Below are 139,063 nucleotides of genomic sequence, written 5' to 3'. Positions count from 1 at the left end.
AGATCTCAATACAAAAACAAAGGAAAACATAAAGAATTGTAGGACTTTACAGAAAGGAGCCAAACATTGTTAATAAAGTATATTACATAATGTATAATTACACAAATACTGCCAAAAAATCTAAAGTTGTTTGAAAGTTTAGTTATGTTTTAATCCTTTTCCTATGTCGGGTCTTTAAACATGCTGAGCCGCCATCATAGCTGCCAGGTCTCCGCTGAATACACCGAAGAATTGGCAGCAATGACCTTACTGATCGCAGTACATTATGGCTACTACTACCTCGGTCAATCCTGCCACTCACACTCACAGGGTACTGGGATCTGTCTAATATTAATAAACACACAGCGGACTCCCAAACTAATAGACCATTAAATAACTAAAACATAACTTTTAATAGTAACCATTAAAACCACATACTCTCTTGTCCACACATTAAGATTGAAACTTGCTTCACTAGTTAGGTTCTCTGATATATTCAATCCAACTAAGTGTATCTTTTTATTCAAAATAAATAAAGCCTAAACAATGAGGCACACAACCTCTACTGGTTACTGTATCATCGCAGTGGCTCTGTCCTCAGTCTGCACTCTATCTGTATATCCGAGTGTATTCCTATCTAAACCACTGGCAGTCCTAAGAGTTGTATGAACCGCTACCTGCACCCAATAATACTGGCTGTAGCTTAGGCACCAGTGTAACTGCTGGTTAATTACTAGTGAGGCAAAGTAGCTAGGGGGTATTGTATACTGTTTACCGGTCGGCCACCGTATAGCACTGCTCCTACTAGTCAACAAAGACCGATGTAAGTTGCTTGCAGCCGTGCTTACAGCCTGCCTATATGTTATAGCTTAGGGCGCAGATTCTAATCACTAGATAGTTTCACTTCCCTCTACGCGTTTCACCACCTTAGTGGATCATCAGGAGGATAAATTAATAAAGATTCTAGCAGTGTAGATGTGCGGTGAAAACCGCAGTTCCTGGGGCCTTAGTGGTAGACCCCGGTACCAGTGTGGGCTCGAAGTACCGGGGTCTACCACTAAGGCCCCGGGACCTGCAAAGTTCCAAAGTACAAGTTGTCCGACAAGAATTAAGTCCTCATACAGCTCTATGAATGAAAAGTAAAAAAAAAAAAAAAAAGTTATGGGTTATGAAGGGGTTAAAGAGGTATTGCATGTCATTGCTCTAATATAAATGTCTGGTGGATAGTGGTTCCACTTCTGGGACCCTTACTTATCAGGAAAATATGGCTTTATGATCCCTGTTTAACAAACTAAAGACTTTAATGGTGAGTGTCTCCACTAAGTCTGCCAAATGCATCACCCTCTGGCTACAACGAGGTGCTGAGCAGGGGTCACATGACCTTGACCTGTCAGACATTTATGACGTGGTTGTGAAATACATGAAATAGGAATACTGCTCTAAAGTTTAGCTCTCCTGTTATCTTTGGACTACTTAAACTCAAATTTTTTTACGTTATTTTTGTTTTTGTGAACAATATGCCACTCGTGAGTGAGGCCATGTATCAATGCCAGTACATGGCACAGTGGGGGAGCGAAGGAATCGTTTGTACAATCCTAATCATTAGAAATCATAGTACCAGGAATATAGTGTAGATCTCCTAGTGTCTCTAGCACAGAAAACCTCTGATGATATGCCAGTCTTAGTGGCCATTTACCGGCATTGAAACGCGTTAGTATGCATATACACTTAGCAAGTTGATGTTGCAGTCTGGTGGCTCCACACTAATATACTCACCTCCTAATATGTGTGGTGGCCTCTATTACACTAGCTCTTTATTGATGAGTAATTAATCCTTTTTTGGTTCGGTTTGCTTTGTTGGGGGTCATGTTTTGACCTAATTTTGCAATAAAGAAATACTTTTTAATATGTCTTTTTAACAGGGTTACTCTCCTATTTATGTTCTGAATAATTTATTAGACACGGAATAATTAACATATTTTGGCTATTTTTAAAACCTTCACTACAGGAAGAAAATGAGCAAAATGAAACACAGCCTTAACTTCAGCCAAAACCAAAACAAAATCCTGCTCATCCGAGCGACTATCTAAACAGAAATGTTGACCTAATTATGCATGTGGTTTACTACCAGCCACACGAAAAAAGAAACACAACTTTGTCTCAACAGACTCAGGGTTACAGGACAGATCCAGACGCCTCCTCTCTCTCCCCGGATCTGCATTAGAATGGAGGATCTGCAGACTTTTTCTGGCCCAGTAATGAGCCAAGGACTCACACCTGGGGCTGAGGCCTACTCAAGACCTGCACTGGACCACACACAAGTTAAAAACCTGGGGGAGATATAGCATGATTCAAGTACTCTGCCCATCACCTTCTCACAATTGATACGGTTAGTGGAAACAAAAGTGAACAAAGCATTGCATAGTGAGATATTTTGGGATAGGAGACACAAATGTGAATTGGAGAACTGTAGAACTTGCATCACGAGGAGACAACAAGCTTGATGGTTATAGTGTTGTCAGATGATGCAACTAGAATGTTGCTCTTGCAAGAGGCAACAGTTGGCTTGGACTTGTGACACTTTGCTGAAACATCAGTCATAATGTACTGACACCTGAAACATAGAGCTGGCACCAGCACCAACTGTTAGGTTTCTAGCTCGGCAGTCCAGCTTTATCTCAATAGCTCAGTCTCTGTTAATACTGGATTGCTGGTCAGAGCTCTCTCTTGTGGTCATCTCTGCAATGGTCTGATTACAAGTGAACTCTCTTACTCTCTCTGCAGTGTTGTGCACTTCACAGGCTACATTTCTCTTTCATTATGGCACAGTCCCACACAGATGGGTAAGCAGACTATTTTTGACCAACACTACAATTCACCTCTTACTGGTAGACCCCTTCACCCTTGGGACATGTTGGCCGGTCTCCTCCTCCCAGGACATACACAAGACTGTAGCCCAGGCTACTCTTATTTAAAACCCTGGGGTGGCACACTGTAATAAAGAGTGTTCCTCATCTCCCCTTCCTTACTAGCTAACTATGGTGCAGTAAGGTATCATTCTCCTCAATGCAACCTCTTCCATTGTCTTTCAGCTGACCCTACCCTATCCCTCTGCACTAAACTCTATGGACACAGCACAAAACCATCACCTTAATCTGGTGGTACCTCACCCTCTTCAATGGTTACCCACCCTACATGAGTATTCTTGACTCTCCCTGTTCTCACCAGCTCTGAAATCATTACATACTCGTATACATACATGTGGCCTCACATCCATCAATCTACTGTCAGTCACACTCTGTACAGGTAGCTGTCACAAAGCTGTTGCAATACATTAGTGTTACAAAACAGTCAAAGGCATAACTGGAAACTCTTGCGCTTGTAATGGGGCTAACTCTTACCATGTTCTATCCATAATACTGGTATCTTCTTATGTTGTAGAGGAGAAGGGGAAAAAATAAACCCTCGCCTCGGCTGAACGCCAAACTGAGTAATAAGTGGCCCCTCAGGGGGGCTGAGATCCTTCGAGGGTATGGATATAAGCCGCAACTCAGCACCGTGACCACCTGTCTGGATAGACAGTGGTAAAGAACCACAAAAACGTTTCAACGCTGTCCCGGCTTCGCGGCGTCTTCGTCAGGCCAACCTCTGCCACAACCTTCTCCTTCACTTTTCTTTTCTTTCTCAACCACTATGCCAATGTCTCCTTATATTACTTTCACTGTAGCGTCACATTGTGATATATTGTAGTTCTCCATTTATTTCAGATAGTTACCGGCCCTTGTTGTCCCGGGCCCCTTTCTGTACTTTTATATTGTCCGTCTGTTCGTATTATTGAATATAAATAAAGAATTTATATTTAAAAAAAGATGGCACCATCCTCAGTAAAATCAGCTGTTTGCCGGTGAGGTCAGGAGGAGACATAGGCGAACCGGTTTGGGAAACTTAGGGAGTGTATGGGATGAGACAACCCCTCTAATACAGCCTCAACCAAAGGAATCATTATGGATACTCAATACTGGTACATCTAAGGAAAAGATTATTTACAGTGACCTTGTAGGTCCAGCAAATTGGCCATAGGTTTCATGTTTCTTACATTGCAATATATTTATCAATATCTTAATATAATATGATTATTATTATTATTATTATTATTATTATTATTAATAATAATAATAATAATAATAATAATAATACTATTATTATTATTTCTAAATAAATGACCTTTAACCAGACTAACCCATATTCATCCCTCGCCAAAGGAAGTTCAGATTCCGCTATTGGCAGTGATAGGGAAGGTTTGCTATTCCCTAGGTACTCATTCAATGTGAGTGTATTGTTTTTTAAGCACACTGATTCCTATCAGTCAGGAAGAATTAGTGTCCAGCATTGTGCGCTGTTTGTCAAAAGTCAGATTTATGGGATTTATGCTTCTACTGCAACACCCCAGCTGTCATTTTATATAACAATGGTTTATGATGTCATAAAAATCACACTGGTTGACAGAGGGATTATCGATCCCTATTTATCTAAGAGTAATGATCACTTAGCTAATGGGTACTTTTTCTATTATGATATATATTTCTATATATAGGCACTGATTCCATTAGTAAGCATTTTCCCATATTTACTACTTACATAACAAATCAAGATATATTCAGAATACAGTATAATAACAGGGCCATAAGTAGTAAAATCTAGTAACATCAGATAATCCAGGAATTCTGAGAACCAGAATCATAATTCCCATAGTGCATAATGGAGATGGTATAGGCAAACATGGCCACATCTTCGTTAATGGTTCACACCTATGCCCAGATTTCGTTCGGGGTTTCCGTCCCCGAATCCAATATTAATTAAACAAATTACAAGGTACTTGATGTCAATAGCAAATGATCTATATATTTACTTGTGCCTTCCATCAGTGATATATGTCATACAGCTCCAATGGAAGGCTTCAGCCATATAAAAATGCATAGGCATAAATTGATGATTATTGTCACTGGTTTTCCATTTTAAGTTGAAGGAATTTAGGAAAAAAAAAGTTTGGGGGTAGGAAAGTGTCAGATTTTGCTTTCATACGTAGTTTCACAATGCAGACATTGTGTGACAAATACAGAACCTACAAAATAGCCTTAGTTATAACACATATGGGGACCTTAAACATATAAACATAGAATTGATTAAACTAATGCAGCAAACAGACCCAAAGTACCTTATGTAGAAATATGTGAAATGTTTCTTAATACTACCAATAATCCACAATAAATAGAATATCAAAAAACATTAATGTGAGAAAACACCACTGGGAAGAGAACACAAAGACTTATATCTACATGGCACAGAAAAATTATCTCTGTCCATTGATCTTCACTTTCACTTCTGTCTCCTCATATCAGCATCTCTCCTAAGACCGAGCGGAAATCACATGGACCACATTATAGTCTATGTGGTCCATGTGGTTCCTTAGCTAACTGGTTTTTAATGTGTATAGGTTTCCATTCCGGGGGTCCCCAAGCGAACTCCCCGAACGGAATACCGAATGCAGATGTGAACCGGGCCTTGGACAACATCCGTCTGTGCTTGTTTCTCACTCAATGGGCTTCTCCCCTCTCTCTTTTCTCCATAGACTTCTATGTCTACAAGATCTGTGTGTGAGCTCTAGCCTGTCTTCACTGACCATGAGGCTGAGCAGTGAATTCAGCAGATAGGATCACTTTCCACTACAATACAAAGTTTCTTATATTCACACAGACATTTTGGGGGCATTAATACACATTTATTTTTATTTTTTTGCTGATTTCCTCTGTCACTGAGACTGATATACTAGCTTTTATATTAGCCTATTATTATGATCTCATGCAGCTACAAACTCTTCAAGGATGTACTTATTAAGGAATTGGCACTTAAGGTAATTTACAGGAGCTGCAGACAAACTACCTATAATCCAAGACTACTTTTGTTTGTGGACTCTAACGTCATCACATATTCCCCAAAGCTCACTGCGAGGTCGGATGGAGTTGACTGCTCAGAACCCAGGTTACAGCCTCAGGCCACTGGTGCACTTGAAGGCTAAGGAGCAAACTGGAAACCCATGCACAAGTTGGGGTCAAAACTAGGAGAAAATGGGTATAGCCAAGACAAAATCAGAGGAATATCAGAGTCCAAACTATAGTCAGGTACAGGAGGTCATAGATTAAGCCAAATCAGCAAGAAAAAGAGCCTATAAAACTAAGACAATCACAGGGAGCTGAGTAAGGAAAGTGTCAGGTTGAAATATCCTGCCTCAGCCCTGTATTGTATGCTGGACAGACCCAGCCAAAGATTGACTGGTAGGCAAAGCAACGTTAAAGCAAGAGCCATGTGGCAAATGTCGCACATTCTCTCCCCCTGCAGTGCTGCACAGAGAAGACTAGTAAATGCTGGCTGGAGAAGGAGAAGCATATTTTAGATTCCTGAAAGTATCACTACATGCACAGATAGAAGCCTGACACCTGGATGTATATACTCAATGGGTAATCGGCATGCAATTAAAACCCCTGGAGTCCGATGCAAAATCTATACCAGGGCCTTCTACCTACCATACACAATTTATAATATTGGTGTGTTCTTATGTAGCAGAAGACTATTTGAGCTCCTACCGAGGCTCAGATGTGACTGCTATCACTGTAGAGTTTCCTAGTAATGTCCCTGAGTTCAAATACAGAAGTATACAACCCATCTACGTCTGTCAACTTCAGAAAATGAAAAAAAAACTATAACACGTAATATTTCAGCATAATGTATCTGACTTTTTTGTTGTTTCAAGCAGACTTAATAGAAGATAACTAAATGGTTTAATCACAATGACATTTCCATACTGCAGCCTTGGAGGAGACATTTTCACAGTGTATAGTGCCTCTTTATACTGTGTTATATACGTCCTTGAAGACCAAGGTTAGCCAAGATAATGCTATTAAAAATCGAGTTCCATTCACGGTAGTTATTATTTAACAAATGATGAGATTACAAAGTACATGACAGCGAGGCTGCATAGCAGCAGGAAGACAAGACATTATGTCTAAAATAACCAGTAGCCACAATGATTCTGCTTTACAGATACCAGTAACAACGGGAGCTTATTACAAAGAGCGAGTCGCCCTGGAGGCCGGAGACGTTTGAAGTCCTTGTTACAGTCAAACAAATATACAACAATTACATGTTATCACAGCGTAGGGCAAATCAAAGGGGCATACAAGTCAAGGCGCAAGTGGCCCATCTGCAGCAGCCAAATGTATAACTTATAGGGAGGAAGGGATCATAATCACAGTAATGTCACAGTAAAAAATATGGCACAGTACTGGAATAATGTATACAGTGATGTCACAGTACAGGGATAATACACACAGTGATGTCACAGTACAGGGATAATACACACAGTGATGTCACAGTACAGGGATAATACACACAGTGATGTCACAGTACAGAGATAATACACACAGTGATGTCACAGTACAGGGATAATACACACAGTGATGTCACAGTACAGGGATAATACACACAGTGATGTCACAGTACAGAGATAATACACACAGTGATGTCACAGTACAGGGATAATACACACAGTGATGTCACAGTACAGGGATAATGTACATAGTGATGTCACAGTACAGTGATAATACACACAGTGATGTCACAGTACAGAGATAATACACACAGTGATGTCACAGTACAGGGATAATACACACAGTGATGTCACAGTACAGGGATAATGTACATAGTGATGTCACAGTACAGTGATAATACACACAGTGATGTCACAGTACAGGGATAATACGCACAGTGATGTTACAGTACAGGGATAATATACACAGTGATATCACAGTAGAGGGATGATATACACAATGATGTCACATTACCAGAATGATGCACAGAGTGATGTCACAGTACAGGGATAATACACATAGTGATGTCACAGTACAGGAATAATATACACAGTGATATCACAGTACAGGGATGATATACACAATGATGTCACATTACCAGAATGATACACACACTGATGTCACAGTACTGGAGCCCGGTGGGCTCCTGAATGGAGTCTACTATTTCCACCAGACGGGCGCCAGGTCACCCTTTTTAAACTTCTCTCAACAGTACTGGAATAATACACACAGTGATGTCACAGTACAGGGATAATACACACAGTGATGTCACAGTACAGGGATAATACAAGCAGTGATGTCACAGTACAGGGATAATACACAGTGATGTCACAGTACTGGGATAATATACACAGTGATGTCACAGTACTGGGATAATACACAGTGATGTCACAGTACAGGGATAATACACAGTGATGTCACAGTACAGGGATAATACACAGTGATGTCACAGTACAGGGATAATACAAGCAGTGATGTCACAGTACAGGGATAATGTACACAGTGATGTCACAGTACAGGAATAATACACAGTGATGTCACAGTACTAGGATAATATACACAATGATGTCACATTACAAGAATGATACACACAGTGATGTCACAGTACTGGAATAATATACACAGTGATGTCACAGTACTGGGATAATACACACAGTGATGTCACATTACCAGAATGATACACACAGTGATGTCGCAGTACTGGGATAATACACACAGTGATGTCACATTACCAGAATGATGCACACAGTGATGTCGCAATACAGGGATCTTTATAACACAAGCGGACTCCTGGAACAGAAACCCTAACACAAATATGAATCGGCTTTATCCATGGCTGTAGCCCTTTGTTTGTTAAGGTTTTTACATTACTTGTGTTGATTTAATGTTTCATAAAAATCAGAAAAATTTAATAATATTAAAAGGGGTTTCCGACTGTATACTTTTAACCCCTACTTATAGAAAAGTGTTCAGTGATCTGAACACTGGGGTCTAACCACTGCTCCATCTGAATAGAGTGGTGGTATACAAGTGTGCCCACTACTCCATTTATTTCTAAGGGACTGCCACAGATTATACTGGTCTCCTGTGGATAGGAGATAAGTGTCTATAATAAGGCAACCCCTTTAAAGGGAATGTGTCACCATGAAGCCAAATCAAACCAATCACAGTGCATTGTAGGTGACATTATGCTGAGCACCATCATGCCTTTACATAGTTCAATAGATACACCATTTCCTTTAAAAATGCTTTTTTAGAAATATGCAAATGAGGCTGACGTACACTGGGGCACATCAGAGGTTCAGCTTGTCAAACCTGAATATAGAATCCATGGAGGGACTGGTATGCCCCATTGCACGTGAGCGTTCAAGCATATTTCTGCACATGACTTTCTCAAGGAAATAGTGACTCCTCAGAACTAGCTAAAGGTGCAATGGTGCTCTGAATAATGTCCCCTGCAATGCACTGTAGGTAGTTTGATATCAAGCAGAACTGGAAGCAGTTCTGAGCTGTTTGTGCCTGATAAGTAGCAGAGCTTCATAGATAGAGCTCCAGGATTTCTGAGCTCTTATCAGTCGGTTTAATTGAATTTGGCTGATAAGGGCTGAGCTAGGGAGTCCGTTACCTCTGTACGTAATGCAAACTGACTCAAATCCAGCTCTGCTACATCAGCCTCTACATCAGCTTCACACTGTGGTAATTCATTTACAACCAATCCCGTGCAAGTGAAACCCCGCCCACCTATGTGCCGAGAAAAGCAGGAAGTGAAGAGAGCACAACAGCCTGCAGGTTAGTGAACAAGCGTCATGGGAATACCCCTTTAAGATTTTTGTCTTGTGAAGGATGACTAGATTCTTCCAAGAAAAAATGCATTGTTTATGCAGAACACTGGATGTACTAACCTGTAATACATGAAGTGTGCAGCGTCTAAGATGTTATCCCTAAACAAATAGAAACTGGGGTGAACTGAAAAGCTGACACTCTAAGTAAGTGTCAGCTATAGAGTATAGGACAAGCTTTACATACATGGAATACATAGAAAGAATACTTACAGGTATCCAAGGAACTGCAGTGCTTACACATTACAAAAAAGGAAAAATCATCATCACTGATGATGGCTGACATCAGCAGGGAGTGCGTCAGAGCCCAGGAGAGGTAAGTAACAGTGTTATGTTTGTATCCTCCCCTTGGTCTCCGATTGTTATACTCTGGGGGAATGCCCATGTCAAAAGTTCGCTACAGGGCTCCGCCACTGCCGACTACTATACAGGGCACAGAGCCAACTTCTTCCAGCTCCATGCAGTTTATTTTACAGTGGCCCCGGAAGATGATCCATGCAAGGGCTACCTGTTGGGCCCCCACGGATTCCTGCCAAACCCAATAAGTAGTCGTGTGATACTTCATTTGATTTTCGACCCTGATATACTCTGTCGTAGCTAACAAATGAGCAGTGGCATACATAGTACAAAGGGGGCCCATAGCAAGGATTACCATGAGCTCCCCAATTCTGGGCTTATAAGTATAGGTTTTCCATATAGTTTTAAGTATCCAGTGCAAAACAATATTCAATGCAACATTTTGGTTGAAAATACTGCAATATTGCGATGGTTTGGAGTTTTTCGGACACTGTAATACCAATTGTGCTTTTTTTTGTCTATTTCCTATCTTGTACACTGCTAGTTTTGGTGGGTGTTCCTGGCGACACAGCTCCACCAATCTCATATTGATGGACTATCCAAAGAAAAGGTCATCAATATCTAATCCTGGAAAATCCCTTTAAGACATTCCAATCATTTTCATTTACTTTATTTCCTCTTGTTTTATGAAAACACACACTTTTTACTATCCAGCCTATTATTATAAGCCAAGCTACATGTTGTTCTGAGACAGGTAGACGAATCTGAGACACATCCATGACCTGACTATTATAGTAGGCAGGGGTCATAAGAAATATTTCACCAGACAATAATGGAGATTTGCCAGACACATAACGTACCCAAAGATAATGGTTAATTGTTATAGTTGTATTTTGCCAGCTGTCACAGAACATAAAGTGTATTTCCTGAGAAACGACATAAAATCTATTTCCAAAAATAAATGTACTTTTTTGCAGCTTTAAAACTTTTACAACATTGTTTTCCTAAATTTCCAGATATCACAGGAATAATAGCAATCTGATCTGTCTTGTACATAGTCGCTTTTTGTTACCGCACTCTTCCTGCATCATTTTAATAGGATTCGGCCCCAGTATATACAATACTATCTGGGTATGACTACTCATAGGGCAAACACAGAGACTATGGCTTCCTGCTAGCCTAAGCTGACCTCAGATCTGGGTCATATTTATGTCCTCAAGACGGGTCACAGTAAAAACATATATAGAAACGGATAGTAACACAATAGAAATATCCCAGCAATCCTGCGCCTCTTCATGTCCTTTCATTGTTTTGTCTCATGCTACAGGTAAGAATGAGACATATATAAAATAATCTTTTCTGTATGTCCCATGAGTTATACCATGAAACCCCTCCCTCATACCCTCCCCTCATTGTCCTTTGTCTGACAATAAGACAACTGGCTGGAGCAGGAGCCTCCTTATTGTGCTCTGTTGTCAGTAGGACATAACCATTGTTAAAGAGGACCCGTCACCAAATCCGAAAAGTCGAATAACTTACATTTTATTTGTCCAAATCCGTTCAGCCGTTCCAAAGATATAAGCCCTTTTATTTTTTATGCAAACTAGGGTATACTAGCCAAGTAGGTGGGAACGCTCTGGTTTCTCTGGGAGTAGTGTCTCTCTGAATGGTACCCACTTGGCTAGTAGACCTGAATTTGCATCAACACTTAAAGGGCTTATATCTTTGGAACGGCTGAATGGGTTTGGATAAACAAAACACCAAAATGTTCAGGGTGACAGCTCCAGATGTGTGTCTCTTTAAAAGGGTTTTCCATGCTAAAAATATTGATGATGGTGACCTAAGGATAAGTCACCACTGTCAGATTAGTAAAGATCTGGCATCCAGCATCCCCACTGATCAGCTGTTCTTAGCTGCTGGTACACAGAGAATGGAGCAGAAAGCAGACAGATCTGTTCTCTGTATTGTGCTGGAATGGTATAATGGCAGTTTATATCCCATTCAAAAACCCCTTTAAGGCTAAGGCCCCACTGGGCGGAAACACAGTGTTAAAGCGCTGCGGGAAGAACCACGGCGTGTTGCATTGTTGTTCTTCCCATAGTGCTTTCAACGGAAAGTTCTCAGAGTTTTCCTCCACTGACTTTCTGTTACAATTATATCTATAGGAAAGCCGCTGGCGTTTCTGTAGATATAATTGACATGCTGTGATTTTCAAAACCGTGTCCGCGCTGCAATTTTTTCTGCAAAGTGGGCACGGGATTCGCATGAATCCCATCCACTTTGCAAGTACTGTAAAACGCTGCATCTGTACTCTGACCCTGAACCTGTGTCACCTACCCTGATCCTGGACAGTCTTCTGAACTCACTTTCCACCTTTTCCTTTAGTCCTCAACCCTCCTGGGTCAGCTGTCACTTAATAGAGACTATTCCAAGAGGTAGCTACCTGGTTGCAAAAACGGCAATATCTCAGCAATGGAGGCACCAATTCACATGGGTTCTGCTGACAGACTCCCATTGAAAGGGCAAATGACACAAAGAACTAAGACTAATAGATGATGCAGAACATCCACAGCACTCAGTTTGATGCAATATATCAATCTGATTTCTTTATTTCACATTTTTGCTATGATCAAGAAACTGAAAAAGGAAAATGGATTGATACTTTGTATTAAATTGTGTTTTGGTGGTTTTCCTGCCTTGTCTATTGATAGTTATTTGGAATGGTGGGTTAAAAATATGCTATTGCCATTTACCAAGGAGGTCAGCTGTAAGACTTTTCTATTCTTTGATATGGTAGTGTAGGTTGGGAACGCTTTCCATGGGATCCAGGAACCTCAAGTTCTGTCTCTGGTCACGCAATAACTAAACACCTGTAAGACAAGTAAACAAACAAAATGAAGTTACTTCCAAATAACCTCCAAAGCCCGCACTACATTATAGTTAGCTTGTGACATCACATAAACATGTTGTATGTGTCAGTTTCCAGAGATAACAGGTGCATTCATAACATTACAGACACATGGATTTCTGGCTTGCTTTAGTGTTGGTAGATTTTTGCAGTGTTTTCCATAGACATTCCTCTAGGTGCTGTACTCTCCAGCAGTGCAAAGTCTGAACCATTCACTGATACAGAGGGCGATAAAGTAACCCGTCCAAGGTGATACGGAGTCACTGAACTGGTTCTAAACTCAGATGTCCTTGTTAAACTCGCGCTATGCTCAGTGGAGCACAGCTTCCTCCAGGAACAGTAAAATACTTTACTTTCTTGGCAAATACAAATAAGCTGGAAGCATCCTGTCCCCAGGGCTGTGGCGTCAGATGAACTTCAAGGATTCTATCTCTTTAAATAAGAAAATAACACAATATCTTATTCTTCTATATGTGTATATTGTGCCCTAAAATGGGCTGTAGTATGTATATAAAGTGCTGACACATACTATGATAATAGGAAGTTCTGGAAGTAAAGAAAAGAAGGTGTCTAAAAGAAAAGTTTTGCTTTGCCTATAAGACAATTATACGTGCAGCTTAAAGGGGTTGTCCAATACAAGATATGAATGTTCTATCCATAGGGTTATGGCACCCTCACCGATCAGCTATCTGCACAGTGAATGTAAGATGACCTGCAAATAGTGTGACATGGCCACTGTGCAGAGTTGTCAGCTTCCAGCTCTATACACTTTGCAGAAAAAAGCTGATCAGTAGAGGAGCTGGCGGTCCCACCCCACTGATCTATTATTGTTAATTTATTCATTAATCTCTAGTCTTAAACAGCCCCTTAGGGCCGGGGCCTCACATGGTGTAGACGTGGCTTTTTGTGTAGTCCCATTCCTACACTACGGGAATATAAAATAAGATAAGATAAAATAATCCTTTAATAGTCCCACAGTGGGGAAATTTCAGCATGTTACAGCAGCATAGTAGTACAGATACAAGATAATACACAGTAATATATTACAGAAGTAGACACACATAAGCTGAGAAGAGAAGATATACTAGGAGTCCATAGCAGCTAAGGAACAGAAGAAAGAAGGAAGACTTCATAATCATTAGTTTTCTGTGCGGAGTGATCTTCGCTTAGTCTGATGTAGATTATACAGCCTGATCACGGTTGGAAGGAAGGACTTGCGATAGCGCTCCTTCTCACACTTGGGGTGAAGCAGACGGTCACTTACAGTGCTGCCAAGTGCCATCAATGTCTCATACATGAGGTGGGATTTGTTCTCCTGCATGGAGGTCACCACAGACAGTATCCTTCTGTCACTCACCACCTGTACTGGGTCCAGGGGGCTCCCCAGGACAGACCTGGCCCTTCTGATCAGCCTGTCAAGTCTATTTCTGTCCCTGGTTGATATACTGCTCCCCCAGCAGGCCACACCAAAAAAGATGGCTGAAGCAACCACAGAGTTGAAGAAGGCCCTAAGAAGTGTCCCCTGGACTCCAAAGGCCCTCAATCTCCTGAAAAGATAGAGCCTGATGTGACCCTTTCTGTGCAGCACCTCCAGGTGATCAGCCCAGTCCAGTTTATTATTGAGGAGCATACCCAAGTACTTATAGGTCTTGACTATCTCAATGCATGTCCCTTGAATCTCCACCGGGGTCGGAGGACTTCTCTGTTTACTAAAACACACCACCATCTCCTTGATCTTCCCAACATTAATCCTTAGTTGGTTGTGCTGGCACCATTCAACAAAATCCCGGTTTAAGTCTCTGTATTCCCTATCGTCACCATCAGTGATAAGGCCGACTATAGCAGAGTCATCGGAGTACTTCTGTAAGTAACAGCTGGATGAGTTGTGCCTAAAGTCAGCAGTGTACAGTGTGAAGAGAAATGGGGCAAGAACTTTACCTTGTGGTGCCCCCGTACTACAGATCACAGTGTTAGACACATAGTCCCTCACAGTGTTCCCGGGTTTCTCTAGGTGAGAGAGAGCTCTGTGAAGAAGGTGAATGATGGCGTCATCTACCCCAATGCCCGACATATAGGCAAACTGGAGGGGGTCCAGAGTGGAGCTCACTAGGGGGCGTAGGTATGTCAGGACCAGTCTCTCTAGGACCTTCATCAGGTAGGATGTCAGTGCTACAGGTCAGTAGTCATTGTAGCCCATCGGGTTGGGTTTCTTTGGTACTGGTACCACACAAGATGTTTTCCACAGTTGAGGTTCCACTCCATGCTTTAGACTCATATTATACATGTGCGTAATAATACCACACAGCTGGTCTCTGCACATTTTAAGAACTCTTGTGCTTAAACCATCGGGTCCTCCGGCCTTGTCTGCTTTAATCCTCCAATATATGTTCTGCAAACACGCTGTGATTTCCAAAGCCTTTGTGGTTTAATTTTAAGTATAATTTTGCTTCTCTATAGGTATAATGGAAGTAAAAAGTCAGCAGAGGAAACGTCTGCGGACATTCTATGAAAAGTGATAATGCGATACATTACCGCAGTTTTTCCCACAGCACTTTTTTGCTGTGACCAGCCATGTGGGGCCTTAGCTTTAAATGGGGTTTATGGGATTAGATAAAGACAGAAACTAAGCCACTGCTGTTCTTGTAAAGTTCATAGTATTACAACTTAGTCCTATTGAAGTGGAACTGCGCCGCAATACCAGAAACTGTCTATGGACTGGAGTGGCACTGTATCTTGGAAAAATCTAAGATTAAACCTTTATGTAGCTATTACTTGAATCACTTCCCTTACCAAGAGCAGCAACTGGATTACCGGTATTATCAGAAAACCTTGAAATGAAAGTCACCGCGACAGTCAGCTTATCGCCAAGTGTCATGATAGTTAATAGTCTTGCAGTTTTGTGGGTAAATCATGTGGCCAATAAACAAGTTATTTGAGAATCTTTGTGGTTTTGGTTACATGCGGCCGATGCATTAGTGGAACGTTCCATTACTGTTCTTAGAATGACAAGCATGAGACATGAGACAGCTCTAAGGCTTCATGCACACGGCCATGTGCAGGGTCAGTTGTATCCATGTGTCATCTATGGGTTTAATTGACCCATGCATCAAATAAACTGACAGAGCTGCAGTTACGGATAGGTATAGGACCCGCTCCATAATTTGCAACTCTTCAATTTGACCTGGACACAATGCTGCAAAAACTATGCAAGTATGGATAAAAATAGGTTTGTGAGGCCTTAAAGGGAGTCTGTCAGCAGTAAAATGGTTCTAAACCAAACCATAGCATTTTGTAGAGGTGATTCTTCAGTGTCCAAATATACCTATGTATTTCATGTTTGGAATCCCATTTTCATGTAGATCTAGTTTTATTCATATGCAAATTAGGGGGAAAGTAATTTGCTTATGATTCTAGAGCTGAGACCAATGCCCAGGCAGTACACACCCTCAATTCACTTTCCCCTAATTTGCATGACGATAAAACTTTGATTTAGAAAACTGTATAATCATGTTTATAAGTGTAAGCCGATGGCTGGTCAGGTAATGGAGGGGGTGTACATCTCACCCAGACTACTAAGGTGGGTGAGATGAGAAAACTCCAGAAGGAATGTTTGTTCTCAGCAGACAACTTTCATCTGCTGGGCTGGATTTTTAGGAATGACAGGTAGGATTGGTAGTGGGACCTGTCATTCCACCCCCCTCCAGTCCACACTTTGGGGATGTTCCAGCAGCGACTCAGCTGCAGAGAGTCTGCTCATCAAGGGAGCTTAAGAAGCCAGCTCCAGCAGCTTGGCTGGAGAGCCAAAAAGAGAGGTGATATTTTTGGATCTGTGTCATGAATGATTCTACTGGCTTTTGGATTTCTGTTATTCTAGGTGAGGTAACCTATTCTATGTTTAGTTAGAGCCTAGCCGGGCAGGGATTTATTTTTGTATTGTTTCTTTTTGTTGCTGCACTATATTTTTGAGTGAAATAAACTCTACCTTTGTTTTCGACTAAAGAAACTGGACTTGTGTGTCTATGCCACCACATCTAGCAACCCCAGACCCTGACAATAAGGTACTGGAATTAGTTTTTTAACCAAAGTATTAGTGATACTCCTTTGGTTAACCCATCCTCAAGATAAGCATCTGATTGGTGTTGATGTGACTGGGCCCGCACATTTATACTCACCTCTCCTGGCATCTGGTGGTCCAGCATCATCTTCTGGCCTGTGGCTGATGCCACGTGTTCCGGATGCCACTGCTTTGACCTGTGAATGGCTCTCAGCGGTTACATGGGGCACACTGATGTAATCCGCAGACATGAAGAGATCTGTGTCTAGACAAATGAGATTCAGCACTGCAGAAGCAGATAAGCCCCTGGTCTTGGAAGTTTTTTACTTACATATATAAAGCTAATCCAGATATTCTCGGATTTTTTTTAAAGCTATCTAGTTCCTGTCTCCATGCCTTTGAAAGCCCTACTTTTAGCAATGATGGATTTGTTGGAATCCAATTGTTGTTCTTCCCAACTCAATGTTTCATTTTTTGTGGGAAGTTTCTTCTATTATATAACATGGACCTAAAAATATCTCTATTATGCTGGGGTTGTACTAAAGGCAATCTCCTTCATATCATGTATACATGCTGCTAAATCAAACTTTATTGGGAAAACATACAGCTTATCTTACATCTTAAAGAATACTTCTCCTTAACCCCAGAACAGGACTGTTTCGCAAGAAAATGACGTATTTTTTATTATTAAAATTTATGTTAAACAAATAACTTTTGGTTAGATTTTTAAAATGTTTCTATGTTATTATCTACATTGAAAATAAAAATGCTACAAATCCTGCAGTTCTGACTTTGTCCACTAGACCATATAATATGCTGAGACTTCCGTTTTTCTATGATGATCGCAGCTATCATGTATATATAGAAAAGGCGCTGAATCCACCAGTCACAGTAGAGGATTTCACAGCTTATTCTACTCCCCTCTCTATACAATGGCAAGCCTAATAAAAAAAAAAACTTGTGCAGAATGCGAAAAACAGACGTTTCCCTTCCTCTTTTTTATCTACGTTTTCCAGGTATAAAAAAAGGAAAAATAAAAGCCATGAACATAAAGCCCTATGTGTCACCAAGAAATGACGCAAAAATTATTTCAATAGCTCAATCTCTAAAAATGTTATTGCCCTCAAGACTGCAGGTACAAAAACAGAAAATGTGTCCGGTCCTAAATCAGGGAAAATGAATCATTTCCTATTCTTACCTTTGTATTTGATATGTCTAGAAGAGATGTCCTTTTGTCCAATCCTATTGAATTTTTCTTGAGACGTTAAAGAATTCATATAAAAAAAACAATGTTTCAATACTTCCATTTTTCCTAACGTATTTCAATACACTGCCATGCTCCTTCCACGAAACATTCCTTAATAGAAAGAGTCTTGTGCAGGATTATTCATGTTGTTTGTTTAAAGCATACTTGTCATTTAATGCAAATCTGGAGAAAAGCGTAGGCTGGTTACATATTACTCATTGCATTCATAGTTATTTTTTGCTCATATTGATTTTGTCCTCCCTCCCAATCTTGATGCACCCCTTCTAGCTGTCCGCTCTAGTCACAGGGGTGTGTCGTGTCTACATTGTGAGAAGTCTGGCATTAGTGAAGGTGGTCAGAATTGCCATTATACACAGCGCATGTCGGGCCAATAGGAAGCAGAATATCACTAATGGTAGCCTCTTACTGCCTGCTATCTCCATTTACCATTACTGTCTATAGCAGGGGTGCCCAATACGTCAATCGCGATCTACCGGTCGATCGCAATGGACGTATGGGTCGATCGCGGGATACAGCCAGGGATCCCCGGTGTCTGCTTGTTCACAGTGCAGGCTGAGAGTCGACTCTCAGCCTGCGCTGTGAACAAGCACTCCGGACACTTGTAGGCTTAGGGATGGAGGGGGCCGGGGTGCTGCTTGTTCACAGCCCAGGCTGAGAGTCATCTACAGACACTGGCAGGTGGAGCTGCCACAGCCCCAGCCTGCCAGTGTCCAGAGATAACTGTCAGCCTGCGCTGTGAACAAGCAGACACCGGGGATCCCTGGGTGGCCACAGAACGCCACTGTCTCCTGTTCTCACGCTCCGTCCGGCCCCGCCCACATGCCTGCCCCGCCCAGAGGCATGCCCCGCCCACAGACATGCCCGGCCCCGCCCACAAAAAGTGGGTAGTAGATCTTTCGACTTGGTCATGTTATAAAGGAGCTCACATGCTGACAAAGTGTGAGCACCCCTGGACTATAGCATTACATCTGTGTGGACGGAGAGACAGTGCAGCAAAGTAGTGTGTGTAGCATTGTGGTGCTATAGATAATAGTAATAAGAGCACAAGTACGACGTGCCCTACTTGTCTAGGACACACAGGATAGTTGTGGACAGACTTTGAAGAGAAGCATAATAGAGGTCTATCTACTTTTACATCTCTCAGAGATGAAAAGATCCCTGGCTGTACTTGGTTATCTCCAAGGCTCCCATAGAGAATGAATGGAGCAAAAGGGTGCATGCTCATCCTGACGCTCCATCACAATGGGGGAACTCAACCCTTGTTTTCTGGATTGGTGGGGGTTCCAGTGGTCAGACCCCCACATTTTATGAAGTTGTCCCCTATCTTAGGGAATAACTTCAAAACTTGGCACAGCCCTTTAATTTACATCTAGTAATCCCTATAGGTTACATAGGTCACATATGTCAGACACACTGCTGTATTTCCATCATAGAAATTCCACAGTCTGTATCTTTGTAGCTGGCCATACTCAATAGGTTTTCCGTGCTTGTGGAAATTACAACATGTCTGTTTGCAACAGCCGACCACAGACTTTAGTCTGTTTAAAAAATAATTTGTCTAAGCTGGATACCATGCCAAGTTAATGTTAGGCATGACTGGCCACAAGTGGTCCTTCATCAGTCCATTCCTGTAGACTTACTGCCATTTTTTTAACAACTAAGCTGCCTCCCTGATCCACCAGTTTAGTTGTTAATGGAGTTTTCCATGGACTATTTTCTGACCTACTTCCCTAGGAGTCCCATTCTGGTTCCCACCCCGAGTCATGTGGTCAGAACAAGCGCCAAGCATCGTTCCACCTCCTAGCTCCTCTCCCGTGTTCACAGATAGTTACTTGTGCTATATGGACTGGCAGACTATAGTCAAGCTAGCCTCCATTGTACAACTAACTAGTGGTGAAAATAGGAGGGGAGGCGGGAGCATCCAGGGGCTGGGTTCTTTTTCTGATCATGTGATCTGGGGTCGGAACCAGCCAAGAACCTCTAAGTACAGCATCAAAAACAGCCAGAGAAAGTAACTACAAAAAAGATTCCCTGAAGAAACCCTTTTATCCTGATGATAGAATGGTTTTTGCAAATAATCCCATTATCAATTGGGCCATACACTATCTAATGTGGATGACCAGCTTTAGCTTCTGGAATTGGATGCCCCTTACTGGCCCTACACAATATTATTCCCCTTATTGGCCCAAAAAGTATAATGCTCCTTAGTTGCCTTCAGATACTGTACTATAATGCTTCCTTATGCCCGCCACATAGCATAATGCCCCTACACTTACTGTTAATTTAGTTTCCCCCTTTGTCATGTCCTTTTCCTGACCATATTATATACAGGAACACTACTAAAGGAGATGCCAGGGAAATATGGCTCACTTGTCATCCCTGGTACATGTGTTGGGAGGTTGCTGACCCCTACCACATCCTAAGTGTACATCACATATCACTTGGGGGTGTATCAATGAGAGAAAACAGGAATTACAAAATTTGTAAGTTCTGGGAAAGAGAGGAAAACGCTGAAAAACGTCAAAAAGCAGTGAAGTGCTCGATCAGTGGAGTGCAGCTTAACCTTCCATTGAAGTGAATGGGAGTAACAATATATAGGAGAAAGTGTTCTAGACTCCATAGTTAATGTTTCTTTGAGTGCAGCTATCCAGGATGTGCATATTTATGTATAGAGGTTATTCTCTTCTCTCAAGACAATTTCACATGACAGATGTAACATATTGGGAGAAATATTAACATAGTGTTTATGTAAATGCTTTACCAGGTGTAACTATATGAATGGAATGAGGTCAGCTCTGTCCTTAAAGGAGTAGACTATTATTCTACAAGGAGCGGAGAACTCTCACTCTCATGTCCTCTTATTGTCTATTTGGTTTATAGACTTGTTTTTACTTTTATAACACAAAAACATAAAATCATAAACCATCATTTCTGTTGGCCACCTGATACCAATATATTAGCAGAGGTACACCAGAGGTAGGCTATGCAAATGAGGCAGTTGGTGCACTGGGGGCGGGACTGACATCTTTAAAATAGGCTGGGGGAGGTGGAAAAAAAAATCATAGAACTGCGCCTACACAATATTATTCCTCTTATTGTCCCCACACAGTATAATGTTCCTTAGTTCCCTTCACATACTGTAGTATATCCTTCCTTATGCCCCCTCCAGACAATATAATGCCCATTACTGGCCCTAAACAGTAGGAGCATGATACTATGTGAGGCCATTAAAGAGGCATTATACAAAGGAGTATGGTTTAGAAAGGGCGAGGCTAAAGTGGGCATGGGTGAGCTAGAGGTGGGACTTACTATACCTAAATTCGCCATTGCATGCTAAACCTTTTGTCCCTCTTTCAAACTTTGGAAAGTATGACAAGGCCCTACTGGACAATGGATACTGAATATCGGAGGTCACATGACTGATGCCATCTTTAGTCCAGTTTATGGGATGCATTTCTATGGAGTAAAACTGTGGGCTGTATAATTTTTATTCCACTACTTGAATATAGGAGAGATGTGTAAGCATGCAACACAACCACACACAACAAAACTGCACAATAAGCATTTATGACATCATTATATATGCAATGTCACCCTTTATAGAGTAATATATATTTACATTTTACATAGATACTGTACATTGTGGATGATTTATATCAGAAATCTTTTCCCTGTGATGACTAAACAGCCTGCATGTAGAACAGATTTAGACTTGTATCTAAGCTTTACCTGTTATGGAGAAACGGAAGTAGAAATTGGGTGTTTTTTAAGGACAGGAGTCTCAGGACGTTGCATATTCGTTCCCCGCTATTCCTATTTTCGTCTGCATTTGCAACCCTGCAAAATTACATACATCCCCATTTTTAAGAAAATGATTTCAAAAGTGGTTTGTGGATGTCCCTACGACTCTGAGTTGACAAATGTGTAAACTTGTGCAATACTGAATCTGCTGGCTTAGCAGAGTTGTCTCCAGGATACAGAACAATTGTGATCTGTGTTGATGACCAGCAATGTTACCTGCCAATAAGAATCCAGCGCAGACAGCAAAAAGATTACCAAAATAATAACAGAAACACCATGATCATCCATTTAACAGATCTGTTTTATTGGAAATTTACACCACATGGGGCCCCCGGTAGAAATCGTATAACCCCTTTAAAGTATATGAACCTCACAGAGGAGGCTCCCGCTCTGGATCTCCCCTTTATAAGCCAGAGTAAGGACCTGCTAAGCATCAGTCCCTACCGCTCTCAGGACTTTAGCAGGTATACCCCAAATAACCATTTGGTAAGGTCTGTGGGCATACCTGGGTGGACAAAATGGGGTTTTAGGTATAACTAAACTTTCAAAGAACTTTTGATTTTCGATCAGAATTTGTATCATTAATAAATATTAGAATATTTTTTATTAACAAATTTTGGCTCCTGTAAAATGTCTGTAAAATCCTTCACTGAGATTTATTTACTGTTGCGTAGTTTCCCCTGTTTGTCTACTGCCAGGTAAAATCTATACCCTGCTTCTCACTGTGTGTGGTACGAACAGGCTCATGTATAATACGAGATGGTGAGAAGAGACATAACTAATACAGATGAGCGAGTAGTATTCGATCGAATACCTCCCCGCCATAGGTGTAAGCGGCTGAACACCAAGGGGTTAAACGCATCGATAATAACTAAGAAAGATGGAGTCACATAGCAAGCATTACTGATCCACATACGGTATGTTGCCTCTATATTGGCACCCGAACAGTATATTGTACCCATTAAAAACCCAATACATTATACTGCCCCATTAAAATTCCCAAAACAGTATAGTGTCCCCATTCCAGGTCCCCATATAGTTTACTGTCCACAGTAAAGGCCCCCATACAGTATGCTGTCTCTGTGACAGACCCCTATACAGTATATGTTCCCCATTATATCTCCATACAGTAAGTGTACCCATTAAAGGCTCTCATACAGTAAGTGAACCCGGTACAGGCCCCCATACAGTAAGTGCCCATGTTACAGGTCCCATACAGTAAGGACCTCTGTTATGGCCCCCCATAAAGTAAAAGCCCCTGTTACAGGCCCCAATACAGTAAGTTCCTACGTTATAGGCCCCCATAGAGTAGATCCCCATATTACAATCCCCTTACAGTAAGTGTCCCCCGTACAGGCCCCCACAGAGATACTTTAGGCTGCTACCTACTGAATTACTAAATTTTACCTACCTATTCTCTCTCCTGTCTACAGCTGCCTCCATATAGGCCTCCATATTATGTGGTGACACTAAAAAGTGTCCGGATACAAAATGCAGCGCTACCCTGCAGGCCTAAGCGGAGGCGGCCGTGGACAGGAGTGGAAATAGATAAGTGAAAACTGGCCATTACCTGCTGGAGTAATCCAAATTATTATATGCCTATTAAAAAAGTGCAGCGGTGGCGGGCCCCATTGCATCTGCTATGTCTGTTATGGCCCTGAAGCCGTACCTCCCAACTGTCCCGGATTCAGCAGATTCTGAGTCCTGTCCCCCTGTCCCGGTCAATGCCCATGGACAGCTCCTATTTCACCATTCTGCCCTTGTGTGCTCTGGCCCCAGGAGGTATAGGCGTGATATGGGTACTACAGTTGTATCCCTTTCTAATATCTGAGATATCACTGCAGCACCATAACCATTGGTATTAAGAACACACTGTAGAGAGGGGGCCCTGGTCAAAGTTTCCACTGGGGCCCACAAGACTTTAGTTATGTCACTGGGAAGTAGAGTACAACTGAGAGTTCAGGAAGTGTTGGAACCAGAGCAACTGCTTGGTGAGGTGAGGATTGCTTCTTTTATTGTCTTCTCCTTTCCATTCTATATTGCCTTCAATAAGACCTATGCAGTGAGTAGAGGAAGCGTTATGCCACTGCCTTTATTGGACCTGGTGATCATACGATTGCATGTTGCCCCCTAACATGGTAGATTGGCTCTGCCAATTAACAGGAGACTGTTTTCACCTATAATTGGGTCTCCTATGGACGTCCCAGTTGCAGTAGAAAACTGCTTTGTGAAAAATGAAAAATTGCAAAGTGTGAATGCTCCCCAGAAATCTATTATAATTTATTGGGAGACATATTGTATCATAAATAAATATATGAGCCTAAGTTGAAAATAATTACAACCCAACAAATAAAAAAGTTAGAACCTTTAAACCACTGTGTGTGTCAAATTGCTAAAAAGTTGTTTTATCATCTATTCAAATGAATGTGACTGAGCTGTAGCATGACCATGTGACCAACAGATGTGACTTCACTTCCTGAGAAGAAGAAAGCAGCCATGTTTTTAAGACAGGATTCACATTTCCGCCTAAAATCAGTGGAGAGAAAAGTCCTGCAAGGAGGACTGGGAGAACGAATTATAATTTATGGGCCTGTGGGTTTCCAATTTTTAAGCGTACAGGGCCTCCGTCCTTTGGGTCCCCATGTGGACCCAAATGATGGAGACCCAGATGATAGTGTGAACCTAACATAATCCTGAAAAACTCTTTTAAGCTAAGGTCTCATGCGGCATTTCTTTAGGTATAATTGACATCCTGCGATTTCTAAAACTGCAATGGTTTTAGAAATCGTAGCATGTCTGCTACTCATATTTTTTCGCAAAGTGTGGATGGGATTTGCTAGAATCCAGTATGCAGTGACTGCAAAATGCTGCGATTTTTTGGCAGCCATTTACGACACATGGGGCCCCGGCCTGAGGCTAAAGCCCCACATTGTGGAAACACAGGATTTTTTGTTGCAGTTTTTGCTGTATTTTTTTTTTTTTTGCCAAAGCCAGGAGTGGTAGAAATATAAATACTTTCTATATATTACCATTCCTTTTGTTGCCATTGTTGATCTTGGTTGAAAAAAACTACAGCAAAATCTGCAACAAAAAAAAGTCACATTTCCACAACATTTCCAGCCTTAGGGTGAGTTCACACGGAGGAAAGTGGAGCGCAATCTGGCACGTATGGCAAAATCACGGCCGCAAAATAACGCGGCGTATACTATTCTAAATCCCATTGAAATGAATGGGATGTTTTTGCGAGTGCAATCTGCTCACACGTATATACGTGCCAGATTGCGCTCCACTTTCCTCCATGTGAACTCACCCTGAGACTAAAGCCCGACATATTGAAATGCAGGTAAAAAACATGGGACCTTAGCAATAAGACACTTCCATACCTGGTCATGAAGGGTTTGAAGAATCTACACCTGTAGCAGAGCAAGCTATCTCACTGACACTCATCCAAGTATTATATATATATATATATATATATATATATATATATATATATATAAATTTATTTTTTTATACATATTGATAGCATGGTGTTAGGCAGGGTCAAAGTATTGTGTGTGTTGGCCCATGTAAGTTCCTGAGGCTTGCTGATATGAGGAACCTGAGAAATCTAGAGTATGATTTTTTTGTTTCGTAGGGCTCCTGGTCTAGCGACTAATTTTGTTTTGTATGGTCTAGGGTTTGAATGAATTTAGGAGTAAAGCTTAGGCCCCATGTTGTGGAAAAGCTGCTTTGCATATTTTGCTGTGTTTTTTTTAACAAAGCCAGGAGTGAATTGAGCAGAGGGTAGAAGTATAAGAACTTCCTATATATTTCCATTCCTTTTCAACCCACTCTTGGCTTTGGTTCAAAAACCCGCAGCAAAATCTGCAGCACACAAAAGCAGCTTTTCCACAACAAAAAAAAAAAAAGAAAAGTTTTTATTTGACATGTGAGATATGAGCTATTAGAGTTAACATTAATTAGAACTTTATATACCTTGGCATTGTTAGTTATACTCCCTCACAAATATCTATTGTCCATAGTATAGGGAGCTGACGCTTTAAGATATAATCATAACATAGGAAAATTAAAAATAAAGAATCCATAATGATAAATCTCATTTAAGTGTTGTTTGAATATGATGTGCCAAAAATGTGACCTGCCAAGGCACAAAATAATTATAGATTCGTGCTATGGATATGCTGCACATTCCAGTCTTGTTGGCACAAAGCTGAATTTTTGTTTCGTGTTACATCAGGTTACCTGTCCTAAACTTATACTAATTCTAAACTAAATATATGAAAGTGGAACTTGTGTCACTATTGAAGCTCACACTTGCAAATGCTCATAGTACTGGTTAAATAGCAATTCCCCAATTTACTAATGTTATGTCAGAACCTACCTTAAAGGGGCTCTATCACCAAAATCATGCTGATAGAGCCCCACGTATGCGTGAATAGCCTTTAAAAAGGCTATTCAGGCACCATAAATGTTGTATTAAACTACCCCCCAGTTTTAAAATAATACCCTAAAAAAGAATGTGATCTACTTACGCATTGTGCACGCTGGGCGGGCATTCAGGGTGCGCCGTCTTCTTCATCCATGCCTCTTCTTCCTGAGATGTCCTCGGGTCCCATCCTCCTCCGGCGCTCGCGAACTGACATTGATAAAAAAAAAATGGCCTGGGCCAATGCGCAGTAGCATGCGGGTTCTACTACGGCTACTGCGCATGCGCCCAGGTCATTTTATTTTATCAATGTCAGTTAGCGAGCGCGGGAGGAGGACGGGACCCGAGGACATCGCAGGAAGAAGAGGCGTGGATGAAGAAGAAGACACACCCTGAATGCCCGCCCAGCGCGCACGATGCATAAGTAGATCATTCTTTTTTAGGTTTTGCTGATAGAGCCCCTTTAAGGCTAACGTCCCACGTCAGTCATGTGAATGCATGTAAGGCATTGTGTGCGTCATTGTGTCAGGAACCTGACCTAAATCTGGGGTCTGATCTTTTTTTTTTTTGCCTGGTCTGGGGTCTGGGATCTCAAAACTGGATACAAAGTATACTTTTGGTACTTTTGGTACTTCGGTATAAGTCCATCAACAAATACAAGAAATAAGACCAGCTGTGGCCCTCACCACAAAACGTCCATTTTATTTGCACTTCACAATCCGTCTTACACTTTCTATATAGTGTAAGAAAGTGACAGGAAAAGTCCTGGAAGGACGCTATATCTCCCCTAGAGTCCTCTCATATGTCTGGTGAGTGAGGGCTTCAAGAGCTGTAGTAAAGCATATGGCTGTATTAACCCCTTCTCATCCCACTGTAGGAAGGAGCCTTCATGTACAGGTGGGAGCAGTTAGGCCTAATCACTGGCCTATAAAGCCTCTCCAGACTTCTGTCCTGGGCAGTTCCTGGGGGAGAGTGGTGGAGCCAGGTCCTGGCCATCCAACTGAAAACTGGTGAGACCAGTGGATGCTTCACAGCTTGTATTTTTGTTGATTTGTTTTGTCCGTGTGGTTGAAGCAAGCCACACGTATAGACAGAGTGCTTCTGTATAGTTAGTCGCCTAGCCGGGCAGGTATTTGTGTTTGTTTTTGCCTGAAGTAAAGGCCTGTTTATTTTGTTTGCCAGCACCTTTAAACCTTTTTGCAAAATAAACGCACAGGGGTAAAACCCTGTTCAAACTGATTTTGGTGTCTGTCTCTGACTGTCTGGGTCCGCTGCTGCTACCGCTGAGCCTATCTCCCCCACATTTGGTGCTTCGGATGCGGGCAAGCCCAGTTTAAAACAGCTCTTAAAGAGACAGATACCTTTTTTTTTCCTCGCTCTATCACCTGATGTCCTGGGTGAAGGCGGTGGGAGAACAAAGCACAAACGCGGCTGCAATGGAAGACCTGGTTAAGCTGCTTGGACAGGCCCAGATGGCTGCTGAAAGGCGACAACAGCGTGCAATGGAGGCCTCTGAAAAATGGCAGCAAGAGATGAATGTGATGTTCATGAAGCAGTTGGCTGCGTTAAGTGAGGCCTTGGCTGCTCAAAAACCGGAGACAGAGTCTGCTGCTGTGACCCAAGAGGTGAGACCCACTGCACGAGCTGCTGTACAGAGTTCGCTACAAAAGATGACATCCACAGACGACGTGGAAGCGTATTTACATGTTTTTGAGCGGGTTGCAGAACGAGAAAAGCTGCCAAGAGAACAGTGGGCAGATGTCGTGGCGCCTTTTTTAACCGGGGAGCCACAAAAGGCGTATTATGATCTGTGTGAGACCGACGCCAGGGACTATACCAAGCTGAGGGGAGAAATCCTAGCCCGACTTGGAGTAAACATGCATGTACGAGCCGGAAGGGTACATCACTGGACTTTTTCTGAAAGTCTCCCACCCAGGTCTCAAATGCATGACTTGGTCTACCTGGTGAAAAAGTGGCTCCAGCCAGAAGAAGCGTCCCCTGCCAAGATGGTAGAACGGGTAGTGCTGGACAAGTACACCCGCTCCCTTCCTCCTAAAATCCAACGCTGGGTTGGCCAAGCAGGGTCCACGACGGCAGAGGAGCTGGTTTGCCTGGTGGAGAGATATCGGGCCACTGAGGAACTCCTCCAGACACCCTCCCGGCCAACCTCCCCGAAATCTGGCAGGATCATACCCACCAATAGGGGTGTGAGGAGGATTGGACTGGAAGGTTGTATACCCGGGGAGCAGGCAGCCGGAACCATGTTCCCTAGATTCAAAACGCAAAATGGCGGCCAATCCCATTTACGGTGCTGGCGGTGCCATGAGATGGGACATGTGGCTGCACGTTGCCCTCTGACCAGTGAGCCAATGGACTGTAGCAGTGTCCGGCAAGTCTCGCTGTTTTCTCAACCTGCCTGTTTAGCCGAACTGCCGACGGATGAGGATCCTCCAATGTGTGTGGTAACTGTGGGAGGACAGTCTGTGTCTGCTCTCATGGACTCTGGTAGTGTGGTGACCCTGATACGTGCAACTCTGGTGGACCCTGCCCAATACAATGGACGTACGGTGGGGGTCTTGTGCATTCATGGTGACATCAGAAAGTACCCAATAGCCGAAGTCCCCATCGAGACTACCTGTGGGGTAGTCCGTCACCAGGTCGGTGTAGTGCAGAGCCTGTTCCACAGTGTCATTCTTGGAAGAGATTTTCCTGGGTTCTGGAGCCTGTGGAAAAACCAAGATAAAGGGCAGGATGGGTGTGAAAGGTTGCCGAAAATGGATCCTGAACCTTTCGACCCGGACTGTGGTGGGCCAGCAATAGCCGCTGTCCCAGAAGAAACTAGCTCGCCTCTTACTGTGTTAGCTGGTGACACTGAAGGTCAGCAGGAGGTGTCTGACCTACCAGAACTTGAGGTGTCCCATGACAATTTTGGTACTGCCCAACTCAGGGACCCACACTTGTCTCGGGCACGAGAAAATGTAAAGGTGATAAATGGTCAGTCCCAATATCCAGGGGCTGATCAAGAATTTCCTTATTTTGCTATGAACCAAGATTTACTGTATAGGGTAAGCAAAATAAGAGATAATGTTATTGAGCAATTGTTGGTACCCCAACCCTTCCACAAAGTGGTTCTAGATCTAGCCCATAAGCATGCACTGGGAGGACATTTGGGGTATGAGAAAACTAAGGAACGTATATTACAACGTTTCTATTGGCCGGGGGTGGACAGACATGTACGAGATTACTGTAGCTCCTGTCCAGTGTGCCAATTGACTGCACCAGTCTCCCACTTCAGGAGTCCATTAGTACCCCTCCCAATTATAGAGGTGCCCTTTGAGCGTATAGCTATGGATTTGGTGGGACCCCTGGTGAAATCGGCTAGGGGACATCAGTACATATTGGTCGTAGTAGATTATGCTACCCGATACCCTGAGGCCGTGCCCCTCAGACATACCTCAGCAAAGCTAATCGCCAAGGAGTTGTTTTATATGTTTTCCCGGACTGGTATCCCTAAAGAGATCCTGACGGATCAAGGTACCCCCTTTATGTCCAAAATTACAAAGGAAATGTGTAAGCTCCTGGGTATTAAGCACTTGAGAACCTCTGTCTACCACCCCCAGACCGATGGCCTAGTTGAGAGGTTTAATAAGACCCTTAAAGGAATGTTGAAGAGGGTGGTTAGCAAGGATGGTAAGGACTGGGATTGTTTGCTGCCATATTTAATGTTTGCCATCCGAGAGGTACCCCAGTCCTCCACCGGATTCTCTCCCTTCGAGCTAGTGTATGGAAGACATCCAAGGGGTCTATTAGATATTGCTCGGGAAACTTGGGAACAGGAACCCACTCCCTACCGTAGCGTTATAGAGCACATAACCCAAATGCAAGACCGAATTGCCGCAGTAATGCCCATCGTAAAGGAGCACATGGAGCATGCTCAGTTGGCACAAAGCCGTGTTTATAACCGAAAGGCTCAGCTCAGATCCTTTAACCCAGGTGACCGGGTGTTAGTGCTCGTACCCACTGTAGAGAGTAAATTTCTAGCCAAGTGGCAAGGTCCATATGAGATAATTGAAAAAGTGGGAAATGTAAACTACAAGGTCTTCCAACCAGGCAGGAGGAAACCTGAACAGATCTACCATGTGAATCTGTTAAAACCCTGGAAAGAGAGGGAATCCTTGTCGGCTCTAAGTACCCCTAGAGAAATTGCCACTAAAGTCAGAGGTGCAATTGGTAATCATTGTCCTGATGTACAGATAGCGGTGACTCTGTCTAAGGTGCAGGCCCAAGAGACAAAGGAACTTGTACAAAGAAACACTGATGTATTTTCTGAGACACCTGGGCGTACTAATCTAATAGAGCATGACATTGTAACCGAGCCGCAGGTACGAATCAGTCTGAAGCCCTACCGTGTACCTGAAGCTCGTAGACAGGCCATAACAAAAGAGGTTAACGATATGTTAGCTCTTGGGGTCATTGAAGAGTCAAAAAGTGCGTGGTCAAATCCTATTGTCCTGATTCCCAAACCCGATGGTACCATCAGATTTTGTAACGATTTCCGTAAATTAAATGAAAATTCAAAGTTTGATGCCTATCCGATGCCCAGAGTAGACGAGCTGATCGAGAGGTTAGGGACTTCCAGGTACTTCTCGACTCTCGATTTAACAAAAGGGTATTGGCAGGTGCCGCTTACGGAAAGTGCTAAAGAGAAAACTGCATTTGCCACCCCAGATGGGCTCTTCCAGTACGTAACTATGCCTTTCGGATTACATGGTGCTCCCGCCACCTTTCAACGGTTGATGGACAAAATCCTCAAGCCACATCGCAGGTATGCTTCAGCCTACCTTGACGATATTGTCATTTTCAGCCCTGATTGGGGGAGCCACTTGCCGAAGGTCCAAGCGGTACTAGATTCGCTTCGGGCAGCCGGATTAACTGCTAACCCCAAAAAGTGCACTTTGGGCCTTGAGGAAGCCCGGTATTTGGGGTACACAATAGGACGAGGAGTAATCAAACCCCAGGTGAATAAAGTAGAGGCTATCCAGAATTGGCCCCGTCCCGTAAGTAAAAAGCAGGTGAGGGCTTTCCTGGGAATTGTGGGGTACTATAGGAGGTTCATACCCAATTTTGCCTCCATTGCAGCTCCCCTGACTGACCTGACCAAGGGAGGGAGAACTGGCCTCATCAAATGGAGTGAAGGAGCTGAGGGGGCATTCCAAAAGTTAAAATCGGTCCTTTGTATACAACCGGTCTTGGTCACTCCAAATTATGCCAAAGAGTTTGTGGTACAGACTGATGCCTCAGATGTAGGGTTAGGGGCAGTCCTTTCACAGGTGATTGAAGGGGAGGAACATCCAGTCACATACCTGAGTCGAAAGCTCACTCACGCAGAGAAAAATTACAGTATTGTAGAAAGGGAGTGTTTGGCCATCAAATGGGCTCTGGAGTCCCTACGATATTATTTGCTAGGCCGACAGTTTCGGTTGATTACTGACCACTCCCCTCTCACATGGATGTCTCAGGCTAAAGAGAGAAATGCCCGGGTTACGAGATGGTTCCTTACCTTGCAAAATTTTAAATTTAAGGTCGAACACCGATCCGGGAAATTACAGGGGAATGCAGATGCTTTATCCAGGACACATTGCATGGTGGCGAAAGGTGTTCGCCCCTATAGGTTCGAACAAAGGGGGAGGGTATGTAAGAAAGTGACAGGAAAAGTCCTGGAAGGACGCTATATCTCCCCTAGAGTCCTCTCATATGTCTGGTGAGTGAGGGCTTCAAGAGCTGTAGTAAAGCATATGGCTGTATTAACCCCTTCTCATCCCACTGTAGGAAGGAGCCTTCATGTACAGGTGGGAGCAGTTAGGCCTAATCACTGGCCTATAAAGCCTCTCCAGACTTCTGTCCTGGGCAGTTCCTGGGGGAGAGTGGTGGAGCCAGGTCCTGGCCATCCAACTGAAAACTGGTGAGACCAGTGGGTGCTTCACAGCTTGTATTTTTGTTGATTTGTTTTGTCCGTGTGGTTGAAGCAAGCCACACGTATAGACAGAGTGCTTCTGTATAGTTAGTCGCCTAGCCGGGCAGGTATTTGTGTTTGTTTTTGCCTGAAGTAAAGGCCTGTTTATTTTGTTTGCCAGCACCTTTAAACCTTTTTGCAAAATAAACGCACAGGGGTAAAACCCTGTTCAAACTGATTTTGGTGTCTGTCTCTGACTGTCTGGGTCCGCTGCTGCTACCGCTGAGCCTATCTCCCCCACAATAGATATACCTTATCCGATGCATGTCATATACTTTTGAAAATATGTTAAAATTGTCTTTGTTCCTGTCCCCTTCCAACTAGTCTAGAAAACTGAGAGGCATTGGATTATTCAGCCCAAATCATAGAAATTTAGCAGAGGAAATAACAGCAATCCAAACATAGTGAGCATCACACAGAGCTAGATTTACAGTACTACTAATGTCGGTAATGCTGGATCCCTCCTGTCTAAGCAGAGATACAACTGACTGATATAGCAGAGCTCAGTTTGCTCTCCTGGTCATTTCTCCAATATACCTGCAATAAATTAAAATCTAAATAGCCAACTCTGATGCAGAGGGGACATTGTAGACCAGTAGGTGGCAGCATCACCTTATTCAGGTTTAATGTGAAATATAATTTAGGAAATGCGAAAACTTCCAAGAAGCAGGAATATTATACAAGGAGAGGCTGATGGTCAGTAGTGGAGATAGGACAGTCAGTAATGTGCTCTCCACAGTCCATGAAGGCTTGGGGAGGAGAATGGGAGGACCTCCCAAAGGAAAGGGGAGTGACAGGGTGCAGAGAGCCTGACACTATAGTACAGGCAGGGACTGATGAGAGGAAGACTCAGTGACACACAATACTACAGACTCAAGTGTCCTCACTTCATGTGACAGCTGCAGCTTTAGGTGGACACTATCATCTCCAGCCTGTTCTCTCCCCCAGCTTATGGCTGACTACTACTGAGCTGCAAGATAACAAGTGGCCCTCAAGAGCTCAGCTTGTCCTACTGACTGATAAGCATTGCAGGTCAGTGATATTCCTAGTATCTTATATTCCATACATGTACACTTTGATTCCTCTCTGCTGCATGTGCTATGAATGGGAATACAGTTATTAAAGGGGTATTCTGCTTAATATCATGTCTAATAGATGTCAGAAGAAGTCTCATATTGATGGGGGTCTGAGAAATGTGACCCTACTGATGTCCAGGACAAACACAGCCTTGCATTGAATTTAATGGTCAGTGCCAGGAGCTGTCCATTCTGGATATTTAGGGGGTCTCCACATTAGGGGGTACACATTAAGACATATAAAACTAGAAACACTTTCATATATGCACTGGTTATACAATCCATATAGTATTGTATATAGTCATGTTTGCAACATTGTTGCCATGATTATATTTCAAGGTTTTATGGATTTTTACTGCATTGTCAGATTGACTTGTGTGTAATATAGTGTGATAAGACAGACTGGCGAGCAATTTATTGGGGGCAATAACCTGATCATTATACCCAGTACTAAGGGCTACAGACTGGTCACTATGTCATGTACCAACCAAGAGGAGATGCAGATCGGTTGTACGTTCTTACAACTTCAGATTGGTCACTTTATAATAGACTGAGGGTTGGAGAATGGTCAGTGATAATATCTCAATTGTCCTCAAGTGTGGTCAGTATGTGATGTGATGTTCTGGGGCAGGAGAATGGCCACTATTAATAACCCACCTCTCTTATAATGCGGTCACTAGTAATAGCTCACCTGTCTTGGACTGTGGTCATTGTGTGATATACTGATGGCAGGTAGAATGGTCAGAAGTAATATCTTATCTGTCTTGGAGTGTGGTCAATATATGATGTACTGGGACAGGAAAATGGTCACTATGTGATTTACTAAGGAGTGGCCAGTAGTAATATCTCACCTGTCCTGAAGTGTGGTCCATATATAATGGACTGAAGGAAGGAGAGTGGTCAGCAGTAACATCTTGCATGTCCTAAAGTGTGGTCAGTATGTGATGTGCTGAGGACAGGAGATAGGCCATTAGTAATATCTCACCTGTCCTGAAGTGTGGTCACTATGTGATATACTGGGGTAGGAGAGTGGTCAGTAGTAATGTCTTACCTGTCCTGAAGTGTGGTCACTATGTGATGTGCAGAGGACAGGAGATTGGTCATTAGTAATATCTCACCTGTCTTGATGTGTGGTCACTATGTGATATACTGTACTAGGGTAGCAGAGTGCTCATTAGTAATAAGTCACCTGTACTTTTATGTGTGGTCAGTATGTTACATACTGGGCTAGGAAAGGGTCCATTAGTAATGGCTCCGCTGTCCTTAAGTGTGGTCAGTATGTTACATACTGGGCTCCGCCGCTGTCCTTAAGTGTGGTCAGTATGTGATGTGCTGAGGGCAGGACAATGTTCAGTAATAACTACATTCTGGTATGTAGTATGGCAAGTGATAAAAGCCGGTCAGTGAGTGATGGTGCTGGTATAGTAGGCAATGAGTCCAGACTGAATGCAGCAGACTATTCTGTGGATCAGTTTACCTGTGTTGTAACATGGTCAAGTCTACTCTGGGCGATGTACTTGTAATGATAGATTAGCCAGATTATATAAGGATTAAAGTTCTCAGTTTTATCATTTGCATATTATTTTCTCTCTGTACTCCATATATTCTGTATGCAGTTTTATTTTATTACAACTATATACTACTATTTAATATAAATCAGAAAAATTCAAAATGTATTTTGGAAACTGAATTGTCATTATAGGGGCAAAGATTATCCCTCTGACTACATTTGGTCAAATATTAATCTAATACAAGAAATAACACTGTAACCAAACACGGCTACATAAGTCAAATCAGTTTTTGGCCCCTGACGTCACAGATCACACTCTTCACATGAATCAGCAAAAGTACATTGCAGAGCTTTCCTCTGCTCACATGATGGAAAGGGATTTAGGAAGTGAATTTTGGGGAACCCACGTGTGCGTCTAAGAGATTCGCTATGAGAATAGACACTGACATGTCCTGTCAGGAAAATGTTGCAAGAGAATTGTGCCTATAAAGACATAAGGGGATGTTCAAGATATTTTAAAGAGATATTTCGTAATATTATTTTGCATTATATTTCCTGAATCAGTTTCTTGCCACAATCAGGTTGGATCATGTGTCATAACCCTATAGTAATGTGTGAGTCTGTATACAGTATATGGCTCTATGGGTTTATACTATATCCGTATATAAATTATACCGCACTCGAGATAGTAGTCCATAGTCTATGGCTATGAACAATCCCGTCTATACATAGATTGTCATAAATTGCAAGCTCTTTGGAGCAGGCCCCTCACTCTTATTGTTTGATGTTATTTTGTTACATTAAAATGTCTAACGTTAGGTTCACACTAAAGTTCAGGTTTCCGTTCTTTGGGTCTGCTTGGGCGACTGAAAAATGGAAACTCAATCCGAATAAAAAGCGCTTACCCGCGGAAACCTGCTGACCCCATAGACTATAATGGGGTCCACCAGGATTCTGGCAAAAAATGTGGAGATGGAATCCCAATACGGAATCCAGGCACGGGTGTGTAGAAAGTGCGTTAAGTGCATAAGGTTACACGATAACCAGCAAGTCCATTCGTCCATAAATTTGCTATGTTTCCATTGGCTGCATATATGTATGTACTCAAAGTGAAAATTCCTAATATTCACTTTTTACAGTCTACATATCTTATTTTTTCCTTCTTGGTGACCCTATCTCCATTCTATATTTTCTGTTCATGTACCTCCTGATTTGTAAAAGGCTATATAATTAAAATTATTATTATTTGTTTTTATTGTATAGACATACAAGCTATAGACAAAAAATATCCCTTGTTATCCGCAGTGAAATGTAGTCCAGGTTATATCAGTGTGAGCAGTACACGTCCTCCGTATCAGCCTTGTAGATCTCCTTTGAACCCGATCGGCAGTTCAAGTCAAACCAGTGCAAGTTCTGTCCCATAAGTTACAATAGGTCACTACGTCTATCACCATGCGAGGTTACTTAACACTAACAGTATCTATGTAAGTTCCTGTTCTGTGCACTCTACATAGTGAGGAGATCTTGTCGTAGTCATGGCTTACACTTTGCTGACTGGTTTGACAGTCCTACCGTCTATGAATGATTATGATGTTAGGCAGGTTTTTTTCCTTGACGGTCAGGTTCTTGTTTGTTCTAGATGTACAGATCAAGCAAACAGGTGGATATTAGCTAATAGCTAAACTCACTCGGTCTTTTTCTAGGAATCTATGACATGCCATCGTAGAAAGACTTTCCAGCAGCCTCCAGTTGTAAAACTAAATACTAGGGACTCTGAGTCTAAAATGTAGTAAAAAATCAGGTAGTTCTAGCAAACCATGATTAGGCGTAGGTCCCTACATGGAACAATGACATAAAGGCTTAAGAGTTTCCCTGTAGTGTCCAACCCAGTACTTCTCCGAAGAATGACAAGAGTTAGACATAAGCACAGAGATAACCTTGCAAAATTTATGTCTGGCTGAAAATAGTAATACATGTAGGCAGTCTGTAGAAAGTGGTTGTGTGAATAGCATAAGGTTGCACGATAGATAACCAGCAAGTCCATAAATTCGCTATGTTTCCATTGCAGTGAAACCCCCTATTAACCCCTTTTTACAAACAGTTTACATATCTTATTTTTTCCTCTTGATCACCCTATCTCCGGTCTATATTCATATTTCCTTGCTACTTAGTTATGACGCTAACAACTTGCCAATGTACTTTTTTGGTTAACCTACATAGGCTCCCCGTTTCTACAGAGCAGAGAACAGGTCCAAGGATCACACTGCAGCTTTCCTCTAAATGATATAAGAATAGGTTGAAAAATAAGCAGCAAACTAAGAGGGTTTCCATGTTTGTTAATGGGCCTCGTCTCCTGTATGTGTACTCCTACTGAAAGTATATAATCCGAAATTTGTTGCATTATGTGTCAATATGAGTTAGGACGTTCTTCTCTTTGGTCTCTTGCTTTATCATTTCAATGTCATTTCAAGCCTTATTATTCTATAAAAATATACTAAAATACTCATTTAGTCCAGTAGTAGTAGGGTCTTCATACACATAATTATTATGGTAGTTTCCCACTTTCTCATACCAGGGACTGAGCGTATATGCAGTAGAATGAAATATCCCTCAGTTCCATAGATTCTTCTGTTAACATACAATTTCCTCATTTCCTGACCCTGGGAAATGGCCCATCTGAGAGAGAATACTGCTGATAATCTAGAAGTTGAAAGAGCTGAATGTATACATACTTGTTGATATTTATTCTACGATATTGATATAGTGTTGGATTTCTGTACGTTCAGAACTTCATGAGAATTTTACAAACAGGCCATAGATATTTGTGGATATTACTCCTGACACGTATCTTGAACGTATTTGCCATATTTGCTAATAAATGAACCTGAGCTATGGTAATAATATATTAAGTGTGAAACTGGGCTTCATTGGGCCCACCATATGCAAAAATTCCATCTACACATTCATCTTAAGTGCATTACAATCGCTGTTATAATACTCATAAGGAATAGACCCTAGTTATATGTATCTGGATCCAAAGTCAGCTTCAAATGGGGTTGTCTTCTGCTGGGACCTTGGCATCTATTATTATGGCAGAGGGTTATATTTTAATGTTGGTTTATAGTATAGAAAGATCGTGCATAATCTAAAGTAATAATCGGCAGATAAATGGATTAAGTATTCCTGTTGGTATAATCTTCCTAAATACCAAATGTTTTATCCTATGTTCAGATTGTTGATGGTTCTCATACCAAAACCAATGGGTTTATAAGGACTTAATGGTCTGATTTAGATCAATGAGATTTCGCATATATATTAGACATATGGATATTTGTTATTTATATTAAAGCAGGGGCTACTTAGACGTTTCGTCAGCAACATCTATTGCAAAACCAAAATTCACAGTTACACTCAGTTGCAACATTGCAAGTAATGTAGATGAACAGGGTACCAGTCATGGCAACCTTGTGATCACAATTAGGGTTGAGCGATGGAATTCCGATCGCTCAGCTGCCCCTACCGCTCCACGCTGCTCTGTCTCCTCTTCTTTCTACTGCACATGTCTGCAGAGCGCCATGCGTGCCCCCGTACGTGCCATCGTGCGTGCCACAACAAGCCCCACCTACTGCCAGCATCAGTAACACTAGCCTGGGAGGCGGGGGCGCATATGCTGCTCTGCAGACATACGAAGTAGAAAGAAGAGCGAGAGCAGCGTGGAGCGGCAGGGGCAGCGCTTCTGTGCAGGTAAGTGGACAGCAGGGGGACTTAAGTCGGGGAATTTTTTAATCACTACACATTGTGTAGTCCAAAAATTGAAGCGTTCAGTTTTTGGATTCCACGCTTTGTAGTGAATAGGATACAAAAATAGAGAATAAAAGATCAGGGCACTCACCCAAGCAGACGTATAAAACCAAAACTCCTTTATTGAAAATCTTCTAAAAGATCGGTACAGCGGGGAGAGGATGGTAACGTTTACAACAGCAACGATCGTTTCATGCTAACCGCATTTCATCAGGTCTCATCAGGTCTGATGAAATGCGGTTAGCATGAAACGATCGTCGCTGTTGTAAACGTTACCATCCTCTCCCCGCAGTACTGATCTTTTAGAAGATTTTCAATATATATCCGTTGCTGGTTGTTTCACCGGTTTAAGAAGACGCCTGTCCAGAATTTAAGTGGTGCCGTTCATTTTCTTTTCTTTGATTATTAATAGTGAATAGGATAGTTTTTAAAATCCGATTTTTGATCAGTAAAAAATCCCATTGACTTACATTAGGATCGGAAATGGGATCAGGTTCGGATGGAAAATGATCGGAAATCGGATTTTGAAAACAATCCTGAAATCTCAAGATCAGCTCAACCCTAATCACAATGTGACCCTATTTACTTACATTATTTGTAATATTACAAGGTATCCGATGTCACAACCAAAATCACAGTGTATCCCCAGCTGGTTGGTTGTTTCTTCTTGTGATCAGGATGAGTTCTAGCTATAGGATGTGCTTCCATTCGCTGTGCTTCAGTAGTGTCCAATGGTGCACTCACTACACTATATCTCTGTGCATATGACATCTGAGGAAGCCTATATGGCAGTATAGAGAGGTTGTGACCCATATTACTATGGAGTTATATGGGCTCTGTACACTACTGTATAGGTTCCATGCCCATATGCGTGAACCTAATTCACCACTGTAACACTAACTATTGTCTGGGACCCTCTGCTGATGTAGTTCTATGTTATCGCTTTTTAGTACCTCGCTTGTCTTCTTTTCTTTTTTGTTCTTGCTTAGATACTTTGTTCATACAGCAGTCCGACAGAATTCTTTGCACCATAGAGAATTTTTTGGGGACCTATTTAGAAAAAAAAATATCCACACTCCTGCAATATGGAGTATACTCTATTTATGGGTACTAGATTTTGACATGTGACCATAAAGGGAATGCAAAGTTTAAGGTACCCTACAAATCTTGTATAGAATGTATTGGTGAGCCAGTTCGATTCTTACATCATACGTCTGTGTATAGCCCCTCTATATGGGTATAATGGTATAAGAAACTATGTAGCGTCTCCTTATAGTCTTAGTGACTTTGGGTGAAGACCATGGGGTTCTAAGACTTGACAGCTGTTTGTTCGTCCTTCACATTCATATTTGAACAGTTTATATGTTTGCCTCATATAGCAGCTGCCCATGAAGTTCCAATTTTTATAGAGGGTGTAATACACCATACAGATTTATATTCCAATAATTATTATTATTTATATTTTTATAACTCAAAATTAATAATAAATAATAAATGCCAAATATAAAATTATATAAAATAGCAAACACATTCCCTTATCTCATATACTACATTACTCTATTTTCATGTATGCTGTCCCATACACTATACTGTATAACGTGCAATAATAATTGTGACATAAATCTAGAATAAAGATTACTGTATTATTATAATCTGTAGTGGATTCAGGATCCAATGTTATCAATACATACAAATATGAAAAAGTCACATATTATGATATTTAGCAAAGGCATGTGGTGTGTATGATTATTGGCATGTGACTTCTAGTAAGCACCCTATGCATGGCGATGCTACAGTATATGGAGATTTGGGGATTATTATGCTTGCTGTATGTATGACTGCTCACATTACAGAAAATAATTACATGGCATAGATAAGAAACGTCTCATTATTCACGGACCAGAATATATCCAGATGTAAATTTGTATAGAATAAAAAAGTTAAAGATTTTTGCAAATATAAATAATGAAAAATTTTATAGATTTTCTCTAACCAGCTTAGTGGTGACAGTTGCCAATGGACGGCTTCCCGCTTCAGAATATGGCCAAAATCTGCCCGTACGCCCCCCCGTGTGAACTAAGACATAAAACTCAGCAAATTTTTCATTATTTATATTTCCAAAAATGTTAACTTTTAATTGTGTTATCAAATAAATAGGGTTAACCCCTTTAAGGAAACACATTTCCATAGACCACCGTCAACTGGAAGACTCAAAGAACAATTAGCTGTCGACCCCTGGATATCATCTGCCATCTTTATCGTCTTAGTAGCCGAGACCGGAGGTGTCAGCTATCTTAGCCATGTTACAAACTTCAAAAGAACATGGAGACACAGTCTTGATCTAGTATCTGAATGGCTGCCTTGGAATACTACATGTCCTGACTAGGCCACAGTCTTCCCCATCTCTGTGTGTACAGTATGTTTCTCTCTCTCGCTCCCATCTTCCCCTCCTTTGTATACTCTCTCTCCCCTTCTTTCCAATTTTCTCTCTGCAGCTTCTCTCTCTCTCCTCCTCCTCTCCCCCTTCTCCATAGACTTCTATGTACTCTGCTCCACCAGTGTGTGTTTTCAATAACTTCACAGCAAGTGATCAGTACTAGAATTAGGGGAGGGAAAAGAGGAGTCTGATAAGTGAAGAAAGAGACATTTTTCTGTAATATATTTTACTACATATGTTAAGTTTCATAAAAACTTTCGCACTATTCATTAACGGCAAAAAAAAAAAAATATTGGTTATCCTTTAAGGACTGACTAAAGAATACTGAGCCAGCTCCCACTAACCTAGTCCTGCCCAAGGATGTAACAAGTATTCATGGAGCGAAACTTGTAATGGGGCCCACTCTACCATGACCAGTAGACAGCAAGCTCAGAACTTGAAAATTGTACAATTATTTTGGCCTCCTATACACATAGGAATAACACACATAGTGATTTTACATGGCAGATAGTACAAACAGTGATGTCACAGTACAGAGATAATGTCTACTCCCTATGACATCAGAGCACGAGGATAGGGCACACACAAAAAGCTTAATGTGACATCACAGCATATGAAGAAAGTAAATTTAGTGATGACATATTCAGACATTATGATGTCTCTGTAATCTAATTGAGATACATTCAGATATCCATGAATCCTTCTATTGTCAATAGTTATCACCAATTGCACCCTAGGTCTTAGTGGAAATGCCCCCTTAGTTGTGCCCCATATCAACTGCTATGTCTGTGGCCCCGCCCCTGAGGAGTCAACTATAATATGTCATTCACTGTTAGGGAGATACTACTAGTTTTTTTTCTATAGTATTAATAAAACAAAACCCATACAAATCCCTGCCTCATGACCAGTAATGTATATTACATATCTGATAGCCCATAATTGTATTTATGTATGAATTATATTAGTAGTTCTTGTTCTAAGTGGCAGACTTTAGGTGTCGTGTCTCTTGTACTTTACTTGTACTAAAATAGTGAAATGATAATGTAATATAATGTTCAATTAAATATTTACTTACAATTAAGATAAAGATTAACATGGAACCTGGTGACTTTTATGTGTTAACAAACCACATAGTCAGTCATCAGGTTCTGCCTACGTTTTTAATGGCTCATTCGTCATCTGTGGATTGTGAAACCTGCAGGTCTCCGCCACTTCTGTTTCACACTCTCTTGAACTCGTTCTACAAAACTTTAGGAAGTTACATCAACCACATCACATTGACGCTGTGAATAAAGGCTAACATTTATTACATCACATGACTATGTGTAGGTGGCTTTTATTACAGAATGGGCAAAATTCTAAATGAATGTAAGGGAAAGGTCAATAAAGATGCAATATTCAGGATATGATGGAAATATGAATGAGTATGACTTAAAGGAAAGGTGCAAGTTCCATAGAATAGACATAGAGGTCATCTAGTCTTAGATATGGAACATCCTGTCCCAGTGGCGTAACTAGGAATGGCGGGGCCCCGTGGCGAACTTTTGACATGGCCCCCCCCCCTTCCTGACCGACACTGAGGACCTTGACCGACTGCCCCCCCCACGCCGCATTCCTGCGCGCTCTATTATGCCCCTCAGTGGCCCCTGCTTACAGTATTACACTTCATTGTGGCCCCTGCACACGGGATTATGCCCCATAATGAACACCCATGAACAATTATTATACTCTGGGGTATTTTCAGACCCCAGAGTATAATAATCGGAGACCGAGGGGAGATACAGACATAAAAAAAAAAAGTTACTTACCTGTCTCCGGCTCCGCTGCAGTCTTTGGTGGTGTTGGCCATCTTTAATAACGCACAGATGTCACATGACACAGCAATTGCAGGCAAGTCTGAATTCAAACAATGTGTAGAATACTGATCCATCTACTGACATTGACCTCCCCATTCTCCTAATACACAGATAGCAGGACACTGACCTCCCCCTCCTCTTAATACACAGATATCAGGACACTGTCCTCTCCCCTCCTCCACACCAGACATACATACACACTCAGACACACACACACATTCTCCATTCTGCATCTCCCTTCCCCCTCCCCTTCAGTACCTAGCAGCACATCTCTCCTTCTCTTCCAGGACTGCACGGGCTATAAAGACACACCCACCTAGTCAAGTCATGTGACGGCTGACGTCACACAAGGTCCTACAAGCTTTCCCCTACTCTTATCGCAGTTACAACAGTTTGTCTGTGATAAGAGCAGGGGTAGCAGGGGTAGCTGTCACCGGGCCCCTAATGTCCCGGGCCCTGTGGCAGCTGCCTCTGCTGCTATGGTGGTAGTTACGCCACTGTCCTGTCCAATGGTATAAGTACCAGCAGGTCCAGAAATCCAGCTAGTTCGACGTTCAATTATCCTAGAAATGTTTGATGGTTGTGATATAGCTCATAGGTGGGATCCAAGGTGGGAAATGGAAGACAGAGACTTGTAGAACTTGACAAAGACTTGTAGAACACTTGAGAGGAAGATCAACAAAATAAGACGGTTGTCCAAATTAGACAATGGTAAGTCTGGGGAATATGGCCCGCACAAGGACAGTGTTATAGATAGCGAATGGTTGTCACGTGAATGAGTCATCACTAAAACCAATGCCTAAAGTGAATTCTGAAAATCTGATACACTGGACATGACACTGGGCATACACTTCAGATTGCAGTCATTGAATGCTTGTCCAGCCAACAGCTATCTTTTCTGACCCTTCCATATACATGCATGCATGGGTTGGCCGAGTTGTACAAGTTTACTGACTGGGAACTGGGAGAAAATTCGTCATCTGGCAGCGGCTTATTTCCTGAAAGGATCAGGCAGTTGGTGTCACCTAACACCGGAGGAGAATCGGGGGGTCCCCATTAGATAGTCGGCCGAAATTATCAAAATCAGCCAATACATATCTAAGGCTCTATCCAGATCACTGTTTTTAAATCTGTTTAGCACATCCACATTTGCGTCCATTTTTTGCGTATATTTTTTGCATTCATTAAACTGTGCATAATATATGTAAAAAAACATGATCTGAATGGCGACTAATGTCTGTCTTTAGCCCCACTATGTGTGTTTGCTCCATCTGACTCATTACAGGTATAGGTATATCATTTGCATTTCTAAATTACTTCTTGACGCAATATAATAAAAATTTATTTGTGAGTTAATGATTCTTTCTTTCTCAAAATCTCTTCACCTGCAAATTCTTCTTACAAAGAATTCGAGACTGTGCCAAACACAGGAAGCCATCAAGATCCTACCCACCGAGGAGTTAATGTATAACTCCAAGAAAAGATTCTATAAAAAGAGAACATAAATACAAAGCATATTAACTCCTGACAAGGGGAAAAAAGCCTCGATAAAGATATCTAACTGGTTAGGGCCGCAGATTTTATGGTTGAGGAACTGGATAATAGGTGTGTCCAGGGCAGCAAATCACAAGCCAGTGAAATAGTAATGGGCCATACAGATCATTATCAAGACCAATACAAGTTCACACGCAAGATGCAGTCCTGCCCTGTGCAAACAGCGTGTGTATGAACGTAGCTGAGGTTTACAGCTTCACACCTCTCCAGGGAACCCAGAACAAAAACTTATACATATAGGAGATGAATGTATTTAGCAAACACTAGGGGTAACAAAGGCTGCGTCACATTTGCCTCCCCGCTGAACTCAAAAACTGCCAGTGTACCTAGAAGAACTGATAGAAGGCAAAGAAAATATCAAATATTCACTTTTGTTATTTCATATTTTTGTAAACTAAACTATTAACAATTCTATTGTTAAAGCATTCTTACATTGCAGGGAAAAAAAAAAAACCTGCCTAAAAGTTTTGCACAACCCTGTATGCTTTGTGTTGTATAACATATAGACAACATGATGATTTGGTTAACCGTTTCTTTCTTCATTTTTAATATGGAAAATGGTGACTGACCACAGTGATAACTGCCTTGTAACAAGCCGAATAACAATATATAGGAGTGTGACTATTTCTTTCTGATCTTCGCAGTTTAGTTCACTGGGATCCATTCTTAAGATCTTGGAGTTTTGAAGATGTTTCTGTTTTTTCTTCAGAAGCCGTTGGGCCCCTGTCATGTACACAGGTCCTGTAAACTTTCTCACACCGACAGAAAAAGAAAAACATAACCACTGTATCTAATGCTGTTCCCTGGCCAGTAACTTCCATTATAAGCTTCCTGTTGTAAGACTAAGTTCCAGGTCAAGGACACGAGTAGCTTGTGGGGTGAAAATAGCAAAGCGAGAAAATATCCAGGTCTGTGGGAATTGTAGGCTGTGATGTAAAAGAAAGCAAAGACTTAGGGAAAAATAATATGTAGAAAGTTCAATACTGTGTATGTTAATAATGGTTATCTATCTATCTATCTATCTATCTATCTATCTCCTATCTATCTATCTATCTATCTAGTTAGCTAGCTAGCTATCTATCTCATAGCTATCTATCTATCTATCTATCTATCTATCTATCTCCTATCTATCTATCTATCTAGTTAGCTAGCTAGCTAGCTATCTCATAGCTATCTATCTATCCTATCTATCTATCTATCTATCTATCTCATAGCTATCTATCTATCTATCTATCTATCTCATAGCTATCTATCTATCTATCTATCTATCTATCTATCTATCTCATAGCTATCTATCTATCTATCTATCTATCTATCTCATAGCTATCTATCTATCTATCTATCTATCTATCTATCTCATAGCTATCTATCTATCTATCTATCTATCTCATAGCTATCTATCTATCTATCTATCTATCTCATAGCTATCTATCTATCTATCTATCTATCTATCTATCTATCTCATAGCTATCTATCTATCTATCTATCTATCTATCTATCTATCTATCTATCTATCTCCTATATCTATCTATCTATCTATCTATCTATCTATCTATCTATCTATCTACCCATCTATATATCTATATGTCCAGTGATAGACTGAGTTACTGGATTTGTCCTCCAGCTCGCCCTCAAAGTACACCTTCACTGCCACTTTCTTAAATCAAAAACACATTGTCAAATCTCTCTATCTAATCTATCTATCTATCTATCTATCTATCTATCTATCTATCTATCTCTGTCTATTATGTCTTCCTTTCTTTTGCGCTTTCTTTCATTTTTTGCATTTTTTCCAATATGCAGAATTTTAACAGAAAGTGCCTGATAAAAGGGGGAGGAGAAAAAACAACGTTGATATTAATTCTTTTCTTTCTTTCTTTCTTTCTTTCTTTCTTTCTTTCTTTCTTTCTTTCTTTCTTTCTTTCTTTCTTTCTTTTCTTTCTTCTTATTATTATGCTATCTATCTATCTATCTATCATCATTCTACCTATCTATCTATCTATCTATCTATCTATCTATCTATCTATCTATCTATCATCATTCTATCTATCTATCTATCTATCTATCTATCTATCTATCTATCAATCATTCTATCTATCTATCTATCTATCTATCTATCTATCATTCTGTTTATCTAAATAGAAAATAATACTGTGGATTTATTCTATGCAACGTTTCATTCCTAATGGTAGATGACCTTTCTCAAGCTCTACCATTAGGACCGAAAAAATGCGTAGAATAAACCCACAGTAATTTTTTGCATATACTTATCCATTTACTTATCCATTTTTTTATTTTTCTATTTGAGACCAGATATCTATCTATCTATCTATCTATCTATCTATCTATCTATCTATCTATCTATCTATCTATCTGTCTATCTATCTATCCCTCTATCTATCCATCTATCTATCTATCTATCTATCTATCTATCTATCTATCTATCTATCAATCATTCTGTCTATCTACCAGTCTGTATATCTTCTGTGTATTTTCTGGAGACTTACAGGCTATCACATCATTTGTCTTGAGGTCCTCTCTTAGAGTCATCTTAATGATCCGTTGCCATATTCCTTCACATAGAGGAAGTTCGCCATCTCCCCTAGGGACTATTACGTGTAAGCTGAATACTAAAATAAGAAAAGTGAGGGAAAGGTTATATCCTAATAAACTGTACACATGGAGCTTCTCATGAAGCTTGAAATAATTCCTGAAAACATTATTGAGTAGGAGTAACAGCAGGGGACTCCAGCCCTGGACGTCCTATTGTCTACGTACATGTGACACTGGAATGGAGGGTCCTGTTTGTTCTTGTTTGTAAGCGGCTTCTGGGAATGGACTGGTGGTTTTATCGGGTTCTGTTCTCATTGCAGGGGTTTTTTTTTAGCACTTTTTAATATTTGGCTCCTGTTTATAAGCTCCTGGCCACCAATCTGTCCCTGGTCACTTCATCTCATGTGGATGATAGGGAGGTCCTTTTATGGCACAGTTGATCCCACTAAACTTTCTACACCCTTGGAATTCTACAAAATATTACTGAGTTCCCTATTGTAGTTTTCAGAGGGGACACATGACAATTCCTCAAAATCGGATAGATCAGATCCAAGGCTTAAGTATACTTGTTATTTTTATTGATCCATTCAATAGGGTCTCTTCTCCGGAGACAGGCTACCAGCCAGGGCTCTTCAAGGCTTCCAGATCGGCATTTAATGTGGTGGTTTTTCTGGAACAGTAGTGGTGGCGGCTTTGGCCTAGCAAGCTTGTAATAATCTAGGAATTACATAGCGCAGCCTCCATCTTGTTGCACAAGCCTAGAACTACAAAGTTAACCTGTTATCACAACCTACAAATAACTGTACTCTTTTCTATGACCTTTGGTTGGGGATCAATAAACCTATAAATGAGCGCTAGCTGAACACATGTATTGAGTCAGAAAAAATGGCTTTACTGCAAAATCTGTTACTTTACAAGGTTTGTAATGTGGATAATTAAAAACATAAATGTAATTTTACAGCTTATATTTAGATATAGTCTACATAAAATAGTCATTCTGTAAATATATAGCACGCCTTATCATGTACTGAGCCTGAGTTACAGCTTGTATTAAAGTCCAGAGCTGCATTAATAACGTAGCTTACTTCAGAGCTGAAATTTCGCAGTGTTTCTTGCCTGTACTGAGCCTGTGTTGTTAATATTGTATTCTATGAAATGCCACCTTTACAAAATTCTGGACTTCTTCTAAGATGTTAGGGTTGTCAGTTTTTTCAATGTTTTTTTTTCAGGATTACTATTTTGATGACCGATTGATGATCAGTATTAGATCAGTGGGGGTCTGATACCCATGGAAACCCAGTGTTCAGCTGATGAGGCTGCAGCATTATGACGCCGTACAAAGAACAGTGGATTTGTTTGGTATTGCAGCTCAGATCCATTCACTTGAATGGTCAAACAGACTATGTGACCAATGAAGGTGACGTCACTAGCCTGTCAAGCTACAGCTTTGCACAGCAGATCAGTAAGGGTGCCAGGTGTCAGACCCCTGACTATATGATATTGATGACCTATTCTAATATTTAAGTCCCAGAAAATCCATTTAAGCATGTTCACCATTCCAAAAGCAGCCAGCTGAATTATGAATGCAGCTCTGGATTACAATGTATACACTTTTATTGTAGTTTTCTAAAAAATTAACCCAACATTTATATAGATTCTATATGTAAAGAAGATGGTAACCAATACAGAAGGCAGCATTGAGAGATACAACTACTTCAAACCTATTTGGCATCCTATTAATATTATAAATGTGAAAGTTTGTGAGTTTGGATGTTTGTGGGTTTGTGTGTTTGGATGTTTGGATGTTTGTTCCTCAATCATGCAAAACCCGCTCGACCGATTTGGCTGAAAGTTTCCACAAACATAGTTAATACACCCGATTGCGCAATAGGCTACTTTTCATCACAACAGCGCACATACGTTTGTGCCAGGACCCCCACAAAACCCAAACTCACACCACCATCTCTGCAATCTCACACACTTTGGTCCATAGCAAGCCACAAAATTCATATTGCCCTCTGCAGCCTAGCCCCTAACCCCACACAATCACATATACATATACTTTACCACTTTGCCCCTCCCCTTAACGATACTCCAGGAGGCTCTCTTTAACGCTCCGGAGCAGCCATGTTTGCCGACCCCCACCGCTCTGACAATCCGCGACACTGCCCACCCATGTCAATACCCCTAGGAAGTCTAATAAATGCAAAAAAAAGTTTTAAAAAAGTAAAAAACATATAAAAACAAATAAAAAGGATTAAAAATTCAAATCACCCCCCTTTCCCTAGAACACATATAAAAGTAGTTAAAAACTGTGAAACACATACATGTTAGATATCCCCGCGTCCAAAATCGCCCGCTCTACAAAGCTATACAAATATTTTTCCTGTTCAGTAAACGCCGTAGCGGGAAAAATGGTCAAAAGTGCCAAACCGCCGTTTTTTCACTCTTTTGATTCTTCTAAAAATTTGAATAAAAAGTGATCAAAGCAATAACATTTCCCAAAAATGGTAGAACTAAAAAGTACACGGACGTATAAAAAAGTTACGGCTGTCGGAATATGACGACTTTTAAAAAAAAATGTTTTAACACAGTTTTGGATTTTTTTAAGGGGTCAAAATGTAAATAAAACCGGAATCGTAACGAAACACAGAATACAGGGGACATGTCATTTTGGTTGCACAGTGAACGCCGTAAAACCAAAGCCCCTAAGAAAGTCGCAGAAATGCATTTTTTTTGTCAAATCCACCCCATTCAGAATTTTTTCCCTGCTTCCCAGTACATTATATAGAATAAATAATGGTGGCATCATGAAGAAAAATTTGTCCCAAGAAAAATTAAGACCTCATATGACTCTGGGAACGGAGAAATAAAAAAGTTATGGGGTTTAGAAGGAGGGGAGTCAAAAATGAAAAACCAAAATCAAAAAAATGCCATCGACGGGAAAGGGTTAACTTCAAATATTTCTGTCCCAAAGTCACTATGTACAGTTTCTCACAACACCGTATAGCAGCTCAAATACAAATTAACTTCAACACAAAAGTCTCATATCCCATACCTTATACACAGTACGAAAACCTTACCCACGCCTGTATATACCCACTTCTACAATCACCGCAGACGAAGTCGCGGGTACCAGCTAGTATGAAATAATAGAGGTTAGTTGAGTTTGTTTGCAGACATGTCCATGAATGAATACATAAGGTATACACATCTGGGAAGTCTGCCAGGTTGATGTTCATTTATTGTCTAGTTCTATATTTCTAGGCAATGTGCCAAATTAATAGATTGCAAGAAGTGTAAGTTATATATTAGTAGACAGTATGTGTGCTATGTAGCATGCAGTTTTAAGACTGAACTGGCTGCAAATACATAGCATTGTTGACATGATGCTGAAGAAAGCGAAATCCTTCTAAGCCACAAAAGAAACTTGCTTAACAAAAGGCTGATTTGTAGAGTCAGCAAGAAACAGTGATCATATGCGGTGCGTGACTTGGAGACTGGTTGTGGGGCTTGTAAGTTAAACTTGCCATGTGTATGTGTACAGTATACTAATGATAGTGTATAATTATAGTAATGTGTATGATGTTATTAATGTAGAAAGTGATTTATTGATGAGTATCACAAAGGTGTTTACATAATAGTGACAACATGGCGACTAACACTAGGTACACACTAGCGCATACTCTATGTTGTTTGGGTCCATCAGGGGACTTATGAAATCGAGAGGTGGACCTCTAAAACAATGGTCACATACATAGCTTAGCGGACCCCATTGACAATAATGGGGTCTGTCGGGTGTCCAATGTTTATAAACTACACTGATTTTCGGCTGACTGCTCCAGAGATTCCGATGCAGATGTGAACCTAGCCTAAGTAGCGTTATCATGAACAGCCAATTTAACAAATGGTGTATTCCCTAGAAATACACTTGCATGTCTAATGATAGTGCTACTTGGTTAATACTGAAGACGACGTCAACCCCCAGATTATAGTAGTAGTTCTTATTGGAACGTATATGGAGATGTACATTCAGATATAACCGTCGATAATGAGTAGGACCGCCCACTTGACTCCTATGGATAGAAAGAGCAAAACTTTAAATAAACAAATAAAGTAAAGTGAGGGAGGGTTCAAAATAGCGCGGCGCATACGATCCCCGCTCCCATTGAAATCAATGGGAGCGTGAACGGTCCGCAAAAGCTCACGCGGCGTCTACGTGCCACATCACGCGGCACGTTACACCGTGTGAACCCTCCCTCATACTGAATCTTGTCCCATAATATTATGGATCAATCTGCTCATCTTGTCCTGCTCTATAACATGCCCCCGACAGATAGGACTGCATGTACAATGTGTCACATTTCCTTTAAATTAGGTTGTCTGAAGGCCCCCCAATGCATAGTTACAAAAGGGCAGGGGCAACACAGTGGCTCAGTGGTTAGCACTACTGGAGACTTGAGTTCGAATCCCACCGGGAACAGCATCTGCAAGGAGTTTGTATGTTCTACCTGTGTTTGCGTGGATTTCCTCTCACTCTTCAAAGACATACTAATAGAACAAAAAAAAGTACATTGTGATCCCTATATGGGGCTCACAATCTACATTTAAGAAAAAGTTACAAAAGAGCACTTCATTTAATATATGTCTTGTAATATATTGTCAGCTAGTTCTTCCCCATAAAATGCAATAAAAATAAACTATAGAAGAATTTTCACATTTGCAAAACATTTTCTCTCCGCTGTATAATTATGGTCTATAAAGATCTCAGTTGACATTACAGCGTTGAGGTCGAAAGTTTGCAGCAGGTATTCAGGAGCCGCACATCCTGTTAGACAGAACTTTCTAAAACTGGTGTCTCCTCTGACTGTGGCGCGCATCACGTTGTATTAACCACAGTGCCGCTGTGCGCTATGCTGTATTAACCACAAAGGGAAAATAATGTAATGAAGGTGAAATGCCATTGTTACACCATTATGTCAAAGAACCATTGTAATATCAAGTCCTGGGTTCTTTAGATAGAAGATACCTTTTGTAGTGTGACAGTGACAGTCCATGGGAACCCATTGAGCTACATGACAATCCATATATATGTGATGTAATGTATCCATAGAAATGGACACAAAAAAGAGACGTGAAGTAGAAGAGACAAAGTTGTGAACAGCTAGCTTGTAAGTCACATAGATACTGTAGGAGAAGCTCTCAAGTAGATAGCTAAACTTAGGATAATAGCTTGTGTTGTACAGTACATGAAATATGCAAAGGAAAAAATAGATGGTGGAACATAGAGAACAATCAGATTTCTACATCTAGTTACATCAAGGTTTGTGGTCCTTTGTTGTACATCAGTTAAGGCATTGGGTCTTCTTAAGGCTAATTCTCCATGTAATAACAAGACGCAGCCAAAAACCACTTCGGGAAAAACCACATCACATAGACTGTAAAATGTATGGCATTGGGGCTTGGTTTTTAGCAAATAGGCCGTAGTGCTTGTCCAAACATTATGGCATGGGATAGGCCACCAAACTTAGAACCCCGGAAAAACCCATTTAATAGAATAAAAGTCATATGGTCTTTCCTGTGATCTAAAAATCATCGGACATTAGACCAACCAACCCGCAAGCAGTTTCATCACTCATGCGAATGTCTTCTTGTACCAGTCACATTACTTTTGACGATGACGGATACCAGTGCTTTGAGGGTCTAAAATTAGATTTGTTAGCTTTCCAATGAGGACAGAGGTTTAGACGAAGACCTAACCACAGCTGTTTATCAGCTTATTGTGGAATCATTGTCCAGTAACCTTTCCAGATTAGATGCCGAAATACTTATCATCTGTCGTACTAACATTGAAAAATGAAAGAAATGAATGCCAGCTTGGGTGAGTCACTGAGCTGAGGAACAAGTTGGTTATTTCGTCTTAAGAAGAATTCTTGGGAGTAGCTCCTGGATCATACTTGAAAATTCCCGGAAGAATTCCATTGTGGCAAGACTTTTCTCAGATGTTTGATTGCCAATTCCATTGAAAGATAATACATGATGTTCTAACTCTGTATATGGTTACTGGGTCTATTAGCACCTACACCTACTTCGGAAACTAGGGGCTGTACAATGAACCTAAAACCTAAATGGGGGATAGGTGGCCATCTTCGTGTGGCATTCTTTTAGGTGTTTAATGGAGTTCTTGGCTCAGCTTTTGCCATAACGCTCATTGAGGTGCCACATGGCCACCTTCGATATGTGAATGTGACAGGTGTAAGGTTAGTTACATGGTAAGATACCTTATTGAGATCTGTCTATGGTTAGCCTTATATACGATACTGCCCCCCACCCTCTCTCTATATATATCTATTGCTGTGTGTTCATATAGTACCACCATCAACAGGCACTGCAAAAAAATCCTAAATTGTTCCGGTTTAGGCAAAATATAGCCTAAAAGTTAATACCACCATTCAATGCTCATATAATACGACCGCACAATGGCCAAGTAACAGCTGCATACATAAAATAATCAATCATCAATCAATATAAGGATTTATGGTGACTAGATTTAGGTCCCAATTTCAGCAGAGACAACTACTATACCCTGTGTGAATTCATGGCACCCCTAAGATGTGTCCTGGATAAAGTTAAGGTGGGTTTAACCAAACATAATCAAATCCTTACGTGTTTGGTAGGATTCCTAAAATTGCCCATATGCCCTTTTTTGGCATAGCATACCACCTGCCATATGTCAATAAAATCTTATGCCTGGAAGCAATAGAGGCAAATGTTCTGCATGTCCAGTCGATTACCATATCCAATAGATACCATGTGTGACAAATATCTGACCAGATAGCCTCTTTGGTATCTTGTGTAATACTTTGGTAGATGACCATGGAAATGGTTTCCTAGAATAATGATTCTTCCATATTTTATTAGGCAAAGTGAAAGATGAACCTCAGAAACCACTCAGAGCTTTGAGTCAGCTGATCTGCCCTTACTTCCCTTACAAAACTAGAAATGTCAAGTGATCTCAATAGTCTTCATCACTTGGCCGTGAGAACTTCATACCAATGAAATCTTGGATGCAAGATTCAGAACCTGGATAACATTTATTTAGGAAATATGGCTGTATTAACCAATATAGATAAGTAACACCTACAGATTACTGTCAGCAGCCCAGCCCCCATACTTGATGGGTCATTTAAAAAAAATGCAACAAGCAAGTGAATAATCTTTAGATGTTTGATTCCTGGATGTTCACTCATGGCAATAATCAGGAATGAACTTTTATGGAAATGATTGTTTGGGCAATTACTGCCCCATGTAAAAGTCGTTTACTGGGGGATTCACAGGCCAAAAATATCGGGGGTTGGGGAAGATCTGACACCTAGCACCCCCACGGATCAGCTCTTCTTAGCTGTTGATAAACAGAGAATGGAGCAGGAAGCAGACAGCTTCCAGAGTGAGTCATTGCAGTTACGCTAGGTTCACACCTGCGTTCTACTCTCCGTTCTGTGCTTTCCGTCTTCTGCATGCCAAAAGACGGAAAGCACAGACCGGGTCCAGCCGTGAGAGGTGGTGAGCGTTTTATGCTCTCCGCCACGAAACCGGATTTTTTAAATCCGGACACAGAGTACTGCATGTCCGACTCTGTGTCCGGATTATAAAACCCGGTTTCGCGGCGGAGAGCATAAAACGCTCACCGCCGCTCACGGCCGGACATCTTTCTCACCCATTCAAATGAATGGGCGAGAAAGACTCCTGCAGGTTTCCGTCTCCTGCTCTGTTTTATGCAGGAAACGGAAACCTGCAGAACGGACACCTGGGTGAACGAGCCCTTATTGTTAATTGGTAATCGAGCCATGTTCAGTTAATAAAAGAAGAAGAAAACTTGAATCAGTATTCATGTCCTATTGCAACCAGTGTTTATGACCATAACGGAGGGTTGTCATGGCGGTACACACAAATGGCGGTGGTAAACCAAGTGTGACGCCTGTTCTACTGGTTTTGGACCACTAGATTAAAGGTTTTTACATGGATATAGAAGGAGGTTCTTTACTTTCTGCCAGAGGAGGTTGCCATGTGGAATTCACTAAATCTAGTCCTGGGTGTCCTTCTTGAATATACCAAGGTTATAGGTTTAGGAATTGTTACAATAGGTTTCTGGAGATCGGTCATTGGTTCAAGGATTATTCTGATTCCTGGATTTGGACTTGAAGAATTATTTTTCCCTTAGATGAGGAAAATTGTCTTTTACCTTATGGGATTTTGCCTTCCTCTGGATCAACATTGCAGAATAATAAGCTGAACTGGATGGACTTGTAACTTTTTTGAGCCTTACAGACTATGATACTAATGTTGGTTCATGGTATACGACCACTTACATGGAATGTTCTTTGGAACTGAACTGGATTTGTGTTCTTGGCAGGATTGTGTGCTCCTATGTGTCACAATACTGTATTATCAAATAGACAGAATGTAATAGCAATTGTTTCTTATCAGGTGATACATATATTACGTGTTTCGAAGGAAGGAAGTAGCGGGTATTAAGAAATTTGTTGATTTTATTATCTTTGTGTACCCTCCTTTGACAAACAATTAATTTGATATATTCTCAGTTACATGAATATCATTTCATCATATTCTCTGCCTAGCAATAGTTAATATTACAGACATTAGAATGATTGAAAAGCTGGTAAAGTCTATAGGATGGGTATTTAGAAGAGAACCTGTCATGCAACTCAGTCTGTAAGCAGCATGTTTATAGAGAAGGATTTGCAGAGCAGATTGATAGATTTACAAATTCCTAATAAAACAATTCCTTTGTTTAGATTTTGGCTCATTTTAGGGATTAGGAGTCTGGTTTAGTTTGATCCTATTAAATTTGATGGATATCTCTATGCACACTCATAGATGGAGGATTGTCAATCACTATGTAGGACCGCCCACTGGACTCCTTTGCTCAGCAGACCTATTTAACAAATGAATGTCATGTTATACCATAACTCTTCTTGCTCTATAACGTGCTGCCCACAGATTGGACTGCATATTCAGTATGACAGGTTCCCTTTACGTATGCTAGTATACCAATGACTTTATTTTTCCCAGCCTCTTAATAAAAATGTATTCTTTTATAGGAAACTGCAGCAACCATGGTAGACACCGAGATGCCATTTTGGGGGATGAATTTTGGCATGAACTCAGTGGACCTGTCAGGCATTGAGAGCCATTCCCATGACTTTGACATTAAGCCATTTGCAACAGTGGACTATGCAAGTATTTCTGCCGGCCATTATGAAGATATTTTAGAAGATAAGAATTTCCTGTGCCGAAATGACCAGATGGACGCTGATTATAAGTATGATCTGAAACTACAAGACTGCCAAAGTATGCTGACTCATTCCATGTTCATCATTGTTCTCTGGAGTCTTGTATAATTTCCTTCATGTGATACAATGTAATTGCTCAATTATATACAGGACAGTTCACACAGAGGCAGCTTATGTGCCCTACAGGCCTAAAATGCATCAATAACCTAGTTAACTGGGGCAGTTGTCTAGACTGGATGGTTATATTGACTGTGTCTTTGTTGATCACTTCCATACTAAATTTGTTTTTTTCATTCACCAGTGTAACTTTTTTTTTACCGTTTATTATATACCATAATGGTAAACAGTAATGTGCTCCCCAGGTCTGCCTAAATGACACCCTTTGTGCCCAAACCACTGCACTGTTGGCTAAAGTTAACCTCAAGTTGAAGAGCGCCAAAAAAAAAAAATCATGAATCTTAGTAGATTTATTGTAAGAGTTCATCTCCCGATACATCATGGGGCCAATTTATTATTCCATTTGTACCCTTGTGGTGTGTTTTAGAGGTTTATGCAACTTTTTTTTGCCATGTCACCCAATTTAATATTGCCATGCGCCATTTATACTGTTCTACAGCTCATGTACCTTTTTTCAAAAATGTTTTGCAATGTTGGTGTAGTTTACATGGTGCATAGATTTAAGTCTAATATATTACCCCTCGTTTACATCTGCATTTGGTAATCCAATCGGGAAGTCCATGTGGAGACCCCCCGAACGGACTCCCGAATGCACTGGCAAGCGGTGTGCAGTGAAAGAACATGGACCCAACAGACTATAATGGGGTCCGTGTGCTCTCCACGTGGTGTCCGCACAGAACATGCGGACAAAAAAGTACTTTGTGAACTACTTTCATGTCTGCATGATTTGTGCAGGCAGCACACAGAAAGCACATGGACCGCATTATAGTCTATGGGGTGTGTGTGCTTTCACTGCACACCGCTTTGCAATGAGTTTGGTATTTCATTCGGAGGGTCCCCATGTGGACTCCCCAAATGGATTACCAAATGCAGATGTGAATGCAACAGTTTCAAAAGTTACACAATTTTTGCACAAGAACCCTTCACTTCTAACTGGGCTTAGAAAATACACACACACAAAAACTCCACTTAGAGAATTGTGACAAATGTATGAACAAGTCTAAGACAATTTGATAAATTTGTTGCAAAAGACATTGGTAAAACATAAGCCAAGTAAAAGGCATTAAAAAATCCCTTCATGATAAATCGGCCCAAATGCTCCTCTACTTCACATCTTCTGCAGAACAGCAAAGTATATACCTGTAAGATATTATCCAAGTATATACTTGTTTTAAGATATTACCCTTGTAATATAGCCTGTAGATATACGCTGTGTCTATAGGTCATGTTCATCCATATGGTTCCATTTACCCAATGGATTGCCCCTTTGGTCTTCATCAAGTTAATATAAATGGTATACCTTTTTTTACTGTATGTTATTTTTGTATAGATGTATGTATATATCATTACAGTCAATGGACAACATATGCCACTGTGTGCTTATACAGTTGCATACACTGGGGATATATGGTGTATACCTCTGACAGAAGACTCAAGTGCAATGTGTACGGAGCCTAAAATTTTTAGAAATGTGTGCAGTATTACTTATATTACTTTGACATTTTATAATGTGTTCCAATACATGAAAATATATTGACAGTGAGTGTGAGGATAGTCACCTTATGAGGATAGTCACCTTTCATTATCCCATGCCTTCTCATAAATGCTGTTGTCATCCCACAAAATGGCTGCCGTCATGTATATGGATATATCTTACAAATAAGCAACATGAGAAATTTTCTGCAATGGTTTATATTTCTTGTTTTTTCCCTCAGACACAATAAAATTGGAGCCTCCATCTCCACCTTACTATTCAGACAAGTCACAGTCATTTAACAAATGTCAGGACGAGGCCTCCAACTCCTTTATTGCCATAGAATGTCGCGTGTGTGGTGACAAAGCTTCAGGATTCCACTATGGGGTCCATGCATGTGAAGGCTGTAAGGTAACATATGTGGGGTTCTTCTGAGAATATTGTATGGCTATATTAGAATATGTTCACATCTGTTCAGGAGATTCTGTCAGAAATCACAAACGAAAAAGTCCTGCATAGAGCACCTTTAGGGCGCGTGCACACGATGTAACGCGGCATTGATTCTGACACGTAAACTCGTGTCAGAATCAGCGCTTCAAAGCAGAATCCCATTGAGTTCAATGGGTTCCGTCTTATGCGCACTACACATTGAAATCAATGGGAGGCTTTTTAACCCATTGATTTCAATGTGTTACGCGCGTTAAACAGTACCCATTGAAGTCAATGGAAATCTGTTTTGAAGCGCTGATTCTGACACGAGTTTACGTGTCAGAATCAACGCCGCGTTACATCATATTCAGGGGCCCGAAGTTTGACAAAATGACGGATGCTGTACATTGTATTAAATGGGTTCATCTGAATCCATTTGTGTTTGGAGAAGTGAACACAGTCTTAGGCTAATTCCCAATGTTGTGGAAAAGCAGCTTTTTGTTACAGATATTGCTGTATTTTTTGAGGCAAAGCCAAGAGTGGATTGAGCAGAAGGGAGACGTATAAGGCTGAGGCCCCACATTGTTGCTTTTTTTGTTGCAGATTTTGTTGTGGTTTTTTTGAGCCAAAGCCAAAAATGGCTACAAAAGGAATGGAAAATATAAAGGGAGTTCGTATTCTTGTCCCTTCTGCTCAATCCATTCCTGGCTTTGGCTCAAAAAAACGCAACAAAAAAAGCTGCGTTTCCGCAACGTGAAGCCTTAGCCTAAATGTTCTCTTTGTATTGCTTTTGTAGCCACTCCTGGCTTTGGCTCAAAAGACTGCTGCAGGATAAGGCCACACGTAGCGTCCTGCAGCAAAAAAAGGCTTGCGGGAAAATCCACAGTAGCAATGCATCACGGTTTTTCCCACAGCACTTTTGACAGAAAGTCTGCAGAGGTTTCCTCTACTGACTTTCTGCTTCAATTATATCTCTCGGGAAACTGCCAGCATTTCCATAGGTATAAGTGACATGCTGCAATTTCTAAAAGAGTCAATCCTCATTCACACATCAGTGTTTTCCATCCAGCTCTGTCCATGTTCTTCACGGACACCACATATGTATTCAGCCACTGTTCTGCAGGAGAAAAACATACATGTCGTACTTTTGTCCATTTTTTTTTAAAACGCACATGATGATAAACATGACAAAATAAATGGACAAAAAAACAAACAGACTTTGTCCCTAACCATTTTTCATGGGGGAAAAATGGATAAGGATGTGAATAAGGCCTTATACGTGAAAAAGTATGCTTCTAAACATGGAAACTTCAAAGATATTTTACCTGAGGGGAAGTTGCAATGAAATAGTGAAGCGTTACGTTACTGGGGTTCTTTAATGTTGACATGTGGTCACTTATTAATCTTCTGTAGCGTATTATTCAGCATTTTATTACTACAGTCCCTAATTTCATCTTCTTCCAATAACAAAGCTAAAACTTGTGTGGTCCCAGCTCCATGACCTCCTGTAATTCACTTAGTTTTCAGCTGTAAACAGTTGGAAAATTAGACACAGCTCTGCTACAATAGACTAATATTAGCTGTAGGCAATAAGGAACACGTAAAATACAGTGTAAATGAATTGTATCTGTGCCGTAAATAAGAAACACACATTAGCTACAACAAACTATACAAATAACTATAAAAATAACCAGAGTACAAGTTTGTGAATAGGTCTGTTTAACAATGTTTAGCAATGATATAAGCCTCATCAGTTATCCATGGGACAACAGAAAAAGTTGTTTTCTTAATTTTAGTTTTTATTTAAACATATTATTATTAAAAGAAATAATATTCTGACCACAGGAATTTCTAGCCATCAAACAACACTTTGGGTTCAGTAGCAGCTGAAAGCTACAGAATTCTACACCAGTAAAAACTTAGAATTTGTTTCATTTTGGCTTCGGGTGGCTCAAGTCCAAGATTAGTTTTGTGACAAACAAGTTTGGTATGAACCACACCTTAATTTGGCTTAAAACATAGTGTAGAACACTGTCAGGGCTCCTAGGAACCTATCTATAAAACATAGTGTAGAACACTGTCAGGGCTCCTAGGAACCTATCTATAAAATATAGTGAAGAACACTGTCAGGGTTCCTAGGAACCTATCTATAAAACATAATGTAGAACACTGTACAGGGCTGCTAGGAACCTATCTATAAAACATAGTGTATAACACTGTCAGGGCTGCTAGGAACCTATCTATAAAACATAGTGTATAACACTGTCAGAGCTCCTGGGAACCTATCTATAAAACATAGTGAAGAACACTGTCAGGGCTCCTAGGAACCTATCTATAAAACATAGCGTATAACACTGTCAGGGCTCCTAGGAACCTATCTATCTATCTATCTATCTATCCCTTTTCTAGCTCTCTAAGGCAAACACAGCTGAAGTTATGTGAAAGTGAAAAGTAACATTATCATACTATAGGGTGTCTTAAGAACTAAGAGCATAATGGGTGGAGGTCCAGGGAAGGTGTAAAAAAAAAAAAGGTGAAAACTGGGAAACGGGATTAAGGGTGAGTTCACACTACGTAAATGGCAGCTTATTCTGAACGTAAAACACGTTCGGAATAAGCGGTGTATAAAGCAGTTCCATTCATTTCTATGGGAGCTGGCATAGGAGCGCTCCCCATAGAGATGAATGGGCTGCTTTTTTCACTACGAGCAGTCCCATTGAAGTGAATGGGAAGGGCCGGCGTGTACGGTAAGCTCTGCTCATGCCGAGCCGTACACGCGGGCACTTCCCATTCACTTCAAAGGGACTGCTCGTAGTGAAAAAAGCAGCCCATTCATTTCTATGGGGAGCGCTCGTATGCCAGCTCCCATAGAAATGAATGGAACTGCTTTATACACCGCTTATTCTGAATGTGTTTTACGTTCAGAATAAGCTGCCGTTTACGTAGTGTGAACTCACCCTAAAAAGCACAAATCTGATGTGCTTTATATCTGATTATCATATGTCAGGGAGACATGATAGAATTTGAACTGAAATAAGAACCCAACCTCTAATCTTGTCTCTCAGGGATTCTTCAGAAGAACAATAAGATTGAAGTTAATATATGAACGATGTGAGTTGAACTGTCGTATACACAAAAAAAGCCGAAACAAATGTCAGTACTGCCGGTTCCAGAAGTGCCTGTCAGTAGGGATGTCTCATAATGGTAAGTTTATTACTCTGCTTTTTTTTTTTACTTTGCTTTCACTCTTCTGGGATCCATACCCATCATGAGAACAGGGATCACAGGACCCCTATATTCTAACATAAGGCCGCCAATGGTAAGAGAAACCTGAGAGTCCGTATGATGATACAAAAACATCTGAGCAATTGCTTAGTTGGCTCTCTCTGTCTTCTCCACCCTCAAACTGCTGTCTACCTTTTATTGCAAAATGCTATTAGTGCCATCTCATACCCACCATAGGTGGTGCTCACAGAGGTCAATGAATGCACATTTTTTAGAAATTGTTTTGACAGTAGGGCAATATCAGTGAAGGAGTTTCGAACAGATGCCCTGGGAGGATTAGGCTGCGTTCGCATCAATATTTTTTAGTCCGTTCTTCCCTTCCTACATAGGAACTACCTGTTTTATGACAGGCGCCAAGGAATCCTGAGGAAGCCTATTGACTATCGCTATTTTTGTCACTATGCCAATTAGCCCTTTGGCACAACAAGGGCAGCGGCATTGCTCCAAAGACGCAAGCGGCAACGTCCTCGATAGAAAGACAGATTTATGTGTAGCATCTATATATACTATGCCAGCTCGCACAAATTTTGGTTTTCACTGACTGAAATACTCTTACATAATTTTCCCTCAAGTATTTACCTTGAACTTTTGCGTTTGCGTCCTTGGGAATTTCCTCTCTTGTTGGTTTAGCTATTTCTAAAGGGACCGGTTTCTCCTCATGCGCAAAGAACGTGATCAGAACTGCATGCGTCCGTGACAAGGCGTAAAAAACAAGGCCATTATGAGAAAGCCCCATACCAGAATGGCCTGCTTAAAGGAGGAGTCTGGCAGGAATTACCTCATTCCTTCATCTCATCCCATCTCTGTGACAAGAAGGAGAACCGGCTGGGCTGGTTGAGTGGACAATGATTTTAAAGCACCATTTGAGAAGTAATGCAAACATGTCGCAGGTTCTACAAGCTCTGAGGATGTCAATACGTCCCCTCGGGCCTGCAGACAGCTGCTGGACTAAACGGAGAAAATTCTTAATATCATGAGAAATGTGAGGGCTATTTCAGGGGACACAGGACAGGACTTGCATTTTTTTATTTTTTTATAGTCTGCTACAATTACATTAGGCCTCTGTGACTAAAACTGAAAGATAGGCCTCGTTGCCCATAGCGACCAATCAGAGTTAAGCTTTTATTTCTAAAACATCAATGAATAAATAAAAGCTGCGCAGTGATTGGCTGATATGATAGCAAGGCCATTTTTTAGTTTAGGGTATGTTTACACAGTACTGACTGCAGTGCATTTTCCTCACTGGTTAGCCTACATTTTGCCAGATGTGGTACAAATTTTGTGGTTCTTTTCTGTGGCCTGGTCACATATTGGTAAAAAAAATACAGATGTGTGTATGGGTCCATAGAAACGTATGAGTCTGTACCTTTATCCGCAATTACGGATAAAAACTACGGTCATGTACATGAGGCCTTAGTTTTTGATTTCTACCCTGGATTTACGGTATACTACTACTTTTTAGGTGTGAAATAACAGCAAGAAAGGTCGAGACATATTTCAGATCAGATTGGGAACAGAGAGAAAAAGAGAACTGAAGTTTTTTTCTCTGCTGATTCCAATCCAGAAATGCATCAGAATCAGCATGGAAACATAGCTGTGTGAACACATCCATAACACAGCTTTGATAAGTGCTTAAACAGAACGCCATTGACATGTCAGTCTAAGGGTTCGTTCCCACGATGTAACGCTGCGCTCATCCTGACATGTATACACGTGTCAGAGTCAGCACTTCAAAACAGAATTCCATTGACTTCAATGGGTTCCATCTTATGCGCGTAACACATTGTAATCAATGGGAGGCTTTTTAACTCATTAATTTCAATGTGTTACGCGCGTTACACAGAGTTTTTTGGCGAGGATTTTGGCGCGTAATCTGTGTCAGACTCCACGTGGAAAAAACGCCTCCCCATAGAGTTCTATGGGTTCCGCTAGCTTCCTTCAGGCGGATTCTACCTGCGGAAAATCCACTTGGAACTGGCAAAAACTGCTAGCGGTTTTTTCAAGGTCTATACACTGTGTTTGAAGAAAAAAACATTTCCTAATTCCTAAAGTTTTTTTTTTCCTCACCAAAATCCTCGCAAAAAAACACTGTGTGAATTGACCCTCATATGTCATGCTGAAGATTTCCAGAGAAAAAAATTTTCAGATACTTTTTTGTAATGAAGCATCCATTTTGTCTAAGAGAATGATAGGAATGTCAAGTCAAAGACTTCCAGCAATGTCGTCTTCTGACTGACTGTCCTTCAATATGTAGCAGATTTACTCTAATATTCAGGAGCCCTGTAGATATCCATGCACATACGATGTAATGCTTATCAGAGAAGTCGTGAAAATAATTTATAATATTATATAAATGAGACTCATCTAAGGAATATTTATGTAAAAAAAAATCATAAAAATAGACACAAGTGTGAACATGGCGTTATGCGCATGTGGTTGGCTTTAGAAACCTTAGTCTCCTTTTTTTTTTGCATTTCATTTTTTTTCGGCGGGAAAATTCTTTTCACTGCGAAAATCTTTGAAGTCAGGAGATAAATGACAGGACATTCTGCTGAGGGTAACCCATTGTGCTCCTGTAATAGAAAACCAATGACTCGTAGGTCAGTTTATATGTAGTTGTTTGGATAGAAAACGTTCGTTCACACTTAGTAAATACTATGATGGTAACCTCTAGAATAGATAGGCGGGCCTTGTGTAAATTCTGGAGTAAAATAACCCACCTTCTATTCTTCATGTTCATAACTCAACTGTTATACTATGGGACTGCATTACTAGGATTGTATTGTAATGCTATTCTCAGAATCACTTCCTTAACATGTGTTGGTCTGGGGGGTCTAGGGCCCATCTGTAAAATTAATTCTGGGGACCCAGTATATAGCTGCATGCAAATATTACCTGATCCTCATTTGCTAAGACCTAAAATGTGCCAACATATATTTATTTTTTAGTTTTTGTGGGCTGCCTAGTCCTCACCTCTATGTCCTAGAGCCCTGTCCGTAGCTTGCAGCTCACCTTGTTCTAGGACCCTGTTAGATTATTGGTGATTGGGGGCCCTGCATTGTGATTGGGGAACATGGGCCCCAGGAAGGAAAGATAGCAGTTGGCCTTACTCTGTACCTAGATATTATCTCAGCCGCCCAATGTGTCTACAATATATAGAAATAAACTGGGTAGTATATTATATATAGTATACTGACACATATCCTGGTTGTGATGCGTAAGTTGAGTATCTATATAAAGTACAATGAGTGTACTGTGCCATTCTAGGGTGAGTTGGGGGCCCACCTAACCCAGGAACCTACCTGTGAGCTAGTCTGAGTCTGCAAGCAAGACTAAGGGGGTCTTGAAATCCCATTCATTAAGCATCATTAAAAGACAGGACCTGTCCATGGTAGCCCATACTATTTAGTAAACTATTTTGTGGGACTGCTGCTTTTAACCCCTGACTTATAGGAAGGTGGTTGCTGTCAGCTGTGTTGAGCTGTATATATTGTGTGCGTATATAAATATGCATATGTGCTTGTATTTATGTGTGTGTATGATTTTGTGTGTATCTATGTAATATATATTTTTTATTTGTTTGTATGTATGTATAGTGTATATGCAGTGATACACTATAGAGCAACTATTACACATCAGCTCTCCGTTCTGACACACAGGTGCAGTCCTGAGAGAGGCGTCACTCTCTTAAAAGCCCATGTATCCTAATTAGGTATCCATACAGAGGTTATTAGGAGACAATCCCTTTTTAGAATAATATTACAATAATATATAAAATTAAATGTGTCACCACTATTAAAAAAAATACTATATTATATACTATATAAAAATACTATAGTGTGCAATTTTCACTCTTTACACTAAGCCTAATAATAGAATGACACTTGTCAATTCTGTAGCGGTTTCCTTTGCTTGCTTTACAGACAATAAAAAATGGATAATGATCAAAGATAACACCTCTATCGTTAACACCACTGACCCATCATTGCATCCACTACTGACAATAGCTAGTCTAGAAAACTCACCGGTAGACCTCAATGAGTTGGCTTCAGACTATTGCTGCCTATGGCCATGACTGTGCTGTAAAGCATATCACTGAATGCTGTTAACAGGCTCAGGAAAGATGGCCGCCCGCTATAGTTTACTGTATGTATGTATACATATATATATATATATATATATATATATATATATATATACATATATATATGTATAATTTTTTTTATTTGGTGTTAATAAATAAATGAAACAATTGTAATACATCCTTGTAAGTCATCGTACTGCTGGAGTATTCCACCCTTGCCACAGGTCACATTTTATGTAAGCCAATGAGGAAATGCTGATTGAGATATTTCTCTAGCAAACACAGTAGGTGTGGATCTTGATAAATCATTTTTTAGTTATTAATATTTTATATTTGCTTTTCGTATGATTTTAGATCTGGTGAAATCGCCATGTACTTAATCAGTGTGACCAGTCCCAAAGGAACGTGCTGATAAATGAGGCTGTAATTCAGTGTTAATCGGTTTGTTCACCATTCATTCCACATTAGCATCATGCTAGGAATACAAATAGCCTACGATTAAATATACGGGTTACATCGTCCTTTGTACCCGCAAAAATTCCAGTAGATTTCATTCCAAGATTAATGATATGGGTGCAGTGACGTATTTTATTATACGCAGGAATACAAATACTGAAACTAACACTGTTTTGCACTGACTATTTTGCCTTATAGCAGTGATTTTTTTTGGGGTGCCATTTGTGATTTTCTAGGTTTTTTCTGGAAATGATAATTCTAACGATAGTTCCTCCTTGTACAGGAAAAGGTGCTATAAGCAAGCGGTGATCTACTTGTTATACCATTGATCAGTGGTGACCGTGACTGCACATGTAATAGGACTCTGGGGCCGGGGGCCCTGCATGGCGTTAACTGTTGCGGTTTTGGAAATCACAGCATGTGAATTATACCTATGGAAACGCTGGCAGTTTCCCTATAGGTATAACTGAAGCAGAAAGGCCATATAGAAAACCTCTTTGAACTTTTCTTTGAAGCGCTTTTTTTGCGTCAGTCCGCTACGTGGGGCCTTAGTCTAAGATCCAACTTGGTTGTGTGCATTTGATGTGGGGCCAAGTTTGCAGTCAGCATGTAGTCAGATGATATCTTAGTGTCATCCGAGTGTATTCTGTGATGTACTTACCTCTATGGGGACTGCTCTATTTTCGTGAGCTCCCTCAGAGGAGCATCGGATGGTACACTCAGACGTGTGCATACATGGAGACTTGGGGTCCATTCACACGGAGGAAAATGGTGAGGAATTTGGTGTGGGATTTCAGTACTGAAAAAAAGCCTCCCATTGAAGTCAATAAGGTTTTTGACATTATTAGAAAAAGATTACTATTTCACCACTAGGGGGAGTCTGATAAATAATTTTCGTCAGATTTAGTTCCCTGTAAACTTTAGTCATGAGTCCAATACCTCTGTAAGAATGTGTCGTGCCATGTGTATAGTCACAGATTTATTAGTGTCTGTCTCACAGAGTGACAGTGGAAGATGACAATGTTATGGCAGTAACCACAGTATGTCAGGTGTTGCAGAATTGGATGGATTATAAAAGCTCTGAATATTATTCATTATTATTAATTGAAATAGGAATAATATTATTTATGTTAACTTTGTCAGCGAACCTAATTTTTTAGTTTTTATTATGTAGTGGATTCTATATTTTATATGTTACCTACTATATATTCACATTTGTGTTTTTTGGTCTCCATAGCCCGCATTACTTTATGTTGGGCTGTGTTTACACAATGCTTTTCTTAATTAAGAACTGCGTACTTTTTCAATTACAGTAACACGTAGCACATTGTACTATGCATTTCTGGTTTTCTGTTAAAGGGATCCTATCATTAAAACTCAATTTTTTCTGCCTATCACGTAGGAATAGCCTTAATAAAGGCTATTCGTCTCCTACCTTTAGATGTCTTCTCTGCCCTGCCGTTCAGTTAAAATTTTCTGGTATGCAAATGAGTTCTCTCGCAGCACTGGGGGCGTCCCCAATGCTGCAAGAGATTTCTCCAGTGCTGCCTCCATCTTCTTCAGGAACGGGTCTTCTAGCATCTTCTTCCAGCGGTGGCTTCAAACTTCTAGGCCAAAGCCAATTGCGTATGCCCGCCAGCCACAAGAAAATGGCCACTTACACAGTATTGTAAGCGGCTACTCTCTTGTGGCCAGCATGCATGCGCAGTCGGCTGTCCGAGGCCTAGAAGTTTGAAGGCACCACCGGAAGAAGACCTGTTCCTGAAGAAGATGGAGGCAGTGATGGAGAGTTCTCTCGCAGCATTGGGGACGCCCCTAGTGCTCTGAGAGAACTCATTTGCATACCGACGAAAATCAGATTATATACCGAATGGCGGCGCAGAGAAGACATCTAAAGGTAGGAGAAGAGTAGTCTTTCTTAAGGCTATTCCTACGTGGTAGGCAGAAAAAATTGAGTCTTAATTAGAGATGAGCGAACAGTGTTCTATCGAACACATGTTCGATCGGATATCAGGGTGTTCGCTATGTTCGAATCGAATCGAACACCGCGTGGTAAAGTGCGCCAAAATTCGATTCCCCTCCCACCTTCCCTGGCGCCTTTTTTGCACCAATAACAGCGCAGGGGAGGTGGGACAGGAACTACGACACCGGGGGCATTGAAAAAAATTGGAAAAAGTCATTGGCTGCCGAAATCAGGTGACCTCCATTTTAGACGAATAGTGGATTTCAAATCCGGGTCATATGAGAATGTGAACTTTGTGACTATGAGACAGGGATAGCTGTACAGGCAGGGATAGCTAGGGATAACCTTTATTTAGGGGGGAATGTTATTAAAAATAACTTTTTGGGGCTCTATCGGGTGTGTAATTGTGATTTTTGTGAGATAAACTTTTTCCCATAGGGATGCATTGGCCAGCGCTGATTGGCCGAATTCCGTACTCTGGCCAATCAGTGCTGGCCAATGCATTCTATTAGCTTGATGAAGCAGAGTGTGCACAAGGGTTCAAGCGCACCCTCGGCTCTGATGTAGCAGAGCCGAGGCTGCACAAGGGTTCAAGCGCACCCTCGGCTCTGATGTAGGAGAGCCGAGGGTGCACTTGAACCCTTGTGCACCCTCAGCTCTGCTACATCAGAGCCGAGGGTGCGCTTGAACCCTTGTGCACACTCTGCTTCATCAAGCTAATAGAATGCATTGGCCAGTGCTGATTGGCCAATGTATTCTATTAGCCTGATGAAGTAGAGCTGAATGTGTGTGCTAAGCACACACATTCAGCTCTACTTCATCGGGCTAATAGAATGCATTGGCCAGCGCTGATTGGCCAGAGTACGGAACTCGACCAATCAGCGCTGGCTCTGCTGGAGGAGGCGGAGTCTAAGATCGCTCCACACCAGTCTCCATTCAGGTCCGACCTTAGACTCCGCCTCCTCCGGCAGAGCCAGCGCTGATTGGCCGAAGGCTGGCCAATGCATTCCTATGCGAATGCAGAGACTTAGCAGTGCTGAGTCAGTTTTGCTCAACTACACATCTGATGCACACTCGGCACTGCTACATCAGATGTAGCAATCTGATGTAGCAGAGCCGAGGGTGCACTAGAACCCCTGTGCAAACTCAGTTCACGCTAATAGAATGCATTGGCCAGCGCTGATTGGCCAATGCATTCTATTAGCCTGATGAAGTAGAGCTGAATGTGTGTGCTAAGCACACTCATTCAGCACTGCTTCATCACGCCAATACAATGCATTAGCCAGTGCTGATTGGCCAGAGTACGGAATTCGGCCAATCAGCGCTGGCCAATGCATTCTATTAGCCCGATGAAGTAGAGCTGAATGTGTGTGCTAAGCACACACATTCAGCACTGCTTCATCACGCCAATACAATGCATTAGCCAGTGCTGATTGGCCAGAGTACGGAATTCGGCCAATCAGCGCTGGCCAATGCATTCTATTAGCCCGATGAAGTAGAGCTGAATGTGTGTGCTAAGCACACACATTCAGCACTGCTTCATCACGCCAATACAATGCATTAGCCAGTGCTGATTGGCCGAATTCCGTACTCTGGCCAATCAGCGCTGGCTCTGCTGGAGGAGGCGGAGTCTAAGGTCGGACCTGAATGGAGACTGGTGTGGAGCGATCTTAGACTCCGCCTCCTCCAGCAGAGCCAGCGCTGATTGGCCGAATTCCGTACTCTGGCCAATCAGCGCTGGCCAATGCATTCTATTAGCCCGATGAAGTAGAGCTGAATGTGTGTGCTAAGCACACACATTCAGCACTGCTTCATCATGCCAATACAATGCATTAGCCAGTGCTGATTGGCCAGAGTACGGAATTCGGCCAATCAGCGCTGGCTCTGCTGGAGGAGGCGGAGTCTAAGGTCGGACCTGAATGGAGACTGGTGTGGAGCGATCTTAGACTCCGCCTCCTCCAGCAGAGCCAGCGCTGATTGGCCGAATTCCGTACTCTGGCCAATCAGCACTGGCTAATGCATTGTATTGGCGTGATGAAGCAGTGCTGAATGTGTGTGCTTAGCACACACATTCAGCTCTACTTCATCGGGCTAATAGAATGCATTGGCCAGCGCTGATTGGCCGAATTCCGTACTCTGGCCAATCAGCACTGGCTAATGCATTGTATTGGCGTGATGAAGCAGTGCTGAATGTGTGTGCTTAGCACACACATTCAGCTCTACTTCATCGGGCTAATAGAATGCATTGGCCAGCGCTGATTGGCCGAATTCCGTACTCTGGCCAATCAGCACTGGCTAATGCATTGTATTGGCGTGATGAAGCAGTGCTGAATGTGTGTGCTTAGCACACACATTCAGCTCTGCTTCATCGGGCTAATAGAATGCATTGGCCAGCGCTGATTGGCCGAATTCCGTACTCTGGCCAATCAGCACTGGCTAATGCATTGTATTGGCGTGATGAAGCAGTGCTGAATGTGTGTGCTTAGCACACACATTCAGCTCTACTTCATCGGGCTAATAGAATGCATTGGCCAGCGCTGATTGGCCAGAGTACGGAATTCGGCCAATCAGCGCTGGCTCTGCTGGAGGAGGCGGAGTCTAAGATCGCTCCACACCAGTCTCCATTCAGGTCCGACCTTAGACTCCGCCTCCTCCAGCAGAGCCAGCGCTGATTGGCCGAATTCCGTACTCTGGCCAATCAGCACTGGCTAATGCATTGTATTGGCGTGATGAAGCAGTGCTGAATGTGTATGCTTAGCACACACATTCAGCTCTACTTCATCGGGCTAATAGAATGCATTGGCCAGCGCTGATTGGCCGAATTCCGTACTCTGGCCAATCAGCACTGGCTAATGCATTGTATTGGCGTGATGAAGCAGTGCTGAATGTGTGTGCTTAGCACACACATTCAGCTCTACTTCATCGGGCTAATAGAATGCATTGGCCAGCGCTGATTGGCCGAATTCCGTACTCTGGCCAATCAGCACTGGCTAATGCATTGTATTGGCGTGATGAAGCAGTGCTGAATGTGTGTGCTTAGCACACACATTCAGCTCTACTTCATCGGGCTAATAGAATGCATTGGCCAGCGCTGATTGGCCGAATTCCGTACTCTGGCCAATCAGCACTGGCTAATGCATTGTATTGGCGTGATGAAGCAGTGCTGAATGTGTGTGCTTAGCACACACATTCAGCTCTACTTCATCGGGCTAATAGAATGCATTGGCCAATCAGCGCTGCCAATGCATTCTATTAGCGTGAACTGAGTTTGCACAGGGGTTCTAGTGCACCCTCGGCTCTGCTACATCAGATTGCTACATCTGATGTAGCAGTGCCGAGTGTGCATCAGATGTGTAGTTGAGCAAAACTGACTCAGCACTGCTAAGTCTCTGCATTCGCATAGGAATGCATTGGCCAGCCTTCGGCCAATCAGCGCTGGCTCTGCCGGAGGAGGCGGAGTCTAAGGTCGGACCTGAATGGAGACTGGTGTGGAGCTATCTTAGACTCCGCCTCCTCCAGCAGAGCCAGCGCTGATTGGTCGAGTTCCGTACTCTGGCCAATCAGCACTGGCCAATGCATTTCTATGGGGAAAAGTTAGCTTGCGAAAATCGCAAACTGACAGGGATTTCCATGAAATAAAGTGACTTTTATGCCCCCAGACATGCTTCCCCTGCTGTCCCAGTGTCATTCCAGGGTGTTGGTATCATTTCCTGGGGTGTCATAGTGGACTTGGTGACCCTCCAGACACGAATTTGGGTTTCCCCCTTAACGAGTTTATGTTCCCCATAGACTATAATGGGGTTCGAAACCCATTCGAACACTCGAACAGTGAGCGGCTGTTCGAATCGAATTTCGAACCTCGAACATTTTAGTGTTCGCTCATCTCTAGTCTTAATGATAGGATCCCTTTAAATAACCAATGACTCACAGTTGACATGCATAGTAAATGTGCGAGGCATTACAGCAATTTAATAAAGTATTCAGCATTTAAAATGCACTGTGTAAACACAGCTTTAGGCTTTTACGTTGTAAAAATGCAGCGTTTTGGTTGCAGCAGAATCGCTGCGGCAAAAAACACTGTATTTTATTTTACCTGCAAAGTGGATGGGATTCTGGATAATCCCATCCACACATTTCAGAAAAAAATCTGCAGCGGAAATGCTGCGATGTCAAAGATGCAGGCGATTTGCAAATTACACCATGTCAATTATACCTACAGACATGCTGGCGTTTTCCGTACAAGTATACAGTAATAGAAGCAAAAAGTCTGCAGAGGAAAACTGTACCCCATGGCGGGAAACAGACTCTGAGCATTAAGGCTATCTACGATACTAGGAGTTCCTGTACTGTAGTCACTATGGGATCTTATGTTGCAGATAGGCAGGGACATACTGATAACTATAATGCTAAGGATCCATCTCCTGGAATAATGAACAAGTCAGTAAATTTGGCACACACACTCAGTAGTGTTAAACCAACCTAAAAGGGGTATCCAGCATTTCCCAATATAGCAGATGACCGGAATATGACTACATAGGAAAAAATGTAAAAAAAATGAGAGGAAATACAGCTACACCCGGACTGCAACCCCTTCATTCTCAGGATTGTTCAGGATCCTGGCCTTCAGACCATCCCCAACCAGAACATGGTTCTGTATCCCAGTGATAATCCATCAATTTCTATCAGAAACCTGTGAATTTCTGGTCTAATATAAAACTAGGAACATAGTTAAATCTTCTGAATCTTGTGGGAAATGCATCTTAAAAATTGTTTTTGCAAATTTTCCATAGCTTAAATAGCAATTCCCAAATACTATGTTATTATTAGAATTCATCAATTTTATTATATTCTAACCATTTCCTTGTAACGCCAAATGTTTTCTCCTCAACGGCTAATTCAGACAGTCTTGTATCCATGTTCAACTTAAAGGGATATTCCCCTTTTCCTGTAAAGTAATGGCATATCACTAGACTGTGCTGCCGGACCCCCACCAAACTAATTGATTTGGAGATCCTATCTAGTGCTGCATCCCATCGCTGTTTCCATGCATAGCAGCGTAATGATTACCTGCTGAGCAGATGACAATTTACTTGACTGGTGCCATCTGCAGCTCCCAGCATAGTCGGGTGGCCGGTGGTGCTATATCTCTGGTGCAGCCTCGTCATTCTCCGGATTTGTTGGCATCCTAGTGTTCCCATTAGGTTCCTAAAGGTCAGATCCCACTGACTATAAAGGGATACCATATATCAGCAATCGCTGTTTTTGTCAATATGCAAGTGAACTCTTTGGAGCAACGAGGGCATTGCCATTGCTCCCAAGAGGTAAGAAGAGGTAACTGCAATATCTTGGCAATGGACGTAGAAATTCACAAGTGGAAACAGATTTAGGTGACTCTATTCTAGCTGGATTGATATTCCGGGGTCTGGTTACAGGTACCCTTTAAAGGGGTATCTGAACCTCTATTTACGAGCAGACTCCTGTTAAACACAATGATAATACACCCCTCTGAATGAGGCCTAATGTAGAGTCTTAGCCAAGTTTTAGATTGTCCTGGGTTTCTTGGAATCGGTTCTCGTGTGGCATTTTGTTTATTGCATGCCACCGCTTATACCAGGACCCATACAAGAGACTTCTCTGGCAGAATTCCTGAACTGTAGGAAAATAATCTTGTTTTCTTCTGTGGCTATTGCAACACTGTCAAATGACCAATAAATCATAAGATACTTGTGAAGATCACATTTTTGGGGCTGGCAGCTTGTATTGTCTTTAAGGGAAACATTTCCTGTTTGTTTCGCAGATATCAGGGAGGTCATCTGTATTATTTCAGGTTAAGAAATGTCATATTACTAAAACAATGGGATACAGTTGTATCAGTTTTATGGCAGCTGCTCTCAAATATGACCATTCACGTTCATGACAGTTCTTGGTATATTTAGAAGTGGAACTGGAAGTGTTAGCAGCAGCAGTCAGTCCGGTCACTGCCTATTATTTCTGCCTTATAAAAATGGAATATGATTGATTATTCAACATCGCTATTCTATATGTGTTAGCTATTACCCTTCTGAGCACACTTAGTATGAGGGAAACATTTACTGCCTGCTTTGTATTTTTACATATACAGCAGAGCTAGGTTTGCCTGCAATAACCGGTAAAACTTTAATTTTCTGTCATGTACTAGAAGAATGATACCTTGAGAATGATTGTTTGCTGTATGGCCACACATATGAATTTCATAGAGGGACTGTCCTCTAGGATGGAACTGTGCTTGGTCCTCTACAGTGTGATCGATGAATGTGATGTGATGTCGCGTTTCCTCCGATCACTTCAGGTCATCCATTTAGAAGTCCCAAAATAACCCTTTAACCCCTTGCTGCACCCATGACGTGAAAGTATGTTATGGCACACTGAGATTGAAAACTGTTCTGGTAAACTAAGGCTGTCCTTGTATTCTCATCTGAATGGCCACCTTGTAACATAACACGTCCCCTGCAGTGACCCAGCTGGGAAAAAAACTGACTACCTGCAGCTTGCCCAGGCAAAATGAGTTGATAGCCCTGGAAGCTGAACTGTGAAAAGCGTTGTCGATGAGTCAAACTTCCACCAACCTGTTATTTATGGCCTACCCTAAAGACAGGACATCAATTTAGAAGTCCTGGAAAACCCCTTTTATTTCAGGTTGGAACAACAAGATATACTTATGTATTGCCAGTGCAGGAAACACAGACAATGAAAGAAATGGAAGTCTATTGTTTCCAGCAATGCTTCGAGCAATACAGCACAGAAAGCCTTCTAGTGCACACGAAATGCCCCCGTATATGTTCTTGACTATGGTATATGAAAATATATACTTCCTAGAAATATAATATTTCAGTTTTGACCCCATAGCATCAAGTGAAAAGTACCATACCCATTGCCATTGAGGTTTCAGTATTTAATAACTAAATTGCGGAATAAACCTCGCCTCCGTTCCAGCAGGTATACATAAATGTGAAATGTTCAGAATTCTCTCCCTTCTCTCACCCTCACAGACTTTCCTATAAGTTTAAAGTCCATATACCGAATGTCTAGAAATGAATATCTATTAACATTACCGTACGTCAAGTCTACTGCCTACACCGATGTAGCCGTACTTGTGAAACTTATATCAATTAGAAAATAATTAATCAATTTGGGTTTAGTTTACGAGATTTGTGTTAGTTATGTGGTTAAAGAATGACTGGCTCACATACACATTATCCTGTCCGATATATACTCTTCACCATTGGTCAGGATCTGTTTTGTCCGCCATTTGGGGGTTCTGTCCTGACGGCTGATAGCCTTCCTGTTAATATCTGAACACTTATTCTTGCTATCAAAAATATTAAAGGGGTTTTCTGGGCCCTAACAGCATTTTTGATACTGATGACGTATCTACCTGGCCCCTCCACTGATCAGCTGTTTCCGATGCCTTTGGGTGTTGGAAGTTGCTGTTATGGACGAGACTAAGAGCAGCTCTTCTACTATTCAATTAATAAGCAAAGATCTACAGAACCCAGCAAAAAACACCCAAAATCTGAGGTTTTAGCTCTGCCAACTCCCACCCTCTGAATTTTAACCAATGCAAATGTTGAAATCCAGAGGTAAAACACGTGGAATAATGAACATTTTCCTTACAGATTTAATAGGGGAAGTAAAAATGGCAAGAAAAATGCACCAAAAACTCAATAAAAAATGCTGCAGAAAAAATTGCAATCCATGCTGCCTTGGTATCGGTGATCTGTGGGGGTCTTGGGTGTCAGACCACTGCAGATCTAGATATCTTAAGATAAGTCATCAATCTCAGAAGCTGGATAACCCCTTTGGGCTTAAAATGGTTAAGAATACCATATCTTCTTTATTACAATGTAAGATTTCTCTGTTACCAGCTATCTGTACTTATAAAATATAAAGATGGGAGTCATCAAAGTTCAATAATAAACGTGATTCGCGTGAGATACAACACACTTCAGCATGGCGGGTGTGCGTTTATTGTATGTTTTATGACTACAGATTCTTCTTTTACCGCCATATAGCAACTTCCCATAATGTTAATAATAATCTCAGTCCCAGTAACACACAAAATGTGTTTTCAGCTATCAGGTTTGGACGAATGCCTCAAGCTGAGAAGGAGAAGCTTTTGGCTGAGATTTCCAGTGACATCGACCAGCTGAATCCAGAGTGCGCGGATCAACGAGTCCTGGCCAAGCACTTATATGACTCATATCTCAAGTCCTTCCCTTTAACAAAAGCTAAGGCCAGAGCCATATTGACAGGAAGGACAACAGACAAATCGGTGAGTGGGAGTTATGAGTGTAAATGATTTACTATGATTGTATTCTCTACCATTGGAAGACTTGTCCAGAATAAGTTCTGGAAGGTTATTTTCCTTTTATATAACACAAATCTTGAGATCTTCATGTATATTCTAAAATACGGGACATATTTTTAGACAAGGACATACAATATCTGCTGTGCAGACAATCAATAACTATGATATATGTTGAAAGCAGAGAGCTAGAAATTGCAGGGCAAAGTCAAAGCCAAATAATATCATATGTATTTTTGCATTAAAGGGGTGTTTTCTAGCAATTGTCTTCCAGGAACAGTGCCCCGCCATTCCATGGGTTGAGTCTGGTATTGCAGTTTAGCTATACTGAATTGAATGGGCCCGGACTCCGTTATGTACAAATTGTGCCATTGTTTTGGAAGAACTAAGCAATGTTCCCCTAACCTTGGATAAGGCCGAGTTCACATCTCCCTATGTATTTCTGGTTTTCTGTTCCCTCATAGGAGCAAAAAACTGAATATGACATATAGTAGAGCTGGATCCATCACAGCAGTCATCAGCAAAGTGCAGTGAACCACATTGACTTATCCATTGGCGTTGTCTTGGTCTCTGTCATTTTGGCAGAAAAAAATAGTTCTACATGCTTCACTATTTTACCCAACAACGACGATGACATATACAGCAGAAACTATGAATAAAGCTTCTAATACAGATGGGAACAGAGCCTAATCCACTGTGATTTTAGGGATCTTAGAAAGGCCAAGTGCTCTGAAGAAAAAAAAAAAAAAAAAGGAAAAAACATAACCAACACAATAAAAACATAATGCATGTATGTTAGCACCCAACAAAGGAAGAAAACGTATATACTCGAGTATAAGCCGAACTTTTCAGCACAGTTTTTGTGCTGAAAAAGCCCCCCTCGGCTTATACTCAAGTCAGCAAAAAAAAAAAAATATATATATATATGGTTTTTTTTAGGAGGGGGAGGGGGGGTCTATGAGCAGCCACAATATTAATGTATAGAATCTCCCATAAAATAGTGCAAAAAAAAAAAAAAGTTCTAAATCCCTCCTTTCCCTAGAATACATACAAAAGTAGAAATTGACTGTGAAACACAAACACATTAGGTATCCCTGTGTCTGAAAGTGCCCGGTCTACTGAATATAGGGTATCTGCAGTGCTCCTGTTCCGTCGGGAAGGGGTTAATAGGAGCACTGCAGATACCCTATATTCAGCCAGGCTGAATTCCAAGTGGGGGAAGAAAAAACAGTCCTCAAGCTCAGGGAAGGGGCAGACAGACAACCAAAACACCCCCTCCACTTTCCCAGAACCTACTGCACTCAAAAACTCCAACCATTTTAATTTTTGAAATTTTCCAGTAGCTGCTGCATTTCCCCCCTAGGCTTATACTCGAGTCAATAAGTTTTCACAGTTTTTTTAGGTAAAATTAGGGGGCTCGGCTTATATTCAGGTCGGCTTATACTCGAGTATATACGGTATACATATCAAAGGTTGGGAACAGGGCTTTGAAGTTGGACTTCAATTTTGATTCTTCTGTTTATCTACTGTCTGACTCTCACTCCAACACATTCCTCAATGGCTGACAGCCACAGTCAGTCAGAAGCAGTAAAGATCCTGTAGTCAAGTTAAAAAGCCAGTGATTGAGTTTCTATGAAAGTAAATCCGTAACAAACTATACATCTAATTATTATATTATATTGTTAATTGTATAATATAATTAAAACTGTTAATCCTTTTATTTTGGAACTGCAGTCAGAGTCTGTAATTTTTTTTCCACGCACAATTGGTCGTAACTGCAACTCCTACTCCACTGCCCTAGGATGGGTAGATGCCAACTTTTTTAGAATTACTACTTAGATCAAGTTGAAATACAAGTTTGGTATTATTTGTACTGCAGATGGTTCCTCTTATAGGAATTAGGGCATCCATAGATCTAAATTGGTAACATAGAACATTTTGGTGGATATATGAATAATATATACTGTTGGTCTTCTTCTTATAGCCTGTGGTGATCTATGATATGAACTCATTGATGATGGGAGAAGATCAGATCAAGTGCCAATACCTGAACCCTTATGTAGAACAAAATAAGGAAGTTGCAATTCGTATTTTCCAAAGATGTCAATCTCGATCCGTGGAAGCTGTACGGGAGATCACTGAATTTGCCAAAAACATACCAGGATTTGTCAATCTTGACCTTAATGACCAAGTAACTCTCTTAAAGTACGGGGTCCATGAGATCATATTTACAATGTTGGCCTCTCTCATGAATAAAGATGGTGTTCTCATCGCTGATGGACAAGGATTCATGACACGAGAGTTTCTCAAGAGCTTGAGGAAACCATTTGGTGACTTTATGGAGCCCAAGTTTGAATTTGCTGTAAGATTTAATGCACTAGAATTAGATGACAGTGACCTCGCCATCTTCATAGCTGTCATCATACTTAGTGGAGGTAAGATATGTTCTGTGCCAGTGGGTGTGTATGTTGGATTGTTATAGCATGGCATCCATCCCAGCTATACTTGGTAATGGGTAGATTTTATGAGATATGACTTCAATACTGGGCAGAGAGGAAGAATTTGTTAAAGTGTAACCATCTAGTAAACGTCAGATGAAAGCAATGTCATTTCAGGATAACTTTACTGGGTGTACTTCAGTACAGGTGGAGAAAGTATAATATAAGCAAGCTCAAACCAGACTTATTTATGTAGAAGTGGATTGTGACAGAAATTTGGGGTGTTTTCAGTCTATAAAATATTCTCCTTTTATTATATGTCATAATATTTTAAGCATATTATAATGAAATGGGAAATTTTATATGATCATGTGCAGAAAATGACCATAAACAGTCTATCTCTATCAGTTACTAAACCACAGTATGCCTCCTTAGTTAAAAATTAAAGATCTCCCTATGCGGGGGTGTAGGTGGGGAAGGGGGGAGTACAATAGGGACATAGGGACAAACTATGCATTTGCGGGTGGGATTTGCAACTATTTAAAACCACTTGAGGCTTACTGTATATACTCGAGTATAAGCCGAATTTTTCCAGCACAGTTTTTGTGCTGAAAAAGTCCCCCTCGGCTTATACTCGAGTCAAGCAAAAAAAAAAAAAAAAATTGGGGGGGGGGAGGGGGGTCTATGACCAGCCGCAATAGTAATGTATAGAATCTCCTATAAAATAGTAAAAAAAAAAACAGCTTTAAAAAAATATATAATAGAAAAATGAAGTAAATAAAAGTTGTAAATCCCTCCTTTCCCTAGAATACATATAAAAGTAGAAAATGACTGTGACACACATACACATTAGGTATCCCTGTGTCTGAAAGTGCCCGGTCTACTGAATATAGGGGATCTGCAGTGCTCCTGTTCCATCGGGAAGGGGTTAATAGGAGCACTGCAGATACGCTATATTCAGCCAGGCTGAATTCCAAGTGGGGGAAAAAAAACAGTCCTCAAGCTCAGGGAAGGGGCAGACAGACAACCAAAACACCCCCTCCCCTTCCCCAGTACCCAGCAACTACTGCACCCAAAAACTCCAACCATTTTAATTTTTGAAATTTTCCAGTAGCTACTGCATTCCCCCTCCTTGGCTTATACTTGAGTTAATAAGTTTTCCCAGTTTTTTGTGGTAAAATTAGGGGCCTCGGCTTATATTCGGGTCGGCTTATACTCGAGTATATTCGGTAAATAAGTGCCATTTCTGCCATCATCCATGCCATATTCTTTATCATTTATGCCAACATGGTGGCTCAGTGGTTAGCAATGCAGCTTTGCAGTGCTGGAGTCCTAGGTTTGAATCCTGCCAAGGACAACATCTGCAAGGAGTTTGTATGTTCTCCCCGTGTTTGCGTGGATTTCCTCCCATTCTACAAAGACATACTGATAGGAGAAAAAAAAAAAAGAAGTACATAGTGATCCCTATATGGGGCTCACAATCTACATTAAAAAATAATAATTAAATGACTCGGGCTGCTGTAGATTTGTGTAGGTGTTGAGGGGAAATGTCATGATAAGGTTCAAACTCTTCATGTATTAAAGTGGGCGCAAGGGGCATCAAGACCAGTGGGGGTTGCCCTCATTATTCCTAGTTGTGCTATTTCTAATACATACCATATGCTTTATGGAGGTGTATGTGGGCCCCACATGTTGTACCTGCAGCTATCAGACATTTTTCATTCAGACATCAATGCCGTGAATGTCTAAAATAGAAATTGTACAAATTTTCCTACTAGACAACATGGGATAACAGACACATAGATCAAAAATGACTCCTTTACCCCATGTGCATATTAATACATAATCATAAAGACTTTTATCGTCTCTTCTGTGCACAGACAAATAAATACGTAACAAGTATCTATTAATTCTGCAATGTGACAGCCGACAGCTGGTATACGGCACGCAAGGGGCAATCATTGGTAACAGCTTGGCCCGGATCCTGGTGTTGATACACTTTACTTTTTACCTGACATTTCTATAACAGAATATAATGTATTTTAGAAATAGCGTATACTTTGTCATATTTACAGTCAAGTAGATATCTATAACCAGTTACACTTTGTGGGAAAAAAAATTATCATTGAATCTACACCAGGTTTCTAACTTAGAAAACTTGCATATTTTGTTCAAAAAGTTCACATTTTTGAGCTTTGTTAATAGTGGGCAGGGTGTGAGTCCTTATAGCTCAGCAAATTTACACCAGAAAACTGATATAGACTAAGGCCTCACGTCATGTTTTTCATTGAATTTTTACAAAAATTTTCTCTGTTTTTGCTTCCCCTATGGAATGTAACATACTGTGTTTTGCAAAAACACAGAAAATGCAGTTTTTAGCAGCAGGTGGTTCAGTGCTATCCTCATGAATACATCAGACTCATAAGCATAGGTACACACTATTTTAATACTGGACATCATACACATTGGACTTGCACTGCACAAATGAAGCCTTCTTTTTTTTTTTTTTTTTTTTTTCTTTTTATAAATGTAGATTCTGAGCCCCACATAGAGCTCGCAATGTACATTTTTCCCTATCAGTATGTCTTTGGAATATGGGATGGAAATCCATGCAAACACGGGGAGAACATACAAACTCCTTGCAGGTGGTTTTTTTTTTTGCCCTTGGCGGGATTTGAACACCAGGACTCCAGCGCTGCAAGGCTGCAGTGAAATGAAGCCTTCTTTATCATGCCTGATCCCTATAGATATAACCTGTCCACTTGTATATATTGACTATATGTCATTAAATGGATCATTTGCCATTGCATTTATTTTTATTGCTCTTACAACACAGTATAATGACTTTTTATGACCACAGATATCCCTATCAGACCAATAACCTTGGATTAATTGCTCTTCATCTCATTCTTCCTCCAGATCGGCCTGGATTATTAAATGTTAAGCCAATAGAAGATATTCAGGACACTTTACTACAGGCCCTTGAACTCCAACTCAAGATGAACCACCCGGACTCCTCTCAGCTCTTTGCTAAACTTCTCCAAAAGATGACGGACCTTAGACAAGTAGTGACAGAACATGTCCAATTATTGCAAACTATAAGGAAAACGGAGGCCGAAATGAGCCTTCATCCACTCCTGCAAGAGATCTATAAGGACTTATATTGAAAGCAAGAGGCTGGTAAGGATATAGCCAGAAACTTTACCTACATTATTACTATATACTCAACCACAACTAAGAAGACGTGTTCGGAGTCTTCAACCACATCTCTAAGAGATCTCCAAGGACTTGTTCTGAATGTCCGACCATACCTGCCACTGACCTACAGCAAGTATTTTGTGATCCCTGGCATCTGTAATAGATTCATACCGACCTGTAGTGAACCTCCACCACTCCTGCAAGAGATCTACGGGGACCTGTACTGAACTAACCTTTTCTAATTATGTATTTTTACAATTTGCACTATTTTTATGAGGGAAACAGTAACAGCAGATAAATTACTGTGATAAAGCCTTAAAAGAAGCAAAGCTTTCATATAACTGGTCTATTTTATGCAACTGGTTTATAAAGCACATGTACAATTACTTTTAATAATAAAATATTTTACAAAAATGTGGATCTTAGTTATTTCTGACATCTGGGTTACAATTCAGACTGACGATATCATTATAATCACTTATTCTCTTCCTTGTTCCACCATAATACTGAGCTCTATGGAGGGGGTAGGCCAAACCACCAACTCTGATTCCTCTATTTTTTCCTACAGCTTGACTCTGACTCCTTCACTGGCTCTGACTCCTTCATAAATGTCTCACAACCGACAACTGACTCCAACCAAAACTTGCACAGACCTGGACTCCAACTCCACATATCTGGTAGTAGTGATCTTTCTGCAGTGCTCTTAATCTTCATTATTGGAAATTTTTAACCAAATGGCAGCCCAGAGCATTTGATATGATAGCTGGACACCAGGTTAACATATTGGACACATTTGGCTCCAATGCTGACTTAGGTTGTCATCTCCGTTGGTCAATAAATACTTTAAAAAAGTTAAAGCATCCACAGTAATTTATGGAAAACCTGACATAAAGTATACAATTTCCCCGGAGAGCCATTACATGGAAAACTAAGCATTGCCCAATGGCCATTCAATTCAATGGCCTGACTGTGTAATACAGCACAGGTTCTACAGAATGATGCAAGAATGTCTTTGTAGCCACGCTCCGCTATGCCCAAGAGATGAGGATCCTGAGTTGGAGATCTCAACTACATTAACTCAGAATTCATGATATATTCAAGGTAACCTGAGCTGTTAAAGGGATTCTATAATTAGATAGACATTTAGCAAAATCCATGTCAGAATAGCCTTAAGAAAGGCTATTCAAATCCTACCTTTATATGTCTTCTCTGCACCGCTGTTTGGTATACAGTCCTATGAAAAAGTTTGGGCACCCCTATTAATCTTAATCATTTTTAGTTCTAAATATTTTGGTGTTTATAACAGCCATTTCAGTTTGATATATCTAATAACTGATGGACACAGTAATATTTCAGGATTGAAATTAGGTTTATTGTACTAACAGAAAATGTGCAATATGCATTAAACCAAAATTTGACCGATGCAAAAGTATGGGCACCTCAACAGAAAAGTGACATTAATATTTAGTAGATCCTCCTTTTGCAAAGATAACAGCCTCTAGTCGCTTCCTGTAGCTTTTAATCAGTTCCTGGATCCTGGATAAAGGTATTTTGGACAAACAATTCAAGTTCAGTTAAGTTAGATGGTCGCCGAGCATGGACAGCCCGCTTCAAATCATCCCACAGATGTTCAATGATATTCAGGTCTGGGGACTGGGATGGCCATTCCAGAACATTGTAATTGTTCCTCTGCATGAATGCCTGAGGATTTGGAGCGGTGTTTTGGATCATTGTCTTGCTGAAATATCCATCCCCGGCGTAACTTCAACTTCGTCACTGATTCTTGAACATTATTCTCAAGAATCTGCTGATACTGAGTGGAATCCATGCGACTCTCAACTTTAACAAGATTCCCGATGCCGGCATTGGCCACACAGCCCCAAAGCATGATGGAACCTCCACCAAATTTTACAGTGGGTAGCATGTGTTTTTCTTGGAATGCTGTTTCTTTTTGGACGCCATGCATAACGCCTTTTTTTTATAACCAAACAACTCAATTTTTGTTTCCAAAATGAAGCTGCCTTGTCCAAATGTGCTTTTTCATACCTCAGGCAACTCTATTTGTGGCGTACGTGCAGAAACGGCTTCTTTCTCATCACTCTCCCATACAGCTTCTATTTGTGCAAAGTGCGCTGTATAGTTGACCGATGCACAGTGACACCATCTGCAGCAAGATGATGCTGCAGCTCTTTGGAGGTGGTCTGTGGATTGTCCTTGACTGTTCTCACCATTCTTCTTCTCTGCCTTTCTGATATTTTTCTTGGCCTGCCACTTCTGGGCTTAACAAGAACTATCCCTGTGGTCTCCCATTTCCTTACTATGTTCCTCACAGTGGAAACTGACAGGTTAAATCTCTGAGACAACTTTTTGTATCCTTCCCCTGAACAACTATGTTGAACAATCTTTGTTTTCAGATCATTTGAGAGTTGTTTTGAGTAGCCCATGATGCCACTCTTCAGAGGAGATTCAAATAGGAGATCAACTTGCAATTGGCCACCTTAAATACCTTTTCTTATGATTGGATACATCTGGCTATGAAGTTCAAAGCTCACTGAGGTTACAAAACCAATTTTGTGCTTCAGTAAGTCAGTAAAAAGTAGTTAGGGGAATTCAAATCAATAAAATGATAAGGGTGCCCATACTTTTGCACCGGTCAAATTTTGGTTTAATGCATATTGCACATTTTCTGTTAGTACAATAAACCTCATTTCAATCCTGAAATATTACTGTGTCCATCAGTTATTAGATATATCAAACTGAAATGGCTGTTGCAAACACCAAAATATTTAGAACAAAAAATGATTAAGATTAATAGGGGTGCCCAAACTTTTTCATAGGACTGTATATTCCCAATTTCTTCATTATGGTAATGAGTTTTCTTGCAGCACTGGGGCAGTCCCCAGCGCTCAAACAGCATTGGGGGTGCCCCCTGTGCTGCAAGAAAACGATTCAGTGCTGCCTTCTTCTTGTTCTCCACCTCTTCTCTCCTCTTTGGCCACAGGAAAATGGCTGACTGCACCCACCGTGCATGTCTGTCGGCCATTTTCCTGTGGCCTCTCCTGTTTGAGTGATGGGGACCGCCCCCAGTGCTGCTCATTACCATAATGAAGAAACCGGGAATATATACCGAACGGCAGCGCAGAGAAGACTTCTAAAATTAGGGGTAGAATAGCCTTTGTTAAGGCTATTCCAACGTGGCTTTTGCTAAAAACGGGATTCTAATGATAGAATCCCTTTAATGGTAAACATAATTTAAAAATAAATAGGTATGTATCAGAACATTCAAGTAATGCTATATATAGATGTATATATATCACTTAGGGCTCGTTCACATCTGCACCCGGTCATGCATGCAGAAGACGGAAAGCTCAGAACGGACTCTGCGCGCTAATGTGAACCTAGCGTCAATAGGTTACAAAATTAGCAAAAACATAGCTAATAAATATTTGCCTTCACTTAAATGAGAAGAAGTATTTTTCAGTGATTGCGGTGACCTTGTGACTGAGAATACTTTTATGCATTTTCAGAAAAATTTTTGACATATTTTTGAACAGTTGTTTTGTAAAAACTATTTGTAAAAAAACGTTAAAGCACCAAATACTAAGACAGACTCATCATACATATGAAATAGCTGTCTTTCAATAACCAGCTATTACTATTGAAGTCTCCGCTCCGTGTTGTACTCAGTTGAAAGAGCAGAATAATCTGCCACCAGACACCTCTGACTGGTCATGTTGAAATCCTTCTGTCCAAACTTTCCTTCTTTAATCTGTCTTCAAGGAGCCTTTGGGACATTAGATGGTCTGCCAGGCAACATTAAACTAAAGTGTATGGTCATCTGAACAGCTTGGAATTATCTTCACATATAGGAACACTTTAATGGAAATAGTTTGTCGCCATATTGTCCTGGCCTTTGTAACTTCTTTTTAAACCAAAAAGTAGTCAAATATTTCCTTCAGTTCTGAAGTAGACTAACAAACCGTATTTCTATGAAGATGTGTTAGCTGCTTCACATGGTTATTACACCTATCATTAGATTAAATATAGGGTATTAGGGATATAGTTTGGTTATAGAAATTACGTTCAGCAAAATGTATCTGACAACATGGATTTGGACTGATGTCGCCGCTCTGTGAATCCCTCTGTTGTCAAAATAACGGTTCTGTTATCCGCGATTCACCAATCCCTCCGACTCCTTCATTTGAGGGACTGGTGACGTTCCAAAGCCACAGACTTCCACAGATCTTATCTACTCGCATGTCTAAATGACAGCTCTGGAACTAAGATTCATTCTTGACAATTGTTCCAGTATTTATATAGTGAAATACAACTACAGACTTTTTTCTGAAATAAAAATTACACAAATGCAAAACTTGCAGGGGCTTTCCAAGACTTCAAGTGCACAGGAGCTGAGCTGTTATAGCATGGTATGGCCATGCCAGAAGATTTATCAAGACTGGCGTTTCATATGCCTATGAAAGAAAGAAAAAAGCCCTCAAGTTCTAAATGGCCTTGTCTTTGGAGGTCCAGTCTCTGGAGACTGTTCACGTGAGCACTTACACAGATGATCCTTAAATTCAGTGGTTTATTGTGAGATTATGTGAACATTGGTCATGACATCATCATTTCAGGTCCCATGAAGAATCATAAACTCCAGGGACCAGACCTGCACTGCTGAAACAGATGAACATTTAGGGCCTGTTCACACGGGCACTTAGGGGGCGGATTATAGTGCAGAATCCACGTCTTAATCCACCCCCTCACAATGGTTGTCTATGGAGACTGCTAGTGTTCTTTCTTCCGCTAGCGGCATGTTGCCGTTACCAGAAAAAAGAAGCGAGATGCCCTTTCTTTAGGCGGATTCCGCAGCTCGTTGAGCCGCGGCGTCCGCAATGCAGCAGCAGCCTCCGGAGTCGGCCCATTCATTTGAGCCTACTCTGGAGGGAGAAGCCGCGACAGTCGTGGCAGGCGGATTTTGGCCCAAGAGTGACGTGGCTCCCCACGTCACTCTTGGTGCCAAAATCCGTCTTTCCGCCCCCCGTGTGAACTAGCCTTAGAAGGGGAATTTTTCTTTGTTTTATAGACTTATTTACTTTCTGGACAATTTTGTTTAACCCCGTTAAGGAAGAGGCCCCACGTTGTAAAACTCTGCATTTTTTGTTCTTTTCGGGGTTTTCTAGCCAAAGCCAAGAATGACTACAAAAAGAATGCACTTCTATTAATATAAGACTATAGGGAAGTACTTACAGATGTGGGCAAAATTGTTGTTCCCCCTCGTTTAATGAAAGAAAAACCCACAATGGTCACAGAAATAACTTGAATCTGACAAAAGTAAAAACAAATGAAATTCGAACATTGCTTTTCACTTCAACAGAATTTTTTTAAAACTAAAACTCACGAAACAGGCCTGGACAGAAATGATGGTTCCCTTAACATAATATTTTGTTGCACAACCTTTTGAGGCAATCGCTGCAATCACACGATTCCTGTAACTGTCAATGAGACTTCTGCACCTCACAACAGGTATTTTGGCCCCTCCTCATAAGCAAACTGCTCCAATTGTCTCGGGTGTGAAGGGGTCTTTTCCAGACGGAATTTTTCAGCTCCTTCCAAAGATGCTCAATAGGATTTAGGTCAGGGCTCATAGAAGGCCACTTCAGGATAATCCAATATTTTCCTCTTAGCCATTCTTGGGTGTTTTAGCTGTGTGTTTTGAATCATTATCCTGTTGTAAGACCCATGACCTGCGACTGAGACCAAGCTTTCTGACAATGGGCAGCACATTTCTCTCTAGAATCCCTTGATAGTCTTTCATTGAACCCTGCACAGATTCAAGACACCCTGTGCCAGATGCAGCAAAGCAGCCCCAGATCATAACAGAGCCTCCTCCATGTTTCACAGTAGGGACAGTGTGCTTCATTTTTCCGTCTGTGAACATATGATGTGCCTTGCCAACAATTTTTTCCACGTGTGTGTATTTTTACCTTCGGCTCAATCCACTCATGAAATCAACAAAATAAAATAAAATTATTTTCCACAACATGGGGCCTTAGCCTAAGGGTTCTAAGAAATGTTTCTAGAACTGCAAAACCACAATCACATAATAAACAGGAGCTTTGCAAATAGCTTATGTATACAATGCCTAGAGCATACATGACTCATAAAGGGAGGGACAGAGTTATGCAACTGGTATCTAGTAAGTATGCATGACGCCTGGATGTTAACAGTTGTCTACCTCTAATTTTTTTCTATACCCTTTCAGATAAAATCTAGCTTAAAAAATGGAGTCCTCATGTAGAACCCCCTCTATTAGCTAATGCCAAGGATCCTCTGGTGAGCCAAGGCTTTGACATAATAAGGGGCTCTCCATACAAGTCCTAAAGGTCCAGAAGAAGACAACCTCATTTGGAGGAGACTTTGGAGCCAATAATGTGCCTATTAGACGTTGTTAAAGATAAGTTCATGGAGTGCAAAGATATCATCTATATACTGATATTAAAATTGGTCTCCACAAGTTCTGTGTAGACAGAGGGTGGTACTCCATCCATGTCAGTACTCCATTCCAACATTACAGGATAGAGAGAGGGTTGCTGATCCCTTATTTGACAATATAATATACAGTTTGGAGTTGGTTTGGCTTATCTGTGTACTCAAGTATCTTCCAAGTGACTGAAGTTGTATGTTTCTGATTTATAGTGATCATATTAGTAATATGGATAGGTTAGGTAATACCCAAACATTTTGTCATGGAAAGAAATTTCATAAAACCAGATTGTCAACCAGTGTTCAAGAGCAAACACTAAATTTATCACTCATAGAAATGTAGACAGGACGTCTCCGCGAAATGTACTACACGAAACAGCCAGTAAGTGAAACACCTGAAGGAACTTCCCTGAGTCCTATTCACACATAAGACAAACTGGAGTCTCTGTAAGGCTAAGCCCCCACATTGCGGAACACAGCTAAAAAACACTGCTGAAAAAACGCAGCAGAAGCACATCATGTTTTATTCCACAGCGTTTTTCATTGTTTTTTCTCTGTGCTTTTTCTCCCCCATTAAAACTATAGGGAAACTGTGAGCATTTCTGCAGGTAAAATGTTCATGCTACATACGCTGCTGGTACGGTAAAATGCAGCGGTTTTTTTCTGCTGCATTTTCACAAAGTGGGGCCTTAGTGTTCGGTTAGGTTCACAGTAAGATGCAGACGGTGCCCCCTCTGTCTGGTGTACATCTGCATTCACCCCATGTTAAAAAAACATGACTGAATCTTTCTTTGATCGTGATTTTTATGTCTCTGATGAAAGAAAAAGGGTTGGTTTACAATCTTGTACTTCACAATCTACTTTCCTGTCCGCATGACTCGTGTGGAGATCTCGCGGAAAGCACACGGACCCCATTATAGTCTATGGGGTCCGTATGCTTTCACTGCACACCGCTTGCCAGTGCGTTTGGTAGTCCACATAGGGACCCCCCCGAACGGATTACCAAACGCAGATGTGAACCAACCCAAAGTCCTGCATGAATGACTCTTTCTTCCATTATAAAAGTTAAGAAATATGAAAGAAGAAAGTGTCCACTGTGTTTTTCCATTATATTCAATGGGAACATACGCAGAAAGAGGGTCCATCTGTGTCCGTTACTCCACCACCATTAATATCCGTTGCTGTCATCCAATGATGAATGACAGCAACATACTGTAATAATGGGAGTGCAAATGAATATAAATTTCCTTGAAGCCAGGAGTTGTGATGTAATAACAAAAGAAGATATACTCAGCCATCTCTTTTCTTGAAGCTCCAGCGCAGACTTCACTCCATCAAAACTAAAGTACCACCCACATCCATAACAGTACCTTGTTGTATAATGACATGGGGGCACTTGTTAAGTCTTGTTTGATAACATTTTTTATTTTAAAGCATACTGTGTTTTTTGCAATCCTGCCCTATCTCGTGACTGATCATCATGGTGATTGACTTCAATGGAGAAACATAACTTCTAAAAACAAGTATAAGCATTGTAGATTTCTATGGACGCCACCCTAGGAACACTTACACAACCGGGTGCTAAAATGTGATTTTCACACAGCTAACAGCACTGGTATGGCTTTTCAGCTCTATAATGTTAATAATATTCTTTTCATTTATATGGCGCCAACAGTTCCGTAGCATTTTACAAATCCTAGGTTTCATGTGCAGACAAAAGCAGACATTACAAACTAAGGGCGGGTTCACACCTGCGTTCGTTGTCCAGTTTGTGTAATCCGACCGGTTTCTGTCTTCTGCCCTGCGAAACTGGACAGGAAACCGAAACCCGAAGGTCAGCTTTCAAACCCATTCACTTTGAATGGGTTTGCAAAGGTAATTGCCCGTGTGTGTCTTCTGTCTGTCCGCAGGGAAACTGGTTTTTTTTTTTTTTTTTTTAATGGGACACAGAGTCCTGCATGTCCTTCAAGTGAATGGGTTTGAAAGCTGACCCGGGGGCAGAAGACGGGAATCGGACGGATTACACAAACTGGACGACAAGAGCAAGTGTGAACCCGCCCTTATACAGTAATCAGCCAATGAGTGAAGTTTCTGCTCACAAGTGCTTACAATCTATGGGGAAATAGAAGTGACACAAAAGGTGGAAGTGCTTGCACAATGGTCAACGAACGCTCATGTAAGAGAGAACAGGAAAATGGCCAACAGACATGCGCAGTCATCATTTTTGGCTGAAGATGCGGACGATGACCCGGTGAAGAGGTGGTCCGAAGAAGAAGACAGAGATTTCGGACAGCACAGAGGATGCCCTCTGTGCTGTTTAAGCAAATGGGAACGCCCCCTGTGCTGTCTGAAAACTCCTTTACATATGGAAAAAATAAGAAACTTCTCAGGAACGGTGGCGTGGATCAGAAAAAGAAAGGTAAGAGAAGAATAGACTTTCTTCAGGCTATTCCAGCATGTACTTAGTTAAAAAAGGGATTCTAATGATAGAATCCCTTTAAGATATGTTTTAAGGCACATCTAAAACTGTAGATGATACCTATTCATATAATTGTCCCAGGTAGTACATTCCAGAGAAATGATGCAGCTCAAGAAGAGTCTTGCAGACTTGGGAGGGAAGTCTTGGAGAAGTGAGAGATTTGGATAACAGGGTGTTAGTCAATGTCGGACTGGAGAGGACAGGTTGGGTGGTAGACAGAAGATTCAAGGAGATATACAGTATGGCATCACAGGTTGGAAAAAAAAATGAACAGGCTTCAGGATAGATCTGCTGTGAAACTGCAATTCCCAACATGCTCCATTCACTTCCATAGTTCCAAGAACAGCAAAGGAACAATGCATTCTGGGAGTTGTCGTTTTACAACAGCTGGAGAACCAAAGCTTGTCCACCCCTGGAATAGATTGTACAGGGGAGAGTTTAGTAAGTGGAAGACCAATAAGTTGGGTGTTACAATAGTCCAGACAAGAATGATAGTAGAGGATAATAAGGATTTTCAATGTTTTCATGTCAACAAAAAGGGAGTTCCTGAGATGCAGGTGGTATGAGCATGCAAGTCAAAGAGTATAGGGGATGAAGGAAACTTGAAGACAGAAGGCATGCTGTCTAGGGTTTCTGGCAGTGCCACACACTGAAATAGTAATATCAGGTTGCGGTAAGTTATCAAAAGGCAGAAATACAAAAAATTCAGTATTTGAAATGCTAGATTTAATGCTAGATATGACTGTGTCCTCAGGCCATTAACACCTTCCACTCTGGTGCGGGCTGAGATCACAAACGCCATATTTGTGATCTGTGTATTGGACAAACACAAGTGACTACCAATTAAGTACCGTAATGATAAACGTGGTCTTATAAAGGGAGGTACAACATCTAAGTACTGAATATTTTCTCACTGATTTAATGATATTTTCAGTACAATTTTATCTTCGCGTTTCTCATGTTCCTGGCACAATGGCGTCCAGTAGTAAATACACCTGTGAGAAGTTTACTCACCTGAGTCATTGCACATATAAAATATTTTGAGCATCAACATTTTTATGAGAAAACTGTTTTACAGCAGAATAATTGTGGTTGTCATGAAAATACTATCCGCATATTGTTGTCATAACTGTGACCAACTTTACTACTGTATGTGTGCATAGTAAACCACTAAAATATCATCTCGCTTCATTCTTGCCCTTGATATGAACAATTGACTTTGCAAAAATCCCTTGGAAATGTTCTCAGCTAAAAGTCCCCAGTCTGAAAAAAAGTTTTATAAGTTTGGGAAAAAGCACACAATAGAATGATGATCAGTCCGAAAATGGGTTCACGCTGTCAGAGCCTGTATTAGACAAAGTGTGGCCTTGGGCAAAATTAAAAGCGGGGCCCCAAATGCTGATATACCAACAACCCCATCAGTCAGTCAGTCACTTCCAGTGCCCCTGATATAGTCTTAAAAGATAGACTAGATAGACTAGATAGGCTAGATAGGAGAATATCCCCCCATCAGGAATAGTTTCCCCTTATAAGTAATAGATCCTTCTTACAAACAGCCCTCCCCCCCTTATAAGAGATAAGGGAATGATATTGAGGTATGTGTATCACCTAAGAGCAAATAGTGAAAAAAATTTTTGTTACACTAAAATATAACTTTTATTTGTCTATTAAAAGAACCAATAGTAACAAACCAATCACAAAGTGTCAAAAAATAATAAACCCTCCCTAACTTACGCTAGGTTCACACCTGCGTTCGGGTCTCCGTTCTGTGGTTTCCGTCTTCTGCATGCAAGAAGACGGAAACCACAGACCGGGTCCGACCTTGAGCGGCGGTGAGCACCCCAATACACTTGCAACTAGGGCTCCCCTGATCTAGATCATCAAACCAAAGGTCTGGTGCTACAGATCCCAGGGCCCCTTTGGAGTCGAGGGCCCTGGGCATTTGCCCAGTTTCCTCCCCCCTCAACATTGCTCCTGCATGCTGTGGTTGTCACATTGAGATTCCTTTGTAAGTTTACACATATGAAAAGGGTAATCTCATCAACGTAACTATAATTAAAATTGTAGGCACTTAAGATATGTTTTTGCAGATATAAATAATTAAAAATTTTGCATTGTTTTAAACTCTTTGTGTAACCATCTCAGGGTATATTCACACATTTGCTGTGGATTTCAGAGATTGCAGCAGGATGCAGAAAAGATAAGTGTCCTGATCAATCTTGCAGAGGTTTCATCTTCCAGTGTGTGAACATACCCTTAGTTGTAACAGTCTTTTGTCTTGATCGACTGCAAGTTGATATGGACACGAATGCATGAAACCCAGCAATGATGTCCTTATTATGGATAGTTTATCAGGCTGGGACACTACATGTATGAGAAGATAACCCAGCCACGATAAGGATATCATGTCTGGGGCTCTGTCTCTGCAAAATCTTTAATAAATTATAGTTGCAAAAATGTTTATATTTTATTTATCTACAAATTTAACTATGATTACGTTCATAGGAAAACCCCATTAAGGGATTTTCCAATTTTATGGCCATAAATGTACCTTTTATGTTAACTGTGGTGATAAGGTGCTGCAATCCACATGTGACTGTACCAGACCATTGGCAACAGATGTTATGTCATTATAAAGAGACCATCAGTATTGCAGCCAGTGCCTGACGTGGTCACATGTGGAGGCTGTGGCATGGTCATGACGTAGTGGTGGCATGTTACTATAAGGTGGCAGAAGACCATTATGGGAGATAAAAAGAGGTGTGTGTTACTTTTAACAATTTACAAGCAGCCCTGGATTTAAAGAGACTGTCCAATATTTTATTAGAATTTATTGTAAATGCGGGGAATGCTGTTGAATAAGAAGGTGAAAATTTTTCACCCATTTAAACCATCACCATCCAGAGCCTTCTTCAGTTTCCTCTGGTCTTCTGTTTACTTCGAGGCACCTAATGACATGTGTAGATGGCACGTGACCTCTGCACCAAATCACTGGCCTCTGCGGTGATAGCACATGATCGTCTGGCTGGAAAGATATGCAGTTGGGACACAAGAAGCAGCAGTAATACTGGCCTGGCGGTGATTTAAATAGGGGAATATTGGTTATATTATAATTTTACAGCATTTGTTGCAATTATAAGCAAAATGTATTTCCTAGAAATCTCCTTCAACTATTAATTTACGGACAGCCCTAGGGAAAGCCCTCTTGCCGAAGGGATGATGTACATTTGAATATACCAAATTTTGGATATAATTTGTAAATTGTGTTGTCTTACGCTGGGTTCACACCTGCGTTTGGGGTCTCCGTTCTATGGTTTCCGTCTTCTGCATGCCAGAAGACGGAAACCATAGACCGGGTCCGGCCGTGCGCGGCGGTGAGCGTTTTAGGCTCTCCGCCGCGAAACCGGATTTTTTTATCCGGACACAGAGTACTGCATGTCCGACTCTGTGTCCGGATTATAAAACCCAGTTTCGCGGCGGAGAGCCTAAAACGCTCACCGCCGCGCACGGCCGCACATCTCTCTCACCCATTCAAATGAATGGGTGAGAGAGACTCCTGCAGGTTTCCGTATCCTGCCTGTGTTTTAGGCAGGAAACGGAAACCTAAGTACGGAGTGCCGGGCCGCAGATGTGAACGAGCCCTTACACATTATAATGAATGCCCCAAAATTATGTTTATAATGTTTCCTTTGTCAACTGTTGGAGTACCACTGGGGAGCATTATACTGTATAGAGGCACTACCCAGATTAAAATACTGCAATTAATTGGTAGGGGTGCCCCTAGTCTAAAAAAGGTTAGGAAACTGGTTTGAGGTCTCTGATGACTAAAGGGGGTTGTCCAGGATAAACTCAGTATTAACCCCTAAATTAAACTACCTCCCTCCCCTCACCTAACTTCTAATTTACTTCAATTAAAAAAAATCTATAATTACCCATATCCCTGGAGAGGTCATGTGACCACCCCAGGGACACTTTCTGATAATCCGATGACGTTCCGTTTCACTGCTTCTAAAGCAGAACGCCACCATTACTCTTCCCCCACCCCTACTCCATCAATACTTAACAAGCCTTCCTGTGTCTGAGGAATGGCTCCTCCCCTCTTTCTGTCTTCTAGCAGTGGATGGAGTAGGTTAGCCAGGGAGACAGGGGAGGGCTAGTAATGGGCGGGATCGCTAGGCTTAGTGAGACAGGGAGGGTGAGAAGGGCTAGGCTTGTGAGACAGGGAGGGTTTTGTAACAGAGTGAGAGAGGGAGGGGGCTGATTGAGAGAGAACTAGTGCAGCAGCTAAACAGGAAGCTGCACAGCAGGAAGTTACTCCATGCAGCGCCGCACCTCCCATGAGGCGACCTGAAGCGACCGCTTCAGCCAGTCCAGGACAAGCTGTTCTGGACTGGCTTAGCACCAGGCGGTGGATTGGGGAGGCCACTGGAGCAGTGCTGCTCCAGCAGCCTCCCCTCACGCTCAGGCAGAGAGCAGGTCCACTCCGTGCCTGCTCTCTGCCTGCGAACGCCGCTAAGCCCCGCCCCCTTCGGCTTTCTGTCGTTCGCCTCGGGCGCCGAAAGGGGCAGGTTCACCCCTGACTCCATGTTAACAAAGGCAGAGGATGCAGCAGCAACCAGAGACACCCAGAAATCACTCCAAACACTGCTAAAGGTATATGGGTGTACTTATTAACTCATTAGTAGCACTAACAGACCTTTCTAAAAAAAAAAGATTTTCTACCTGGAAAACCCCTTTAAGTCCACTGAGAGTCACATAACCTATGACATATCTCCCCAGTCATGTATCCCACGTGCCTCAAACAGGGCTGGAAATGCTAATTTAGGCCAGGGAATTGGTCCGCAAAATTTGCCTTTATGGTGCTCAGAAACCCAAGCTCCATCTGCTTCTGGACAAAGGTTGGCGGTTGAATTAGTATCATCATTTTGTTCCTCCCTCCTCGCCTGCACAACCTTGGAATATTTAATAACATTTCATATACAGAGAAAATTATATGATAAAAATCATGTCTTACAGCAGATAACATGGCTTGATACATTGATACCTTATTTGACTTGTTTGCTATTTTAAGTTGACCAAGGGCTAACCACAAAATGCCCCTTATTTCAGTGTTTGCTTTATAATTTAGGGGAACGGGGAAATATTCTGGATCATTTTTCTTCTCAAACCAAACTCCGCTGGGAGTTTCACAATAATGAAGGTTGTCGTGAACTGAAACGAAACATAAATACATTGGGTACGCAAGGAGAATTCAGCCAGTGCAGTCTTAAAAATGAATGGAATTAGTCGAGGAGAGACATATTTTTGAGATTCCATTGTTGAATTTGGCAACGGGAAGAGAGCAGTGGTGAACCGCTAAAAAGATCTATGTCATTCCTGTGAGTATGGGAATTTGTAGTCACCGCAGAGAGTAGGGAACTTTGGAGGGGGTCTCTGTCAAGTCCCCGTAGACTACAAATGTCTTCTGCTCACATCCACTTACATTACAATTAGGGTTTTATTTTTTCTGGGGCTATAATTTACAGTAAGTATTCTTGTCCTTGTCAGCAGTAGTAAAATCAGGCTTGTTAACTATCCAAATACATCTGGGAGGCTTCCGAAAAGAGTGGGGGCCTCCTGCAGTATCAGAAGAGGGAGAAAATCTTGTGGGCCTGGTGAAAAACTCATGCATCCAACAGGCCAGGCTATATTATGGAAAAAGGGGCATAGCCAGCACTTTGCATGTTCATATCACAAAAAGGGGAGAAACGATCCATTGCCAAGCGCCAATAGCTTAAAGGGATTCTATCATTAGAATCCCTTTTTTAACTAAGTACACATCGGAATAGTTTTAAGAAAGACTATTCTTCTCTTACCTTTCTTTTTCTGATCCGCGCCACAATTGCTGGGAAATTTGTTATTTCTTCCATATGTAAATGACAGCACAGAGGGTGTTCCCCTTTGCTCAAACAGCATAGGAAGCGTCCCCTCTGCTTTCCGAACGCTCTCCAGCAATGTCTCTGTCTACTTCTCCCGACCATCTCTTCGCTGGGTCATCCGCCGTATCTTCAGCTGAAAGCGCTGACTGCGCATGTCTGTCGGCCATTTTCTTGTGGCCGAACAGGTGCTTGTGTAAGAGGACACAGGAAAATGGCCGACGGACATGCGCAGTTGGCTCTTTTGGGTGAAGATGCGGATGATGACCTGACGAAGGGACAGTCGGGAGAAGAAGACAGAGGTGTTCCTGAAGAGTTTTTGGATATTACAGGGGACGCCTCCTGTGTTATCTGAAAAATCATTTACATATGGAAGAAATAAAAAATTTCTCAGGATAGAATCTTTGATTGGGGGTTTGGAGTAATGGAGTCACATAAGCAAATGTGAGTATAACCTTACAAACATGAAAAATATAGAGAGACTACTGTTGCTAGACATTTTGTTGAAATTGAGCAGAGTGTTTGAGCTCCCATAGTGTGGATGAGAAGAAGTGAGAGGATGAGAGGATGAAAAAGTATATGCTAGAGAAATTTCCAACAAGAAGTCTTTTGGATACACAGACTAGAAACATTGTCTGAAGGGTATCAATGAAAGCGGCAATTTTTCTGTGTTCCCGTAGATTTTCAGTGCTTGAATATCTGTGCAGACAAGGGAGTAGGTTTGATATGTGTACAATAGGCAATGTACTGCCCTGATGGCATCATTGAATTGAAGTCTTTTTCTATATTCCCTTTACTGCGTTGTACTTGGGGTTTTTCGTGACTATTATGTAATTTTGCATTTGTTAGGGCTAGTTCACACGGAGTTCCGTGTGTACACATTCCATTGCGGCTGCCGCAACGGGATGCCGATGCAGTGCACTGGCATCCCGTCACAGCATTCTGCTCCGGATTAAACCCAAATGAATTGGCCGGAACCTCGCGCTGTGGATGCCACAGCTGATCCAGCCACGGAATCCGCGACAAGATAGGGCAGCTCGCTTCTTTTTTCCGCTACTAGCTAGCAGAAAAAACAATCCAGCGGCTCCCATTGAAGTCAATGGGAGCCATTTGTGGCAGCGGATTTTGAGGCGGATTCCGCGTCGAAATCCACTGCCAAAAGACCCCGTGTGAACTAGCCCTTATAATTCTTTTAGACAGTGGTCAAGATTGAGCAGAGGATCCTGGATGCTTGACAAGGGGGACAGACCCTCGAAATATAGCAAGTGTCTGTGCGCTTTTTTTCTGCTCCTGAGCAACATCTATTGCATCTATTGATATGTGTGCATGGACTCTTTTGGATTACATGGATGATCAGAAGATGTGTTGAATATGATCAGCTATGATATTTTTTTATGCATTTGATATGAAGATTGCATAAAGGAACAGTTATCTTTGCATTTGTCTGTGCAGGGTTACTCTTGGTGAATGTCCTTACCAATATGTTCCAATATCAATATGATGGTTGTGAAACATCACGAAACAATATATCAAATGTTGATCCAATAATAAGCCATAGAGCTACGTGGAATTTCTAACATCCTATTGCTTCCCTACAGGCGCCATCAGCTCGGCATGTTGCTCGGTAGGCAGCGGACTGTTGACAGACCACTTTAATAGCCTTTGCGAGCAATCCATTGACAGCATACAGTGCACTGACATTATAAAACCCTTATCATAAACATGGTAACACTAAAATCAAGAAGCTTAATAAAACATGCATGACATGTACGGAGACTTTCTTTTTTATTATACTGCCTCCTGGTGGCTGTTTGCATTTGTATCACAAAAAGAAAATTTTTTTTCAGCAGGCATGAAACAGTTATCTGATCCGAATTCATTTCACAGTTCACCCCACTCCATCTGAAGGAAATAGTATATATATATATATATATATATATATATATATATATATATATATATATATATATGGTATGTTATGGTCTAGTTCTGCTTGTATGTGTGAAATAATGAGTAAAGCAATTTAAGATCTGACATGTCGCCCATTTACAAAATAAATGTGTTATTATGCAGGAGATTAAAACATTAAATTTGCTGCAAATATTCCTTCAAATCCAAACCAATTATTGACTTTTTGACTCTATACATGGCTGGCAGACAGTAATGAAAGCTAATATGGCCGACAGAAAGTGACTTCCAGTTTCAGTAACAGGTTGCCGAAATCTGGCTACAAACAACTACACATAGATATAGGGTCTGGATAGAAAGGGTCCAGAGAACGTTGGCTGCATTCCTTAATCTAAAGGGGTTGTCCTAAATGATACTGCTCTCCATATATTAGAGAAGAGATCTTCTGAGTATCACTTGCTTCTTCCTTGGAGGACCCGGCCTATCCTTGTATTAGATATGAAGGGATATTACATCACCCCTGCAGATATTTGCCAGTGGCTTGGAAGCTCAATATGTGGCCATCAGATTGGTTACTTGGCTTCATTTTAGAAGAGTTTGTCATTGCAAGCCATCCCCTTTAAGAGGTACTCAGAACTTGTGCAGGGATCCCCTAACCTATAAACAAGGGTGTAGGAAGTAACTGTATGGATAGTAAGTAACTGTATGGATAGCAGAAAAAAGACAAACAAGAGCATAGAGAATAGACATCATAGGCCACTAGAATTTTTGGCTGCTCCAGAAAGACCAGCGCCATGTGTTTTTCAATTACAGCAAGATTTGTGAGATTTCATTATACTCATTCACATATTGCAGAAAAAGCATTGCTCCAATGTTAGTCCGCTTGGGGACTCCCCGAACGCAAACCTATACACAAAGAAAAGTGGTTACCTGGGAAAACACCCAGACCCTATAGACAACAATGGGGTCCGTGTGGTTTCTGCACTAAACATGCGGAGAGAAAATTCCTGCAAGCAGCTCTTTTCCCTCTGCATGTTTCATGCAGAAACCAAATGGCACACCGCTTGCAGTTGCGTTAGGTATTCCTTTTTTGGGGGGGGGGTCCTCATGCGGACTCCCCCAGACGGAATACCAACCCAGATGTGAATGAGGCCTTAGCCTCAGACAGCACCTGTCACCACTATTGTTGAGTTTCTTGTCTGCACAACATATGTTGAAAACAATATCTTTCTTATTTAGGCCAAGACCCCATATTGCAGAAATACAGCATTTTGAGCTATAAATAAACAAATAAATAAATAAACAATTCTGCATTTTACAGTCCCAGCGGATATTAAGGTTTCATTTAATCTTATTCCCACATTGCAGAAAAAATATGTGTTGATGTATCACCAAAAACCTCATGTGTTCTTACAAAACACAGCATATTAATATTACCTGCGAAAGCACTGTAATGTCCCATAGACATACAGAAGAAAATGCAAAATGCTGTGGAAAATCAGTGATCAATGTATTTTTTCCCTGCATTCTTCTTAGGGCGCGTTCACACTCGTGCTGCTGTCCTTGGAAATATGGAATAGGACCTGTCCTAAGTTTTGCTGTGTAATTCACGGTCATGTACACAAGCCCACAGAAATGAAACCCAGATAGCCCACAGTGTTGTACAAGGGGATTTAGTCCCAGAAAACTTCTTCAATCTCATTGATTTGACAAGGGACAGAAAGGCCCCATCTCTTTACCCCATTTGCCCTTTCTATATTCTGACCCCATTTTTCCCGTATACCGGAATGGTCAGTCCGCCCCTTAGTGTTACTTAGAAACACAATCACAAAGCAACGACGTGTTAGTTATTTTTTGCCTCAAGGGCTTTCTTAATATTGAGTCTGGATAAGAGTTCCAGCTTTTTTTGCTCTGTTAATGAAAGGCAGCCTTATCTTCTCAATTAAACTACAATGCAATATGTCAACATGAGCCTACGAGACCCCCCGAGAATAGAGAAATAGTAATAGATGATTGTTTTGTAATAAGTCTCGCAGGGCTGTTATTACAAGGTTATGATAGAACAATGGCCCAAAGTGTCTGGAACAAGCAAGTCCTCCGAGGTATGACCTCTCCTTTTATTGTAAGACTCAGCAAATTATGAAATGACTGAAATGGCAGTGGTCAGAGTTTTTTATATCTCTTCGCTGGTAGCGTACAATACTATGCAGCATGCACTCAGCCCGTGCCAAGTCATTTACTTGTTATAGGGAACCCTTGCTTTATGGAGGGGGAGGGGAATTGATATATTCAAAGAGATGCCATGACACTTACTTGGACTAGGCAGTAACCTTTTGTCATCATACATAGGGATATTTGGCAACTCCCTTACCCCCCAAATTATTCTGACGTACGGTAGAATTTACACACAATAAACTGCAGTGCCATCAATCCAGTAATACCAAGTGTCATCCAGGTTTACGTGTCCTAAAAAGACACCCAGAAAGATCTGTCACATTCATGTAAAAGATGGGCACTTTATATTCTATCAACCTGGGCTATACACCTGGGCTATGCCTTTGTACAGCAGTGAATTTCCATAACCCTCAAAAATATAGGACTTAATATGATCTCAGTTCCTATTGCCGATAGAACTACATCTCCAGTGGTTGTGGAGTCAAACAGTCACCATTTTCTTCAACTGAAAAAGGGTAAAAATGCTCACATGTTCCTGAAAAGAGGTTGTCCAGGACCTAGCAAAGGTGGATACAGATTGGTCATTAGTATCAGATCAGTCGGGGTCCGACATCCAATCCCCTGTTTCAGCCAATGGAAGTTGCTCTGCTCCTATACAATGGAGTGGGATCAGAGCTGCGGTTCCAACACCACCACTACAGTGTACAAAGCTCTGTACACTGCATATAGCCTTCTGGCCATATACTGTCACGATGGCTTTGGGAACTGCAGCTCTGTTCCTATTCACTTTAAGAGTGCTTCCAGTCCTATAAGGGTTATTTCACACTGCGGAAACCTTTTCCGCCGTGTGACTTTTCCGCGCGGCTAGCTTCAACAGAATGCTGATGCAGTGCATTGGCATCCAGTCGCGGAATCCTGCTCCTGATTAGGCCCGAATGAATGGGCCTAAGCAGGACTGTGTCCGAATCCGCGTGAAGATAAAGCATGCTGCTTTTTTTTCTGCTAGCTGAAAAAAAATCGCTAGCGAGAAAAAAAGTGAGTCCCATTGAAATCAATGGCAGACGTTTTTGCAGGCAGATTTTGAGGTGGATTCCGTGTCAAAATCTTCCTGCAAAATACTCTGTGTCTATATGCCCTAACTCAAATATGATTTCTGGTGGCCAAAACAGCTGATCAATGTGGGGTTCGGGTGTGAGACCCTGATCAATTTGATATTACGTCATCAATTGGAACTGTAGTTGTATCTGCAATAGGAGCTAATAGTATTAAGCCCCCTATTTTTGGGGATTGGGGAACTTCACTGATGCCCCAATGAATAGGCCATGCTCCATAATGTATAAAGCACCAATCGTTCACATGAATCTGACACATCTTACTCAACTATTAGCTTGCATCTCTTTTTAGGAGACATACTATATCTATCATATGAGTCATCTATATCTACTTAAGCCCCCACCATTCCTTAGCAATCAGTGCTGTTAGTTTTGGTGCCTGATATATATCATAATTAGGTTCTCTACTGTCAGTGGTCCTGGGAGAGAGTGGGTAAGGAGGGGGCGTGATTCTGAGTTCTGACACTGTCTGCGTGCATACATGGTATTGAAGAGTTTAGAATCATGCTCCTTTCCCTTGTGCCATCCAAGCCATTTTCTCATGGACCCATACATGCACATGTAAATGTAGCCAAAATGAAAGCATCTGGTGGCCCTGGCTCAGAGTGTGGCTACAGTGACATCGTCTTGCAGCATCCTAAAGCTGAGGCCCCACGTTGCGGAAAAGCGGCTTTTTTGTAGAGGGATTTTCTGCAGTTTTATGTTACCAAAGTCAAATGTGGATTGAGCAGAAGGAAGAAGTATAAGTATTCCCTTTGTATTACCCATTCCTAGTACATCGACTCCTGGGCTTTGCTCAAAAAAATACAGAAAAATATGCAACAAAAAAGCAGCTTTTCTTCAACGTGGGGCCTTTAGTGTTTGAAGCCAATCCAGGTGAGGATCATAAAGGGCAGTGGCGGATCCAGGGTTTGCGGGGCCCTGGGCAATTGACTTTGGCGGGGCCCTACTTACTGGGGGTCTCGCACTTCTAACCTGTACTGCCCAACTGTTGAAGACTAGAAAGAGGGAACAAAATGTGCGGCGCGCGCAGCACGCCGCAACAAATTAGGCCCCGCCCACTTTTATGTTGACTCCACCCATTCTCATTCAATTTTCATGTGATTCCACACAGTATAATCCTCCTACAGTCACCCGTAAATTATATCTCCCCCCCATTTTCATATACACCCTTCATCTACCTCTAGTTTCATGTCCCGCCCTCTATCTCTGTCCCCAGTGTCATGCCGTTCTCCCCCCCTTCATTTGCCCCAGTGTCATGCCGTTCTCCCCCCTTCATCTGCCCCAGTGTCATGCCATTCTCCCCCCTTCATCTGCCCCAGTGTCATGCTGTTCTCTCCCCCTTCATTTGCCCCAGTGTCATGCTGTTCTCCCCCTCTATCTGTCCCAGTGCCATGCCGTTCTCCCCCTCCATCTGCCCCAGTGTCATGCTGTTCTCCCCCCTTCATCTGCCCCAGTGTCATGCCATTCTCCCCCCTTCATCTGCCCCAGTGTCATGCTGTTTTCTCCCCCTTCATTTGCCCCAGTGTCATGCTGTTCTCCCCTCTTCATCTGCCCCAGTGTCATGCTGTTCTCCCCCCTCCATCTGCCCCAGTCTCATGCCGTTCTCCCCCCCTTCATCTGCCCCAGTGTCATGCCATTCTCCCCCTCCATCTGCCCCAGTGTCATGCCGTTCTCCCCCCTCCATCTGCCCCAGTGTCATGCCGTTCTCCCCCCCTCCATCTGCCCCAGTGTAATGCTGTTCTCCCCCCCTCCATCTGCCCCAGTGCCATGCCGTTCTCCCCCCTCCATCTGCCCCAGTGTCATGCCGTTCTCCCCCCCTCCATCTGCCCCAGTGTAATGCTGTTCTCCCCCCCTTCATCTGCCCCAGTCTCATGCCATTCTCCCCCCCTCCATCTGCCCCAGTGTCATGCCATTCTCCCCCCTCCATCTGCCCCAGTGTCATGCCGTTCTCCCCCCTCCATCTGCCCCAGTGTCATGCCGTTCTCCCCCCCTCCATCTGCCCCAGTGTAATGCTGTTCTCCCCCCCTCCATCTGCCCCAGTGCCATGCCGTTCTCCCCCTCCATCTGCCCCAGTGTCATGCCGTTCTCCCCCCCTCCATCTGCCCCAGTGTAATGCTGTTCTCCCCCCCTCCATCTGCCCCAGTGCCATGCCGTTCTCCCCCCTCCATCTGCCCCAGTGCCATGCCGTTCTCCCCCTCCATCTGCCCCAGTGTCATGCCGTTCTCCTGCTTTAACGCTGAGCTCAGTTGCAATCGGGACATGCCGACCGGGACCATTTTGTTAGGTCCCGGCCGCGCCGCGGGGCCCCGCCTCGCCCGGCCCTGGATCCGCCCCTGATAAAGGGAGAGAAAAGTATAGAAGTTGGCCGTTACTACTCTACTCTTCATTTATTCAATCCACTCCTGGTTTTGGTTTCAAAAACAACAAAAAAAAACCTGAACAAAACCTGACTGTGGAAACCCAGCCTGAGCAGTAAGAATCACTGTAGCCACACCTGGTTGTATTTGACACTATAAATCTGCGAATGGTTCTGGTATACACGGCATGAAAATACCTTCACTGGGAAGGTGAAACATTATTGGCTGTGAATTGGGTGAAATTCTACTTAACAGAAGTCAGATTGAAGTGCTGTTTATCACTATGGGATTGTTGTTTTGCTTTCAGCTTTTGTTAAAGGGGTTATCCAGTTTCTAGTATTACGGCCTATCCTTAGAATAGGCCATCAATATTAGACCCAAGGGGTGCAGATCACCTCTACCGAAACAGCATGGCTTTCTGCAGTGGCATAACTAGGAATGGCGGGGCCCCGTGGCGAACTTTTGACATGAGGGCCCCCCCCCGACCAACACCGACGCCAAAGACCTCGACCGGCCCCCTCCTACGCATTCCTGCGCGTTCTATTATGCCCCATAGTGGCCCCTTCACACAGTATTATCCCCCATAGTGGCCTCTGCACACAGTATTATACCCTATAGTGGCCCCATACAGACAGTATTATCCCCCATAGTGGCCTCTGCACACAGTATTATCCCCCATAGTGGCCCCTGCACACAGTATTATCCCCCATAGTGGCCCCTGCACACAGTATTATCCCCCATAGTGGCCCCTGCACACAGTATTATCCCCCATAGTGGCTCCTGCACACAGTATTATCCCCCATAATGGCTCCTGCACACAGTATTATGTCCCACTGTGGACACCCATAAACAATTATTATACCCTGGGGTTTCTTACCTGTCCCCCGGCTCCTATGCTGTCGGCCTCTGCTGCCGTCCTTCTTCTATGACGTCGGACGTCACATGACCCGGGACGCAGGCCGGGTTCATGTGACGTCAGAGACACCAGAAAGGACGTCAGGAAGGAGGCCTGGCAGGATCGTGGAGAGGTAAGTAACAGTGTTTTTTATGTTTCTTACCTCTCCCGGGCCGCCAATCATTATACTCGGGGGACCGAAAAGACCCCCGAGTAGAATGATAGCAGCGGTAGCGGCTGTCACCGGGCCCCTAATGTCTCGGGCCCTATGGCAGCTGCCTCTGCTGCTATGGTGGAAGTTACGGTGATCTGTAAGGGGTCCCAGGTGTTGGACCCCCTGCAGATCTAATATTGATGGCCCATCCTAAGTATAGGCCATTAGTTCTAGAACCTGGATAACCCCTTTAATCCATACTTTAGTTATGAAATAAGGAAGCGCAGAACAATATGTTCACAAGCAGCTGAACAAAACGTTACAGTTGTATTGTATAAGATGTGAAGAGAGGAAGAAAAATCCACCTCGCGGACAATGCCGTCAGCAGCGCACCATATAATTTTACCTGCTTGTTATTTTCCCAATAAAACAGTAAGGGTTTAAGCCGCTGAGATTGAAGGCGACTCCTTCAGGTCCTATGCAACTTATTTCATTATATAGTTTTATATGTTTTCAAGCAGTTTTAACAGACCTTGTCAGTTTTAGTAGAATTGCTCCTGTGGCTACATGAAGTCGACAGTAAAATCTCATAAGCCTATAAAGTAGAAGGACTATGAAACTGAATCCATCACGTAGCGCATTGCTGAGAGGCTTCAGAAGGGTTTCAGAGATGTCTTAGGGTTTATCCTGGCACAATGTGGGCACACATAAACTCTAAGATGTGAAATATAAAACAATATAAAAAGATCATGGACTAGTACAAGCAGGCGGATGCCTAAAAAGTAACCCAAAAAATCACTTCCTAAAAATTTCAGCAAATAAACACTTATATAAGCAATGAAATACTACATATCTTTAGTGCTGTGTAAGCGGCCATTTTCTTGTGGCCTGTGGGCATGCGCAATCAGCTCTACCCGAGGCCCAAGGTCTAGAAGTTTGATTCCAGCTCCAGAAGAAGGTGCGCAGAGAGGCTGTTGCTGAAGAAGATGGAGGTAGCGCCGGAGATTTCTCTCACGGCATTGGGGACGCTCCCAGAGCTGTTTGAGTGCTGGGGCCTGCCCCCAGTGCTGCAAGAGAACTCATTTGCATACAGATGAAAACCGGGATTTCTACCGAACGGCGGCGTGGAGAAGACATCTAAAAGTAGGAGACGGCTATTCCTACATGGGATCAAGAAAAATTTAAATTTTAATGATAGAATCCCTTTAAGGCTAAGGCCCCACATTTCAGAAATGCAGCTTTTTTTGTTGCAGATTTAGCAGTTTTTTTTGGGGGGGAGGGGGGGTTTGAGCAAAAGCCAAGAGTGGCTACCAAAGGAATATGAAATTTATAGAAAGCTCTTATATTTGTACCTTCTGCTCAATCCATTCCTGGCTTTGACTCAAAAAAAGGCAACAAAACCTGTAACAAAAAAAACTGTGTTTCCGCAACGTGGGGCCTCAGCCTAAACAATTTTTTTGATCTTACCAAATCATTATGGAGACCACCAGGGTGGGGCTTCTGGAAACAGGAAAGCTGTGCTGCTCTAAGATGCTTCTGTAACTGAAATATACAGCGATAGTATTTAGCTACCCTGTTTCCACAACTATGAAGCTGTGAAAGTAGAGCAGCTCATCTGTTCTACACTAGAGATGAGCGAACGGCGTTCAATCAAATTGATATTCGATCGAATATCAGGCCGTTCAAGGTATTCGATTATAATCGAATATCACAAAGCAAACGCACTAAAAATTTGTATCCCCTCCCACCTTCCCTGGCACTTTTTTTGCATCAATAACTCTGCAGGGGAGGTGGGACAGGAACTACGACAACAGAGGCATTGAAAAAAAAATCGGAAAAAGTAATTGGCTGGCTAAATCAGGTGACCTTCAATTTATACGAATAGTGGATTTAAGATCCGGGTCATATCAGACTGTGAATTATGTGATTGTGAGACAGGGATAGATGTACTGGCAGGGTTAGCTAGGGATTACCTTTATTTAGGTGGGAATGTTACTCACCCAGCTCTTTGGGGCTCTATCTTGTCGGGATCCCTGTCAGCTTGCAATATGCGGTATGCATTGACCAGCGTTGACTGGCCAAATGCCATACAGAGTACAACATTCAGCCAATCAACGCTGGTTCTGCCAGAGGAGGCGGAGTCTAAGATCGGTCCAGAGCAGTCTCCATTGTGGTCCGATCTCAGATGTAGCAGTGTTGAGCGCACAGCTCTGCTACACCTGAGATGTAGCAGACCTGGCCGTGCACTGAGCTCTGCTACACCAGAGATGTAGCAGAGCTGAGTGTGCGCTGAGCTCTGCTATACCCGAGATGTAGCAGAGCTGGCCATGTGCTGAGCTCTGCTACACCAGAGATGTAGCAGAGCTGAGTGCCGGAGGAGGCGGAGTCTAAGATCGCTCCACAGTCCGATCTCAGATGTAGCAGTGTTAAGCGCACAGCTCTGCTACACCTTAGGTGTAGCAGAGCTGTGCGCTCAACACTGCTACAACTGAGATCGGAACACAATGGAGACTGCTGTGGACCGATCTTAGACTCCGCCTCCTCTGGCAGAACCAGCCGGAGGAGGATGCATCTTTGGTGTAGCAGAGCTCAGCGCACGGCCAGCTCTGCTACATCTTTGGTGTAGCAGAGCTCAGCGCACACTCAGCTCTGCTACATTTCACAAGATTGTTATGTATATTTGTTTGTACTCTATGCGTTTCTGTGTATTGTACAGTAATAATAAAGTGTTTACTGTATATTGTAAGGTTCACTAATGTAAATTCTGATGACTCATGATTGCACTATGTATTTGTATGCAACCGTCAATTTAACTGGTCTTGCTGAGTCATCGTTCCATTCCTGGTTCTGAAACTTTGTGTACAAGTGACGGTGTAATGGTTCCACATAGGCTATTGACTTTGTTGTGGCCGGTTTCTTTTTGAACTTCCCATCCGCACACTGTGGCTTTCACGCCAGCATGGAAAATCTCCCTATATTAGTCCGGGGCTTAATGTATTCTGAGTAGTTACTACTCAGTGTAGAGTGACCATAGTGAAACCCAGTAGCGTGAGCAAACGTGGTAGACTGGAGTAGCAAGATCCGTGTAAGCTGAGCACAAAAGTCTGCTGTGTGCTAATGTGGGACTGTAGGGTGGTAGAAATTGGTCTTGGGTGGGTGACTTTTTAGGTTTTTGAATCTACTGTGTAGCTGTTATGTAACTCCTATGTATTGCTGTGAATATAGAGTCCAGCAGCTGTGTGTAGTTTAGTCTCATTAATGAATATACCTGTTCAATGTAGGCCTCAGTGGTTTGGTAGCAAACACTAGTGAACAAATAGCATCATGAAGACCAAGGAACTCACCAGACAAGTTAGAAATAAAATTATGGAGGTTTAAAGTAGGGTTTGGTTATAAAAAACATTTCCTAAGCTTTGAGCATCCTAAGGAGTGTTGTTCAATCCATCATCCAAAAGGATAGATTGGGCATTGTCACGTCCAATCCTTTGTTTCCTCTGAAGATAAGCCTCTACCAGACTCTTCCTCTTCCCCAGTTGAGATCACATACATGCTTATTTGAACCAAGCGTGCATTTGTATTTGTGTGGATGGGCCGCGAGAAATATCTTCCAGCTGAACAAATGTTCTGCCAACAGCTATTGAGGCTCTATGGCCACAAGTTAATAATCCCAATATGACATTACCCTTACTCTGGAAGTTACGACTGTTGTATCTCCATGTATAAGGATGTTGTTATTTTTCGCCATTGACCCACAACCTATTTACAACATGTACTATCGTGTAATCGCCCCTGTTTTCGTTTTTACAAACTTACTGGAAAATGGGGTGTGCAGGGATTGTCCCAGTCTATTTAATTCCATCTGGAAACAAAGGCAATCTGATAAACGTTAAATAAGTGACCCCTGGAGATTTCTGTCTTTGGGGAACATCCACTGTCAGGATTTCCAAGTCATTGAGACTTCAGAGGAAGACACCTTCAGCCAAAAGCTTAGGGACGGAGGTCCAGCCTCATTACAATGAGAACCGGAGGCTAATATTACTCCAGGAGATAAGATTTATTATATTGCAGGAAGAGAAATACAGGAAATCATGTTCAGGAACTGATTTTATTCTTGGTGATTTCTTTACAAAACATTAAGAACTGACACATCTGTGTGTACTATGTGTTATTTGGAGGGGGTAAATTGTAAAAGAAAATTACAATTCTGCAAGATAACAGTATGTCCTGTGTACTACATATTTAAGAATTACATATTCAGAAATCTGTTAATATGTTATGTTTATTGGAATTGCTGACTTAGCAATAAAGCAGGGTGGGTTCAATACATGAGTCCCGATATCCATACTGAAGTCTGCCATAACCATCTGCTAATAGATTATATGGTGATGAAGAAGGGGGGAGTAAATTAAATTTCCAGCAGTTTCATATCCATACTTTCACATCTTTCCTACTTGCTAAGATTTTGAATTCAATACTGGTATATTACAGAATTGATACTCAATCACTTTCTTTATTATAGAAAATTAATCTTCACAATTTTTAGGCCCGTGGTTGTTCACCCTTAAAATAGACATCATTGCAGCAGAAGGTTTCAATATACTGTATATGTACTGCTGCATCTCGGTAGCTGATACTGAACATGGACTGTTTGTTGGCTTGAAGCAGAGCAAAGGTTTCTTACAACTGTATAGTCATCATGTTGGGAATTGCTAAATCCAATGAATAAGCAGCACCTAATTGAAAATAAAAACATGTGCATGTAAAATAAATCCGATATTTTCATTTTCAATTGATTGAGTATGGCCTGTTCATTGCACTTATTAAGTGGGAAATTCCCTCCTGGGCGCGTGGGATTTGCACCTAATATTTTGGATCTACTGCAGTGGATTTTCAACTTGACTATCTATATCTATCTATCTATCTATCTATCTATCTATCTACATATAGATACTATGAGAAGGTGACAGGCAGAGTGCTGGAAGATCTCTCCCAGGTTTCTAATATATGTGTGGTCCAGGGCGGATCTGGAGTAGACCGCAGCTCCAGGTGTCAGTCCTTGACTCATTACTGAGCCAGAAAAGGCTGCAGATTCTGCACTCCAATGCAGATCCAGGGAGTGGAGGCATCTGGGTTTGTCCTGTAACCCTGAGTCCAATGAGACAATATTGTGTTCGTTTTGTTCATTCGGCTGGTAGTAAGCCACATGTATAGTTAGGTTATCATTTCTGTTTAGTTAGTCGCTCAGACGAGCAGGATTTTGTTTTATTTTTGCCTGAAATTAAGGCTGTCGTTTGCTTATTTTGTGCCTGACTTGAAGGTTTACTATTTGGATCTGCACCTTTGCTGCTACTGAGTTACCTGCCCCACATAACATATAGGATTACCAGCCTCAAAAAACGCAAATCAATAGCACCTCAGTTTAGAGGACAAATGAATTCTTAACAGAAAACAAGTACTAGACACATCTCAACATAACCTGTTCGGAGGAAATTCAGGTCTCTATGGTCGAACTGTTGCAAAAAAAGATGCCACTGAGTAATAACAACAAGAATAAGACAATTGCTTGGGCCAAGAAACAGAAGGAATGCACATTTTACAAGTCAAAATCTCTACTTTGGTCTGATGAGTCAAAATTTGTGATTTTTGGTTCCAACTACCATATCTATGTAAGTCATGAAAAAGAAGAGTAGATGGTTTTTGCACGTGTGGTTCCCACCATGAAAGTGAAAGAAGAAAAACAGTTGGCAAGTGCTAAGCACCACTGTAAAAGCCTTCAAGACTTTTTGGAAAACCATTCCAGGTGACTACCTTATGAAGCCAATTAAGAGAATGGCAAGAGTGTGCAAAGCGGTCATCAAAAGAAAAGGAGGCTGCTGTGAAGAATCTAAAATATTATGGTGTGCTTGACACTTATTTTGTTTACTACCTAATGCCATCAAGTGAAAAGTAAAAGCAAACTCCATGAATGTAACTGAAGTTTCATTACCTTTCCCATTTAGCCCTTTAATATAGAGTTACTGCTACCATTTACAATGAGATATCCCTCTTTGGAAAGTTGGAATCTTGACTTACTCATTATGGGACAGTATATTACAAGAGTAGCAGTCCGTGTGCTCATGACAATATATTTAATGGATTCAGAAATATGGCAGAATGCCACGCAACAATTAACTTCTCCATGACTAGTCGTGGCAACAACTTTTAAGTGTTTAATATCTGTTACATGTAGAGAAAGCTTAAAACTATAGCTTCATACTTGGAAGCCATCATGTCCATAATAATAAAGCACATGCAAACATACAGTATCCATGATATTCTGTATCTACCCCCACCATATGGTTAAGATATAAAGTTGTGTTATCATTGGGTTCTTGGCTGGTGGAGAACGCTATCACTCATTGCACTCTCTTTTTTAGCGTTGCCCAACAAGACCCAATAACTACATAACCCCCAGAGACGTGGGAGGGAAGTGAAAGAGACCAGACTATTGGTTCTCATTTTGGGAAGAGCTGGCAGCCTACAACTGGATCTTGTCCTATTTGTTGCAGTTGTGATTAAATCAATCTGTGGTGTCAGCATAATATCCTTAATTTGTTAGTGTGAAATCTCAGCCGCCTCCGTCCTGCCAGGTTTGGAATCAGACATTTCCAAGCTTAGCTTTTAAATAGAAATGATGCAGACTCCGCTCTGGAGAGATGTTCTCCTGTTCTGATTCCAGAATCTCCTCCTGTCCTTGATGAAGAAAGAGGCCGTCATCGTGATAAATGCAGCTCATAAATAAAACTGTATTTCTTAACGTCCTGGTGCTGTCGCCATCTCACCATTCATTGTGAAACAACTGGAAAGGGTCACATTGTCCTACATTCTGTCTGGAAGATAATGGAAGACAGCGAGGGGTATTGTACACAGTAGGGGATGTTACTTAACCGGAGAAAATATTGCAAGTCGGCACATTGTTTTCATTGTATTGTCACTTGTTTTTACTGACTTCACGTATCAAAAAACAATTTTATATTTTTATTGGTGATTGTTGTTGCATTTACTTTACAAACTTGCATTAGATTCAGCTGGTATACATTATATACAGCGCAGTTTTAAGGGACTGTTACAAATCTGCGTTTATACGCGTATTATTGCACATAGAGGTTTTGTGGTTTTTTCTTCAGTGTTACTTATTTTAATTGGTGTAGAAAAACAAAGCACACACATTAACATAAGTAATATCAGCACATGTAATAACAACCTAACAAATGCTATTGTCATAGTCTAGGCAACAATACAATTCACAATAGTGTCCTCCGCTAATATGCTAAATTACTGCTTAATAAATATGGACATATCATCCACCCATAATGTGCTATATTGCTATAGATTGGACCAAGAGAGACTAAAAAATGGCTAGTTTTTGCAGCAAGCTATAATAAATTCACACTAAGTTTATGAAACAAAATATGTGGCAGCAGGGCCATTTTAATAAAATAGGGGGTCCTGTTCAAAGTTATTGTAAGTACCCCCAACACACACACATAAGGCCTGCTGTCCCCTCAAACACCAATATTAAAAAGAAAAAGAAAAAAAACTATAGACCTATAGGCTCCAACTGTAATGATGTCTGTGGCTTGGCCAAAGGCTGAATAATGGAGTACAGAGCTGATAGCTCTGTGCACCATTATTGTATTCCACCTCTATCTGTGTCCTAAGGACACAAAGTTGAAATCATTGCCTGATGGCCGGAACAGTGGGATAGCCAAAATGTGGGACACTCCTGCTTGATCATGACAACTCCTTTAATAAAAATAACATAGTAACATAGCAGATGAGGTTCGATGCAGACACAGGTCCATCAGGTCCAACCTATAACCCTGCAGTGTTGATCCAGAAGAAGGTAAAAATCCGATAAGGCTCATGCCAATTGCCCCATGTCAGGAGATAAATTCCTACCTGACTCCAACTTAATCAGTATAAAACCCCTGGATCAATGGGTCTTCTTTTTCTGTTCCGGAAAGGCATCCAGGTCCTTCTTGAACTTGCACAATGAATCCACCATCACCATATCCTTTGCCAATGACCTCCATAGTCTCTCTGCTCTTACAGTAAATAATCCCCATCTATGTTCATAGTGAAATCTTCTCTCCTCTAGGTGTAGAGAATGTCCCCTTGTTCCTGTCACTGGTCTAGTAGTAAAAAGACCATTAGAAACTTCTTTTGTACGTTTTCCCTATCAGTATGTCTCTGGGGTATGGGAGGAAATACATGCAAACATGGGTGGAACATACAAACTCCTTGCAGATGTTTTCTCCTTGGCAGGATTCGAATCCCAGGACTCCAGCGCTGTAAGGCTGCAGTGCTAACCACTGAGCCACCGTGTTGCCCCCGTTAGAGCCTTCTTTGTGTTGTCCCTTCATGTATTTGTACATTTTTGTTAGGTCTCCCGAAACTGAAATAACCCCAAATGTGTTCATCTCTCTCTGTACTTCAGTCCTCCTGTAATTGTCTTGGTTGCCTTTCTTTGCACTTTTTGAAGTTCAATTATGTCTTTCTTGTATACTGGGGCTCAAAATTACAGGCAATAGTCTATATGTGGCCGTATCAGTGATTTATATAGAGGCAAAACTATGTTCTTTTCATGAGAATATATACCTCTATATCAGGGGCGGATCCGGGGCCGGGCGAGCCGGGCAACCAGATCCAGGCCCGGACCCAGCGCCACACCTCTAATGGGGGCGGCAGCCCGGGCGATGTTTTCTTTTTTCTTTCTTTTTCTTTGAACCAGCGCAGGAGAGCTGCCGCTCTCCGTGCACTGGTTCAGACGTCTACGTATCAGCGTTGGTGGCGTCATCACGCCGCCTACGCTGATACATAGACGTCTGACGAGAGAAGAGGATCGCGGAGGCAGCGGGAGCAGCAGCAGCGCGATCGGTAAGTATAATAACATTATATATATATATATATATATATATATATATATATGGGTTGGGTGCGTGGAGAAGTGAGGAGTCAAAGATGTCTGTGTTTCAAACTTTACAGGGTCAAGTCACAGCTGAAAGAAGTGGTCATGGCGGTCCAAAGGGAAGAAACGGGAAATGTGGGGAGACGTCTCACGTGAGTATTACTGCGTTGTACTATTGTAATGGCAGAATGTAATGGCAGAAAATATGAATCGCATTTGAAAAACGCATTTTTAGGGCAAATTTTTTCAAGACCCCCCCGGTAAGTAGGGCCCCGCCAAAGTCAATTGCCCAGGGCCCCGCAAAGCCTGTATCTGACACTGCTCTATATACCTCTTATGATGTTTCCCATAATTCTATTTGCCTTGGCAGCAGCTGCCTGGCACTAGCAAGGTAAAAATATGTCACAGACTTATTGCCAAACAAACAGTGAAATTCCTTAAATCTGACATCCATAATCCAGAAAATGTTAGCCTTTTCAGTGGTTCACTGTCTTACCATGCAGAATCGGTGGCCTTGGTATTTGCATGGAGATTGTATGTTATTGATGGTTTTCTCCAGCGCTACAAAAACATACAGATAATATTTAGCTTCCAATAAAACTGCACTAGTGAGCATGTCTTAAATAGGGGAATTAGGCCATGACCCTTATTAGGGACAAGGAATGATGTAAAAGGAGACAATCACTGCAAACTGCCATGGTACATCAACATGTACATGGCCTTGACCCCAATGAGGGTCATGGCCTAATTCCCCTATTTTAGACATGCTCACTAGTGCAGTTTTATTGGAAGCTAAATACTATATAGAAGTAAAAAAAATCATATATATATATCTTGTGGGGAACCGCTCAGGTAGATGCTTGCAGCAGTGCAGGAAACAGGGACACAGACACTGGATTGCACACAGGTTCAGGCTTTATTCACTTGTAGCGCATACACTGATTTTGCAAAGCCACAGGATAAACAAAAGAAAACCCTTCTCGGCTGAGAAACTAACGTAAACGTAAGGAAACTTTTCCCTGACTATACAGGAGACTGGCTACCAGTCTCCCACCTTGGTAACAACGGGTGGCATAGTACCTGCTTTGGAGGTCCGGTCTGGACAGGACAGCTCTGTCAGTATAGTGCCACACTGTTAGTCCTACACACAGACTATTATCAGGCCTTGATCAGTCAGCTGACCTCCCTGGTGTGGGCTTTTACCAAACACCCTTTGGCTGCCTGGCTGGGACATACCTGTCTTTCCAGACCACACCCTTCTCTCTCTCACTATATATACAGTATATATATATATATATATATATATATATATATATATTATCAGAAATAAATCATATTTTTCCAGCACAGATCTGCATGATAATATAGAGAAATACTTTCCAAAATATGCCTCTTAAAGTCTGTCCAGAGTTTGTCCAATCTCTTTAATAATGTCCTGTAGTGCACATAGCACAATATCCCACGGTGGCCCTCATACAGTATAATGACCCACAGTGACCCCCATACAGTATAATGTCCCACAATGGCCCCTCCACAAAGTATAATGTCCCACAGTGGCCCCCATACAGTATAATGTATCACAGGACTCCCATACAGTATAATGTCCCACAGTGCCCCCCATTCAGTATAATGTATCACAGTAACCACCCATTCACTCTAATGCCCTATAAAGGCCCTTTCCTCCATGGGGCCCCTGTGCTGCTGAACTGGTTGCACATGTGATATGTCCGCCCCTGCACTGAACTCAGTTGCAAATGGAGCAGCACATACTGGAATTATAAGACTTGGCAGGTCTGAAAACAGGAAGATGTATCACCAAGTGAAAGCAATACAGTATGTTATCATGGGTAACATTCTAGATACATTCAGCTATTCAGGCCTACAATTCTATAGCCAATAGTGTTTAGATTTAAATGAACGCTGTCAGAGTTTGGAAGGATCATACTTTGGCGGGTCATTTTACTGTTAGCACTACGGGAGACGCATCTTATTATCTGAAGTGCCCAAAAGTTTCTTAATGTCCTGTAATTGTGTTTAAGCAACAGGAGATAGTTCTTTAAAGGTTTACAGATGTTTGGGAGGTATGAGCAAAACTAGTTCTGGATCTGGAGATGTTTCTTGTAGGTGTAGCCAATATTATTACTTATCTATTAATAAGTGAGATAAGTAAATGCACCTAATGATGGCTAGATAGACAGATAGATAAACAGATAGATAGATAGATAGATAGATAGATAGATAGATAGATAGATAGATAGATAGATAAATAGATGATAGATAGATAGATAGATAGATAGATAGATAGATAATAGATAGATGGATAGATAGATAGATAGATAGATAGATAGATAGATAGATAGATAGATAGCTAGATAGATAGATAGATAGATAGATAGATAGATAGATAGATAGATAATAGATAGATGGATAGATAGACATCTCCTTCCAAAGATGCTCAATAGGATTTAGGTCAGGGCTCATAGAAGGCCATTTCAGAATAGTCCAATGATTTCCTCTTAGCCATTCTTGGGTGATTTTAGTTGTGTGTTTTGGATCATTACCCAGTTACAAGACCCATGACCTGTGACTGAGACCAAGCTTTCTGACACTGGACAGCACATTTCTCTCTAGAATCCCTTGATAGCCTTGAGATTTCATTGTACCCTGCACAGATTCAAGACACTCTGTGCCAGGTGCAGAAAAGCAGCCCCAGAACATAACAGAGCCTCCTCCATGTTTCACAGTAGGGACAGTGTTCTTTTCCAGATATGCTCCATTTTTAGGTCTGTTAACATAGAGCTGATGTGCCTTGCCAAAAAGTTAGATTTTTATCTCATCTGTCCATAAGACATTTTCTCAGAAGCTTTGTGACTTGTCAACATGTAGTTTGGTTATTATTACTTTTGTCAGATACAAGTTATTTCTGTGACCATTGTGGGTTTTTCTATCAGTAAACAAGAGATACCAACAATTTTGCCCGTGTGTGTATAAGAAATTCCTACGTTTTTCCTATTCCTTTTGTAGCCATTCTTGGCTTTGGCTCAAAAAAAGGCAGCAAAATCTACGACAAAAAAAAAAGCTACTTTTCCACAGATTGTTGCAGATTTTATGTTTTTATTAAGCCAAAGCCAAGAATGGCTACAATAGGAATGGGAAATATATAGGCAGTTCATAAACGTCTACCTTCTCAATCTACTCCTGGCTTTGACGCAAACAATTGCAGCAAAATTTGCATCAAAAAAAGCTGCGTTTCTGCAACGTGGTGCCTTAATCTTGAAGGGGTTTTCCAGCCCCAAATAGAAATATGGTGAACTGCAGTGCCACTCCTGTTATTTGAATAGAAGTGGCGCTGCACTTGCCACCTGTGCACTACAAGATTCCGCCACCCATTCCATCAAACCCCAACATATCACACATATTGATGACCAATCCTGTTTTGGGGCCACAAAACTCCTTTAACTACCTTGACTGGTCCCAAGTCCTCTGATTATGGAGAGAGAAGGGATTTTTGGAGCAGTGGTTACTCGCAGAGCTTACTCACTACTATTCCATTCAAAGTCTATAGGTCTGAGACCGTCAACATAAACGTCTTCTTGTGGACAAGCCCTATAATATGAGTTTGATTCATCTACAGAACGCGTTCCTATCATTTGAGGTTTCCCATAGGCCTCTTCTAGAACAAACAACACTATTATATAGCTACATATATCATTATGGGATTCCTGAAATCTCCTGTGAAGGGTTGTCTGAGCTTTCACACTACTGAAGCTAAACATATATGTGTTGTGGAAAAATATTATTTTTTTACTAAAGATATTATTTTGAAACAGGATAGTTATCCTCGAAAGATCTGTCATTGCCTTTCAGGAATGACATATTATTTACACCGAAGGGGACATTACAATAAGACAAGTGGCTACTTTATATCCACTACAAGGTCACGTCTGCTGATCCCTCTTCAGCTGCCAATAAATAGTTAATTTTTTATTGCTATGAAAATAAAGGATGGATTTATCGTGTATATTTCACACTGAGCATTGCCTAATCGCTTTGGCTTATCCAGTCTAGACTCACTTGTTGGGTTTTGACTCACAGGATATTATCTGGTATCTAAGCTTGAGCTTCTGGAATGCTAACAAATTTTAGATATTAAGGGCTTGTGTCTGCTCTGAGGGTGACAACTGTTGTAATATGACCTTAAAGGCTTGTTACACACTACAGTTTGTGTTGTATACTATGATAATACGTTGTTAGATATGATTAATATTGTCTAAATATGGTAGAGTAGCTAAGCCCTGGCCTTAAAGGGAACCTGTTACATGGGAAATGCAGGCCAGTGTGTAGGTAGTATGTCATAGAGCAGAAGCAGCTGAGCACATTGATATAGAAAATCGGTGGAGAGAAAAGGCCTGCGGCGGAAACCGTGCGGAAAACTAGTGGATTCCATTATAGTCTATGGGTTCCGCTGGTAATCACTTTTTCAGCGGACAGGCTCTATGACTTTCAGGCCCCCATGCAGACACAAATGTCAGAGACCCAAGCAATAGGGGAAAGCTAGCGGTAAACAAAAATTGTGTTGAATTGTCGGCTCAAAAAATTCTAATCTGTTCCCAAGATTCCTGGGCCAAGCAAAATGTCTCCAAAATACTAAAGGACATCAAAATTGCTTCTAAACTACTTATATGTTATAATAGGGGACATAAGTGACACAATGAACATAATAGTGAACATAGATTTTTTTAAATATAGGTGGTGATTTTGATGGAGAGCCCCTTTAAATGTGTGGTCTAGGGCAAAAAGTTAAAAAAACTTATGACTTATGCTTCAGACAGGACATTAAATTTAGATTGGTGTTTCCAGCTGATGTGACTCCCACAGGTCACACATTGTTTCCTTTTTTTTTTATTTTCAGTATGTCTTTTGGTGTGTGGGAGGAAACCAGAGTACCCAGAGGAAACCCACGCAAACACAGAGAGAACATACAAACTCCTTGCAGATATTGCCCTTGGCAGGATTTGAACCTAGGACTCCAGTGTTGCAAGGCTGCAGTGCTAACCACTAAGCCACCATGTTGCCCCAGTCACACATTCTTTTCATGCACTGCCCACTCACCGTATTCTAGATAGTGGCAGCCATGGATACTGCAATCCCATTCAAGTCTATGACTGTGGCCTTTAGCGGTGGGTACATGGAGTGGGCCTTAGCTCCTGATGCCCCAGCCTTCATAAAGGTCCCTTGAACAACTCTCTATGCCTGGACTATTAGGTTCATATGGTTCCTGTATCTGCAACACTTAGTTTCTTCCTTATCCATACAGTTACAACTTAGCTTATGTTTTTGACCTTGCCCACGTGTTTTCGGCTTGCCCTGACCTCTGTCTATTCTACGCTTGTGACTGAACATTTCCTGCTTCAACCCATTCCCTGTATGACTATGTTTCCTGCCCTCTCACTTGGAAATTTCAGTTCCCCTATGTGTCAGCTGTTGCTAATGAAGAATACTCCAGGATAGCAAATTATGGACTCCATGTGGGATAGTCCTCACCCACTTGTAGGGTTTACAGATGCAGAGCACAAAATCCTTTGTAATCCGCTCAGTAGTGTAGTTAAATCTTTTAGGCTAAGGACCCACTGCAGTAAAAAAAAAAAAAAACGCTGGGGGAACAATTGCGGCAGCAATACATCGCATTTTTCCCGCAGCGCTTTTCACAGATAGTCCACAGAGTTTCCTACCCAATGACCCTTAGGAGCCACATCATCATTACATGCTGGTTGTTACCCACTCCTAGAAATAGATCTTGTGGTAGGTTCATGCTAGTATTCGGATCTCCTTTATTAGGTCCGCATGGGGACTCCAAAGACAGAGAGGTCATCCACTACAAACCAGCTACCTGCGGACACTCTATACAGAATATAATGGAATCCACAAGGTTTTCACTGGTTTTATACTGAAACGGAGAGCAGGACTCTTCTCTCTGCTGATTTTAGACAGATAGATAGATAGATAGATAGATAGATAGATAGATAGATATGAGATAGATAGATAGATAGATAGATAGATAGATAGATGATAGCTATTTTAGAGAGATAGATGATAGATAGATAGATATGAGATAGATAGATAGATAGATGATAGATAGATTAGAGAGATAGATAGATAGATGATACATAGATAGATAGATTATAGATAGATGATAGATAGATAGATAGATAGATAGATAGATAGATAGATAGATAGATAGACAGCGCCCCTTCAGGAGACACATGATACTTGGATGACCTCTTACTGATTTTGCAGCAGAGCATAGGAACATTAAGTAATGTCACCGGGTAGCACTGACCAAACATTAAAGACTATAGTTCTACTCTATATAGATGCAAAGGTCACTAGATATTTAGGCCCTTCCAAGACAATTGATGTCGGTCTACCTGTATATGGGAATATTAAGGAGTGCTTGAGAGTAAAAACACCTACACCTCAGGTTACTCTCCCATTCCGAGTTCACAAATATACCAAATATTTTTACAGCCCAAATGTTATCACAAAATGTATCTGAAATTCAATCAAACTCCTTCACAACTGGATCTCATCCACTGCGTATCCTGTACATTGTTTTAGATCTCTTTCATTACTGTCAAGAAATTGCCAAAGTGTCATTTTTCATTTTGGCATATTACGCTAAATTGATTTTTTATGTAAGACATACTTTCTTCTTGGCTCTACGGTCGACAGTACAATGTTCTCATTGCTAAATTATAGATCAGAGGTTTGGCAAAAAAAGGGATGAAAATCAAGAACAAGCAGGAACATCAAATATAATAAATATAAATGGGATATGTACGCTTATTTTAATGAATTCTACATTCTGGAGAAACAAATGAAAGATTACATTGTGTCAATTTATCTCTATGTATTAGATGACACACGGCAATTAAAGAATAGGAACAATCTTTAGTGACATCATCCAGCGATTACATCGAGATAACATATCTGTACAATGTGAATAAAGTGAAGTTAGAGAAAAATGCTATAATTTGTGAATTATTCTGTAAACTATTAAAGGGATGGTCCAAGAGTCTACAATTGATGACCTATCCTATCCTATCCTATCCTGAGGATAGGTCATCAATATGAGATCAGCAGAGTCCGATCAGCTGTTTGCTGGAGCGACAGTGTATCAGAACTCTACTGCTCCATACACTGTACAGTGGCCAAGAAAGGTACTGCAAATTCTGTCCTGTTCAGTTGAACTGGAACTGAGCTTAAAGGCCATATTCTTAGCTGCTATACAGTGTACAGAGCTATGCAAGTACCAATACACTGAAGCCACTGCAGACAGCTGATTGGGAGAATGCTGGGAGTCAGACTTCTAAGAATCTGCTATTGAATACCTAGTCTAAGAATAAGTCATTAATAGTAAAGTCTTAGAAACTCCTTTAACCCCTTCTCGCCGACGGCATATTTCGATTTTCGTTTTTTGTTTTTGACTCCCCTCCTTCTAAACCCCATAACGTTTTTATTTCTAGCCATATGAGGTCTTAATCTTTGCAGGACAAATTGTTCTTCATGATGCCGCCATTAATTATTCTGTGCAATATACTGGGAAGCTGGAAAAAAATTCAGAATGGGGTGGATTTGAAGAAAAAATGCATTTCTGTGAATTTCTTTTGGGCTTCGGTTTTACGGCGTTCACTGTACAGCCAAAATGACATGTCATCTGTATTCTGTGTTTCGCTAAGATTCTGGGGATACCAAATTTATATGGTTTTATTTACATTTTAACCCCTTAAAAAAATCCAAAACTGTGTTAAAAAAATTTTTTTCTAAAAGTCGCCATATTCTGCCACTCATAACTTTTTTATGCGTCCGTGTACGGGGATGTATAGGGCGTCTTTTTTGTGTGGCCAGGTGTACCTTTCAGTTCTACCATTTTGGGGAAATGCTATTGCTTTGATCAGTTTTAATTAAAATTTTTATCAGAAGCAAAACAGTGAAAAAACAGCGGTTTGGCACTTTTGACTCTTTTTCCTGCTACAGCGTTTACTGTAAAGGAAAAATATTTTTATAGATTTGTAGAGCAGGCATTTTCGGACACAGGGATGCCTAACATGTATGTGTTTCACAGTATTTAACTATTTTTATGTGTTCTAGGGAAAGGGGGGTGATTTGAATTTTAATTACTTTTTAAAAAAAATTATATATTTTTTCCTTTTTTAAATTTATTTTTATTTTTTTTTTGCATTTATTAGACCCCCTAGGGGTTTGCAGCCTGCAAAAGAATATCACTGCAGACAAGCCGGGGAGCCTTTACAAGGCTCCCGGCTGTCATGCCAATGTGACGTCGGCCCTGGAGCATGCTCCAGGCGCCAGTGATGACTGGCAAAATGGCAGTGCGAAAATGGCGCCTTGGTCAGCTTTGACCGAGGCGCCGGAGGGGTTAATGCCTCCGATCGATCCGGGCACTGACTGGAGGCATTAGCGCTGGTTAAACACCCGGAGTCCGCCGTAGTATTACGGCGGATGTCGGGAAAGGGTTAAAGGTATTTTGCAGGATAAAAATGTTGATGACCTACCCTAGGGTTAGATCATCAGTATTAGATTAGTGGGGGTCCAACAGCCAAAACCCTTATTGATCGGCTGTTCTTAGCAGTTGACACAGAGAATTGAGCAGGAAGTAGACAGGTCTGTTCTCTGTGTAGTAACCAGATCCAGTATTGCAGAGCAGATCCCATTCATTTGAATGAGACCTAAGATTCAATCTCTCAGTTCCACCACTATACAGAGAACAGTGCTGCTGCCTGCTTCCTGCTCCGATCTCTGTGATTCATCTTCTGAGAACAGATAATGGGATGGCAGGGGTCAAATGCTCAAAGATCCAAACTGAGATATCTATCTAGGATAAGTCATTAATATTTTTAGTCCAGAAAACCCCTTTAAGTGATTGACCAAATCACATATTCCAACTCTTCTTGGTTGATTTTTCTCTAACCTGTGAAGGTGTTGCCTTAGATAATGAAGGTGCCTTACTCAACATGTCCATCGATTATCCAAAGAGGAGGGTGGTTACAAGAAGAACACCTTCCTGGCCAGTACATTACATGAAAAGTCCATTGATTTAACAGGACATTATGCAATGCATCATTACACCAGTGGTGGCGCTACAGGTAATTCAACACTTACTGCCAAATATTCAAGCAGAATACAACTGCTAAAAGCAGCAGCAAAACCACCTGTGATAGGCTTATTTTCAGTGAACCTTCTTAAAAAAAAAATCAATTGTAAATATTGGGCAGATATTTTGTGAGCATGTGAAGGCAGGCACCGAATGTGTACTTAAGGTACTAACATATATATGCGTACACAGGAATATGCAAATAAATTCTCTTTTATGGAAGGTAGGTAGCTACCTTTGGATTAATGCCTGGTTTTCCAAGAAATTTAAACAGGGATTAAAGTCTCTTCCAAATCTCCTCCTTTTGTCATCATAAAATGATTTGCATATTCCTTTCCCAGAATTCCCAGTAGAGCAAATTTGCACACTGAAAGGTGACCTGCAAAGGAGACATAGTATTAAGGAATCCTAGAATTAAGGAGATCTCTAATGTGACTCTTCACTTAGTATTAAAAGTCATATTGTTCATTTCTGAACTTTATGTAGGTTCCTTCCAGATCATGTGTTGGGGTCTAGAAAGGATGTGATCATCTTTCACTGATGCTATCTATGTCTGAAAGCTGACCAGATTGATTTATAATTAGAATTTGGTGGCGATGCCCTTTAAAAATAAAATGTAAAATTAGGAAATTATCCAGCCCAAGAATAAAGAGTGACTAATATTTGGTTTCCTTCCTGAACAAGTGTATATGACAACTCCTGCCAGGACAAGCTGTTGTGACACCCTGGCAAAAGATGTGCAGACACTCCCATTATACCAGGCGTCAAAGGGCACTCATGGAAAATTTAGACTCCACTTATGCCCAGATGGCAGATGTAGATTTTACATGACCTGTATCTTTGTCTGTCATATTTAGAGGGGTTGTATATCAGAATAACCATATTCACATTTGTAAACAATTAAATGTAAAAAAATGTTTGCAAATATAACTATTTAAAAATTTTGCAAAGTTTGTCATGTGACCAATGAAGCTAATTAGTGAAGGGTCTGAATGTCACTACCTATGATATCACGGGTCCTCTTCCTGAGGCCTCTGATTGGCCTCAGCAGTCACATGACCGCTGACGCCATTCAGTAGCTTTAGCACAAAGATCGAAGAGACCCGGGACAACAACGGAACAAAGGAGACACTACTAGTATGCATTTTTTAAATTTTTCGCTGCCCCCAGCAGATTTAAACTTTACAAGTTTAGCCAGGACAACCCCTTTATTGGAGGGAGACATTTGTCTTTATAGACTGCCAATCGATACGACCATGAATGCTGGAGCTTTCTATGGTCTGGGACTTGTTGGAAACCCTGCCATGATATCTTTATTGTGTCCAGGTTATCTTCTCATCCAAGTGTCCCTGTCTGATAACTTGTCCACAATAAGGACATCATGGCTGGGTTTCTGACAATTCCCAGACCATAGAAGACCATGAAAGATCTGTTTCTGGTTCCGATGGTTTGGTCCAAAGATTTTATTTGAGTTGAACTTGTCACATATCAGCAGTCTATCAGAGTATAATAGTCTTCAGAGTATAATAGTTACAGGGGTGTAAACACAATAAACAGTTAGGGGATGTTCCCATAATGGAATTTTGCACTGATTCTTACGGCACCCAGGGGACCGATAAGGCGTCTTCAGGGCCTCCAGGGCAGGTGACAGCACCTGGACCTCCACTTATTATATTATATAGGGTCTGAAGATCATGGAGTCTGCAGAAGTGGCCGAAAGTTTCAAGTTCGGGTTGAGTATGAAACTTTTGAAAATTTGGGTTGTGTCTGTTCCAGTCTGAACTGGTTTGTTCATCTCTACTCCTAACATGTACCTTTACCACATAAGTATATTGAGATGTGAACCGCAACGCAAATTTTGTTTTCAAAAACAGTAAAATTTAATTGTGCACCAAATTCAAACAAATAAAAATGATGTATGAACATGAGCTAAATATGCCACGTAACTTTGGCTTGTAGTCCACAATGGTACCGCAATCCCCATTGCCATCTATTATATTCACTACTGGAGAATAAGAATATTCCTCGGTGTCAGATCAGGGCGAGGTTTCTACGGAAAAAAATGTATGTTTACAAGATATATCCTAGGTGGTTGGCAAAGCTCTAATACTTGTAGGGTCTCTTATCCACAAGAAGCAGGTTGGAAATAGTAAATTAATTTTAGAGCTTTGTTCAGATTCTTCTTCCACAATGCCCAAAATAAATACAGCTCTCCAAGAAACAGTAATTCTTATTTTTATGGTGATTGATGAACTAGTTAAGCAAGTTCTCGATGAAATCCTCTCCCTGAGCCACAACTAGCTCTAGAGTTTCTTCTATGGGAATCAGTGTTTATTGAAACTCTGCACAGTACGGCGAGGACCACTGCTGAGTCTGCAGAATTCCTTGGCCTGCTTGTTCTACCCTGGGCAAATAGACAAAATACTAGAACGACAACAGTAAGCAGAGCGATGTGCTGGAGACCTTGCCAGAGAGAACAGTAGTATAGCACAGGATGATAATCGCATACGTATAACATACAGAAGAAAAAGAATGTTCTTGTGGAACTTAAAGGGAGTCTGCGACCCAAACCCGGTGTATCAGCCCAGCCCCGCAGATAGATCAGGTTCTCCAGAATCATATTGTGTTTTCCCCTTGTAGATCACTACCTCAGTTGCTAAGATGTCAGTATGCAAATATGCTCTTTGGAGCGATGAGGGTATTGTTGTTGATCCAAAAACGTAATCTGCATGGTGAATAAAATGGCGATATCTCAGTAATGAAGGGTATGAGAAATGAGGGAAGCTATCTTGATCTGAGCTGTGAATGGCTATATATATGAAACAAAGCAACACTATTCACTGGAACACATTCATTAAACAAATTCTCCATGAAAAAGGCACATTTTAGAGCACATCAAAGTGCCCCTCTCTAAAAAAGTGGGTAAGGGTAGACCTGACCCAAAATGTAAGTAATACTCAAAAGGTATTCCAGCTCCTAGATGGAGAAGATTTCAGTTAATGATGTATGGACTTCCCAAAACGTGCATGTGCTTCCAGTGGACCACAGATTAAGACTGGCGTAATAATGCCAGTCTTAAGGAATTTGCCCCATTGACTTCTGTGGGAAAGTGTTGTGGGCATGCTCTGTGTTATGGGTGAGATCACTGTTTAGTGTTATTTACCTGCAGCCTAATAATATAGGTTTTAATTTTTTTTATATACTTGCACTTTGATGACAATTTGATGACTATTGCCCCCACCCAATGTACACAGCACAAGCTGAAAAGTGATCTCTACAAACTAGGAAAATATCAGCCTATTATGAAGTTCAATTGTCCATGTGAAAACAGGTTATTTTAGGATTTGTATAGATTAATTATAAATTGTGACAAGGAAATTCAACTATATATTTCATATATAGTATTGAAATTTATACAGTTATATATATATATATATACATATATATATATATATATATATATATATATATATATATATGTATATATATATTTATTATTTTTCAAATTCATATATCAGTTTTTTGATTGCTAAAATAAACAAAATGGTATGTTTAATAGAACTCTGAAATATTATATAGTTACTTGAAGAATACGTATGTGCACATTCATGAGACGTTATAGTCTTAGCATCAAATTCACTGCAGCCCATAATGTACTAAAATCCACCATGTTCTTGTCTGTTGCCTCTTTGTCATCTGATAGCCTCAATAATTCCATCTTTACTACTACTAAGTATTTCAGCTGCTGCTCCAGTTATATTTGTGGCTTTTATGGTCCATGGTTCAGGTTGGCGGTATATTTTTCATATGACAATGATAGTCTGGTGGCCTCAGAGCGCAGACAACATTGAGGATTTTCAATTTTCCTATATAGATAGAAAAATATGGAATTAGAAACATAAATTCATATTTGGAGTCATATCTTATTAATTATTTTAGTAACCAATGGTATTCCCTGCAATAGAACAATTCTGGACCATCTTTTGTGACAACTCTGAATTGTCAGGTTCCTCTGTTATTCCTTCTAGACATTTATGAATAAATTATTACACACAAGGGACTGTGAAATTCACGATCGTGTGTAGAGGCCCATAGAAAAGAATAAGTCAGTGTGCTATCCATAAAATACACAGATAGTACACTGAAACGGCCACGGTCGTCTGCAAGGGGCCTAGTCTCATTGTGTGGGGGAAATTGGGGTGCCTAAGCATTGTGGCAAGATCTTCCTAATGCTCAATAATCCTCATTAGCAAGAGAGAGAGAGAGAAATCTTGCCTCGATGCTTAGCCTTCCTAAAACACTTCCCCAAATCACATGGCGGGATTTGCATTTCACGTGTGAACATTTCGGGACTGGATGCCGGTGCAGTGTACCAGTATCCAGTCGAAGCATTCCACTCTGGATTAGGCCCGAAGAATGGGTCCAATCAGGAGGGAGCCTTGTGTCACGGACATCGCAGCTGAATCAGCTGTGGGATCCGCGGCAAGATAGGGCAGCACGCTTCTTTTTTCTGCTTCTAGCTAGTGTAAAAAACAAGTGAGCGGTTCCCATGGAAGTCAACAGGAGACAGATTCCGCGTCAAAAACTCTATGTGAACATACCCTTAACTCCTTTGCAAAGGAATGAAAAGCATCTTTTCCTAAAAAGGCGGCCATTTTACAATCAAATAGCATTGTGCTCACTGCTTTGCACTACATGGTATTCGGACTGGTTTAGGCTGCCTTCACACGGAGTAACGCCAGGCTTGTAAAAATCCTCATTCACAGCCGTACACGCGAGCGCTGCCATTGAAGTGAATGGGAAGTGTTTGGGAGCCTTCCACAGCGCTCGTGTGTACGGCTGTGAATGAGGATTTTTACAAGCCCGGCGTTACTCCGTGTGAAGGAATCCTAATACTGTTTCTGGTCCTGATAGACTACTTAAAGGGAGTCTAACGGTAGGAAATTGAAACAATATTTTTTTTTTTTTACACTAAATCATTTCAATTCCCCGCTTCTCCATTGGCAGTTTTCATTATTGTAAATTTTTGACTGTTTGGCTTATTGTTCCCTAAAAGTCACTTAAACCCTTTACCACTCAATGCCGTACTACTATGTCAGGCTGAGCGTATAGCATAACGTGCAATGTGACAGATTCCCTATAACATCTACCTTTTACAGGTGCAATAAATTTTGCAGATTGGTAAAAATAATATCATTAATCCGAACCACATGGTATTATTCTAAGGGTGCCTTCACACGATGTAACGTGCAGCATGATCTGGCACGTATACGGCGTGTGAGAGTTTGCGCGCCGTAAAAGCTCCCATTGATTTCAGTGGGAGTTAGGATCGTATACGCCACGTTATTTTGCGGCCGTGATTTTGCAAATTCACGGCCGCAAAATAACGCGGCGTATATGATCCTAACTCCCATTGAAATCAATGGGAGCTTTTACGGTGCGCAAACTCTCACACGCCGTATATGTGCCAGATCACGCGGCACATTACATCGTGTGAATGTAACTGCTACAATGCAGTTATGTCAGTGAAGTGATTCATGCTGATAACCACTTTAACAGCAGCACAGAGTATATCAGAACAAACAAGGTACTTTGAGGTCATTTGTCACTTTTTCTTATTTGTCTTGTTTTCAAGTGGTTGGGAACAGAATAACATCCAGCCATTACAATGTTCACAGTGACATGAGCTACTCTGTTGTATACTAGTGAGATAAGACTAGGATTAGTGTTACATATATAGAAGGGTCATGACATGCCCTTAGCGAAGGTTTAGAGCTAGTTAAAGATCTGTAAGGTACACGCACCTCTAAACACATAGATCCACACCGCTTACTCCTTCTTGATTTCTTTACTTTTGCTTTTCTTTGATTGATCTTTGTCTCTCTTGGCTTTTTTAGGTCTGGGCTCCTTTGCTCCTCTAGGCAGTGAAACATAGGATGTCATTGCTATTGCACCATAGATCATCGCTCCTTGATATCCACCTAAAAGCAGACAGATTGGCTGCGCCACCACAAAAAGGCAAAATACATTCAGAGAGGCAGCGGTTCCTAACTGCAACCTTGTCCCACGACTCTCCCAGGACAAAACCGCAAAATAGATCAGAGCTACGGCCGGGTAGAAGAACTGTATGTCCATGTTGAAGAGTGCGGACAGAAACAAGGGGTAAAGTCTAAAGGTTTAAGGTTTAAGTAAAGGTGTGTCGAGAAGGTTTAACTCTATATAAACCATAAGTAACTATGTTTTACGAAAAAATACTACTTTTTAGCAAGACTTTCTTTTTAGCTTTTTTGCGTTTTGTGATGTGGACAGGGGAATATGAAATTCAGTAAAAAATAATGCTCTTCTTATGGTGTTTTGGTGGCTTTTTCATGTTTTTTGATTCTGTGCTGTTTTTATTAATGGAGGTATGCTCTATGTATGGCGTATTTTTCTACCAATAGGCTTCTCCATTGGGCTCAAAAACCAGAATAAAAAACTTTTTACGAATGTAACAACATGCCACCAAGAATACTAATGTAATATAAAAAAGTCAATACATAGTATAAGTATGAAGACTTTATTGAAATATTATTATTATACATCTTTTAACCATTTAAAGGGAATCTGTCACCAAAAAACTCACTATTGAACCAGCCAGAGTACAATGTAGGGGACATTGGACATCATACCGTCACACAGTCCAATAGATGCACCATTTCCTTAAAAAGTAGGTGAAATGGTGCCTTTATAAGAATATTTAAAGGTATGATGGTTAGTACAATCTCCAGATAGTAATGGAGTGTATTCGCCTTCCCCAGAGATAAGGGGGTGACAGGGAATATTTCTTATGCCATATCGATGCCTCTAGTAGGACATAAAGTTGTCAACAACTCTCACACATCTAATGATGAGATGACTCTGCTCATTCTGTCCCAGTCATTAAAACAAAGCAGAAAAGTGACTTACAGAGAACAGGAAATATCTGTTTAAAGGGATTCTATCATTAGAATCCCATTTTACACAAACACCACATCGGAATAGCCTTTAGAAAGGCTATTCTTCTCCTACCTTTCTTTTTCTGCTCCATGATGCCATTTCTGAGAATTTTTGTTTTTCTTCTTTATGCAAATGAGTCTTCAGTAGGCACAGGGGCGTCACCTGTGCTCAAAGATGATGCTCTTCCGAAGATACAGCACCTTCTTTTGCAGATGTTTCTCTGCTGCGTCATCAAATCCTGCGTATGCTCAGTCGGCTCTGCCATGTTGTGTTGAGAAGAATTGACTGCGCATGTCCTTTCGGCCATTTTCCTGTGGCCTCTTACACAAGCATACAGGAAAATGGCCAAACGGACATGGCAATAATAGAATCTCTTTAAAGTATTTGTCCATGAATTACATAAAACCCTGGGGTGGCCATGGTGCTGAGACATGTCGGGCTGGAAACAGAGAGGCTCACATGACCACTGAGACCAATCACTGGTGTCACCAGTCACTGGTAAGGATCCGGTGATGTACCGTATATACTCGAGTATAAGCTGACCCGAATATAAGCCAAGACCCCTAATTTTACCACAGAAAAACAAGGAAAACTTATTGACTCGAATATAAGCGGAGGGGGGGGGGGGGGAATGCAACAGCTACTGGAAAATTTCAAAAATTAAAATGGTCGGAGTTTTTGGGTGCAGTAGTTGCTGGGTGCTGGGAAAGGTGAGGGGGTGTTTTGGTTGTCTGTCTGCCCCTTCCCTGAGCTTGAGGACTGGGCTTGTTTTCCCCCACTTGGAACTCAGCCTGGCTGAATATTGGGTATCTGCAGTGCTCCTATTAATCCCTTCCCGACAGAACAGGAGCACTACATTCAGTAGACCAGGCACTTTCAGACACAGGGATACCTAATGTGTATGTGTTTCACAGTAAATTTCTACATTTATATATATTCTAGGGAAAGGAGGGATTTAGAACTTTTATTTATTTTATTGTTTTACTATATTTTTTTAAGGGTTTTTTTTTCACAATTTTTTGGGAGATTCTATACATTACCATTGTGGCTGGTCATAGATTTTTATTTTTTGCTTGACTCGAGTATAAGCCGAGGGGGGCTTTTTCAGCACAAAAACTGTGCCAAAAAACTCAGCTTATACTCGAGTATATACATGTACGTATATATATTGTGATGTACGGGGGATTGAGAAGCTCTGGTTTCTTTTCCAAAAGCAGTCTTTATTGCAGCAGACAAGCTTACAGGTACAGGTAGTGCTGCTCAGCAGCTCAGCATGTCAAAACAAACAAATGCAAATAAAAACCTATGCCTCTCCGGCGGCTTACTAAACGAGTTCTTCCCTCACTAACCAGGGGGTCGGCCTACTGCTGACCTCCTAACAAAACAGGGTTTACAAGTAAATAAGGGGTACACATACCCGGCACTTTAACAGCATCCTTTTTGGCAGAGCTTTCTCAGGCTGGTTGACTGTGTCAGTGTTTCAGTCTCTCTCCTCTCTCTCACTAACCAGCACACCTGTGCTACTTACAAAGCCCTGCTGGTCGGTTCCCAAGTCTAGAATGAATAACCCTGCAGGACTGGCCTGAACTTTTACTCCAGTCCGGGACCTACAAGCTAAAAGCCTGTGCATACTGCAACAGTCTTGGGGAGAAATAGCGGTTCTCCCACACTATACCCCTCTCCACTTCACTATAGAGGATATATATATATATATATATATATATATATATATATATATATATATATATATATATATATATCCTCCAAGACAAGTGATTGGTCTTGGCAATCATGTGAGTCTTTTTGCTTCCAGCCCAACTAGCCCAACTACATGAAGTAAAGGTGACTGGGACTGCTCAACGGAGCACTAGAGACAGGTACACAATATGCCTGTTTTCTGTGGTACACCCACCCTGCCCTTCCCCTCCATTTTTTTCTGAAATTCATAGACAACCCCTTTAAGATTTTTTTAGATGGATGGTCACATGATAACACCACCAAAATTTAAACAAACATATATGATAAATCTGATTATAAATCTGAGATAATTTGATATTAATATTAGATAATATTTCATTGTCTGACTCATGTTATAATGCACCACCACATATTGTATAGCTCTATAATGAACCCCATACCATGACCTATTTATTAATCATTATATTTGCCAGGAAAAAAAATCATCTAACAGATTGTTCATGTAAATTTATCTCTGGAAAAATATATCAATGACTTATTATTTACCTGCTGTTTCCCATTTCACTTTTCATATACATATATTGTCATATTTCATATTTCAGTAGCATCTCTGTGAACCAAAGTGAAATCCATGTTTATAGTAATGAGCTATGGAGCGGTTATCAGCAGATGTCTGCAAACCGAGACGCTTTCTCTTCTGACTTACAGAGCGGGACAAGGACAGAGCTTTGTACTTGATATGTGAATCTGGCAATAAACCGCTCGGGCAGATGAACTGAAATACAATGAGCTTAAATCCACATAATGAGGACCACAGTAAAATAGTCAGATGGTCTGTTTATTCTCTAGAAGGAGGTTGTGACATTATCATGGCTGGATGGAGTGGCCGACACCAAACAGGAAGCTTACTATCTAAAGGGGTCAATAATTTGTCTCTCTATGAAGCCGATGCTGCAACTTTAAATGCAAATCTATCCTGTATTGCTGGCCCTTTAGGGCAGTGTATGATGCCTGACCCTCCTAAGAGATCCATAAGTCTGTGACGGAGTAGACTATAATGTGTTACATAACGTTAGACAAAGATGTCCACATCCATCTGCTGAACCCAAGGTCAACCATCTTGTTTGGCAACAATTTACATGTCTGACTATATATCTGGGCTCTTCTGTGCCAGAGGTTCCCACCTTTAGGTTAAGGTTTCCTCTGCGGACTTTCTGCTTCCAATGTTCCTATTGGGAAACTGCCAGTGTTTCCGTAGTTATAATTGACATGCTGCAATTTCCAAATCCCCAATTGTTATTGAGATATGATATGGCCACTAAACAGAACAGGACAGTCTTCTTCTTGCTCCATTATCTGTGTATCAACCGCTGAGAACAGCTGATCAGTGTGGGTCCCCAACGCATCTCCATAACAGACAACAAAACCTATATATAGTCTTCTCCTGCAGTCAGATATTCTTCAATATGTCCTCTACATAATGCAAACAAATGTTAGGTAGGTCTGAAAATATATTAGTGTGGTCACCATTAATGCGGCAGCTTAGTCTTATTCACTTGTACAGAGATTGGCTGCGATACCAGAAACAGCCCATGGACAAGAGTGGCACTGTTTCAATTACAAAAATGGTAATTTTTCTAAACATGGAAACCTCTTTGAAATTTAAAGGGGTTGTCCAGCCCTAAACTGATTTTTCATACTAATGTCCAGGATACAGGTCATCAGTATATGATCTGTTGGAGACCGATATCTAGAGTCTGCACAGGTGCAGGGTGGAAAAAGCTGCTAGTGGACGGGGAGAGTGTGTAGCACCACTCCTACTCAAGTAATAGGAACGGCGCAGCAAACCTTTCCAATGCATAGCATTGATTCCAGGAAAGTGCAGTAAGGCCTCGTTCACATCTGCGTCGGTAATCCATTCGGGGAGTTTGCATGGGGCCCCCCGAACGGACTACCGAACACATTTGCAAGTAGAGTGCAGTGAAATCACATGGATCCCCATAGATTATAATGGGGTCCATGTGCTTGCCGCGAGATCTCCGCAGGAAACATGTGGACAGGAAAGTACTGCACAATCTACTTTCCTGTTCCCATGACTCATGAGGAGATCTCGCAGCAAGCACATGCTTGTCAATGCATTCGGTAGTCCGTTCAGTGGATTCCCTGAATGGATTACCAAACGCAGATGTGAGCTAAGGGTAAGGCTAAAGCCTCACATTATGGAAACACAGCTTTTTTTTGTTGCAGATTTTACCGTGGTTTGTTGAGCCAAAGCCAGGAGAAGATTGAGAAGAAAGGAGAAGTATAAGAGATTGTAAGCCCTCGCGGGCAGGGCCCTCTACCCCACTGTGCCAGTCGGTCATTGTTAGTATTATATCTACCTGTATATTCTGTGTACTGTATGTAACCCCCAAATGTAAAGCACCATGGAATTAATGGTGCTATATAAATAAACAATAATAATAATAACTTCCTATATATTTCCCATTCCCTTTGTAGACATTCTTGGCTTTGGCTCAATAAACTGCAGCAAAATTTGCAACATAAAAAGCTGCATTTCCGCAACATGGGGCTCAGTCTAATAGGTATGATGTTGCAGCCCTTAGCAGCTTCAGGAACCCAAAGATTCTAGAACAGCTGATCTGTGCGGGGTCCGGGTCTTGGATCCCAACAGAACACATGATGTTGAAAATTTGATTTGGGGCCAGAAGACCCCTTTTACGTGAAATATGCTTACAACAAAGGAAGTAATTTTGTGTTTGTAACTGCTGTAAAACGTAGCACATGGATGAAATTGTGCATTATCATCATAGAGACAAATAAGAGAGAAATGATCAGGGACATAATATACTGCTTATGTTCTTACTAAAGCAGATTACAGCCTTAACTTGCATCATATGACATAGTCCAGAAAGTCTCAGCAGAGAGACATTCCAATTAATCTGCTCACCATAGCTTTAACATGAACTACATAAAGATTTATGGGTTAATATTAAGGCCATGTGTCTTCTGGGAAGATAGCATAGACTCAGCCCTTTAGACCAGAATAATCATGAATAGTTATTTAAGTATTTGTGAATAACCATTAATATTGCGATTATTTTTCCTGGTCAAGGGCAGGTCTTTGGGAGTTGGCTTTCCTTTAAACTCATTACAGCGACACACCAAAAAGACTCAGTATCGTATTATACGTGTATTGACCTAATATAACTGAATAAGTCAAACACAAAGGGAAAAACGATGATATATTCTATTCCAAACTACACCTAGTGAGAGTGTTCTTACATGGCGCCACCCGGCTGCATTCGACATGCCAAACCTGTACTATTGCTTTAAGTAGAGGCATGGCCTGGCAACTAACACATGCCAGACGCAACTGGACCACTCCATGTAAGGGCACCCTAATGTACTTTAGGCTACAACTACACTCCAACTTTGGCTGTAACCAAAGATAATTGTATCGCCCTGTCACTCTTTCACCAATGTAAGTGAATGGAGTTGCATTGTGACCCCCATATTGCCGCGCTACGACTTCTAGTCACTAGATCATGTACTGCTGGATGTTTTTTTCTATTAGGATTTGCAGTTGCAGCACCCTTGGAGCGTGACTCTATTAGCTTACCTTAGTGAAGGAGTCACAGGGCACAACAACAGTCTATGGCCATGTGACAGGAGTTGCGGCCAAAGCTGACATGTAGCCGTAGACTTAAAGGGGTTGTCCAGGATAAAATACAGATCAACTCCTAAACAAAATCCCCTCCACCTGTCTAATGTCTAAATTACTTGTATAAAAAAAATGTATAATTACCCATATCTCTGGGGCGGTCATGTTAGGGACACTTTCTGAATCTAGTGACATTCCGTTTCACCACTCCCAAAATGGAACGTCACCAGTATTCTCCCCTCCCTCCCAACCTCATTAATACCAGCTTCTCCCTTCTTCCACTCTTCAATCGCTTGCTGAAGCTTGGAGACACTGCGTCACTAAGCTAGCTATCCTGCCTGCTTAGCAGTGGGCGGGATAACTGAATTAGCTAAACTGACTTAGCTAGGGAGACAAGGGGGGCGGACGCTAGTAGTAGGCAGGATAGCTTAGCTACGGAGACAGAGAGGGGCGTGTAACGGAGTGACAGAGGAGAGAGAGCAGTGACAGGGAGGTAGTGCGGAAGGTCCACAGGAAACTATATAGCAGGAAGCTAACACCATGTAAACAAATGCAGAAGATATCAGGAGCTCCCAATCCAGAAATTACCCAAAACACTGCTAAAAGTATATGGGTGTACTTTTAACTCATTAATAGCACTAACAGATCCTTTTAAAAAATTGCCTGGAAAACCCAGTCTCCCAATCTAAGGCCTCGTTCCATCTACGTTGGTAATCCGTTCGCATGGGAACCCCCCTGAATGGAATACCGAACACATTGGCAAGCGGTGTGCAGTGAAAGCACACAGACCCCATAGTCTATAATGGGGTCAGTGTGCTCTCCGCGCACTGTCTGCGCAGAATATGCAGACAGAAAAGTAGATTGTGATCTGCATTCATGTCCGCATGACTTGTGCGGGCAGCGTCCAAAAGCTCACGGACCCCATTATAGTCTATGGGGTCCGTGTGCTTTCACTGCACACCGCTTGCCAATGCGTTCAGTAATCCTTTTAATAACATTTCTAGAGAAATATGTTTGAAAAGGCAGTTGTGATTGCCACAGGTAAAGGCAGATGCATATAACACTGTGATTCTTGTGTCATATGAAAGCTGAGGATTTCATCTTTCATATGACACCAGAAACACTGTTGTTTTATAACCTCAATTCCAAAAAAAGTTGGGGTGCCGTTTAATGAAAACAGTTAAAAAAAGAGAAAAAGAAGACACCGAGTACCCCATAGCATATTTCACTTGATTAAAGAGGTAATAGAAGAGTAAAGGTCTTCACCTGGTCAGGTTGTGGGGAGACCACGACACCTCTGACTACATTGGAACCGATTAGCCAGAGGGTTCCTCTCTGAGTGGAGTGCAGCTGATTCCTAACATCCAAGGGTGTATATAGACACAAAATAGGGACCAATCCCAAACCTTTGATTGGGGTGTTGGGAAGAAATGAATTGCGCTTCCAAATGAAATGAAGAACTAATGGCTTTATTGGCAATGCTCACACATCACGTTTCGGGCTTACTCACAACATTTTCAAATGTAAATCGCAAGCACCGTAGATAAGAACGGGAATTTTTCTTGCACCGAAGACATAACCGGGGAGGAACAGGCACCGAGAGAGCAAGGGTGGGGGGTAAAGTATGGGCAAAAGGCTAAATACTATCTACTACTAGTGTCCTAACTTTTTTGGAATTGGGATTGTAAAATGCCAGTGATATACCTGTTTGTGACATCCCCAGCCCCAGCTTCACTGCATTATACAAGAGCCTGCCCATCCAAACTCACAGTGAGGAGAAGTGAACAGATTTCTGTTGAAATTTGCATAACAGACAGAACATGGATTTCAGTACAAAAAGGAGCCAACATTCACTAATAAAATATATTGCAATATTTATAAATGACACAAATGTTGTTTGAACGTTTAGGAATGCTATACATTTATAAGTCTTCACCTTTTCATATTGTCACATTTTTGGAAAGCGGGTGTGCCATAATGGGGGTGCATGACCTCCTGCGGCTGACAAATGAATTGCAATTTAGTTTCAGTTCCTATAAATAGTATAGTATTTTAGCTTCTTGTGCTGTGTGCAAATACAACATTGTGTATTTGTATAGTTATCACAAATAAATAAAGGCTTGTACATTGTGATAAGCTTGATTCAGCTCTGGTAGCATTACAACTACAGGCATGTATGAGATAGCACACATGTCTAAGGGCACGTGCACATTGCCCTGTAAAGAATCATATGAATAAAACTGGTTGCATTGGAAATTACAGTCTCTGTGCCCAGACGCATAGCTATAGGGGGTGCAGAGGTAACAATCCCTACAGCAATGGCATAACTACCGGGGTAGCAGCGTTTTTTTCTATTCTTAATAGGCCGTTACCAGCTGGAGTTACTCCAGCCGGTAACGGGCCCTATTTACTTACCGATCCTGGCAGGGACAGGGATCAGTAAGTGACACCGTGGGCCCCACAAACACTATTATTATACTCAGGGGTCTTTTCAGATCCCCAAGTATAATGATCGAAGGCCCAGGAGAGGTAAGGGAACATAAAAAACACAGTTACTTACCTCTCCGCGCTCCATAAAAGTATTGGGCCTATTTGTGTGACGTCCCTGACGTCACTTGACCTGAACATGCGACCCAGATCATGTGACGTTCGGACATCATTGA

At 41.4% G+C, this 139,063-nt stretch overlaps 1 protein-coding gene across 1 annotated transcript; it reads left to right on the top strand.

Moving 5' to 3' along the window:
* Positions 1–33,349: 33,349 nt before the first annotated feature.
* On the top strand, positions 33,350–82,820 carry PPARG (peroxisome proliferator activated receptor gamma). The gene is made up of 7 exons (XM_075286944.1): positions 33,350–33,543; positions 56,421–56,670; positions 58,505–58,674; positions 61,758–61,896; positions 76,592–76,791; positions 78,809–79,259; positions 82,182–82,820. Exons 2-7 carry the CDS (start codon positions 56,436–56,438, stop codon positions 82,427–82,429), a joined length of 1,443 nt encoding a protein of 480 aa, XP_075143045.1. The 5' UTR covers positions 33,350–33,543; positions 56,421–56,435; the 3' UTR covers positions 82,430–82,820.
* Positions 82,821–139,063: the final 56,243 nt, after the last annotated feature.

This window comes from Leptodactylus fuscus, chromosome 9, assembly GCF_031893055.1.
Source record: "Leptodactylus fuscus isolate aLepFus1 chromosome 9, aLepFus1.hap2, whole genome shotgun sequence".
NCBI lineage: Eukaryota > Metazoa > Chordata > Amphibia > Anura > Leptodactylidae > Leptodactylus > Leptodactylus fuscus.
Note: the sequence above shows the minus strand (reverse complement) of the source record. Positions and strands in the feature narration are given on the sequence as shown.

What these genes read in the sequence shown, in the direction of transcription:
- PPARG (XM_075286944.1), top strand. Translation starts at nt 56,436, where the DNA reads ATGGTAGACACCGAGATGCCATTTTGGGGGATGAATTTTGGCATGAAC. An exon ending in GAAACTACAAGACTGCCAAA is followed by an intron (nt 56,671 to 58,504) that starts GTATGCTGACTC and finishes TTTTTCCCTCAG; the next exon opens with ACACAATAAAATTGGAGCCT. An exon ending in GAAGGACAACAGACAAATCG is followed by an intron (nt 76,792 to 78,808) that starts GTGAGTGGGAGT and finishes TTCTTCTTATAG; the next exon opens with CCTGTGGTGATCTATGATAT.